Source organism: Mustela erminea, chromosome 12, assembly GCF_009829155.1.
Source record: "Mustela erminea isolate mMusErm1 chromosome 12, mMusErm1.Pri, whole genome shotgun sequence".
In the NCBI taxonomy this organism is placed as follows: Eukaryota; Metazoa; Chordata; class Mammalia; order Carnivora; family Mustelidae; genus Mustela; species Mustela erminea.
Genome location: NC_045625.1, coordinates 2,732,346 through 2,869,374, shown reverse-complemented (window position 1 = coordinate 2,869,374; position 137,029 = coordinate 2,732,346). Strand labels below are relative to the sequence as shown.

The 137,029-nt window shown below is 62.8% G+C and overlaps 3 protein-coding genes across 9 annotated transcripts; all 3 read left to right on the top strand.

The window, feature by feature from the left end:
• The first annotated feature begins 29,546 nt into the window (after positions 1-29,546).
• On the top strand, positions 29,547-33,127 carry TMEM250 (transmembrane protein 250). 4 transcript variants are annotated; one of them, XM_032308060.1, is made up of 2 exons: positions 29,547-29,633; positions 30,802-33,127. In XM_032308060.1, the coding sequence occupies exon 2, from the start codon at positions 30,852-30,854 to the stop codon at positions 31,338-31,340; it is 489 nt and encodes a 162-aa protein (XP_032163951.1). In that variant the 5' UTR covers positions 29,547-29,633; positions 30,802-30,851; the 3' UTR covers positions 31,341-33,127. The 4 variants fall into 4 exon arrangements, with proteins under 4 accessions (XP_032163951.1, XP_032163950.1, XP_032163949.1 ...); XM_032308059.1 differs by having other exon boundaries at positions 29,551-29,629; XM_032308058.1 differs by lacking the exon at positions 29,547-29,633 and adding an exon at positions 29,746-30,002.
• A 16,566-nt stretch (positions 33,128-49,693) lies between these two features.
• Positions 49,694-112,130, top strand: NACC2 (NACC family member 2). Of its 4 annotated transcripts, XM_032307241.1 has the most exons (7): positions 49,694-49,831; positions 89,053-89,480; positions 89,844-90,000; positions 107,461-107,625; positions 109,437-109,542; positions 109,908-110,005; positions 111,470-112,130. In XM_032307241.1, exons 2-7 carry the CDS (start codon positions 89,115-89,117, stop codon positions 111,973-111,975), a joined length of 1,398 nt encoding a protein of 465 aa, XP_032163132.1. In that variant the 5' UTR covers positions 49,694-49,831; positions 89,053-89,114; the 3' UTR covers positions 111,976-112,130. The 4 variants fall into 4 exon arrangements, with proteins under 4 accessions (XP_032163132.1, XP_032163129.1, XP_032163131.1 ...); XM_032307238.1 differs by having other exon boundaries at positions 89,053-90,000; XM_032307240.1 differs by lacking the exon at positions 49,694-49,831 and adding an exon at positions 57,650-58,308 and having other exon boundaries at positions 89,053-90,000.
• Positions 58,315-65,764, top strand: LOC116570321. Its single transcript, XM_032307243.1, has 2 exons — positions 58,315-60,386; positions 60,609-65,764. Exon 2 carries the CDS (start codon positions 60,678-60,680, stop codon positions 61,581-61,583), a length of 906 nt encoding a protein of 301 aa, XP_032163134.1. The 5' UTR covers positions 58,315-60,386; positions 60,609-60,677; the 3' UTR covers positions 61,584-65,764.
• Positions 112,131-137,029: the final 24,899 nt, after the last annotated feature.

The window sequence follows — 137,029 nt, the reverse complement described above, 5'->3', positions numbered from 1 at the left end:
GAGTGACAGGCACAAGGCTTCGCTTCGGGGGTCGTGAGGCCTGTGGGTGCCAGGAGGAGGCTCGGGGCCAAGGGAGCTCGGGGGCTGGGTCCCGCGTGGCCCATTTTAGCAACATTGTTTATCATAGCGAGGAGACAGCATCGTCCCAAACGTCTCCGTGTGGGGGACACCATTAAGGGTTTTATGCTACAACCAGTCCACGGAGGATTGTGCAGCCAGTGAAGAGTAGTGACGAACTTGGGAACATGTTGCCATGAGTGGAAAACAGGAAATGTGCCATGGGACACACTGCGCCACGGCACGCACGGTGCGTGTGCACACAGCTACGCACACACACATGCATAGACACACGTGTGCACAGACACGGAGACGCACATAATTGTGCATGTGCATAGACACATGTGCACACGCACGGACACACACTTGCACTCACATGTGCACTCACACGCACACTTGTGTGCACAGGCACACATGCACGCGCACATGAACCCACGTGCACTCACACATGTACACGCCTCCACTCACACACTGGTGCACATGTGTACTCACACGGGTACACACATGCACACGCGCGTGCACAGACACACACACCACACACAGCTGCCATCTCCCCCACTTGGCAGAGGAGGAGTTCAGCCACGAGCCCTGCATGGCCGCAGTCCCGAGCGCGACTCTGGGATTGCTCCCTCCCGCCCCAGGCTGGCCCCAGGGTTAACACGCGGTCTGAGGGCATCTCCTCGTTGCTCTGCCGCGCCGCCCCATCCGGCAGGCCTTGCCCACGGTCGTGGAAGGGCACGTAAACAACGAGGCCGCTGCCGGACCCTCGATGCGCCGGGCCTGCATCCCAGGGACAAATGAGACTCTCAGGGGACCCGCGGCGGCGTCCCGATCCCAGCGCACCCAAGGAAGACCGCGGCCAGGGGGAAAGGGGGTGGAGAGAGCCGGATCCGCTGCTAATTCTTTCAAACTGCTGTTTATTGAAATGAGGCACCAGGGATAAACCAGAGGTGGGTCGATAATGGTCTGTCTAACACAATCAGCCCGGCCTCGGCCGCCGCCCCCCCCACCGCCCCACGCCGCCGTGGGAAGCCCAGAAGGACAGAGGCCAGCGCGGCCCAGGCCTGGGTCCCCGCCGCCCCACCCAGGGAAGCGGCGCAGCCCCCGACCCTGGGCCCTCCTCCCCTCCCCCTCTCCCCACAGGCAGGCGTCTTCTTCCAGGATCACCCAGACACAGGAGCAGCGCGTGGGGAGCAGGGCTCCCACCCAGCCTGGGACTGGGTCGCCCCGCGCGCTGCTCCCGGATGCTCCAGCCGCCCACGGTCCTCGCTCCTCGCCGCCCCAGAGCCCAGTGCTGGGAGTCCTTGGGCACAACCAGCCCTGGGTAGCCTGCACCCGGCCTGGGCCTCTGTGCCTCACGTCTGCGAGTGCCCGGGTCCCACGGAGCAGCGGGATGGGGCACAGGTGAGACTCCCGCTGGAGGCTGTGTCTCCCCAAAAGGGGCCTGACTCTGCTGACAGCCTGGGCACGGACCGTTCTGCCCCTCTCGCTCAGGCCCAGGCTCCGCGGGGCCTCAGGAGTCCCAGGGTTGGGGGTGGCAGTCGCCCGAGCCCAGCCCTGTGGGGTGGAGCCCCTGGCCTGTCCCAGCTCCCTGCTCCCCAGAGCCGGTCCTGCTCTCTGTGCACAGAGCCCACCCCTGCCCTCCAGGCTGACATCTGTGCGCAGCGGCCAGTGAGGACAGCGGAGGCCTGGGGGGGTGGAGGCAGGCGGGGCTGCGAGCAGGCGAGGTAGGGCCCAGACAGGGGCTCACAGTTCATCCGTCCTTTGGAGAATGCGCCCGTGGGCCACCTGTGCACTGGCTTCCCAGGATAAACTGGCTGGTCCGTCATCAGAGCGGGACAGACACAGGTCACAGCGTGGCAAGCACGTCTCCTCCTCACCGCAAGGGAGGAGTGCCCAGAAATACGGCGGTCTCGAAGTGGCGTGCCCTTCCCACGGGTCTCCCAGGGCCGGCTGGGGGGACATCTACTCCTTCCCAGGTGATGAGGCAGGATATTCGACCTTGTTGGAGGAACGCTTTGGAAGGTTCAGAGTAGGGTGACTCCAGAAGGCTCCGAGCACGTCCCGCGTTCAGCTCCTGCAGGGGAGGGGCGACCGCGCAGACCACCGAGGAGGCAGGTGTGTTAGCCCCAGAGCTAACGGGGGAGCAGGCACGGGGCTCTGCACAGCAGAAGGGGAAATGGGCTGACCACCCCCCCAGGTTTCACTTCTCCAACAGGACGCAGACACTTTCCCCTGAGGGCAGCCTTTCCCAGAGCCTAGTGGCCCGAGCAGGGTTTGCCGTGTCCCCCTGCAGGGATGCAGGCAGTGGGGCGCTCAGCCACAAGGCAAGCCACCTGGCTTCTACAGGACCACGAGGGAGCTGCCTGCCCTCTGGCCCTTTCTTCCCCCTGGGAATGTCTTCCCTGGGACCACGTGCTTCCCCCCAAGGAAGAGCACAGGACAGGGGCATCGGAGGGACACCGCTACCTGAAGCAGGGGAAGGCCACCTGTCCACCGGGACCCGTGACCAGCCACCTCTAGGCGTCTGCTCCTAGAGGCCCAGGCTCCAGCGCCCTCGGTCAGAGCTCCACAGGCAAGTGCCCCTCCGAGGGCCTGGAAACAAGGCTGCCTGGGGAATGAGGGCAGGCGGGCCAACACCTTACAGCACCCAGACCTGCCCGCAATGGTTCATCTGCAGCTCCGGCTCCCAGGGGAGGTCCACAGAATCAGGGAAGATGTGCTCAAACAGGATGTGCCGGGCGTGGCTCACCGGGGGAGCAAGGGACTGCCCCCCCAGCCTGGAGACCCCCACTCGGTGGGCCTGGGCACAAGCAGGGGTCCACAGCCTCACGAGCTCCAGGCAGGCTGGTGCTCTGGTGGAGTCCCCCGGCTTGGTGGATCCCAGGACACAGCTCAGCCCAGCAGACAGCCAACCCTCCAGGGCCGTCCCCATGCAGGCTGGATTCCGGGGCTCCCGTCCGTGCACAAAGCCTAGCTCTCCCTGGGTGTAGATCTGCTTCTGACTCTTCCTGACCACCGTCCCCTCAGGCCTCAGTTTCCCCATCTGTAGGGGAGGGGTCCGGGGTGGCCCCGTTGGTTCTGGGTGCTGATCGAAGCGGCTCGCTGGGCCCCCGGGAGGGCAGGGTCCTGCGCGCTCTCCCAGGAGACGATGAGGTGACGCTGGGCTCCTTTGCTCCCTTCTGAGTGCCCCGGCCTGGGGGGCAGCTCCCGGAAATATGGGGCGCCTCCCGTCACAGGGCGGGCGCCACCGGCAGCGTGTCCGCCGCCTGAGCCCCCAGTGCGGGGAGGGGCGCGGCGGAGACTGAGAGGAAATCAAAAGCAAATTATTTTCGGGATTATGGCTCTGGAGCCCTGGCTGGATACGGCCCATTTTTCAGAGCAGACAAAGCCATTTTCCGAGGGATCAATTTTGCCCGAGCAAGTCGCCTCCTCTAAGCCCACAATCCATCATATTTCCCCATTTGCAATTTCTCGCGTCTGAGTGTTTTAAGTTTCCGATGAATTATTTCATAACGCTTTCCTTCCTGCCGCCGAAGCAGGGCGCCCGGGCGGCCGGAGCTGCGGGCCGCCCCCGCGGTCAGCCCGGTCGGGGCGCGCAGGCCGGGCCGCAGGGGCGGGGGCCGGAGGGGCGGCAGCGGGGGCCGGGCCCCAGCCCCGCGGGGGTGGCGAGGCGGGTGCGGGGAAAGTTTTGAAGAGATTTATTCTGATGTGCTGCTGAGGGAGAGCCATCCTTCAAGAGGCGGCGTGTGTAAAAACCCCCCGGCCTGTTGATTGGTCTGTCATCGTGATTTGTGGCTCTTCCCCCGAGGTAATGGGGAGCAACTGGGCCCTTGAAAGGCAGCCGGACAGATTGCTGAGCGGAGCGGGCGGGAGGCCGTGGCGGCCGGCAAGATTTATTGACCTCGACCCGCCGAGGTCCCCTCAGTGCTTTTAATCTGGCCTTTAAGCTTGTCACCAGCCCTGATTGCAGCCGGGCAGGCTCCCCGGGGCCCCACAGGGTAGAGGCACGGGGCCACCCAAGGGCCTTGCCATCTGGCCCGCTGCCCCCGGTGGCGGCCCTGCCCTGCGGAGGAGGCGCGGTGACCCCCTGCTGCCCGGATCTGCCGCCAACCAGGGCCGCCACTTGCTGTGCAAACGACTTCGCTGAGCTCTGCATCTCGTCCCGTGCGGCTGGCCCAGTCACAGCGAGCGTCCGGAGGTCTCGGTGGTGCTCACAGGGCCGCGCAGCCCCCACCGCGGTCCACGGCAGACACGCCCCCGGCCCCGGAGAGCACCCGGGGGCATCTCGGCGGCTCCTGCCCAGCTCAGCAGACCCTCAGCGCACCGTCCAGCTGCCGGCTCCTTGGCTTTTTTACCCAAAGGAGTGGAAAGCTCGGGTCCACACAAAGACCTGCATGTGGCTCTAGAGCACGTGTGCTCGCATTGGCCGTAGCTGGAAGCAGCCAGGGTGCCCTTCAGCTGGGGCTCGGAATGGCCACGTTGAGCCGTGGTCCCTGTGGGCCACGGAATACTATTCAGCACTAAATAGAAACGTGCTGTGAGTCCGGGAAATGGCACGGAGCCGGCTTACGAGCTCTCAGTGACTGAGAGAGGCCAGCTGAGAAGCCACTGTGTGTGGCTCGAAGCCACCCTGAGCTGCCGGTTATCACGGCCATCACAGCCATCACGACACGGACAAGGGGACAGGTGTCGGCCAGGGCATGGAGACAGGGCCCTGGAGCACGGCTGGGGAACACACGCGGGGGCAGCCACTGTGGTCGCTGGCACGGAGCTTCCCCGAGAAGTGAGAACCGGAACCTCCGTCCGGTCTGGGGCCCCACCTCGCAGGGAGCTCATCCGAAGGGCAGGAAACCCCGTCATCGAGCAGCGTCTGCAGCCCGTGCTCACAGGGGTCGGGGCCCAGAAACAAGCCACGTGTCCACGGACGGATGGACGGACGGATGGAGAGGACGTGGCTCTGCGCAGGACGGTGGAATGCGCCACAAGAAAGAGGAAAATCTTGCCGCTTGTGACACCACGGACGCTCCCGGAGTGCGTGACCCTGGCGACACGCGTCTGACAAAGACGGACGCCAGGGGTCCCACACTGCTATGTGGGTCTTAAGACCCCTGAGCCCGTAGAGGCAGAGCACAGGCCAGTGTGAGCAGAGGAGGTGCCGGGAGGCTGGAGGCGGCGGAGGACGCGCTTCCACGCGCAGCAGGACAGGGGCTGGGGTGAGACGCGCGGCCCCAGGACCACGGCTCACAATGTCACGGATTTGGAAGTTGCTAAGGGAGTAGGTCTTTGAAGTTCTCATCACAGGAAGGAAGGGCCATGACCCTGAGAGGTGAGGGGGTCCGCGGCACACGCACGTGCCGCCGTGTGCCACGTGGCCCCGTGACCCAATGCGGCGTGTGGCCCTTCACGGGACTGTGATGCCTCTGAGGGCTGCCGGGCTGTGCTGAGCGGTCAGGGTCATTCCCTGCCTGGCTGACTGACGTGCCTTCCCTGGGCTGTGCCGAGCAGTCAGGGTCATGCCCTTCACTCCCCAGGACAGGCTCCTCTGGTTCGTCTGTCATCTGTGGAGGGCACGTGGGCTGTTCCCCTTTGGTGACTGAGGGGTGCTGCCGTGGACACTTGTGGATATGTTTTCCTGTGGAGGGCCATTGCCGTGTCTCTCGGGGGCACACCCAGGGCTGGAGGTGCCGTGTGTTGGGTGACCCACGTGTGGTCATTCGGGGAGCTGCCAGGATGTGGCTGCCACGCATCCGTTTCCCACGTGTCCCCTGACGGTGGAAGCGAGCGGGCTCGTCGTCCCGGCTCGGCAAGATACGGAAACGTGTGAAGGAGCAAAGCAAACAGCACTGTGCGCCGTAGGCCCCGCGGGCCGGTGCATCTTCCCGTCGGACCTTGACCTTGTTCCTTCTTGTCGCCAGCTGTGCCCCTCGCCTGTCCTGGCGGCGTCCCGTGAGCCTCGGTGCTTAGCGGAGGCTTTCCTGCACGCGCTTTAAACCGCTGTCGGATGTTCCAGGTGCCGGAGGCCCCGCTGGGCTTAACGGCATTCGGGGGCCCCGCGGCCGTGTGTTCACACCTTCTGGGGGCCCGGGTCGTGACGTGGCCATCAGCCGGCTCAAGGGCCAAAGATGGAGACCAGGGCAAACCCTCGGGGCCCAGCGTGCTCCTCAGACTTACCGCTCTCCGTGAGCACCCCATTTTCCCAGGGCAGCCTAGAGGGTGGGTTCCACACGTCCCTGACCTCTGGGGAACCAGAGCCGTCATGGGCCCCATAGGAGGTGGTGCACTGCCAGGGGACGGGGGCCTTGTACCCCAGGTTCATGGGAGAAGGGGGAAGTCGTGGGGCAGCCCATCTGTCACCTTCACAGCGACCAAGTCCCTTTCCTTTCCTCCAGAAGACTGGGAAGCCTCTGGCGTTTGAAAATCAATAATAATTCCAGCGACACCAGGGGCTGGGCAGGGACACTGAAGGGAGGTGACACGGAGCCAACACGCTTCGCCTCTTTAAAGACACCTTTTCTGAGGCCCCTCCACGGACAGGACGCGGCTCAATCTATTCCGAGCTCGCACTTAGAAATTAAATTCCCTTTAGCCGAATAGGAGCCTGGCTTCAATCAGCCGTGGGCTTGCCCCCTCCCCCCCGCAGCCGCCCTCCCCTCGCCTCCCGTAAGTATGCAAATGAGGGCACCTTGCGAGCGGCCATCGATCCTGGTGCTCGGCAAGGAAATGAAATTAAAAAGGAGCTGCGGCCGCAGGCTGCCCTGCTCGCGCCCCTGGCTGCTTGGGTATTCTCGGACATGGCTCTCCTGGGCCCGCCTGGCCCCTGACCCTGCTACCCTGTGGGGGGGCCTGTCCTGGCAGCGGATGGCCCTGACCTTGAGAACTTCCTGCAGCAGGAACCGCCTCTACCCGGAACACACCCCCCCCTTCCCAGCCGGGTCAGGTTCCAGGAGCACCTCGGGCCCTGGTGTGGGAATGCGCGTCCCAAAAGTGAGTGTCCCTCCCGGCAGGGCCTGTGATGGAGTTCAGGTCCTGGACCCCATGGAGGATCCCAGAATGGGTGGCCTGTGGTCCCCACCCCCGGGGGCCTTGGCACACACCCCTGAACACCATCGTTTTCATGCTGGTGCCCACTCTCATCCCACAGATGGCCCTCATCTCCGCGGGGGCAGGGCCTGGTGCTGGACCCCGGAGACACGGGAAAGACGGATGTCTGCCCTGCACCCGCCACCCCTGAGATGATCAGAATGTGTCTGCTGGTGAGGGGCCTCCAAGATGGGAAGGGTCTTCAGGACCGGCAGGAGGCTCTGTGATGGGGTGGGGTTTCAGGCTGGGAGCCTCTGCCTGGGACCACTGACACCAGCCCCTTGGCAGACGGAAGCAGGTCTTGAGTCTTGGTCTCGAATGAGGATCCCTGCTATTCGTCCCAAGCCAGAACAGGACGCAGAGCCACTTGTGGGCTCATGGCTCCCTCCCTCCCCGCGGGGTCTCCACGCCAGGAGGCAGATGCTTCCAGGGGCAGGAACGAGTGAGGAAGTTGGGACATACTTGGAGTGAGGGGCCCAACTTTCCGAGCCATTCTTGGGCCCTGTTCCCACTCAGGCAGCCCTGGGGGGCTATAGGTGGGGGCCAGATCCACCCCAGGCCACGTGGAGGGTCTCGTGAAGACAAGGGCCAGAGTGAGGAGACACCGTGAGCTCGTGCTCCCTGGGAAGGAGGCAGGATGAGCGGCTGGCCAGGGCGGAAGGCCCAGGGTGGCCCCACTCTCCTCACCCAAGTCCACCAGCCTCCTCAGATGTCTCCTGTCCCTACCTCTGGGCCTTTGCACCTGCCGCTCTCCGCCCCCAGGGCTCGTGTGATGGGCTCCTTCTTGTCACTGAGGAATCAGCTCTCAGGTCACAGCCTCCCACTGGTCTGGATCAGCACCTGACCTGCACCGTCCTAGAGCTCTGTCTGTGCCTCTCCCCACTGGCTCTCTCGGCTTGTTTCTGTTGTGATCCCGTCTTACAGGGTGGGACCCCTCTAGTAAGGGGCAGAACCAACCCGGAGCCCCGCCGCTGCCCCTGCAGGCTGCCCAAGGCCTGTCTGTCCGAAACGGGGCCTGTGGGTAGAACTTCAGAGGGCTACGTGGGGCTGGGAGTCGGGGGAGCCCCCGTCCCCCCGTGCCGGGAGGAGAGCACAGCCCATCTTCGATGTAGAGCTGTAACGGTAATTGTGATGTGTGGCGCTCACCATAATTAAACTGATTCATTCCCAACAATCAAGGCTACACTGCATAATATATTTAATTAGCCAGATTTCCTGTGCACGTTGGCAGGACGGAACTGGCAAGTTCTCGGTGTAATACACTTAATTCTGAAATAAATCATTGTTTGCAGAGGCCCACGCAAGGCCCGCCCCCCAAGGGGCCAAGGGCACTGGGCGGGGGGGGGGGGCAGATCTGCCATTGCTGGTCACCCCGTGGGCATAGACGGGTAGGGAAGCCCTTCCTGGTGTGGGGCGAGTGAGTGAGGAGGGCCGGCTGCCTGGGCCGTGGGTAGGTGGTGGCCGAGAGCGTGCCCTGCCCAGTGACACCTGCCGGGGTCCCGGGGAAAGTGTGCAGAGTTGTCAGGCTGCCCCGTAGGAAAACTGTCTTGTGGGTGTCAGCGCTAGGTCAGAGAGCTGAGTAGGGGTCCCCCAGTCCCAGCCTCATCTGGACGCCATGTCCCCAGGTACAGCCCAGCCCCGCCCGCCCAGCTAGTGCCAGCACAGCTTAGAGGACCCCGGGCCTGGGCCGGCTCACTTCCCCAGGCTGGGGCCAGGCGTCCACCCTTTGGAGCACCCTCGTCCCCATCCGAGCTCTGTGAGGACCCACACGGCTTCCACCACTGAAAGCCTGAACAAGGGTGAGAGACATTTCCAGGACCGAAGCCAGCAGGCTCTGTCCCTCCCAGCAGAGTCCCCGGGACAGGAGGGGTCCTTGTGCGTGTCCTCCACCCCCCGGGAGGGGGCGGGAGGGGCTTCGGCGTGCCTCCCTCTTGGGCAGCCCTCCTGCCCCGGGCTCTGGTTACCGTGTGCGCTGCCATCTGCCACCCGCGGGCCGGCCTCGTGCATAATTCAGGCATCTCGGAGCGGTCCCAGCAAATGCGCATTGACAAGGCCTGACTAGCCTGATCGGGTGTCAAGACATTGGACCCACCAGCAACAGGACCTGTGTCCCATGCCCTGTCTGGGCTTCGGTGACAGGCCGGGCAGGGAGCAGGCATGGGGGCTGTCCTCCTGCTGTGGGGGGTCAGACACTGCCTTCTCCACGTCCCCCTGCTGCTTGGGCAGGGGGCGGGGCGCGTGCTCATGTCCAGCCCGTCCCTCCCCCGCCCTGCAGCCTCCATCAGGGGGTCACACCCCAGCCCTTGAGCCTCAGTTCCCGTCTGTGAAAGAGACCCAGGGCAGCACCTGCTGCTCAGGGTTGGAGGGGAGTGAGATGACCTCTGGGTGGGGACTGCCCCGAGGTGCCCGCCAGCCGCCCGGAGACCTGGCCTTGAACCTGAGCCTGGTGCTCCTCTCCCCAGGCCACGCCCCCTCGCTCTGTGCAACTGGAGAGGAAATTCTGGCCTCTCAGGACTGACCCTAAAACAAGATCTCAGACCATGGTCTCCCACACCCAGCATCCATGACCACCCCGACGTGGGCCACTCCACGGGACCCACCGCTGTGGCCACGGTCCCTGGGAGCTTCCGGGCATCATGGCTCAGCCGGGACGCTGGGAGGCTGCCAGGGAGGCTGCAGGGCAGGCAGACCCCTAAAGGCCCTTCCTGGCCTGAATCTCGGGTGTGACCGCAGGACCTTGTGTGTGTGCAGGCCTGCCCCGCGTGCCCACCACCTGCTGTGGGCCGGTCCTGCAGGCCCCAAGCCCGGGCTCAGAGGACCAGCCTCCAGGACCACAAAGCCACCCTCACCGCGACCCCAGATATGCCGGTCCAGGCAGCAGAGGGGGGACACTGTGACTGCAGAGAAGGCTGGGTGGACGGCTTCCCAGGACTCTGCCTGCCACCCCCGGCCCGTCTGCGGGGCCCGTTCGAAGGCTGCTGAGGGGACATGGGCGAGAGAGCCAAGGGCAGAGAGGGGCTCACCAGGAACACTGAGGGCCCGGCCAGGCCTGCGCGGGGCCCAGCAGTGGCTGCCGGGATGGGCACCCCGTCCTTTGGGGGACGCACATCTCACGTGGGCACCTGCAGACCAGGTAACCCGAGCCCTCTGCTCCGGCTGTCATTGCTGTTGAGAAAAGAGGGATCCCTGCCCTTGAATAATTGATGACAGGCAGAAACAATGGACCGCGGGGAACATCTGGCAGGCAGGGGTCCCCCCCCCAAGCTGGCATCAGACGAAACTGCCTTTCGGGAGGGGTCGCTGGCCAGTGGGGGCAGAGCCTGGCGTGCCCGCTCTGTGCCCCGGCGCCGACTTGTGGGGTCTGACCTCTCGCGGTTCCCAGGGGGCACGTGTGTGTTCCCACACCAGACACGTGAGCCACACACAGGACGTGCTCGTGTTTGTGCTCCCCCCCCACACACACACATCACCGGAGCCCTTGTTCACACGTGTGTGCTTGCACGCACACACACCCCGACGCACACGCCACACACACGTGAATACGTCCTTCTGTGAGGGTGACCTGCCATTGCAGCCATGACCCTGGGGACCTCAGGGACCTCTCCAAGCCTGTGGGAAGCTTCCCTTCCCTGACGGGCCATGTGCTTCCTACTGAGGCCTGAGGACACGGGGGAGGCGGGGCAGGTGGGGCCAGGTGCGTCCTGGTGAACCTGACCTTGGCAAACCCCCTCACCCTGAGTGCTCTAGGGACAGACGAGCTGGCACCTGACCCTTCCTCTCACGTATTCCACTTACTCCTCTCAGCTGGGCATCATCATCTGGGGAAACTGAGGCCCATGTGGGTAAGAAACGTCCCGGAGCCGCCCGACTCCACAGCAGGCAGCCGCATGTCCGGATCCTCCCTCACTCGGTGCCGGGCAGCTGGCGAGCTGGCCGGGGCCGGGGACCTCTGCCCTCCCGGCGCTTGTCTGTGCCCACATGGACCATGGTGACTCCCTGCTTCCGAGCTTGGTCATGGCCATCGGGCAGAGTCCCAGCAGCTCTGCCTGTAGGCTCTGGGGATGGGCAGCCTGAGCAAAGGGCTTCCCACCGGGGGACGGGAAGCCGGGGTCCCGCTCTGGGCTGAGGCTGGGCGGGGCATCCCAGCTCCGGAACCTTCCAGGGCTGGGGTCCTGGGTCTAGGAGTGGTGTCTGGGCAGAGGAAATGGGGACGCTCCCCAGAGCCTGGCAGCAGCCCTTGGTGCGGGCATGAGGTGGGGAGGAGCGGCTTCACCCCTGCCCGGGGCCCCAGATGGGGGTTTGCGGAGAGAACAGCCCATGCCAGTGGGCACCTCTGCAGTCTTGGCCTCGAGGCACCGGAGTCCTGCCCAGAGCAGGCACGGCCTGGGGGCCTGATGGCTCCTCTGGCTTCCTCACTGTCCCCGGCCCGGCCTCACCCGGGGGGGTCCCACACTCTGGCCCCCGTGTCAGCCGTCCCCGCACTGCAGGGCACCGGCACGGCAGCCCTTAATCGTGCGTCTCGTTGGACTCCCGAGACCATGTCCTGCTTGATGTCTCTGACGACACTGACCCTGGTCGGTGGGCCCGGGCGGAGGGGGGCAGGTGCCGAGAGCACCAGCATCCGGGAGCGGGTGGGCCTCAAAGCTCGCCCAGGCTTGCGCTGGGAGCTGGAGCGCGGGCTGCAGCCGCGTCCCCCACTTCCCAGCAGTGACCGGGGCAGACTCTAGCTGCCGGGAGTGGGGGTGGGGGTGGGGGGCATGGGACCCACAAAGATCTGGGAAAGAGCCCTTGCTCCGAAGCGGCCTGTGTCTTGAGATGGAAACGGACATTTTGTCCGAATTCACCATCGCCAGGGGCTGTGCGGAGCGCAGCTGGGGTGGCGATCGGAAGAGCAGAACGGGCCCCTGGCCTGCGACCTCGCGCAGCTGCCCGAGGGGGGTGCCCGGGCCGGCTGGAGCGGCATCCCCGCCCCACCGTGGAGGCGCGTGGACATGCCCGGGCCGGCGTCACTGGCCGACACTCTGATTTCCCGAAGCTGCTCCCGCGGGGCCGAAACCTTCCCAAGTGATGCTCGTGCGCAGTGGAGGTGTGAGGCCGCCCAGGGAGAGCCTGACCCGGCTCGACCCTGACCCTGGGGAGGGACGAGAAGGGGACTCTCTGGGCGTCTCACTCGGGAGGACCTGCCTGTCTCCCCTCCTGCAAGGTGGCGGGCAGATCTGGAAGGGGCCACTCCCTGCCCCCGCCCTGCTCCTCTCCCCGCCACGCCTGTGGCCCGTCCCTGCACAGGGATGGCAGAAGCAAGCTCCTCGGAGTCCCCGGAGGGCCCACGAGCCTGCAGCCCTGGGAGGCAGGAGCCTCGCTCCAGATCTCGCGGGAGGGGACAGTCGGGACTGCCTGTCCAGAGCCTGCCTTGGCTTCCCCGTCCCAAAATGGACCGGCAGGGCTGCCAGCCCGAACCCCCCCGGGAGATCCCAGGAGGCAATGAAGTCATGGGGCGGCCTCCAGACCCCGTGAGAGGAGCAGCGGGAGGGGCCCCGTTCCGGCCCTGCAGGCGACCACCCACCTTGCCCCAGCCATCGGAGAGGGAAGAGGGACTCCTGTGGCACTCAGGCTGGGGGCCTCGAGGTTCCAGCATTTCCAAGTTTAGTTTTTTGTTTTTTTTTTAAGATTTTATTTATTTATTGGACAGACAGAGATCACAAGTAGTCAGAGAGGCAGGCAGAGAGAGAGGGGGAAGCAAGCTCCCTGCTGAGCAGAGAGCCCGATGCAGGACTTGATCCCAGGACCCTGAGATCATGACCTGAGCCGAAGGCAGAGGCTTAACCACTGAGTCACCCAGGCGCCCCTCTGTTCCAGCATTTCCACACGCCTCCAGCATCCAAGGCCACACCACACCCAGGGCAGGGGTGCTGTGTGCTGTGGTGTCGGCCGTAGGGGTGGCCCCAGCTTATGCTACCCCTGCTTCCCCAGAAGAGATCATGAGCAGGGCCCCCCGTTTCCCAACCCAAGTGGCTGCCCACATGAACCAAGCTCAGAAAGAGGCCGCTCCTCCCTGGGCATCTGCTACCTGGCCTGCCTGGGACACCTCTGGGGACCCTCGGAGTTCACTGAGGGTGAAGGCTGCCGGGAGGCTTGGAAACATGAATAACGTTTAGATTTTCTGTTTTACGACCTGGACAGGCTTCCAAGTGGTGAGAGCCCTGCTTCACGAGGACCCAGGCATACAGGCCCTGTCCCCACGGCAGGATGTCCTCCTGATTCCTAGGGGACCGCGTGGCCCCGGGGGACCGTCCCTTCAGCTCGTAGAATAGTGATTCCAGTCCCCCTCATTGATCTCCCTGAGTTTTTAAAGGAAATTTTATTTGTTTGGGGTTCCTAGTCATTAAGTTAAAACCAGTAAAACAGAGCAAAATCAATACGCGTGGGGCACGGCCCAGCCCTTCGCATTGTGAGGACAAACAGGCAGAATAAATTGCAACTGGGACTCGGCCTGGGGGAAGGGCCCCGGCGCTCACGGGTGGACGACGGTCCTCTGGGCTGCCTCCGACCTCACCGGGACCCACCGTGGGGCCAGCGGGGGAAGGCAGTTGCAGGGCGTGTGGGGCCGGGAGCGGCGGGGCTGGACCTCGAAGCCCGGAGCACCTGGCCTCCCCGCTGTGCCTGCAGCCCTCCGCACGGATGAGGAGTCTTTACTTGGAAATCAGGACGCACATTCCAGCAAGCGAGTGGTTTGTGATTCTCAGCTCCTGGGATGCCCTCGAGCTCTGCAGATGGTGCCAACGGCGCGAGGCCACCTCTGCCCTGGCGTGCGTGGGGACAGCCTGGCATAGATGTACCAGGAGGAGGTCCGGCCAAGCTGGGCACGGCCAAGCACCAGGGCTCCCATCTGCCTGCTCACCTGCCCCTGAGCGGATGGGGCCCGTTGGGCTGTGAGTGCCACGCGGGGGCAGTGGACTGGGACCATGTGACAGCAGAACCCACTGTGACAAGTGACAGGAAGGCTCCCTGTGCTGCTGGGGAGGCCAGAGCTGCCCGGCGCTGAGGGTGCCTGGACGCAGAGGGGTCAGGGACAGAGACAGAGAGGGGCCGCGCCAGAGCAGGGCAGGTCTCAGCTGGGAGCAAGGCCGGCTTGGTCCTCGGCGTCCAGAGTCCCTAGAAGCTTCTCATCACGGGAGAGCCTCGTGCGTGCCTCCGCCGATGGAACTAGCTAGAAAACCCAGGACCTCTGGTTTCTAAAGACCAGCCCCTCGCAGGACGGGGCCGGAGGCAGGCAGACAGCCTTCCCTCCTTTATAATTCACCCCGCTGCGGTGCGCAACTCAGTGGTTTTCAGTATATCTGTGGATGTGTGCGACCATCGCCAAGGTCAGCAGGAGAACATTTTTATCACCCCAGAAAGACACTAGCTACACTGCAGATGGACCTGGAGGGCGGGGTGCGGAGTGAGGTCAGCCCAGCACAGAGGGACTGATCCCAAAGGATTCGATCCCAGGAGGCCCGAGGGGAGTCGGACCCACAGACACGGGGAGTGGGAGGGACCGTGTTCCATGGGGTTAGAGGCTCAGTGTGGGCAGGTGGAGAGCCCTGGGGACGGACGGAGGGACAGGATGGCTGCACGGCGGCGTGAGTGTGCCTGACAGTGGCTGAGCACTTAAAAAAAGGTGAAGATGAAGGCGCCTGGGGGGCTCAGTGGGTGAAGTGTCCGCCTTCGGCTCAGGCCACGATCTCAGGGTCCTGGATTGGGTTCCCGGCTCAGCAGGAAGCCTACTTTTTTTCCTCTCCCTCTGCTGCTCCCCCTGCTTCTGCTCTCTCTCTCCCTCAAATAAATAAAATTTAAAAAAATTTTTTAAAGGTGTTCCCAAGATGCACCCCAATCCAGGATGAGAAAGTCCCCTCTCCAGAGCTGCTCTCTGGCCTGGGAGGACCCGGGGGTCCAAGGTCGCCATCATAGATGGATCAGAAGGATGCCCAGTCCCTCCGTGGCTTCAAAAAACCAAAAGTCACCGCCCACAACACCCCCAGATGTGCAGGGATTTTAATCTCACAGGTGACCTCGAGGCCCATAACTCCTGCTGCGGGTGACGGCGTTCTCGGGAGACAGAGGAGGGAACGTTCTCTGCGTGCAAGCCCTGGCCTCTCTTCTGTGTACCCCGCTTCCCAGTGCTGCCAACACTGGGCACTCTGCCCTCACAGGATCTGTGGCGGGGCAGGGGACAGTCCACGCGAGCTGGCTGTCCAACCCCCACCCCCAGGCTCACGCCCGTCCCATCCACTGGGCGGGGGCGTGAAGGGCAGGCCAGCAGGAATTCCCCATCCAGAGGCCCACCAAGTCAGAACACGGGTCACCGTCTTCTGGAATCCCTGGAGGAGACCCAGTCTCTCCGCAGGTCAGGGGCAATGCCACGGCCTGAGCCGCCTTAGGAGCTTGAATGAGGGTTTCCAGACCCCGCTGGCAGCAGCGGCGCGGCCTGCCAGGCCCTGCTCATCTTTCCGATCAGGGAGAACTCGTGGTTGCGAGGACCCCCCAGCTCGGGAGGGATCCGCAAATGACAAAGCCCAAAGCCTGTGTGGGGGACGTGGGAAAGGGGAGGGGAGCGGACAGGGAGGGGGGAGGGCGGCTCGTGGGCCTGTCTGCCGGGCTCTGGGGGCAGAGCTCTCCCTCCTGGGAGCTCCGGCTGTGCGGCCGTCCGCCCGCTCGTCTCCCCCCCAGGAATCTGGGACTTCACACGGCAGCGGTGTTTGACACTTGAATTCCATAGGAAATTAAATCAATTACAGAGTCTAATAAAGGATCCCAGGTTTTTAATTAAACTAAGCTTAATTAAATGGTGAGCACGGCTCCGTCGATGCCCTGATCAGGCCCTGGGGAGCCAGGAGCATCTGGGGAGGCCACGGGGGCGTTGGCGGGAGGGGGTCGATGACCCACATGCCTGCCGGGTCTGGCTGTCCGACGGCAGGGGTGGTGGTTGCCTGGGACAGGGAAGGGGGGATCCTGCCCTGCAGAAGAAGGCCGGCCACTCTCGGCCCAGCTGCAGAGAGCCTGGGGATGGCCCCATTATACAGAGGAGAAGAGGCGCCCGAGAGCCGGCAACATGCTTGAGGTCACCCAGCGCCCCGGTGCCAGGGTCTCCCCTCTACCTTGCCCCGGGGCACCCTACAACAGAGTCCCCTCTGCCTCTTCTTGCGGCAGGTGTGACCCCAGGGCCTCCATTGGCACCCCGACTCCAGCCGGTCCCCTCTCCCCACAGCTCACAGCGGAGCCCTGGGCTGGGCCTCCCTCCCCTGCCCACCTGGGCTCCCCACCCTTTCCTGGCCCTGAACCTTAGCGGTTGACAGAAGCAAACACCCAGCCTAGCCAGAGTTGATGCGCTGCCCGAGAAGCCACCTATGCCGGGACCCGGATGCTGGGTACTGCCCCTCTCTTGCCCCCAAACAACCTGGAGCCTGGCCCTAGGCACCAAGCACCATGGGGACGACTGGGCAGCCAAGCAGTTTGGGGCAGCTGCCTGGTCTGCCGTGGGCCAGGGGAACAGACCTGGGGAGGCTTTTGGGGGACAGAGCCCTGGGGGAACCATAGGGGCAGTTTGGCTTCAGAAGCTGGGGAGGGACTGGATGGGAGAGCCAGTGAGGGCCGTGCATGGACAGTAAATAGACCGCGTGGGAATCCCGATCATCCTGAAGTCCTCAGCTTGTGACTTGTACTGATCGGGGGAAAGGCATGGTGTTTGCCTCAGCCGCTGGACAGGCTCAGGGCCATCCTGGGCACGTACTGTGTGAAGCAGGTGTCCACGATGGTGAAGACAACAGAAGCTAAAATCAACAAAGACAGCCAGGCTGACCGAAAGGGCTCCTACCAGGACTGGTCCTGGACCCTGCCACCCCAGTCTCCCGAGCCAGCCTGAAACCAGGCGGACGTCAGGATGCTCGCTCCGTTTCTGGTGAATTGTCCTCACCTCCTGGACAGACGGAGCAGAAATGGCCGGCCTCAGGCAGCCCCAGGGCCACAGAGCGGACCCCTCAGTCCAGACACCCCTGGCTGGGTAGGACCATGCATTCTGGGGCAATTCCGACTCCCTGTGCCTCGTGACTCCGGCGGAAGCAGCCCACAGGGGCAGGGCCTCCCTCCTGGACAGTGCTGTCCGTCCAGCTGTGGGAATCCCTTCAGGCCCGCCGAGGATGCTGGGAACCTCCAGCCCCTCCCCCGCAGCTCTGTCTCCCTGTCCCTCCCCGTCCTCAGGCTCCGGGCTCCGGAGCACCTCCCCGCGCCCCGCCCAGGTGCCCAGAACCTGATGGATGTCTGTCAGCGGGACACCGTGTGCGTCCTACCCCGGCGCCAGGAGCCAAACTGCATAATAAAAACACAACCTTCACGACGATCGTCTGATCTGTATTTATTGCATAACACGCAGAATTAATAAGACACGGACTCCAGGCAGCCATGGCAACCGCGTGCAGAAGGACTTGCCCCGGTGAACAGATGAATTCATAAATGACCCCAAAACACTGAGATAACCGGGCTCGGGACCCTACTGCAATGCTAATGCGTCCCACTGCCCCTGGGCTCGAGTCCAGGCCCAGGAATCGGTGCTGCACCCCTCAAAGGGTGACGGACCTCCAGCTGTCTCCTGGAGCTCCAGCGAGACAGGTAGGTGTTCGGCGGCGGCTCAGACGGGAGCCCTGGCAGAGTGCCGTGCCTGTGAGGGCTGGGGTACAAATCAGTGGCCCCTGAGGGTGTGGGGGGACATAGGGGAGCGCCTGCATCTCCCGCATCTCTGACAGCTCTGTGGGGCCCTTGTCTTGCCTTCCAGAAGCACCCAGGAGACTCATGCAGGAAGCCAATCATCCACTCAACGGAAGTCCACTGGCTGCCAAGAATGTGGGGGTACAGAAGGGAGCCCTGTGAGCCAGGCAGGGGCATCTGGGGGAGTCCCTGGACACCCCAGCAGGTAACCCCTGCCAGCTGGGGCAAGGGCTGGGTGGCCTCCGAGCTGCCTGCCCAGTGCTGGGACAGCCCCCTGCAGACTCTCCCTGAGCACCTGGCAGAGTCGAGAAGGTGCCATGCCCCCCTGGGGGCCACTGTGTTCCCTGCCGCGGTCCTTCAATTTCGCCCCCGACAGTGAAACCACTCAGCCCGGCACGAGGGACCACCACAGGCCACTGGGCCGCCCACAGGGCATGGCTAGGCCACGCGTGCAACGTGAGTGTCCCCCGCATGAGTCTGGGCAGTACTGCAGCAGCGGCGTGCCAAGGTCACCGTCAGGCCTCAGCCTGGTTGGCCCATCCCGGGGGCACGGGTCCCTTCGCTGCTGCCGAGCCCACATCTAGTCCTCTGAAGACTGAGAATCCCGGCCCCCACCTGGGCCCGCGTCCCAGGAGAGAATGAAAATGAGAGAGTGAGGCCTGAGTGGTGGGAGGCAGGGAGGGTTCTCAGGGCAGCGAAACGACTCTGCCCATCTCGAACGGCAGGTCCGGGACCCTGTGCGTGTGTCCAAACCCACAGACCATGGCACGCCAAGAGTGAGCACAAAGGTGACCTGTGGACCCTGGGTGACAATGACGTGGTGACATGGGTTCCTCAGCTGTAGCAAGTGGGCCGCTGCGGCGGGGGTGCCGGTGATGGCAGAGGCTGTGCGTGTGTGGGGCCTCTGCCCCTTTCTGTCTGTTTTGCTGTGAACTGAAGAGTGTTCTCAAAAATTGTGTTGGGGGGGCACCTGGGGGGCTCAGTGGCCGAAAGCCTCTGCCTGCAGCTCAGGTCATGATCCCAGGGTCCTGGGATCGAGTCCCGCATGGGGCTCCCTGCTCAGCACCCAGGGTGGAAAGAGTCCCAGGGAGCACCTGCTGGAACCAGGACCCTTGACCTTGCCCCGTCCCCTTGGTAGCCGTCTGGTGCCTCCGCACCCATCGGACCCCCGTCCGCAGTCACAGTTCTTATCAAACTTTGCGACCCTCATTTTCTTACCTGTGAATTGGGGTCTCCCACCCTCTGAGAGCGTCTCCCTCTGTGTCTCCCCCTGTCTCTGTCTCTCCGCCGCTGATCAAAAGATGACCCTAGGCACCGTGCAGAGCCCACGCAGCCCAGGCCTGTGGTGGGGAGTCACCCCAGCCCTCCGCCTCTGCGTTGCTGCTGGACACCTGCGGCCCCGCGCGTCCACTGCTGAAGGCGCCCACCCACCTGAGCCCCGCACGCCCACCTGCGCTGTTCCAGGAGCCAGGCAGCGGGCGCCCCCTGCAGGCCTCTGGGGGGACGGTCTGGGCGCTGCAAGCCGCGGCCAAGGAGGGAGTCCTGCCACCTCGCCCCGGGCGGGGCCACCGGCCAGGGGTCCCAGGACCCAGGCGGGAGGGCGGGGCCGCCCCCCTAGCGCCGGAGGCGGAGCGCGGGAGCAGGACTTGCCCACGCGACCCCTCGCCCGGGTCAGGTGGGCAATGGGGATCCCAGGAGGGGCAGGGGCAGGGCGCACAGCCCTTTCCTCGGAGCCCCCCGCCCGCTGTGCTCGGGGACCCTCATGTACAGGGGGTGCGAGTCCCTTCTGGGCTCGGAGCTCTGCTCACCCCTAAAGTGGGGCGCCCAGGTGCCCCAAGAAAGCTTGCGGTCGGGAAGCGGCCGCAGCAGCGCGGGCCCCGCTTCGCACGCGTCTGACCCCAAGAGGAAACTGAGGCCCAGCGAGAGGGAGCGACCCGCCTGGGTCCGTGGGGGAGACAGGGCAGCTGGGGGGCCCCGCGGTGAGCTGGAGTGCGGAGCGGCGCCCCGGACAGGGATGAGCTGGGGTGAGGAGGGCCCCGAGGTGCGCCGGGGTGCGTGGAGGTGCACCGTCCTGGAGATCGGCGGCTCGCAACCCGCGGTCCCCGGGGCCGGCACCCAGGCTGCGTGGACCGTGCGGATCGCGGACACCGGCGAGCGCGTCCTGCCCGGGGGCGCCCTCTGCTGGCCGCCGCGCGCACCCGCCGGGCCCGGGGAGCGGGGCGCTGGGGGACCCCGCGGGGATTCTCCGGGGCCTTCCCTTGCGGCGGCGCTGGCTGGGGGGTCGGGGGGGGGGGAGTGGGGGGGTGGGCAGGGGCGGGGCAGGACACCTGCTCCTTAGAGACGCTCGCCCGCTCGTGCTGCCGCCCCTGCAGTGGGACCCTCTTCCCGGGCGCCGGGGCGGTGACAGTGCATTCCCTTTCACCATCGACTGTGAGACAACGGTGGACCTGCAGTCAGCCTGGCCTCGGGTCCGTGGAAAGCAGTGGGCAGGCCCCTCAGTGAGCACCGGGGGAGATGGTTATCCCCACTTAATGAGGGGGAGCCTGCCCCAGGATGCCAGGCCGGTTGCCCACATGCCCTTAGGAGCAGGAAGCAAGGGAGACAGTTCCTCCGGACCCAGACCACAGGCCCAGAGCCTGTAGCCAGAAAGGGGAGCCCAGCTGAGAAGTGTGGGCAGCAGCCAAACACAAGGTCGGTGCGCTGGTCCTGGGCTGCGTTCAGGACAGGTTGGATCCAGCACCTGAGTCCTGTGCCTGCAAACGTTTGGGGCTCCCAGGAGCCAGCAGCAGGTTCTTCTGTGGGAGGGAAGGGAAGGGAGTAACCATTTGGTCAGCTCTGAGGCCAGCCCAGCACAGAGCAGAGTTAAGACTCGTTCACGGCAGACCTTGGCCCAGTGCCAACAGCAGATGGTCTTGACAGCGGCCTTGCAGTGGGACCAGCCCTCCCACGATGTCGAGGGCTGCCCCGCGTGCATCTGTGCCATCGGTTCCCACCTGTCCCAGTCAGAGGCACTGCCCACCCCACCGCACAGAGGCCGAAGCTGGGCCCCGGGTGCGGCGAGACCCTCGAGGTCCAGCCAGGATGTGGGGCCCCGGAGGTCAGTCTGGCCCCAGCACCCCTGCCCAGGGAATCGGGGCTCAGTGACCAGGGCTGGGAGTGTCACTTCTCAGGGGACACCGCGTTCATCTGGACAGAAGACAGGACTGTTTTCAGTGTTCAGGACACATGGTTTCTGCCACTGTCCTCAGAGGGTCAACAAGCCGCACTCCAGTGTCCTTCTGCGGCTCATGATGCCTCCGCCCTGCGACTTCCAAGTCCTGAGAGCTCTTCCTCTTCATGGAGCCGGGGTCCCCGTGAGGACACAAGCCAATGACGGTCACCCAGGGCAGGGCAGGTGCCTTGGACAGAAACCTGGACAGGCTCGGGGTCCCTCAACACCAGCCTCCCTCCACAGGGACGTGGTGACCGGGGCTTCTGTCCCTCCGAGGTCCAGCACCATTTCTTTCTTTCTGGTCAACCCCCAAACCCCTGGGGAGCCGACAGGCCTGGGACCCGTGGTGACGCTGAGGTCCGCTGCAGGACGTCATCCCCACAGACCCCACCCAGCCCACATGCCCCAGGCCCCAGCACACCAAAAGCAAAGCCTCCTAAATGCACTCCCAGAAGACCCCCTGGCGAAGCCCTCACTCGCCCTCCAGCCTGCCCACAGCGTGCTCCCGCCTGGCCCTTCCCTCTCCCCCGTCCCCGGGCTGTGGGGTTGGCTACTGCCTCAGCGTCCACCCACGCCCTTCCCAACCTGAGCACCCTCGGAGCCAGGGCCAGCCTCATTGTGGCACCAGGGAGCCCTGGTGCAAAGGAGGACCGAGGGTTCTGGGGAGCAGTCATGCCCTTGGGACACTGGGACAAACACTGCTGTCAAGCATGCCACTTTTAGGGATTCTGGGAGGTGACTTTGGCTCAATCTGGCCAGACAAGCCCCTGTGCTGGGCATAGGGTCGTACAGCTCAACCAGACCCAGGCCCTACTTGAGTGCAAGGAGCTCACGCCCAGCAGGCAGTCCCATGGGGGGTCCTGAGACAGGCACCCGAGGCGTGCACTTGGTCCTGGGGGTCAGGAAGGCTTCCTGGAAGAGGAGGGGTCTTGAGCTCACTCTGGAAGGATCTGAAGGGACAACTCTGCGAGGCGACTTGCCCCAGAAGAGGAAGACCTCGAAGTCATGGCCCTGGTGGGGAGAGACGCCAGCTGCTAGGTCTCCTGGGGGTGAGGTGGCCTGGGTGACGGTGGCCGGGGTGCAGAGCCTCTAAGCCTGTGGGTCGGGGGGTCTTTGAGAAGATTCCTTCCACAGGGGGAGCAACTGCAGGAGGGCGCATTGGAAGGAGACGTTTGGAAGGACAGAAGCTTCCGGAAGGTGGCAGGGTGTGATGGGGGAGGACAGTTGGTGACCTGAAAGGCATGAACACCGCAGGTTCCCGCACCAGGCCGCGCGCTGGGTCCAGAGTCTGGAGACCCCTCGGCATCCAGCCGCCTCACCCCTCCCTGCCCGCCGGGAGCCCTCCAGCCCAGCTTCACCCACGCTTCCTACTCTTCCAGAGTTTTTCCTGCGTATCAAAGCACTCAGAAATGTGGTTTTATCTGTCCCCCCTTTCTTATTTAAAAATTTTAGTGTTTATTTTCTTAAAGATTAATTTGAGAGAGAAAGCATGAGCAGGGGGAGGGGCGGAGGGAGAAGCGGCCTCCCCACTGACTGTGGAGCCCTGACGCGGGGCTCGATCCTAGGACCCCGGGATCACGACCTGAGCCCCTTGGGCACGCCCCTTTTCTTCTCAGCGTGGTGGAACACAGAACATTCCCCGTCTGAAGCAGTTCTGAGCGCACAGCTCCAGGGCGTCAAGCTCATTCACCCTGTTGTGCAGCCGTCTCCTTGTCTGTCCGTCCCCAGGACGTGGTCCTCTTCCCGAACAGAAGCTCTGCCCCGTCACACATGGGCCTCTAATTAATCTGGTGCGTCTGTTGTGCTAAGCTGGGGGGCCAGGCTGCCCTTTCGGCAGGGCCTCGGGCCTCTCCTCCCAGAGGCACCTGAGTCCCCAGACTGAGCGTGACATCAGCACAGGCCTGCTCGCGGACCCGCACTGGTGAGAATGAGCCAGCTGCCCCTCTCCAAGCAGTGGGCACTCTTCACTGCTTGCTGGGGGAAATCACGAGGCGCGACTCCCCCAGCAGTTCTCGGGAGACTGTGTCTGTGCCAGGGAGACCGGCTGAGGGGTGGTGAGGGCAGGAGCTCGGGCAGGGAGCCCCCAGCACGGAACCTCAGCCCTGGGTCGTTGCTGCAGCAAGTGGGCCGGGGGGCTTGCCGCGGCCGGGGTCAGGAGCCTCCCGCGGTCAGCCCGCCGGCAATCCGCCCAGAGGAAACAGGGGTGTGCGCTGCAGTGTTATCTATAAGCACAAAAAACTGGCACCGACACACACGTCCGGTCAGAGAGGAACTGATGACGTCATAACGGAGCACCGGAGGCCAGATTCGTGAAGCGCATTCATTGGCTCAGAAAAATGTTCATTACATAGTAAAGTCAAGGTTGGGGAGGACAGAATGCAAACCCAGGTGTGCAACAGAACCCCGACTTTGACAGTAAAACAGGATGAAGCGTTGTGCCTGGCAGAGAAGAGCGTGAGCTCTGGGAGTTCAGCTGTGCGACACCCTGGGGGCCCGGCCTGGGGCAGAGAGCCCGGCCTCCCCCTGCAGGCCCAGGCGAGGGCTTGGGCTCCTCCCCGGCCCTTCTCCCTGTCACTGTGCACCCTCCCTGCCCCAGCAGGAAGGACAAAGCACACTGGAGTCAAAACCGTCAGTTGTTATTTTTTAAAGATATATTTATTTATTTTAGAGCGACAGTGGGCGGGAGGGGCAGAGTGGGAGGGAGAGAGAGTCTTAAGCAGACTCACTGCTGTGGTCTGAGCCCAACATGGGGCTCGATCCCATGACCCTGAGATCATGACCCGAGCCGAAATGGAGAGTCCGATGCTTCACAGACTGAGCCACCCGGTGCCTCTCAAAGCCCTCGTTTAATCGAGAATCAGAGGTTGGAATGGGCAGGCTCCGGGGCAGACACCAGGGACAGAACCATCCCAAGCACATTCTGGAAGGGCTGGTATCCACAGCTGAGGAGAGCCCGGGGCATGTGGAGCCAAGCAGAGCGAGCGCAGACTTCACTCCAGATGGCCATGTCCAGGCCCGGCTCCTCCCAGGGACCCAGGTGGACACTGCCGAGTTCCCAGGACGGCAGGCCCGTGAGGCTCTGAGCCCAGTGCTGGCCGCTGACCCTCCGGGTGAGCCAACCGCAGCCCTCGTGCGAGACAGCGCCTTCCTCGGTGGCCCCGACCTCCACGCTCTGCCCTCGCCCGCGGTGCGCACGCCCGCACTCACTCATCAGCTCCCGGCCTCCAGATTACTCTGGAGCTGATTAAATTAGCGAGTGCAATCACGACCTGAAGCAAGTTAATTGGGAGAATTTATTGGACCTGCCAGTTTTATGCATGTCTGATTAAGTATTATAAGGTTTGTTTTTGATTTTGCATAATTTAACTTTAGATCCTGCACTGGGGGGCCCATCAACCATTAACGACCCAAATAAACCTCTTTTAAGATGCGTCTACTTATGATTTATTCCTGAATGCGGTATCTTCCAGATTTTTTTTGGTGTTGTTGCCAAAGAGACAAATATGTTAAAAGTAACATTTTGTGCCATTCCGCTCACCCTATAAATCTCTCCGAATGTGTACAATTCATTAAAAGTTTTGAAAGGAGTACAAGTTAGCATTTATACTGCAACAAGTGACATACAAATGCGTATGTTTGTCTTCCCCCGTGCCATAAAACATGCCTGCAGCCCGATCTCCTCTGCCGGCGCCCCGCCCTGCTCTGGGGCCGTGATGAGCTGCGCCACAAATCTTCTCCCCTGTCAGCCCAGAAGCGTTCAATCAACGGGAGTAGGAACAGTGTCGCAGGGAAATTAGCGTGGGAGGAAATACAGCCAGGCCCTGGGGGTGTGCGGCTGCAAAGGGCTGGACCCGCCAGGGCGCTCACCTTGAGGGTGATTCCGGGGTGGCCAGGACCTGGGTTTTGGGAGGGCACATCCACGAAGTGGCATAAAGCCTGCAGACCAGGAGGAGGGCAGGGCCACGCAGAAGCTGGCCACGCGGCCTCCTCCTCCCCGCAGAGAGGAGGCGGAGTGTCCGTGAGCCCGCGGATTCCGTGGCTGGTGTACAGTGAGCATTACCCTGCGTCCCGACGGCAGCGCTGCTGAGCGCGACTCTGCCTGGCCTTGGCGAAGGCCACACCTCGCTAAACCCTCCAACAGCCCCTGGGGCTGCACGGCCTCCTTGGCTGATGAAGGGAAACCGCCAGGACAGGCCGGTGACTCATCCAACCACAGACCCACCTCCTGTGGCTCGGCGCCGGGCACCAGGGACATCAGGCGGGTTGGTCACCTACAAGCCATCATCCAGCAGCCCCCCAACAGCCCCCGGCATCACTCACGCTGGCCCCCGATGCGGCCTGAGTGCTTCCCCAGCACCCACCGTGGTCCACTTCCCGCAGGCTATGGGCGTGGGTGCCGGATTGAAGCCTGGCGGGCCAAGGGCTCATGGCTGCCCCGGTGATGCCAGGCCTCCGGGCAGTCCCGCCCATCCTGGGCCCTGTGCAAGCCAGGCCACAGACGCGGCCGGGCACAGCCCCTCCCTCCCCTTAGCAGCTTCAGCTGGAGGGCCGGCGGGGGGCGGGGGGGGGGCCGGCGAGCGGAAGCAGCCAGGCCCAGGCACAGCCACACCGACACCGGGCACCTAGCTCAAGCCTGCCCCGGGCTGGGAGACACGGCAGATCGCCGGCCAGCTGCGGGACAGGGAGGAGGGGGGGGGCGGTGAAGGCCACACTCCCTCTCCTGAAGCAGGCCTGCTGAGAGGACAGAGGACCTGTCTGTCTGTCCCTCCTGCTCTGGCCACGCCCCTGCCAGGGAGCCAACATCGGAAGATGAACGCTTTCGTGGACATTCAGGTCGGCACAGCACAGAGACCCGGCCTAGGCCTGACCCTCCTCGCAGCCCACAGGGGCCTGAGTAAGGGGCTGAGCCCCCAGAGCCCCCAGAGCGCCCGCAGCACGGACACAGGGGCCGCACCCCCACGCAGGCTGTGACCAATGTTCTCAGGAGACAAAGGACAGAAGGCGCTCGGCGTGGCCGAGGCCGTCCTCAAAGCTGTGCCAGTCACCTGCGGCTGCCCGACAGGTGGTCCCGGAATAGGACGGCTAATGAAGCAGCAGACACACATGTTCGTTCACCAGGGTGGCCGTCCAGAGCGCCACAGACCCCAGCTCAAACCACAGAAGCATATCTCACCTCCCGGAGGCGGGCAGAGCTGGTTCCTCCCAAGGCCCCCAGGAATGCCGTCTACCACTTCTACGGTGACCAACCTTTGGGTGTGTCCAATGGGCTCTTGTGTCCTACCGGCAGGTGGTTCCCTGGACTCCAGGCCTGGGGCCGCCCCGAGAAGAGCATCCTGTCTGCGGTCACAGAGGTCGAGGAGCCATCACAGCGGGGACGGGAGATGCTGTGCCACCCAAACCCAGAGGGAACAGGGTCACTGGACAGACAAGCAGAGGTCGGATGGAGCACCAGACCCCATAGGGAGGCCTGCCGGCCGCTGGGAGGAGGCGTCTCAGTGTGCGTGCCACCCAGTGGCCACTGGGGGGTCAGAGCTGGGCCCGCCGACCACCAGTGTCTCCTCATCCACGAAGTGGGGGCAAGGCCCTGTGCCATCAGGTGGTAAGGACTGGAAACCACGTGTTCCGCTCACTCGGTCTGGTAACAGACCGCCCCCAACCTAGTACTGAGAACACCAGTCTTTCCCCTGAGCCCCGGGTCTGCAGGCCAGGATCCAGCCACGGCCCCCACAGGCTTCTCTGCCCTGTGCTGTCTGGGGTCCCCGCCCCAGCCCTGCGGCCTCCTCGCCCAGCTGCACTCCTGCTCCCACAGGGCAAAGCCGTGGCCACAGTGCTCAGCGCGGAGCCCCGCCCCACGACCTCTCTACATGCCCCCCGTGTGCCCGTGTATGCCCCACAGAGACCCCGAGTGCCCTCCACCTAACACCCCACATGCCACCCGCGTGCCCCCCCGCCCCTGCCACATGGCCCATGTAACTCCACATATGACCCGCCCCCCCGCCCCGTGAATCCCTCCTCATGGCGTCCCTCACATGCCCTGCACATGACCACCTTACAGACCCCCCATGTGCTACCCACGTGCTTGTTCTCCGGAACCACCACAGACCCCTCTCTGTTGCCACTCTTATCCACACTGCTGCCTCACCCCTGCCATGTGGCCCAAGGTGACCCCCACTGGACCCACGCGCCCCCCGACAAACCCCTCCTCACCACCTCCCTTCCCTGCTTCCGGCGTGGCCCATGCAACCACTACGGGATCACACAGCCTCCTTCGCTCACAGGTCTGCTGCCTCTCCCAGACACTGGAAAGCTGCGCTCAGAAGAGCCCAGCCCTGGGGCGCCTGGGTGGCTCAGTGGGTTAAAGCCTCTGCCTTAGGCTCGGGTCCTGGGATCGAGCCCCGCATCGGGTTCTCTGCTCAGCAGGGAGCCTGCTTCCTCCTGTCTCTGCCTACTTGTGATCTCTGTCAAGTAAATTTTTAAAAAATAAAGTAAAAGAAAAGAAACATTAAAAAAAGAAGCCCAGCCTGGAGCCCCCTAAATGGCGTCCCCCACACACACCTCACACACCTGTCATGTGTGACCCCCCAACTATGGCCCAGCGTCCACCAGCACGGCAGCTGGGGTCTGGGAGGGAGCATTAGAACATGGCAGGGGGGCGGGGTGCAGCTTCTTCTGACCCAAACCTGGAGACGCCACAGGGTCACCTGGGCCTCAGGATCTGGTCACTGAGGCAGCCTGGAGCCGGGGGCAGGAACTGCAGCCCATGCGCTGCTGCCCGGAGACTGTGGGGGTGTGTATGAGGACCCCAGAGGCTGAGCCCCTCTGGGAGCTGGGGGCTCAATCAGGCCTCGGAACCGGGGCAGGCATGCTGCCTGGCATCCAGCAGACGTCAGTGTTTCCACGAGCTGGACGTCACGCTGACCCCTGCCGAGGACGAGTGAGTTAAACATGACCCCAAAGGTGACACTCCTCCTCCCCGTTTAAAGTGGGGAGCAGGGCCCAACCAACCGTAGAGAACAAAGGGTAGAGGTTCTCGGGTTTGTAGGCCTTTGGGTGTCCTCCCAGGAGCCCACTCCATTCTGCCACAGAAGCTCGAAAGCAGCCCCAGATGGCACAGGGGGCGCGGGGCTGGGCGGGTCCAGGCAGCCGCTTTAAGGCCTGGAAGCCCCCGGTGGACCCAGCCTCGCTCCCAGCCTTCCCTCCGCAGAGCCGGTCTGCAGCAACAGGAGACCGTCCCGGCAGGTGGCGCCCGGCCACTGCCTGACGCCCAGCCCCGAGGGGAAGCCGGGGGACGGGGGTACTCAGGAGGGTGGAGAGCAGGATCAGGATCCCCACCCGGGCCCCAAATGATGGGGTCGGAGGCTTCCCCGGCCCTGCCCCGAGGCAGCCCTGAGGACGCAGCCTGTGCTCGCCGGCCAGGCTCCTTACCTGCGAGCCTGGGCGGCACCTGGGGACGGACCAGACTGTGGCTCAGAAGTGCTGTTTCGTGAAGCTTGCGGGGTTGTGTGAACTCGGTCCGTGTGTACCGGGCCACCAAGCAGAAGCCCGTCTCACCGGGGCCGGGCGAGAAAACTGGGCTGATGGGGGCGTGGGTCTGTCCACGAGATGTCTGCAGCTCTGGGGATGGAAGACCGCGCAGAGCAAGCAGCAGCCCCGCGCACACTCGGGGAGGGCATGGGTGCCCGGGAAGGGACGCCGCGCGGGCGGAGGCAGCTTTCCGGAGGAGGGGGCACTGGACTGGGGTCTCGCAGGTGAGCAGGAGCTCGGCAGGCGGCTGAGGAGGAACAGAACCGGCGAGAAGGGACAGGTCATGCAGCGAGCAATGGGACCTCCGCACAGACCTGGAGGGGCCTGATGGGGTGCCCCGGGGGACAGGGCTGGACCGGGCGGGAGAGAGCCCGAGTGCGGAGCAGGCGGTTACTGCAGAAACCCAGCCAGCAGAAGGCTGCATTTTAGGGAATATTTATAAAATATCCTCTTCTGCCATGTGCTGCCCCTTCACGGTTGCTCCGGGCACCTTTCAAAGCGCTCCCGCTCCTTCCGCTGACCCTGCCGGCCTCCTCCCCGAGGGCCAGGAGCGCAAAGGCCAGGACGCAGGAGCCCGCAGCAGGGACCGGGTGCGGGGTGCGGGGTGCGGGCCGGAGGCGAGGGCCACGGGGCTTCGGGCCCGGGAGGCGGCGGCCACCCCGGAGGGCTGCAGCGGCCCGGCGGCGGGCCCCCATTCTCGGGGACGCGCAGCCGCATCTACGAGAGAGAGACCCGGAACCCGGCAGGCCTGAAACCCTTCACGAATCCGCGCGCAACCCTCTGGGTCCGGCTGGGGCAACGCCGGGCGCGGCGGCGGGAGTGGGCCGGTCCCCAGCCCGGCCGCCGCTCCGCGGGCCGCGGACACGTGAGGACGGCGCGCGCGTGCGCGGAGGGGCTGCCCACGGTCCGCACGCGCAGGCCCACCATCTGCGCCTGCGCAGGACAGACCGAGCAGCCGGCAGCGTACGCGGGACGAGGCGTCGGGCGGCAGTGCTAAGGACGGCGCGCACGCAGGCACGTAAGCACGCACGCCCTGGGGAAGTGTCGAGTTCCGGCTGCTCAGAGTCTCTCCGAGCCGGGGGGGAAGGGAGGCGCTCTCGGTGTCGGCTCGGGCGGAGGGGTGGGAGGGAAGTGCTACGGTGGCCGCAGAGGGACGGCGCTACGGCTCCCGCACTGGGCCAAACGCCGCCGGCCGCCGGGCGCGCAAGCCCCGGGCCCTTCGGGGCGGCCTCGGGCAGGGACGCGTGAGCGGCTGGGCCCCGCAGCCGCCGCGCCGTGGGCACCATGCGGCCGCCCTGCTCCTGGAGCCCCGTGGGCCGGGGGGTGCCGCAGGCCCTGCCGCCCGCACCGCCGGCCTTCCCCGGCGCCGGCGCGGAGAGGGCACCTGGTGAGCGGCGGACGGGCCTGCCCGGGGGTGGCTCGCGGGTCCGCGCCGGTGCCCTTCGCCTGCCTGCCCCGGGAGCCCGCGGCGCGGACGCTGGGCGGGGGGGGGGGGGCGTGCGTGGCGGCGGCGGGCCCGGGGCGGGAGGGAGGCGGGCAGGGAGCCTCGCGGGGTCCAGCGGACGAGGCCCGCAGGTGCAGGTGCGGGCCGGGCCGAGGCAAGCGCGCGGAGCCGCCCGGGGCTCAGACCAGGCTCTGGCGGAGCCTGCGGGAAGCCCTGGACCCGCCCGGCCTCCGCCCCCCCGCAGGCCCCTGGCCGGCCCGTGGGACGTGTCTCCCGAGCCCGTAGCCCCCCGGCTGCCCCGCTGTTCACACGTCCGCACGTGCAGCTTTCCCCCCACGAGTGATTTAGGCGGTCACCAGAGACCACTCGGCGTTTGTCCTTTCTTGGTCCCAGGTCCGTAGGCCTGTGATGTCCTCTGCCTGCCAGGCGTGGTCCCCAGCGTCCCTCCCCACCCCCCCGCCCCCACGGGAGCCCAGCGCCCCTGCCGGCCAGCCGGGCAGGGAGGGGAGGGGGGCGGACCGGCTTCAGGTCATTCCTAGGGAGCCTCAGCGCCAGGGCTCCGGACCCCCTGTCCGGTCTCGCGCTTGGCTCCTCGGTCTGCGTCCGGTGCCTCTGAAGCGTCCTCGGTGCTTCTTGTGGCGAGAGCGGCCCCCGGGCACCTGAGCCGAGGGGGCAGGTTCCCCGTGGCCGGCTCCGGCGTCCCGGGGCTCACCCCGCTCCTGTCTCTGTGACTTCCCCGCAGGCCGCTGCACCCCCCCCGGGCTCAGCTGCCACGCGCGGGCCTAGGTGCCCATGACGCCTATGCCGACCGCTGCGCGGACACCAGTGCTGCCACCAGCTCGCCACAGCGCCCGGGCCCCGATGCCGGTCATGCCCATCCCGCGGCGGGTGCGCTCCTTCCACGGCCCGCACACCACCTGCCTGCACGCGGCCTGCGGGCCGGCGCGCACCTCCCGCCTGGCCCGCACCAAGTACAACAACTTCGACGTGTACGTGCGCGCGCGCTGGCTGTACGGCTTCATCCGCTTCCTGCTCTACTTCAGCTGCAGCCTGTTCACCGCGGCGCTCTGGGGCGCGCTGGCCGCGCTCTTCTGCCTGCAGTACCTGGGCGTGCGCGTCCTGCTGCGCTTCCAGCTCAAGCTGTCCGTGCTGCTGCTGCTGCTGGGCCGCCGGCGCGTGGACTTCCGCCTCCTCAACGAGCTGCTCATCTACGGCATCCGCGTGACCGTGCTGCTGGTCGGGGGCCTGGGCTGGTGCTTCATGGTCTTCGTGGACATGTGAGGGCCCGGCCCGGGCCTCCGCCGCGGGCTGTCTTCCCCGTGGCCCGTGCTTCTCCTGACCGGCTGGGTCCGGACTCCTCCCGCCTCGCGGGTCTGGGCGGCGGGGTGCTGAGACTGCTCCGGGAAGGGGACGCGGGCGCCCCCTCTGCTGCTCGTTTTCTGCACTGACCCTCCTTGTATGTCCCTGGGGGGTCAGGCCTCCTGGCCGCCAGCCCACGCTTCCAGCCCTCGCTTTTCCCGGCTGTACCAGGATGAGGCCTGTTTGCCCAGCCTGCCCTTGGAGCGCCTCTGTGTCCCTGCTTCCTCTCTGGGACACGGGCATCACAGGCTGCGAGCGAGGGCCTCCTGGCCAGCTGCACGGTCCCTCCCCGTGAGCCCCCAGCCCCGGCCCCAGCCTTAGGGAAGTGTCAGGCTCAAGTGGCTGGCGTCCACACTGCCACAAAGCTGCTCGCTCTGCCCTGGGCCGCCCACGTCCCGGCACAGCTCTCAGGCCCTCCGTCTGTCCCCCTGAGTGGCGGCGGAGTCCTGAGTCCCAGGCCGGGCTTCTGGGCCACATTGGTTTGCTTAGACATGATTGAGTGGGAGTCACAGGCAGCCTTGGCCAATTCCCAGATTGGGGATCAGCCCTGAACCTGGACGATCTGCCTTCCTCTTGGGCAGATTTGTTGAAAACATCAGGCGGGATCCCATAGTCTCTCCGAGTGTAGAATGCTGGGACGCCCCTGAACTCCTTCCGGCTGCAAGTGGGGAGGGGAGCCGAGCTTTGCCCTCTCTCCCTTTGAGGGATGGCTGGCACTGAATCGTGCGTGCTGGGAGCTGACGTCAGAGGTCTGGAGAAGCACCACAGCCTCTGCGCGCCTGTCCCTGGGACGTGAGCGGAGCTTCTGCTAGAAGAGCCCCTCTTGGGCGTGCGTGTGCACGGGCTGGGCTGTCCCTGTGTTCTTGCCCCTGTGTCGGAGCCGCTGCTGAGGGATAAGCAGAACTGAATGTGAGGCCGAAAGGAGCAAAGGGCCTGTTGGTCCATCCGGGGGCCCATGTCTTGTGCAGACCCCTCGCTTCTCTGTCAGAGGAGGAGAGGGTGGCCTGGTGCCCCATAGTCACAGCAGGTGTCCTTGGCAGGTGAGAAGCCGCTCGGAATAATGGTGCTGGGATGACAGGCAGAGACCAGGGACAGCAGACGGCCCCATCCTGGGGGTGACAAACCCCTCATCCCGAGTTGTGCCTCCCCACCCCCGAGCATGGGCAGTCGCCCCTTTGACCTTGTGTGCCCAGGAAGTCCAGAGGCCAGGGGAGCTGTTGGACAGTTGGGTGCCCCGGGAGGAAGACTCCAAATCAGGAAGAGAAGGTGAAGAAAGCTCGGCTGTAAACCACGCTCTTTGATTTGTAGCCGGCTTCTGTCCAGCAGTTGTCAACTCGGGGACGGTGGGAGGGCTCCCGGGACGAAGTCCTTGCTTGGGTGGAGTCTGCGGGCTCCCTGGATGCCCGGCGGGGAGCTGACCTGCGTGTACCCCACTTCTCAGCGCCGCAGAGAATCTTTTGCACTAAATCATGCTGTTTCCTAAACGTTTTGTTCTGTGTTAACTCCGATCCTCCAGAGCTCCCGCCACAGAGGTGGACATGTGTCCACACCGTCAGGACGGCAGGAGGGGTGTGGCTGGGCTGCCTCGATTGTGGTTGCGGCCACATGAGGAGCTGGCACGGTGAACACAGAGGTGCTCGGTGACGCGAGCGCCTGTTAAATTCTTTATGAGATGAGCCACCTGCATTAAACTTATTTTTTTAACACGTTGATGGAGTGATTGCTTAAAGCTCAAAATCTTTGTTCTTTCTGTAAGGGTCTGACCGACCAAAGATGCCACAGAAGGAGTCTGTCCCAGGCAAAATCGAGGACACTCAAGCAGGCGCCAAGGCAGGGACGCCCGGGTGGGGCTTCAAGGGGCCCACCTTGACCTTGCGTCCGGGAGTCTGTCAGGACGGCAGGGACAATGTGGCCGCGCCGGCAGCGGGTCCCAGCAAGGTCCCCGGGGCCGACTTGTACCTGCCAACGAGGGTGTAGGGTCTTCACAGGGCTCGGTCCCTGAACCGAGTGCACAGTGTGAGCTCCCTCCCGGGGAAGATCTGTGCGCAGGGAGGACGCTGGCTGGAAACCACAGCGGCGGTTCTTGTTTAAGCAAAAGCCTTGGAAAAACGAGAGACACATGATTACTCAGTATCTTTATTTTGTAAACGTCTCGGAGCTTCCATGCGGGATGCCCCGTTCCTCGCCCATGACCGGGACGCCCTGCCGCGCTGCTGCGCTCGCTGGCCGGGAAGCGCCATGGAAAGGCCGCCGACCTGCTGCTTCCGGGATTTTGTAGAACTGGGTGTTTTCCCAGCAGAAAACAGTCCCAAGTTGTTTCGGGGTTTGGCTTGTGGTGGCAGAGCTGGTAAGTGGTTGCGGTGGCTGTGGACGCCGGGCGCTGGCGGCTGCCAGGGCAGCAGCCCCAGCAGGCCAACTTAGGATGGTGCTTGGTGAGTGCGAGGCCTCCTCCACCGGGTGGGCCTCCGGCCAACTCCCCATCCCATCTTCAAGGACAGGGTGTGGAGCCATGGGCCAAGCAGTGGGAGAGCAGGGCTGGGGTCCGAGGATGCAGTCAGGATGCTGGGCTGGGATCCGAGGCTGTAGTCAGGATGCTGCCACCCAAAGAGGGGTCTCAGCCTCAGAGCATCATGGGGTAGGGTTGGGGGGTGACCTGTGAGGGCAGCGGCTTCCGGTCGGGGGCATTCTGCTGAGATGTCATTTAGGGCAGAGTGTGTGCTCATTATGAGCTCCCTGTCTTGGGAAAAAGGACTGACCTGCAGGCCTGAGCGCAGGTCCCAGGGCCGGGCTGGCTGATGCCGGGAGCGGGAGCGGGAGCGGGCTTAGGAACCAGGAGTCAACCTTACAGAACTGCCAGGCCTCCGTGGCTCCTGCCGCCTCCTCCCTCCCCGATGGCCCAGGCTGCCTTCAAGGTGGGTGGGGGAGGGAGTGACCCGGGAGAGCCACTGTGTCAGACCGAGTGGGCAGGGAGGGCCCCGGCTGCTCCTGCAGGACCCCCGGTGGGTGAAGATGGGCCCGAGGCGGGGCAGGAGGGAAGAGAAGAGGGAACCTGGAAGGTTCCGCAGGTGCCAGGCTGCCCCGCTGACAGCACCTGCACGCAGGTGGTGGCGGGTTTGTCCTTGGTTGGGGAGGTGGGGGTGAGGAGCCGGGGCTGCGCTAGAGCCTGCTTGGGGAGGGGGGTCTCTCAGCCTGGCAGGGGGATGTTCCAGTCAGGGTCGGGCTGGGTCTGGAGGTCAGGGTTAGGACAGAAGTGCGGGGGGCGGGGGGGGGGGGGGTGTGCAGGGAGGGAGTGGGAGAGGACGGAGGAGAGAAGCAGTTCCCTTGAACAAAGAGGGGAGGCACCCGGTCCGGCGTCCCTGGGGCTGGAGCCAGGTGCCGGGGAGGCCGAGGAAAAGCCTCAGGGGCCCCGCCCTCGCACTCCGGCGGGTTTCCAGCCCACGCCTCTGCTGAGGGCCTCCCAAGGCCTGAGTCCTCTGCGGCTAGGAGGAGGGTCCGAGGGGCTGTCACGAGGGGGGAATCAGCCAGCAGAGGGGCAACGGTGAGGAAGGGTGGTGCTTTGGGAACTTCCAGAAACCAGAGGCTTATGTGAGAAAGTCTGGGTGCCGTCCAGACCCAGGGCAGTACAGACATCTCAGGAGATGCTCTCTCTGGTCCTGCGGCCACTCCTGGCAGCCCCCAGGAGGTCGCACCTGGAGGGGCAGTCGGACCCCTGTGCCTGTCCCGGTCTCCCCTCCCCCCGCAGTATGGTGGGGGGCTGTGGGGGAGGGACACAGCCCCGCCCCGGGCGATGGCTGGGCAGGCGCCGGGGGCTCTGGACCAGAGTGTGAGCCCGGTACTGCTGCGGAGGACAGGGCGGTCGGCTGGGGCTGGCTGCACAGGCATCGATGGTCCCTGACCTTGAGAGGTCCCTGTCCCTGGCAGCCTGTGATTGGAGGAGGGAGCTGGCGGAGGGCAGGCGCTCCGTGCTGGTGCTGAATCAGCCCTTTCTGGGCCGGAGCGAGCTTCCTTCCCTCCGCAGAGCCCAGCGCTTCTCCTTTCCCCCTCCCGCTGCTGCTGGGAAAGGGCCTCTCTGGGCCAGCCCCTCTAGGACAGCCAGCCGCCCCATCCCCTCGAGGCCCGCCTGCCGCTCTGCACCAGGCTGCACCCAGGACCCACTTTGCAGAAATCCCAGCAGTCTGGCGCGCCTCCCTGACAGCTCCCAGAAGAGGGAGCGCCCCGCCTCACCAGCATCCTTGCCCAGAGGGGACAGGGAGGACGGGAGGGAGCCGCTGATTCAGCGGCTCGTGGGCTGCGCCCCTCCCCCCGCCCCAGCGGGCAGCGTGCCCAGGCCTGCTGGCAGCTGTGTCACACGGGGCCTCTGGCAGAGTGGCTGTGGCTCTCACTGTGTGGCCGCCTCTGCGCCTGGTGCTGGGGGAGGGCCTGCAGGAGGGCGCATGGTGAGACGGCCGTCTCCGCTGGGCGTAACCAGGGCCTTATCCAAGAGAGGCCAGAACGCCACTCCTGGCCACCAGGCTTGGCAGCCCAGGTTGAGGCAGACCCCCTCCACCTTTGGCCAGTTCAGCCATGTCCCCTGCCACCTTGACCTGGGGCTGGACGCTGACCCTGAGCCCTGGGCTGGGGATGGGCTGCACTGGTGGGAAGACGAAGAGGCTAGGTCGCTGGGTGGGGCCAGCGGTGTGGTTGAGCAGGGCAGGGCCTGGGGCCCCCCGCCTGAAAGTGGGCATCCCTCTAGAGGGGACAGCCATGCCCCAGCCTCCGGAGTTGGTCAGTGGGAGAACGTCTCCAGAGGAGAGCCCTGCAGGCCTGTGTGCGAGGGGAGAAGCGCACGGCCATTCGTTCTGCGAGGAGGGGCCAGGGCTCCATTCTGCTTGCCGAGCACATTAGTGCCTCGTCCAGGCTGCGGCATGAATATTCATGCAGAAATCAGTCAGTCCAGGCTGAGGGCATTGCTGATGGCTGGGGAGAGCAGCTGGGGGTTGGGGGGAGTGGTCAGGTGGCCTCCCAGGAGGCATGTCCCCTGCCCCAGGGGTCGGCACCAGGTCCCCTGGAGCCCCGGGGGGCCCTTTCCTTCCAGGGGCACCCAGAAGAGGTTGTGCAGGTTTTGCCGCGGACGCCGCTTTCTCCGGTGGGCAGGGAGGGGTGCCCTTCCTGCCCTCGCTCGGGTCAGGAGACAGGGAGACGCAGCGCACATGCCCCCTGGGGCCTACCCTGACCCCCGTGCCCCACTGATGGGGATGTTTCTGCCCACGCGCTGACCTAGGTGAGCAGAGACGGTGGGTGTCCAGGTCTTTGCAAAGGCCGAGCCACACCCCTGCCCCAGGGCCCCTCTGCCCTCTCTCCCCCGCCCACCCCGGCCCCTAGGCTCTCCTCCTCCAGGACTGGAATGCTGCCCAGCGGCTGACCTGCCCTTCACCTGCAGGGCCGAGGGGGCCTCCACGCGCTCCCTGCCAGCCCGCAGCAGGCAGGAGCAGCCCTCGGACAATACAATTCTGAGTTTCAACTGTGAACTCGTTATTTACAACAACATCCTGACACAACGTCCCGGGAATTATCTGTGTTTTTCCAACTGTGCTTCCATCTCCCAGTCCCTGGGTTCCTGGCTCCCAGGGGCGGCGCGAGGTCCCCCCTGACGGCGCCGCCTGCAGCTGAGTCAGCCGAGCTCGGCACCACCTGCGTGGGGAGCTGTGCTCCTCTGAGCAGCTGCAGCCCCTCGACCCGCCGAGCCACGGGGGTGTGTGAGCCTGCGTGTGCGTTCACATGTGTGCGTGATGCATGCGTGTTTGCCACAGCCCGAAGTTCCGAGTCTGTCCCTGTGCACCCCGAGAGTGGGCAGGGCAGGGTGGGCCAGAGCTGGGCCTGCCTCCCTGCCCCCGCGGGTCCCTCCAGGCCTCTCAGAGAGGAGAGGGAAACCCCCAGTGGCTGGCTCCGTCTGCCTTTCCCACGTTTGGCTCCGCCGGCCACGGAGCCAGCCGCATGGAGGGCATTGCGTCCTCGCCACTGCCCCGTGCGGGTCTTTGCACCCCTCCGGGACCAGCTTTTCTGCAACATATGGGAGTGGAAAACAAGAGCAACTAGACAAAGTCCAGAAAGGACAGAGCTGCTGGGCACACCTCCTCCTGGAAGGAGGCCGGGGTTTCCTCCCGGGAGAACTGCGGATGCGGGTGGGGGACTCCCGAGGAGCCCAGACTGCCACAGGGGGCCAGAGCTGCACGCGGCCCTCTCCAGGGGCAGGTGCTGGAAGCCAGGGGCTGAGGCTGCAGCCCTGACCAGGGGCGGGGAGATGCCTTTCTGCCCTTTGCGGCCTGGGCCTGTTCCTGGTCTTGACCTCAGGGGCAGGCTGGCAGACGGTCTCCGGGGGCGCAGCGCGTCCACACAGTTGTGGAATGAGCAAAGGGCCGAGGGGGCTGTGCTGTCTCAGTCTACCCCTGGCGGCTGGGACGGAGCGCTGCGGCCGGGCCCACCACCACAGCTCCGGGGCTGCTAGTCCAGGACCCCGGCGCCCGCACAGTCCGTGTCCGGGGGGGCCACTCCCCGGCTCACAGACGCGACGTCTCGCTGTGTCCTCTCGCGGTGGGAGGGCCGCAGGGGTCTCGGGGGTGGCTCGGCCGGCGACCTCCTCCCCTCTCAAGGCCGTCCCGACACCTTCACCTGGGGCGGGGTTAGGCTTCAACACAGGACTTTGGGGAGAAATAAATCTTTTTTTTTTTTTAAGATTTATTTATTATTTGAGAGAGAGAGAGAGAGAGACTGCACGTGTTCAGGGTAAAGGGGCAGAGGGAGAGGGAGAGAGAACCGTAAGCACACCGCACTGAGCAGGGAGCCCGATGCAGGATTCGATCCCAGGACCCTGAGGTCACCCCTCCCGGACCAGCTTTTTTGGCCCTGAGCCAAAGCCAGACACATAACAAAATGAGCCCCTCAGGCGCCCCAGGACACACATTCTGGTGATAGCACGCGAGCCCCTAGGGCCTGACACTTTCTGAAAGACGGTGTCCAAGGTCACACAGTGCCCTGCAAGCTCAGCCTCGCGGGTGGGACGCCTCCCTCCAGAAGCGTCCGTGGGGACAGGTGCCTACAGTTGGCGGACTTCTCCGGGGAAGGTAGTGCCCCCTCCTCACCCTGGAACTGGCCCTGGAGTGCCTGCCCTTACCTCGGCAGGGGTCCCCCGCTCTCCGCCCTGGCTGTGTGGGTGCCCGGCTTACCTGGGGCTGCCCCCCAGCAGCTGTGCCCACCGTGGCGTGTCCGGCCAGGCTCTGCGGTCCCTCCCGGGGGAAGGTGAGTCACCGCCGCCACCCATGCCTCCGCCTGCCCGGCAGCAGGAAGCAGCAGCTGCGTTACAGCTGCACAAAATGTTAGAGAGAAATTTAGGACAAAAGAAGAAGAAGATTAGAGCATCCAGTTTAAGCCAGGGGGAGGCACACGGAAGCCAACGCGGTGCTGCCCTAATTCACTCGCACGGAGCACCACGGGCTCCGCCGCCGCTGCCGCGAAACCAAAATATTCACCCAGTTTCCTTCTGTGGAAGGGACCCCAGCTGGCCTCCAAGGACTCACAGATGTCCCTGGGCCCCAGGGCGCGGCCTCAGATGGCCCCGGGCCCGGCAGAACCCCTGGGGCCGCGGGGTCCCAGGCAGCCCTGGCTACGACCTATGCGTCTGGCCCACAGGAGCTCACGGCACCAGCCCTGCACACTCCTCATCTGCCCATCACTGCCCTGCCTGAGCACGTGTTGGCCGGCCAGCTCTGCCGCCCTTGGGCTGGTGTTCCCAGCTGGAGGAGCTGGTCTAGTGCAAACAGGGGCTGCCCTCGGAGAAGGGCTTTTCAGGAGTCTGGGTGCGCAAGTCTTCATCTCCAGGGCAGCTGTCGGGCGTCTCCAGCCACAACGGGAGGACCCACCGTCGGTGCAACAGCGGGGCCGAAGGTTGGTCTGCAAGCCAGTGAGTGGGAGGCGGCGAGCCACAGACCCAGCGCTGGGCTCCTGGTGCCCCTTCCAGCCTGGAGCGGGCTCTGTGTGCTGATGCTGAGTGGGGAGACCATCCCTGCCCGAGGGGGTACAGCTGCAGGCGGACCCGGCTGCCGCCTAGCCCCCCACCTCTCGGGGAAGTTTAGGGACCTCTGGCCTGCACTGCCCACATGTTCCAATTACGAGAATTAACCTCCTAACAATGTGCCGGCCCAGCCTGGGGTTTGAAGGAGAGGCGTATGACACGAGGAACAGTCTTAAACCCCGGGGTCTGTTCAGTCCTTCAGCAAAATGCCCTGGGCAGATCGTCCCCTGGGCAGCTTTGTAGGGGGTCAAGGAGAGGCATCCGTACCTGCTCACACACCCACCTGGGCCCGGGTGCGCTCCCCGCCCAGAAGCCCTGGCTGTGGCGGGGCCGGACTCTGCACCCTCACGCACCTTCCCCCTTGCTGGGGGTCTGGCAGGGGCTCTCGCCGACCTCCCCTGGTGCATCGTTCCAAGCACAGGGCAGGCACGACCTTGTCGGCTGGGCTCCCTGAGATGTATTCCTGGGCTCCTGGCAGGCGAGGTCGGGGATGGGCAGGGATGCGGTGCTGGGCAGTGCTGCCTTCTGGACCCTGCCCTGCGGTCTGTGGGATTAAAGCCAGTGTCCCTGCTGATGGCCCCAACATTGCACAGAGGTACTAGTGCTCTGGAATGTTCCAGGACGCATTCCTGGAAGCCTGGTTTCCCAGTGGTGTCGTAAGTGCCTTGAAGGTCTTAGGACCCGCAGACACAGGGCTGTGGAGACTGGGGAGTTTGCTGGTGGGGCTGGGGCTCCAGCTGCCACGGGGACTTATCCGTTAGCACAAAGCTCAGGCTTGAGTTAAGGCCACACCTGGTGACCAAAAGGCCAGCTCTGGCCCATCCCCCAGACTGACCGCCGCATTTGGTTGGCCAGAATCGGAGCCACCAGGTCCTTACCCAGAACTTTCCAGGACGAGGGAGGACGAAAAGGACCATGGCCGTGGCCAGCAGGGACTGGGGCTGTCGTCACACCTGCAGCCCCAAACACCACCCCGAGCAAACAGTCGAGTCCTCGAGATGCCGGGGCTGCCTGTCCGTCCCTTACTCTTGGCTCCCTTCCCTGGAGGACCCTGTGGGCCACATGACCCACCCAGGCCAGAGAAGGGGGACAGTGCACAGCCCTTTGGACTCCTCCTCGGAGGGGAGGTTGTAAGCAGGCGGCCCCTCCCCTGGGCGGCCACATGGAGTGACTTCAGGAACGTGCTCAGGTAGCCCTCCTGCCAGCTCTGGGCCACCCTTCTCGATGACTAGCTGCAGGCCATGGCTCCCGCTCCTGCCCACCTGAGCCCTGGAGTCTCACTTGGGTTGGGGTGGAGAGTAGATCCCTGCCCCCTAGGCTGCTCCTCTGAGCAAGACCCTTGGCCAGACTGGGGACATGGAGCAGAGGACTCAGTTCTCCCGCAAGCCAGAATGAGGGGGAGGGGAAGAAGGAGTGGGAGTCACACCTGGGGTGTCCCATGGAACCCCCCACTCACCTCCCTGGCCCCAGACCCCATGCCATCTCCAGAGGCCCCTGTCTCAGGGTCAGGCCATGGCTATGGTGGGCCCAGGAGCAGGGATACGGCTGGAGGGGCTACGCCCAGCACTGTGCCCGGCTCCTCTGAAGGGATGTGCCCACTGAGGGGCATAGCCCCTGAGCATGAGCTCCCAGAGTGGGAGGTCTGAGTGGGGAGCCTGTGCTGAGGGCACCGCTACCCCCTCAGGAGGTCCTGGTTCATGGTAGCGTTCACCCCGAGGGTTCCATCTGGGTATTGTTCCACCTGCGGGCACCCAGACCTCCCCCGAGGTCTGGGGGGGTGCCCAGCCCATCTCAGAGGGTTCTCCTGGTGGGCACACCTCGGATCCCAGTGCAGACCCCACCACCCCTGGCTGGCCCTTGAGAATGAAGTTTAGTCTTCCTGCGCTTCCAGACCCCCAAGCACCCGGTCTTCTTAGCAAGACCAGACCCAGGTTTGAATCTGCAGGGCCCAGCTGCCCACGGGCTGCCTGGAGGCAGGAGGGAGCTCCTGGCGAATGCACCGTAGCGTGTACGTGCGACCCCAGACCCAGTGTTCCTGCCCTGCCGTGCTCCATCATGTCCAGCCCGCCCCCCGTCATCCCCGAGGGCGCTGGGTCCACGGCTGGCTGCCAGCCCTGCTCCTGCAGTGCGGAGAGCAGGCCGGGCCAGGCCCCATGGCACTCCGCGTGGATCCCAGCAAGGACAGGCGCACTCAGACCCTAATGCGCACCCTGTCCACCTGGGGGGTCCCCTCAGCAGGACAAGGGCCTAGGGGTGGGCAAAGGAGGAGGAGTGGGAGGTGGGGGACCACGCAACACAGCAGCGTGGTCCAGAAGCCACTAAGTACTTGTGGAGGTGGGCGGTCCGACCCTGTGGCCAGATGCTGAGACGTCAAGGGAAGATCGGGGCGCACTACTGGACTCGGGGCAGTGATGACCCCCAGCGACAGGACTGAGCCCTGGCCGCATCTGGTCTGATGCCTGGGATCATGTGACCCAAGCAGGAACCACCCAGGGAGTCCTGCAGCCACAGAGGAGGCTTGATTCCCCCAAAATGTCCTTCCATCTTCCCATCTGGGGGAATGGGTATCACAGGCCTCCCACCTGGGTCCTTCTGGCTCCCCCTCCTGGGGTCCTGGGAGGATCCCCAGAGGGTCTCCTGGAACCCAGCAACCAGGAGACCTCTTCCCCACATGCACAGGGAGGCTTGCTTGGTGTGGGAGGAGAGGAGTCCTGGCTCCGCTGACCAGGCGGTCCCTTCCCTCCACACCCCCCACCTTCCCCGACGCCACCGGGAGCCCGTCGCCCTGCACGGACCCTCAGCCAACGCCTGGCAGGCTGCTTCCTCCTCTCATGTCCATGCATAGCATTTGGTGTTTTCTCTAGGAAAACAGGTATCAGATTCATGTCTTCCTTGCTTTTAAGCACAGAGCTCTGGGGCAGCCCATGTGCTGGGCAGCCGTCCCCAGACCGCGTGCATCTTCCCGCAGTGAACAGTCGCCATTGAACGTGGACCCCCTGCACCCCTGCCCCCCTCCAGCGGGTGACCCCTTAGGTATTTCAGTACATGGGATCTGGACATGGCTCCGCTCCACGGGGAGACCACGTGCGGATGTTCCGTCGAAGGACACCGGGTTGTGTTCACACCTTGGCCGTTGTGAACGGGGCCATGAACACGGGGGCACAAAGAAGGCTTTGAGACCCTGCTCCAGATTTTCACTCACATCAGAAGCGGAACTGCTGGGTCGCATGTAATTCTCTTCAGTTTGTGAAGAACTGTACGCCTTTCCCCACGGCGGTCTCTGGCCAGTTCTCGGTTCCAACTCCGCGATGGCCTCTCACCGTGTGCACATGGCTTTCTGGGCCGTGGCATTCTGGGGGGTTCTGGGAGTTCTGACTGTGCCCCCGTCTCAGACAGAAGGCCCTGGAAAGCTGCCCCGGCCCACCCTGCTCTCCCCCTGCCGTGTCCCAGGGCCGAGTCCCGGGCACACAGCCCTGCTCACGGACGACCTGGCCTCCTGCTCTCTGGGGGCAGGTGTGCAGCCTGTCTACCCCGTACCATGCAACGGGCCCTGCCTGCCACCCTCCTGGGCTGCCTGTGCTCTGACTGGGCCTGTCTCAGCAACTATGTCTCCTCACCTAGGGGCCAGATTAAACTATCTGCTGGGGTGTAGAAGTGCACCCCAGGAGGGAACCCAATGCTGTGAGAGCCAGCTTGGGGGTCTAAACAGCTTCCCTGAAGACCTGAATAGGATGGAACCTAAAGTAGGACCTAAAGGATAAACCAATCAGAATTCACGTGCCAACACAGGGCGAGGAGGGATCCCAGGCAGGGGGACTGCAGGTGCAAAGGCCCTGTGGTCATGGGCACAGACTGGCGGGCCGTGTGCTACAAGGACAGGGTGGGTGGGTGGAGGACAGAAGCTGGGCAGCAGGCAGAGGCCGGCTCCTCAGGCCTAGAGGGAATTCACTGAGCACAGGGTGAGGCCCCATCAGCCCTTCTCTCCACTCTGGCTGCGCCTTCCCCCTTCCCCCTTCGCCCCTGCTTCTCATCCTTGGACACCTCCCTAGTCCCCAGCTCCTGTGTCTGCAGGACAAGCAGACTCTCCATCAGAAACACAGAAGTTTGAAATCCCCCTGGTCCAGGGTCTTCATCATCTGCAGGGGTGCATGGACTGGCACGGGTGGTGGACCACGGCCTGAACCCCAGGAGTCTGTTGCCAGTTTCAGTACAGAACGCGCTTGGTCCCCCTTCCGGTTTGGGCTGATGCCTCCTAACGCGGACGCCGCACAGACAGTGTGCGGGGCCTGCAGGCAGGGCCCGGAGCCGCCAGAGCTTGCAGGCCGCGCCGGGGCTTCTAATAGCACTGTGATGATGCCTGAAAAGGGCCACCGGAGACCGCCCGTGTCCCTGTGCCTCAGGCCCCCAGGAGTACCCGCAGCCCCGCATGTCCCCAGAGGGGAGAGGGGGACTCCCAGGGGTGGAGGGGCTGCCGATTCTCCAGAGCCATGGTAAGAGGCGGAATGACAGAGGGACCCGGGAGCCTGGCTCTGGGGCAGCTAAGCTGCTGGCCCCTTTGCCGGAGGGGCCTGGAGACTGGAGACGTGTTAGCGCCTCCCTTGTTCCTCCCTCCTGCAGGAATGCTCACAGTGCTGCCCGGCACCAGGCCCCGCAGCGCCCAGGAGCCGGGCCAGGAACAATGTGAGGTAGCTTCCTGGGGAGGGGTGTGGGCTGTGTTCAAGGTTGCCCCCTGACAGGAGCCAGGGCCTGATGTCTGGAGCTGGGCCGTGGCTGGACGGTGGCCCGGGGCCCTGGGGCAGATGGCGCCTGGGCGTCCCTGCCCGGTGTCCTGTGTCTTGTTGAGTCAGGGGCACGCAGGGCTGGGTAGGGCGGGAGGAGCAGGGAGCTAGTGAGCAGAGGCTCACAGAAGCCGGATGTGAGACGTGTTACAGGTGAGACAGTAAGAAGGTTGGGAAGGAATGCCTTGTTTGTGCTCCTGATGCTGGAACAGGCGTCCCCTGTGTGACATAGACAAGACATTGACCGAGTTCTCTGGTCAGTGTTCCAAAAAAAGGCCGACCCTGGAGGCCCTGCAGGCCAGCCATGGTGGACGGCCCCTCCAGAGAGAGCTCCTTTCCTTTCCTTCCTGTTCTCACCTTCACTTAATACACTTTCGCTTCACCTCACCCTTTGGTGGCCCCAAGATCCGTTCTTCGACTCCACGAGACCAGAATCCTGCAACACTGGGGCCCAGGGCGGCCATGAGGTGTGGGCGGCTCTTGCTCCCTCCACCTGTGGACCTGGCTCCCCCCAAGGCTCCCCCAGTGCCAGCCTGGGGTCCCGGGCAGACGTGCTGAGGGGGTAGGCCATACGAACCGGTGGGACCGTTTGCTGGCCTTGACTCGAATCCAAAACTGGGGATGGGGTGGGCAAAACCTGACAGGGCCAAGTGGGGGCCGGACTTGGCCTGCGAGTCTGGGGGTTGGGGTCTGCGACATCGCTGGCTCCTGCCCCGCTTAGATGGACGAGGCAGGTCTGCTCCCCGAGCCTGGGGTGAGACTGGGGGTCCTGCTCCAACCCTGGCTGCAAGGGGACGGCCCGAGCGCCCAGGCGTTCAGTGACACCTCCCCCCCCCCCCCCCCCCCGCTGTGCTGCATGGTTGGCACAGAGCAGGATCCTAACAAAGGGGCCCTTTGTGGGCCACTGGCGTGTGGCCGCACACAGGCGGCCAGGGCCTCTCCCGGAGCTTCCCGGGGGAGGGGCCGGAAGTGGAGCCTCATGGCTTTTCTGGCAGCTGCCCAGTCTCGGGGTCAGGGTCGTCCCTGAGTTAGCCTCTGCTGAGAACGCGGGTGCTTGGGGTGATGGCAGGACAACCCTCCACCGGCCGCTCCCCATTGGGGCTGAGGAAGAGCCCACCCGGGGCAGCTTCCCAGGGAGGGTGAGGGACCCACATCAGTCAGGTGTTTACTTTGGCTCCGGTGAACTCCTCCTTGGACCATAGAGAGCGAACGCCTCGGCGATGAAGGCTTTCCGGCGTCCTTGCTTCTGTGCCGACGGGCCAGCGCGGGACAAGGAGGTAGACACCCTCCTTCACGGCCCTGCGCAGGCCTGGCCCTGGCCCCGGCCCCCGGGTGCAAGGACGCGCGGTGGGCACCCAGATCCCACTCAGCTCAGGCCGACAGGACTCTGCGTGCACCTGCTGGGGGAGGCTCCGTTTTCCTGCTCGGCCATTTACTGGGCTGGAGTCTGTTCTCATGCCAGCAGACCCAGCCAGAGTCTGACCCTGGGGTCCCCTGCCTACTGCTTCCCATTCTGCCAACAGAAGACTCTGGACACTCAGGGACCCCCAACTCAGACAGGTAGACAGGGGCTCTGGCCCCTCATCACTGAGGGCACAGCACCCCTCAGGCTCCCACACTCTGTAGACATCTATGGTCACCTGACCTATACCAGGCACCCTACTGGGCCAGGGCTAGGGTGGTGAATAATATGGGGGGCTGGTGCCTGTGGGGGCATGAGTGTCAGAGTGGATTAGCACCCAGGGTTGGGTCAGGGAGAGTCAGCGGGCAACGGCCCATCTGTCACTTTTATATGGGAGGGTTGGGAAGGCCCAGTCTCCAGGGATGACTGGGCAGAGACCCAAAGGAAGCGAATCATCTCAAAGACATAGCGGGTGGAGGGGGAGGTACGGGCAGTGGGATCGGCAGGTACAAAGTCCCTGGGGCAGAAGGATGCCCGCAGTTGGAGGCCCTGCAGAAACCAGTGCGCTGGAGCAGAGCTGGGAGCTGGAGCTACATCAGGACCAAGTTGTGGGGAAGGTGGGCTAGGGACCCAGGTCTTGGCCGTTGCAAAGACTTGGGCTCAAGTTCTGTGTGGGAGGGAGATGGGGGGCACTGAGGGATCTGAGCACAGGGGATCTCTGATCTGACATGTTTAGAGGCATCTCTGTGGTCCTGTGTGGTACGAGACCTGGATGGGGCAACGGGGTGGGGGGAGCCGGGGGACCCCAGCTTTGGGGCTGCTGCGGTAACTTGGGGAGAAGGGGATTAGACCGGGAGGGTCTGCGGAGAGATGGTGGGTGTGAGAAGGGGTCAGCTGTGCGGTGGAGCTGCAGGCCTAGGGGACCCACGGGACCTGGGATGGGAGAAAAGTGACCCATAAGCCGGTGTTTGGCCTGAGCTGTCCAAAGGGTGAGCGGCCATTTGCTGAAGCAGAAGAGGCAGCGGGAACAGGCCTAGGGCACGGCAAGGGACTCTGTCCGGCCATCAGCCACCCAAGCGGGCAGTCGAGGAGGCAGCTGGCTGAGTGCATCTTGAGTCTAGGTGTGTTTGTCCTTCAAGACAAGCCTTGGATGGAGGAGGTCAGTGTCTTCCAGAATGGATGCGGCACAGCGCGCAGACCTGACCCCCAAAACCGCTCACGGAGGACGCCCGGGACAGAACCGTGGAGGAAGCAGAGTTTGGGGGTACGTGTGGCTGGAGGAGTCCTGGGAGGAGAAAGGTGCCCCCCCCCCGATTCCTCCTCGACAGATGGCCAACCCCGGGGTGGTCAGGTTTGCACAGAGCACTGAGCCACCTGCAGGACCCGCCAAGGCTTGTGGCATCCGGGGGAGGACAGACAGGCGGCCAGGCACTGGTTCTCTCCCTTGCTCCCAAGTATCCCTGGGCCCCCACCCGAGGACCCCCCCCCCCCCGTGGCTTATCTGTTTGCAGATTTATCTCTTGTCACCTCCCTCTCCCCGCCCCCGCCCCCAGCCCTATGCTCTCTGCATTAGCGAAGGATCTGACGCCAGGCCCAGCCTTCCTGAGCTGAGGAAGCCCCCCTTGGCTCGGCAGAGGGGCTGCGGCGCTAATCAGATCCCTCAGGAGGGGACTGTGGCCCACCCACCCGCCTATCAGCGCCCACACCAAGCTGAATGCTCACCACATCTAACTCACAGCGGAGGCACGAGGCGCTCGGGCCCACACCCTGAGTTCCTTGGTGACCCAGGCTGGGAGCCCTGGCTGAGCGAGCCCGGGGCTGGCTACACGTTGGTCCAGAGCTGCGCTATTCTCATTGGCAAAACAGGAGTAGGAACAGAGCTAACCTCACGGGAGTGTCGGAACATAAAGTTAGAGCGTGCCCCGGACACGCAGCCCAGGCCTGGAAGTGAGTTAGCGGGCAAAAAAGCATTCGTATTTAAACGTCTGGGCGGCTCGGTTGTTAGGCAAATGCCTCCGGCTGGGGTCACAATCTCGGGCTCCTTTCTGCAGGAAGCCTGCTCCCCCTCCAGCTTCTGTTCCCTCCCCGTCAAATAAAAAATCTTTGTAACAAAATAAAAAACAAAATGTGCTCCTGCAGTAGACTCACACCCAGATGCCCAGAAACAGCACCGAATCCTGGTAGTTACCCTTGGGGAATGGGTTTCTGGTTCCCTGTTGTCTTTTAAAACTTCTCAGTGTTTTCCAAATGTCCTCCATTAAAGAAGAAAGACTTCCTTTGATATTTAGAAAACAAAGTGAGGGAACCGATCGGAATGTGCGAAGTGTGAATCAGCTCCCCAGGTGAGCAGGGTCCCCCAGGGAGTGGCAAATAGAGGTCGCGGTGCTGTATTCGCTGCCTGCTGGGGGGCGGTCACCCCTCCAGACCTTCTGTGGGGCCTCATGGGCCACCAGGAGAGGACCTCAGTGGCCTAGTGGATGGCTTCTGTGGCCTCACCCTGGGCTGGAAGTGCCCATAGACTTGTCTGTCCCTGCTCACCATGTCATCCATAGAAGCCCCAATCTCCAGGGGGCTTGAGGAGAAGGGTCAGGGCTGGGGGGAGGGATGCGGGGGCGGAGCTGGGGGGTTTGTGTTTTCACTGCCCAGTTGGTCCAGAGCACTTAGGAGCCAGCGGGAATCCCAAGGCTGCAGGGGTGGCCTGCAGGCACCCAGCCCCCAGCCCCCACCTGTTCCAGAGCCTTCTGCAGACAGCTCCTGGGTGGAGGAGCTCCTGCTGGAGGTTTACCTAAGTCTCCCTCACCTTGCACCTCTGGAGCCACGTGACCACATGCCAAACCACTTGACTGTGTCTCTAGTGGGTAGAGAGAGGCCCCCTGGACGCGACAGACTGCCCCATGGGGTTGGAAGGGGCAATAGGCTGCACTGGTCTGGAGGTGAGGAAACCGGAACCCTGTTTGGGTCTGAGTGGTGATCTGGGGGTGTCATACTCATCCTGCCAGAGGGCAGGGCAAGGCAAGAGTGAGCTGGCGGGAGGATGTTTTTGTGCAGACCCGCAAGTTGGGGTTGGTGGTCTGTCTATGATCAGGGTGAAGGATCCGGCTTGAGGTTGGGACAGAAGTACTTGGACCAGCTTCTGACCATTGTCCTATGAATGACCTTGGCTAGCTGGCAGGGCTTTAGCCCTAGCCTCTGACTCCCAAGGGGTCTAGAACATTCTCTGGGAAGGCGAGTGGACACCTTGTTCTCCACGCTAATCTCCTCCTCCCGACCCCATGCTCAAGATCACTGTTCTGGTACCTCCCTCATTTTCCCACGAGGACCCTTGTGGGAGGGAGGGAGCCACGCTGCCTCTGGCTGAGGGGACCACTGTGGCCTGTCCTGACCCCAGACCCCAGATTAGGATGGGGGCGACTGAGAAGGGGGGCGTTCGTGGGTCCCTTCTGATGTGCGGCCCGTTTTACTCAGAGGCGCAATTCTGTCCACAGGAACGAACCTCGGACAAACTTGGAGCCGCAGGGCTGGGAGGGGAGCGGGACGGCCGGGAACGCATCCCAGTAGTCGCCAGTGTGCCCGGATCTCGCCAGGCCTGAAAGCAGCCCGGGGCAAGTTCCCGGCGCGAGCAGGAGGCTCCGGTGCCCGGCGTCGGGTTCGCCCAGCGGTGCTCCCGCATCCCCGCCGTCCTGGCACGCGCTCCCGCCGGCGCCGCCGCTCGGTGCAGGCTCGGCCGCCGCAGAGAGGGGGCGCTGCGGGGCCCGGGACCCACCCCCCCCACCCCCCGCTGCTAGGGTCCGTGGGGGGGTCGGAGGGCGGGGGTGGGGGAGGGCGTGGGTCCGGCGCGGGGCGGGACGCTGGGGGCGGGGGACGGAGGGTGGCGCGGAGGGGCCAAGGACCCCCGCCCCCCCCCGCCCCGCCCCTCGCCCCGGGACGCCCCGCGCCCCCTCCCCCCTCGGGCGCCTTCACCCGCGCGTCGCGGCTCCCACCTGGCGGCGGGGCGCGCACCCCCAGGGCGGCGAGTGCGCGCGCGCGGCCGGCGCGCTGTCCCTTTAAACGGCCCGCGGCGCCTCCCCGCGCCCCGCCCGCCGCGGTGCGGCCGGTGCTGGGCGAGGCCGGAGAAAGTCCATGTGAGCCGGAGCGCGGGGACGAGACTTCCTGCCGCCGCAGGCCGGACCGGGCCGGGCGCCCGCAGGTACGCCCAACTTGGCGCCGCCGGCCGGGCCCCGCCGCCGCACTTCCCGCAAACTCCGCGGCGCGCCCGGCCGCCTCCTGCCGCAGTGCCCGCCGGCCGCCCGCAGCCCAAGTTCGCGCGCGCGCCCGCCCGCCGGCCCGGGGAGGCGGCGGGGCCCGGCCTGGGGAGGCGCCGACCCGCCCGCGCCCGCCCCGAGGGGGGCTGCGAGCGGGGCCCCGGTCGCCTCCCGCCCCCCTCCCGGCCGGCGGCCGCGGGGCCTCGCTCGGGACGCCCGGCCCCCGCCCCAGCGCGCCGCCCCGGCCCGGCCCTCCCGCGCGCCGAGGCCCGGGGCCAGGGTCCGAGAACGGCCGCGCTGCTGCGCATCCGCCGCGCCGGCGCCTCTCCCTCCGGGTCCCGGGGTGGGGTGGGGGGGCTGGCTTGGGCGTCCCTGCCCCCCCCCGTCCCTCCCTCGTGCGGACCCCGGCCCGGGGAGAACCTGAGGGCCGGCTGCCCCGGGAGGGGGCTCGCACCTGTCATCCGCGGCTCGGACCCTGCGGAGCTGAGGTCTTGGTGCTCAAGCCCCTTATCCGCGGCCCTCAGAGGTGACCTCTGAGGCCGCTGCCCGCGCCCACGCCCATGACCCAGGGGGACGACCCAGGTTCTTCCGAAGTCTGCCGCGTTGGGGGGTGTGTGTGTTGGGGGGGGTCATGAGGTCAGAGGTCACCTCCAGGCCCCTCTTCCGGGCCTCTTAGAAGTTTGGTCTTAGGGCTGGTGATTGCCAACTCTCTCCTGCCGCCCTTTAATTAAACTGTGGGCTTGCAGGTGGTAGGTGTCCTGGGGCTGGCCTTACAGGCCGGCCGCCCTGCGCCCGCCCTCCTCCTCCTCCCTCTCGGTAGCCTCCAACTCTGAGATGATGCGCGCCATAGGCAGTTGGGCTCCTCCTCTCTAGCGGTAATTCTTGGGGCTCCCTGAGCACCCAGCTGTGTGTCTCCTGGTAGGCGTGTTCTAGCTGAGCAAGTCCCCTGTGGGGGAAGTTGGGGGGGGGCAGTGGGCCCCGGAGGCCGGGGTCCTGCCTGCCCCCAGTGTGCTGGCCCGGGAGGAAAGCTGCTGGTTCTCTGCAGTCTGTAAGCTGGGCCCCTCCCCAGGCAGAGGGGGCAGAGACCCATGCGCTTGCTTTCCCCCCCCCCCCCCCCCCCCCCCCGCCCCTGCATCCTGCACCCACAGGCCGCCGGCCCACCCTACTGACTGGTCTGGTCTGGTGTGGTTCCCTCCGCAGTCTTCTCTCTCCACCCCTAACCCTTCCTCCTCCTCCTCCTCCTCCTCCTCCTCTGGAGCCCCTGAGCACCGTCCCCTCCCCCTCCAATGTGCCCAGAAGACGGCAGCAGGGGCTCTCTGCACTGACTCGCCTGTAGTCTCCTGAGGAAGCCGGTGACACGGCCTCTGTCACTGGCTCTGTTTCACAGGTGAGGAACCAGCTTGGCATGCAGCAGCCAGGCAGAGGGTCAGGCAGCGGGCGCTGCCTCCCACCTCCCAAAGAGCCACCTTGTGGCTACTCCTATGGCCCCCTGTGGTGCCTGTCCCTCCCAGGAGGTCCTTTGGCATTTCGGTAGGGTCATTCCACTGTTGGGTGGCACCTTGGTTGGAGCCGGAGCCAAGGAAATAGGAGGAGGAGACCCACGGTGTGGGGCCCCGGCTCTCTACGTGAGCCTGCCTGGAGGAGCACACGACACCAGGTATCACTTGTCACCTCGCCCAGAGGTCTGAGCTCAGTAGCCACACCCAGGGCAGAGGCGGTGCTGACCAGAAGCCTGCTCTGCCCACCCCCTCCTGCAGCCCTGCAGAGTTGCCCCCGCTCCGGCGCCCCTGGGCTGCACGAGACTGTCTCTGGGTTCTTTCCCTGGTTTCCAGCTCAGTCCCGAGCACGCGCGTGCCTCACGGGCCGGGGTGTCAGCACAGGCTGGGCTGGCATCTGCAGCCAGGGTTCCTCGTGAACCTTGGCCTCAGGGTCCCACCTGCCTGCCTTGCGTCCTGGGCTACGGTGGGCCTTGTACCCACCGGGGTCAGGAGATGAGAATTGTGGCGTTGACCCTTTCCAGAACTTTCCCAAGGCGCCACCCCACACCACGGCCTCTGAGGCCTGCGCTTCCTGGAATGCAGAGCTGGGTGTGGGTGAGGAGGGTCAGCACCAGGCCTCCAGTTGCAGGCCCCAGCACTGCCATCACCAAGGGAGAAGTCTCCATGTCCTGAGGCCTCGCTCCCGGGTGCCCAGAGCTGCCTGGTGCGGGCCCTTTCCACCTGGGTGTCCCCTGTCTGGGCTCTCCCTGCACTCTGTTTCCCGGAGCGGGGAACTGCAGGGGGTGGGAGCAGCCCCCCAGGCTGGGGGCAGCTGTGGTCAGGGTCTGTTGAAGCGTAGCCCAAAGGCACGAGGTGGCTCTTAAGGAGGCGGGAGGCAGCGCCCACTGCCTGACCCTCTGTCTGGCTGCTGCGTGCCAAGCTGGTTCCTCACCTGTGAAACAGAGCCGGTGACAGAGGCCTTGTCTCCCGGCGGCGTCCTTGGGAGACTTAAGTGACAGTCCGTGCCCAGAGCCCCTGCTGCCCTTCTCTGGGCACCTTTGGGGGGTGGGCTCTGGAGGAGAGGAGGGGGTTGGAAGGGGTAGGGGTGGAGAGGGAAGACCTGGGGAGAGACCCACACTACCCCAGGCCACACCAGGTCACGGCCTTCACCCCGGAGCACGGCACATGTGCAGTGGGCATGCTGGGGAGGTTTGGCGGAGGCTAGGATCCGGGGATGCCATGAGCTGCCTTTCTGTTCAGGGTAGTGTCAGCCACTTGGTTTCTGCCTGAGGCTGGTCTTCCAGGCCTGGGCTTTTGGAAGGGAGCAGGGCTCTGTGATGTGCTGCTGCTGCTGGGTGTGGGGGGTCCCAGGGCAGGGGCAGGCGCAGCTAGTCTGAGCTGCTGCTGGGAGCGGCGCCAGCGCTCAGCCGCCCCACTTTGGGAGGTCCAGTTGGGGCTGGGGTCTGCCTGGGGCTGGGGAGTGCCTCGGGGCGGTTGAGGGGTGGCTGGGTGGGGCCTCTTGCCTGCCCTGGCCTGCAGGGTGTCCCGGGCCCACCCGGAGCCGCTCTCCCAGCACCGAGCTACACCGCTGCCTGTCCTGCTCCCGGCCAGCTGCCCAGTCTTCCCCGAGATGAACAGTTGGGCTCTCGGGTGCTTCTGCAGCTCAGCTTGGGGCTACAGCCCGTTGTCTGTTCGGGTCTGCACCTCAATTCAGGGGTGTGTGGGCCCCACCCTGGGAGCGGTGGGCGAGGTCTGTGTGGCCGCGGGCTGCCGCTGGGCTGCCTGAAAAGTCTTGCTCCTCCCTCGGGACGGAGCTCCAGGGACCCCGCGTGCAGGCCGGGGAGGGCAGTGAGCCCTGCTGTCCTCAGGGCAGGGCAGGGCAGGGATCCTGGCGATCTGGACTTCTCCTAGTGGACGCTTGCTCTCACCAGGCCTGGCTCTCCGGCTCTTCTGCTTGGCCAGGGCTCCCTCCTCGTGTCTCCTGCGGCTGCTGCCTGCCAGGAGCTGGGCTTCCTCCGTCGTTACCTCTGGCCTTTGTGCTTGCGAGTTTAGGTTTTGGAAGTGGGGCCTTGGATGGGGGTCTGGCGGGCTGTGGGTGGACACGGAGGGGTCTGGAAGTGGTCATAGACGTTTGGGATGTGAACTTTGGAGTGAGGCTCGCTGGTGGCCGCCGTGGTGGTTAGCGCCTTTTGAGTGGGGCAGTGTCCTTGAGGGCGGGGGCAGCGGGAGCACATGGGAGTGGGGGAAGGAATGGAGGGGTCTGACCATGACCCTGGGCTCTGCAGGCCCCTCCCCAGCCCTCTGCGGTGCATGCCGGCTGGCCCCGGCTCCAGCCGATAAGGCCCGGGGGCCTGACACAGTGGCAGGGGCTCTCCCAGGTCACATCCTGCCTGGCGCTGTGTGACCTTGGATGCTCCGCGCACCCTCTCTCTGCCCCACCCTGGCCTGTGTGTTTCCCTGTGAAGTCGTAGCTTCCTTGTTTGCTCGCCGGCTGAAGGTGAGCACCGGCCTCTGCCTTGCGCCTCTGCAGGTCGGGCCCAGGGCCCTGTCGGGACGCCCCTCCCTGGAAGTGGGCTGGAGCCAGGGAGGGGCACATGTCCCTTTAAGGGGAGGCTGCTTCTCCTTGGCTCTGGGGAGGACGCAGGCATACTTGCCTCCGGAGGCCTTGTTCTCCGTCCCAGGGGGAGGAGAGGCTGGCCCCGGGTCTCTGAAGGAATCTGCCCCCTCCCCCTCGGCCTGGGGCCCTGGCATCCAGGAGGGCACATGGCCATGGATGGGCCCCGCCCAGCGCCTGCCTGTGTGCTGGGGAAGCAGGCAGGTCGGGGGCGGGACCGTAGGGGCCTGAAAGTGCCCATATATAGTCACGGGGTTTGAGCCGAGTGTGTCTGTGAGCTGTGTCCCGGGCCCAGCCCCCTGCCCGACTCCCAGGTCCCCCGGAGGGAGGCCTTGCCTGGGGGTGGGGTGGGCTGGGGGGTGTTGCTGAGAGGAGGTGGTTTTGGGGTGACACCATCGTGCAGAGCGGCGGTGCTCTGTGAGTGTTTGTTGATTGCAAATAAAAATCTCCCGAGCCCTCCACAGTCAGGACCAGGTGCATCTCTAGGAACTGTCTTTGGGAGTTGGATCTAGCGCTCTGTGGCTGCCACACCCAGGAGAGCTGCCCGGGCTCCTCGCCTGTGGGTGTTGGGGGTGGGACGCCCCGGCTTGGGCCCCACAAAACCCTTGTGTTATGCCCCTAGATGCCCGCTCCCCATTCCCCCAGCACCAGGGCTGCACACTCTGATGGCTGCGTGCTGTGGATGTCATGTCCCTCCTGGTCCGCTGGACGCTGATGGGAGCCTGGACTGCGGGGTGGCCCCGTGCCTGTGGCTCGGGAGCAAGAGGACGTTGCCCTGGGTGTTTCTGGCCTGCAGGCTTTCCCGGGGCTCTCCGGCCTGGCTTCTGGCTTCTGCCCCTGCTGTCTCCTTTCTGTGCCCTGTCCCTGCCCTGTGCCAGGAAGGGAGAAATACCCGCATTCCTGACTTCTGTGCCGTTAAAATATCACAATGTTAACATAGTTCTGCTCATTTAATTTAGTTTCCATTGCGGTGCCGAGTGCCTCTGAAATTGAGCATCCCCATACTTTTGTTGTGTCAGCAGTTTTTTCTTCCCTTTTTTTGGGTATAAAACCATTAGAGAGGCAAGATTAAAAAGATACATTACAATTAAAATGTTAATGAAATCTGCATCATACAACTTTTGGAGCCCTTTAGGCATTAATCTTGCCTCTGTCATGTCCATTAACTTCGGCTAAGCTTGTTCCACACTGACCCCTGCTGAGAGATTTGTGCTATAATTGGATTTTTTTTTAATAAAAAGGAAAAAAAAGGCTTTTAAGAAAATAAAGGTTGAGTGGTGGCTCTGGCTCCTAAGCGAAGGGAGGGGGAAGCAGGGAGTACACAGCCTCCCCCTGGAGGGCTCCCCCTCTGAGCAGGGTGGGGACCCCTGCCCCCCCAGCTCCAGCGCCCCCGCAGCTACCCCAGGGTCCCTCAGACCAGCCACTCAGTGGTGGGTGGGTCCCTGGGACAGGACGGCCTCCCCGGGGTGTTGCCTCCTCTTTTGGGGCAAGGGTGTGCAACAGTCAAGGCTAAGCTCACCTGCTTGGGGAGAGGTGCAGAGCCCAGATGCTGGGTTGGGGGGGGGGTCGGGGGCATCGCCAGCCAGGCCTTTGGTGGGATGAGGAAGGGCCGCGGGGTGGGCACCAAAGCCTGGGATTTTCTCAGGATTGTGCATCCCCGGAAGGCTGGCCTCCTGGGCACTGGGGTCTCCAGCAGGAGGCTGGGGCTGGGGCCTGTGGGGAAGGGGAGCCCCTCTGGCCTCCTGTCAGGGCAGTTGGGATCCCTGGTCAGTGTGGGTGGTAGGTGCCCCCACGGAGTTCTCTGTGTGGACTCGCCCTGGGCGGGGGCGGTGCCACAGCTGGGCAGGGTGCCCCGGCCTGGGTGAGGCGGGGGTCCGGGGTGGCCAGTGGCCAGTGGCGTCTGGGTGCAGCCGGTGGGGCGGACTTTCCCGGACCCCAGTGCTGCAGTCACAGCCGTCACCGGGAAGCTGGTCAGGTGGTTGGCAGTGGGGCTGCTACAGACAGATTTCATGTCTGTGTGTTTTTGCAACACCTTTCTATAAAGGGAAACATAATTTAAAATATGATTACTTAGTGTTGTAACAGCCGCCTCAGCGCTCCACGCTATGCCGAGATCATTATCAGAGGCTGATATTAACTTGCAAAGAATATTATGCAAATTGCCTGCTGGCTCCTCCGGGAAGCCTGCTCCCGGGATGGGCGTGGGGCACTGGCCAGTGCCTCCAGGGGGACACTGAGGGACACCAGGAGCAGGGGCAGCTCGGACCTGGTGGAGGCTTCAAGGGGCATCGTGATGTTTGCGGAGTGCTCATCGTGCTTCCCAGAGGTCCCTGGGATCCGTGCAGACAGCCCCGTGGTGTGGTTCACTGTGGCCGGATCTGGGAGGAGCTGGACCTGGGGGTTCACGAGCCCCAAGCAGTTGTTCCCTGAGGGAGGGACTGAGGTCACAGACCCTTCCCCCCACCCCATGTCGCCCCGCCCTGCCCTGGGTGCTAAGGCCGACTTAGCACCCTGGTTCAGCCCGGGGGTGGGGTTGGGGGGTCCCCCCCACTGCAGTTTAATGGCTTCAAGGTTTCCTTCCAAGTTCCCTCTCCCCGTGTCTGGAATAAATTGGACAGAGCAAGTTTGGGGTAAAAACACCCCTGATCTCATGGGGCAGACAGTGTCCACCTGGAACTGGAAGCCTGGTGGCGCCCCACAGCCTCAGGCCCCCCGTGTTTCCCGTGAGTGTGGTCACAAGTGGGCAAGGTCAGGAAGGCAGGGACCGGGCCAGGGGTGTGTCAGCCCCCCCACCCCCAGCGTGGACAGAAGGCTGCCTCTCCCCGGGGTCATACGGCCAGGAAGAGGACTGGATTGGAAGCCGCTAGGGCTGGACAGGACTAGGACCGTGCCCAGGATACCGCCAGGGCTGTCCCTGGGCTGCGCCCCACCAGTAGCCGCTTTCTGCAGAGTCTGGGTGTGTCATCTTGGGATTTCTGAACCCCGTTCCTCACTGTGCTGCTGTGGGACCCGAGATAAACACGGTGGCCTCCCCGGGCCTTCGGTTCCCCACATGTAAAATGGGGAAGAGCTTTGAAGAGACGCAGGCGCGAGGCACATCCCCCTTTCTGGCTGCCGGGATGGTGATGGTTGGGGCAAATTGAGGCTCTGGCTAGAGGGCGGTCCCCGGCCTGCTGTTGCCCCCACTGACCTGGTGCTTCTCTCTTTCCTGCAGAGATCCGCCCCCTCACCCCCCCAATTTGTAACTGCTGCTCTGGGGGTTCCCTTGGGTCCTGTGGGCTCCAGGACGGGAGTGATGTTTGTGTTGGGGGGGAAGTCAGGCGGGCAGGGAGGGCATGAGCCGTGTGGGCACCCGGTGGGTGTGGCCCCTGCAACAGCTGACCCTACCCCTGGTGGCTTACAGCGACATGAGTTTGTTCTCGCCACCGTTCTGGAGGCCAGAGCCCAAAGTCGAGTGGGCCCGGCTGGGCTGGTTCCTTCTGGAGGCTCAGGGCCGAACCTTGGCCTCTCCCAGCTCCTGCTGGTGCGGGTGGGCCTCGGCCTCCCTTGGCTTGTAGCCCCGTCCCTGCTGTCTCTGCCTCGATGGTCACACGGCTGTCCTCCCTCTGTGTGTCTGTGTTCAAATGTCCCTCTTCTGATGAGGACACCGTTCACGGGGGCCGGGCCCGCCCTAAGTCCACGACAGCATCGTCTCCGTCCTTAACTGATCACGTCCGCAAAGACCCTCTCTCCAGGGAAGGTCCTGCTCTGAGGCCCGGGGTGGACGTGAGTCCAGGAGATGCTGTCAGTCCAGTGGGTGGGGGGTGGGGGGTGGTCACAGAAATCCTCCCGTGCCTGGCGGCCAAGGGTGGGCTTACTGAGACAGGCCGAGTGGTTCTGCCCTGTGCTTGCCTGGGAAGGTGGGCATCCAGACACAAAGACAGTGGCCACTGCGCTGACAAGTAACGGACGGTGGGGCCGAAGGGTCAGTATCAGTTGGGATGTCTAGAAGGACCTTTGTTTTCGGGACTGAAGCCGGGGTCGAGGGCAGGAAATGGGGCCGTGGGCGGAGGAAGAGTTTCCTGAGACAGTGTCTGGTTATGTAAGTTTCGGGACAGGAGGCAGAATTTGTGTTAATTGTTGTAACCTAGTTTAGTTGGCCAGTCTCTGTCACGTGAAGGGCCAGGAAAGGCGTGTCGGTCACAGAGGAGTCCTCAGGGCTGGGCCTGGCTGTGTGCTGGCTCCCAAATGCGGCACAGACTGGGGCCACTGGGGCCCTCTGGCCCGTCCTCCATCCCCCCAGAAGAGAAGTGAGCTCCTGAAGTGAGGGGGAGGTAATCCAGGAGAGGAGGTGGGTCCCCAGAACGGGCTGGGGCAGTGGGATGTGGGAGCAAGAGCTGGTGCTGTCCTTGGGGTCCACACCTCGAGGGGCCCCCCCACTCCTGGGCCCAGGACTACAGGAAGTCGGTGGCTGGCTCTGGAGAGATGAGATGCGGGCCTTGGGGCCTTCCGTGGTGGAGGAGCAGGGTCCCCGTCTCTCCCCACGCCTCTCCAAGCCGCGCAGACCCACCTGGGCCAGGCCGGGCTGCAGAGTGAGGCCCCCGGGTCGTGGGGGGCTGCCCAGTGGTTTTGCTGTCGGTCTCTTGTCAGATTCTTAGTAACTCAGGAAAATGGAAAGGAAAGCAACTCCTGGAATGATTTGACAGTAAGTTGCCCTGAGTGGTCACCGCGTGCCGTGTGCGCGGCTCCTGGTGGAGTCTGAGCGCGCCAGCCCGCGTCGCCCCTCGCAGCTGGGGCGGCGCTATGGGCCTGCGGTCCAAGCACAGGCCGGGGCTGCCTTCAACATTGTAATTCAGAAACATTCTAGTTGCTTATGTATACATTTTGTCATTTTAACCAGTTTTAAGTGCACAGTCCAGGGGCGTCCGGCCACTCACACTGTCGTGCGCCGTCCCTCTGTCTGTCCCCTCCGTCCGTCCCCAGACCGTGGTTCTCTGCCCAGACTGGACTGCGTCCCGGTACACACAGGCCCCCTTTCCCAACTCCCGCCCCCCAGCTCGCCCCCGCCCCTCCCCCAGTCCGCAGCCCCAGCCTGCTCTCCGCCTCTTGAGTCTTTTTCTTCCTGCTCTCCCTGTGTTGCGGGAAACACAACATCGCGTTTGCTATCTTGACCGTTTTTGAAGTTTCGTGGTTCAGTGGTGCCAAGTGACCGGCCACTGTCCACCTCCGGGACTTGTCCTCAGGCAAGTAGGAAACTGGTCCCTGCCAGACAGCAGCTCCCTTCCCGGTGTCTGTGGGTCCCACGGTCCCGGAGCCTCACGGGGGCCGATGCTGTGGCGTTTGTCCCTCTGCGTCCGGCTGCTCTCACGGAGCGCGGTGTCCTCCTTCACGGAGCACCGCGTGGGCTTCCACCTTCTAGGGCTGAGCCACGTTCCACGCCGTGGACGGACCACGTCCGCTTGCCCATTGCTCTGTCGATGGACACTTGGCTCATTTGCACGTCTGGGCTTACCGAAGAACGCCGCTGTGAGCGTGGGTGTGCTCTGACGTGTCTGAGCCTTCCTGTGTCTCTTAGGCTCTCTCAGTCTGGAACCTTCCATGCTCTTTCTTGGCTCTGGAATCCAGGCCGGTTTTGCAGAATGCCTCCCAGCCTGGCTTTGTCTGAGGCTGATGTGCGGTAGCCAGCGGGCTCCCGGCAGTGCATCTCGGGTGGGGAGGCCGCAGTGCGTGACTGTCCTGTCTGCCGGAGGTGGCCTCATGTCATTGGGGGACACTCTGTCTGCTCCGTGTGTTCCCACAGGTGAAGGGCAGTGGGTGCCCTCCACCCGTGGGCTCATGCCGCACCCCCCCATCCTGCCTCTGGCCACGCTCCTCTGTGTGTCCCCAGCTCCTTTTCAGGACCCCCTTGAGCCGGTGAGACCTTCTTTTGACTGGACTGACCACGTCTGCAGAGACCGTGGCTTCAGTAAGATCACATCGTGAGCCGGCAGTGCAGGGGTGAAGGCCCTGTTCTCGGTCCCGCCATGCCACCACCTCACTCTCTCCTACCCTTAGTCTCAGAACAGCAGAGCTGGCCCCTGACCCCCTGAGCAGGTGGATGTCCCTCCGTCCCTGGTTGTGCCTCTGACCTTCCTCCTGGGCTCCCTTCTTCTGGGTGTCGGGGAGGGTGGTCTCCATCTCTGGAGCAGAGCGGGGGGCCCGCAGGGTTTCCAGCCTGGGATCGGGCCAGCACATGTGGAATCCTGCCCTGGAGTGGGGCCGCCAAGCCTGGTGACCGTCATGTCTGCCCAGCTTAGATGGAGGAGAAGGTCCTGTAGCTGGAAGACAGGGCCATTGCTCCTGCACCAAGATTTGATGGGATTGAGGCAGTCAGCAGAGAGTCCTAGTCCTGAAGGGGGCCATACACGAAGGTGAAGTTAGCAAAATAAAATTAGCCACTCTTGGGCGCCTGGGTGGCTCAGTGGTTGAGCTGCTGCCTTCGGCTCAGGTCATGATCTCAGGGTCCTGGGATCGAGTCCCGCATTGGGCTCTCTGCTCGGCAGGGAGCCTGCTTCCTCCTCTCTCTCTCTCTCTGCCTGCCTCTCTGCCTACTTGTGATTTCTCTCTGTCAAATAAATAAATGAAATCTTTAAAAAAAAAAAAAAAAAAAAAATTAGCCACTCTTGGAAGACATGTTTCTCTTTGGGAAGAAGGAAGGAAGCCAGCACCTAGGGCTCGAGGATGGCCAGCAGGACTGCTGGGCTGCCAGCCAGCCCCACGGGGCGCGTTAAGCCAGGTGCACAGGACAGGGGGCTGGGGCTCTGCATGGCCCGCCGGCCGCCGAGGGGCACTGTGCACCGTGGACCTGTCTCTAGGGCTCTGGGAGGCCCAGATCTTCCCACTGATGGCCCCCAGGGGTCATGGTGTTCTCAGGGAGGTGCTGCCCGGGCCAGGCTGGTGCCTCTCCCTGACTCTGGGTGCCGTGCTCTGGGCTTTATAGGCAAGGGCACCCCAGGTTGGGGTGCATGTGGGTCAGCCTCCCCCGGGGTCAGGCTGCTGTCCCCAGTGAGGCATTGGGAGGAGACAGGAGCCCTGGTGTCCAAGAGGTCCAGCCACCAGCTTAGGGCTGCAGGCCGAGGCCGGCTCCCCTTGTCTCAGACACCTGTGGCCATTTTAGGAGGGGACCCCCCCCAACAGAGGGGCTGGGCAGTCACGGCTTTACTTTGGAGTTGGCCCGGAGCTGCTGGCTGGGGGGTCTCTGGAGAGCGTCTGATACTCCCCTCATTTTGTGGAAGGGACAAAGCTGAGCAGGGGATGGTGATGACCGTCCCCACTGATGGTTTTCTTGGGGTCCCAGGGTGCTGCTCCAGGGGGGCTGGGGTGGTTGCCGGCTGCCCGCCCAGCCCTGCCCCCGTCCCGGATCTGCCTGGTTACATGGGCAGGTCCTCCGGCCAGGCAGGCAGGATGAACGGGGGGGGGCTGCTGCCGGGGTCAGGATGGCCCCCCCCCGGGACCCTTAGGAAGTGGCGGGTGTCCTGGTCTCGGGGGGGTGGCACAGTGGCGACTGAGGCCACGGCCACAAGGTGGGGCGCCCCTTGGCTGGCCGGCGGGTATTCCTGGTTTCCGTTAGTCCTCCCTGTTTCTTAACTGCGCTTTCGTAACAGTTATAACCGAACGGAGCCACGGGGCGGGCTCGTTCGAGCCCCAGCAGCTGTGATTACATTACAGTCGCTGATTTCCAAGAAGCCCCACGAGGGAATTCGTTCAAGCCCGCGGTGGAGGCGGGCGCCCTGCAGGTCTGAGATGACAGGCCTCGAGATGCCATCCCTGCCCTCTAGACTGCCACCAAGCAGGGACACTGTAGGGACAGAGGCCCCCGCCAGCTCCTGGGGGCGACCATATCGGCAGGTTCTCGGCTAACACACAGGCTGACCCCGTCTAGCCTCTGCTCGGAGCCCCTGCCGGGGAGCTAGCTGGCCTGGGGCTCTGGCCACCTCTCTCCCTCTGCGTTTCCAGTGGCTTAGGGGCCTGGAGGTTCCCCAGGTGGGCATCTGGGTCCTGAGTTTGGTTCAGTGTCCGCCCTTGGGAACTCTGTCCCAGGTTCCTTGTCCTGGAATAGATGAACACGCGTGGCCACATCATGTCTTTTCCCCCGAGACTGTTGGAGATCCTTGACCTTGGGCTGTGGTGTTGTAGGTCAGCCCCTTCTTTTTGTTGGAGCAGCCACCCGTGAGGTTAGCCATCCCTGGGAGGGGCTGTCCAAGGCCGTCCCCACGCACACGGGCTCCTGCTCACGCCGCTGGGCCTGGGCTGGGGGCTGCTCCTGGTGGAAGCGAGACCAGTGGGTTTTCCTGGTGCCTGCCTGGGGCCCAGAAACGCTGTTCTTGCGGCGATTGACAACACAGCGGTGCGGTTACTCACTTATTCTTGAAGGTATAAAGTCAGTTTTACACTCATGCTGGAAATGGGGTCTGTTCACCTGTCACTGACGTCCCGGCCAGTCTGGGAGGCCGTGGTGCCCGCCCGCCGCATGGGGTAGGTGCTTTACTGAGTCTTGTGGCGGTCCAGCTCAGGTCTGGGTGGCTGTGCTCTCCCCGAGCTCGTTCTGCCTGGGAAATCAGAGGGCCCCGACTGTGTCTGGAGAGGAGACCCCACCTGGTCTGCTCTCTGCCCCCCTAGAGTAAGGTAAGTGAAAGCCCCACACAGTTTCCTTTGTCGGCTGCATTCTGCACAACCTGGGTGGGGGTGGTCTGTGCGTTTGCCATAGAGTTGATGACAGTTTAAGAGCCCAGTGCGGTGGGCTGACTCGGGGAGAACCGACCACGCAGCTTTCCCCGGACGGAGCCCCCCAGGGCGGCAGAGGGAGGGAGGGCCCTGTGGCCGCAAGTGGGACTCTACTGTGCCTCCGCCTTCGTCCCAGAGGCCACCCTGCTTCCCCCTTTTCTTGCTTGCTTTCTTGCTGAGGCAGGAGGGCAGGCCAGGTGTCCCTTGTCCAGGCTGTACCTTGACGGGTCAAAGGCTGAGAGCCAGGGAGCCGGGGCCCACCCAAGGGTGTCCTGGGCAGCCCGGGGTCTGCAGGCTCTGCCCCACGGGAGCCGAGCCGGTGTGAGATGTCCCCTGCGAGAAGCCAGACGGCCACGCTGGTAGCTGGTCCCATGGGGGAGCTGGCCGGCTGGCCTGGCCCCGTGTCCCCACAGGCTCCTTGTGGCCCTTGGCCCTCACTGTGGCTCCTCGTGGTTCCTCGTGGTTGGTCTCATCCGGGAGGAATGCCCAGACATTCGAGTGGGTGGTTTTCAGGTTCTCTGCCCTAAACTGATAGAGTGTGCACTTTGTTTTAAAAAGCCATGATTGAAGTCAAATTAACATATTTACCTTCAGTGCTCCCAGGGGAACCGTTAGGGATCGGGGAGGTGGTGCGGCAGCGGCGGGCACAGTGACGGTGGCTGGCGGCGGTGGCGCCGGCTCTCCGGCTTCGGGGACAGGTGCGGGTCCCGTGCTGACCCCCGGCCTCCCCACTGCGTCATGGCGTCTCCTGGGCACCCTGCCCCTGGAGGAGGTGGAGACGGACTGCGCCCTGGCCCCCCCACCACCTTGGCCCCCCGTGCCTGGGCCCTTGTCCCACTTGCATTTGGCACTGGGGTGGGTCCCTCTGGCCCATATGGCCTTGGTGGCTTGTGGCCCAGGAGCGCTTAGTCCCGGAGTCCTGTCTGGACCAGGAGGCCTGATACCTGCCCTCGAGGTGCAGGTCCGGTTCCTGGGCCAGCGAGCCCATCCCTTCCCGGCTCAGACCCTCGATTTCCCGGTCTGTAAGAGGAGGATGGGGTGTCGCTCTGGAGCTTAGGTAGAAAAGCCGGCAGGACCTGGACGTTGCGGCCACAGGCGGTACAGGGATCATTGAGCCCCTGCCCCTATGTCAGCTTTCCCCGGGGGACATGGAGTTCTGGGGTCTTGGGAGTTTGGCTGAGGGGGTGGCCATCCTGGGGAGCCCCCCCGGCTGCGGTGCAGGGTGGGGGTGTGGGGACGCAGCCTCTGGCCCCCCCCAAGAGTAATTTTTAAGAAACGCGTGCATGGATTGCTGAGATGACTTGCAGAAATGTTCCTCGCAGAAGCGGGGATGCAGTGACATCACGTACCCGACTTCCTGCCCTGAAAGGCACGGTGTGGGGCATGGAGTGCTTGGCGGCTGTCCCCCATCCTTCAGTGCTCAGGCTGCGGCGGTCACCTGCTCTGTTAGGCGCGCCTGGCCGTACAGAAACGGTCACGGATCCTGAGTGCGGACTTGGATCCGTTCCTCAGCAGCTGACACACAGCTGGGTGTGCAGGGCGGGGGGAGCGGAGAGTCCGGTCAGAGCGCCCTCCCGGACCCTTGTCCCCACAGCCCACCTGCCAGCCCGCCGGGCTCCCAGCACCTGGATGGGTTTGCTGGTGTCGAGCCTCTGGTGAGGGCGTGAGGCGCGGCTCCCTTTACTCTGCGCCCCGGCCATCACTGCGTCCCCGTGGGCACCTGTTGTCCTGGACGTGCTTGCTGGACAGGTATCCCTTGGGGACTCCCCCGTCTTCAGCAGCTGATTTGTTGTGGGCTCTGGGGTTGGTCCTGCTTGGAGGTGCTGGCCGGCAGCCTCTTCCTGGGGCATGGGGGGTACAGGTAGGTGCCCCCCCAGGCCTTGCTCCGTCTCCCCGGTGACTAACCCTGCCCTGCCTTCTGCTTGGTGCCTTTGGATGTCCCCCCTGGTGTCTGGTCTTGGCTTGCTCCCCCCTTCCTGCTAGACCGGCTGTGGAGTTCTTGAGATGTTCTGATCGCAAGTCCTTGGCTTTACAGGTCCGGCATGTGTCTCTTCCTCCTTGTTGGTCCTGTCCCCACGCCCGTCTTTCAGATTCTCGATTTCTGTGTAAGGCGGTTTACCAGCCTCTTCCTTAATGGCTGGAGCTGTGTGTCCTGCTCGGGACCTTTTTACCAAAAGCCACGTGTTTCTTCTGTGCCTGACGTTTGACTCTTGCACCTTTCACACGGAAGTTTGACGGATTATTAGTTAAAAAATTTTAAGGGTGAAATAGATGTGACATAAAATTTATCATTTTAAGTATTTCTAAGTGCACAGTCCGGGGGTGTGAGCCCGTTCACACCGTTGGGCACCCTCCCTCCGTCCATCCCCAACACGTGGTCATCTGCCCACGCTGGACTCTGTCCTGTTAGACATTGACCCCCGCCCCCGCCCCGTGTCTGTGGGTCCGACTGCCCTGGGGCCTCCTGGGAGTCGATCCTTCGGGGTCGGTCCCTCTGTGCCGGGCGGACCTCACCGGGGACCACGTCCTCCTCGTTCACCTGTGGTGTAGCTGGTGCCAGGATTTCCTTCCTTTTTAAGCCTGAATTATGTTCGGTGGTGTGGACGGGAAAGCTGGTTCAAAGAGCATTTGAGGAACTGAGTATTTATAGTATTTATAGTCACTGAAGAAAGAATGCTGGGGTCCGGCTGTTCAGTTAGTTACAAAATTGCTTAATGTCCCCAAGGACAAGAAAGCCAGAGCGTTCAGGGTTCTCTTTGCTCCTGGACAGAAATCATCATTTGTGTCTTTTTCGGGCACAAGTCTAAGAGCCGACACCACGTGGTCTGGGGCATAACGAACATCAGACAGCAGGTCAGGCGGGGGATCTGAACTGACCCCTGCGTGAGACCGTCCTGGAGACCGTCCTGGGTGCGCCTGTGGACCCTTCCCCCGTCCCACGGGAAGGGCCCACGGTTAACCCTCTGCTGTCTTTCCGAGCTTCGGAAAGTTGTTCTTAGCAGGACCCTTTTGTGCTCCTGAAAGATCTCCAAATACAGTTTTATTTATTTATTTTTTAAACTTTAAAAAATTTTATTTATTTATTTATTTGACAGAGATCACAAGTAGGCAGAGAGGCAGGCAGAGAGAGGAGGAAGCAGGCTCCTTGCTGAGCAGAGAGCCCGATGCGGGGCTCGATCCCAGGACCCTGGGATCATGACCTGAGCCGAAAGCAGCGGCTCAACCCACTGAGCCACCCCGGCGCCTCCAAATACAGTTTCAAAAGGCGTGCGTGGCTGTGTTCCGTCGGCTCGATGGCACGGGACGGCAGGGGCCCCCGATGGATACACTGACCGCCCCAGGGCCCTGGTGCGGGCAGCCCGTGAGCCCCAGCAGCCTCGCTGACGGCGGGGACCGTTGTGCTCTCCTCACTCGCCCCCCAGAGCCCGCGAGCCTGTCGGTGTTCCGGAGACCCGCCTGGGCCTCGCAGTCAGCCCGCGCAGTCACCTGTGCAGCGCGTCAGGGGCGAGGGGACAGGCTCCGCAGGGACACTGCACATGGCTCGGGAAAGGGCGAGCGGCCCCGGAAACGGGGAGCAGCCCGGGAAGGGCACTAGCGTCTGAGTCGTGAGACTGGGGAGAAGGCGCTCGCGCAGGGCACCGCGTTCCCTTGGGAATGTCCCCACCCCGTGTACAGAAGAGGGGCTCGGGGCTGGCCTCCGCAGGGAGGGAGGGCTTTCGGGCCCAGGATTTCAGGACCAACACTCAGGTTCCGCGTCACCCTCCCTGTGGTTGGTGTAGGCCTCGGTCTGCAGCCTGTGTCCCCGTGGATGGAGAGGTGGCTGGACGCTGGGTCCCCTTCGTGGAGGTGGCCATGTGGCACACCTCCTCGCAGGTCACCCGCTCCTGGCCAGCGACTTCCGGGGAGCAGAAGCCCCCGCTGATAAGCAGGGCCGGTTCCTCTCCCGGGGACCCCGCAGCGCCAGCGGGACGGATGGGAAGGCCTGCGCGTGGCTGGGGTATGACGGCTCCCTCCCCAGAGGCAGGCCACAGGTGGCAGTGAGGAAAGGGCCGGCCGGAGCTCCTGGAGGGCCACGAAGGAGGCAGGCTCAGCCCCGGAGCGAGCTGTCTGCGGGGCAGCTGGGGAGGTGGCGGGGAGGCTCGGGCGCAGCGGGAGCGCCGTGGGCCCCGAACCACACGTGGCGGACAGAGGCTCGTGGGAGCTACAGAAGAGGGTCTGGGGGTCACGTCGGGGGAGGTCCAGCTGTGGTCACTTTAGGCTCTGATTCGGAGGAGACGAAATCTGTGTCGTCAGGGGAGACCCACACTCTACAGAGCAGGACAGCGCCTGGCTCTGGCCGGGTCCCCATGGATCGAATAATCCTAAATGATCTTAGAAATGATGAGCACCTTTGCAAGGAAACTTCGCTGCTTTGGGAGAAAAGAACTTATTTATTTATTTATTTTTAAAAGTGTGCATGTATTCTTTTTTTTTAAGATTTATTTATGTATTTATTTGACAGAGAGATCACAAGTAGGCAGAGAAGCAGGCAGAGAGAGAGGAGGAAGCAGGCTCCCTGCTGAGCAGAGAGCCAGATGTGGGGCTCGATCCCAGGACCGTGAGATCACGACCTGAGCCAAAGGCAGCGGCTTAACCCACTGAGCCACCGAGGCGCCCTGCATGTATTTTTTTTAAAGACTGTATTTATTTGTCAGAGAGGGAGTGCACAAGCAGGCAGAGAGGCAGGCAGAGGCAGACAGAGAGGTGGGGGGAAGCGGGCTCCCTGCTGAGCACGGAGCCTGATGTGGGGCTCGATCCCAGGACCCTGAGATCGTGACCCTAACTGAAGGCAGCGGCTTAATGACTGAGCCACTGGGCTCCCTGAGAGAGAACTTTAAGTTAAAAAACAAAACAAAACAAAAAAACAGTCAAGATCTCTCCACGAGGGGCAGGGGTGGGGGGGAGGGGAGACATGCCTGGGGGGCTCAGTGGGTTGAGCCTCTGTCTGCAGCTCAGGTCACGATCTCAGGGTCCTGGGATTGAGCCCCTCACGGGGCTCTCTGCTCAGCGGAGAGCCTGCTTTCCCCCCACCACCCCTGCCTGCCTCTCTGCCTGCTTGTGATCTCTGTCTATCAAATAAATAAATAAAATCTTGGGGAAAAAAAAAAAGATCTCAACGTGATCCATGCAGAACAGCCAGAGCTGCTCGGAGGGCTCTGCGTGGGGGCTGCAGGAGAGACGCGCTCGGGGCATCCTGCTGGAGGAGGGCGCTGTGGGTGCAGCCCCGCGGCCGGGCTCATGGAAGTGCGATGCTGGGCCGCCCAGGACTCCCAGGACCTTAAAAAAATTCTGTTCTGTAATAACCCACCAGAACAGAGCAAACTTGCCAACGTTGTACTATCCCGTGCCTTCTTCAGTGACTACTGACAGGCATCCCGAAGCAAGGGAAAGAAGGGTGTCTTCCAGCGGCCTCCTCCGGCTCCCCGTTTCTCTGTTTTGTCCTCTGTCCCTTTCACACTGGAACAAGCCGACGTTGGACGTGAGATGACACGCCTCTTCCCCTCCCCCCATAACGGAAGCACCCCGCTCAGTGTCCTTGCGTCCGTAGACCCGCGTCGGGGCCGAGCGTGTCCTGTGCTCGGACACTTTCAGACTCGGTGATGACCTTCTCTCTGGCAAAGGGGCTGCGGTGAGCAGTGGACCTGCCCATCGTGCACCGTGTCCCAGCACCGGGCAAAGCCAGAGCACGCCCCCCGGGAGCCCACACACGTACACACACCCACCCACGGTCGTCCCAGTGCCTTTCACACCTCGTCAGAGTGGCCGGGAACGAGCCCATCGCACCCGCGGTGAGTGAGGTCGGCTGAAACACCTGCTTCCTGGTCGCCGTCTCGGTCGTGTGCAGCTGGCTGGACACGGCTGGACGGTATGGAGGCTGGACACGGCTGGACGGTATGGACAGTGGTGCTCCGGGATGTGGAAAGGGGCGATGACTCTGGAATCCTGTTTTATGCTGGCACCCCAAAACCAACACAGTCACTTTTTTTTTTTTTTTAAAACTTTGTGTTTTGAGATGTTCCTAGATTCACGTGCCGCTGGGAATGGTCAGAACAGAGAAACAAGGACGTTGTGTAACCCTATATGGGAATGTCATTTGATCACAAAAAGGAATGGGTGAATTTTACGGTATATGGATCGGATCTGGCCGAGTGCACTGTCCCCAGGAGACGCGTGGGGTCCCTCCAGCCCCGGTCCCGTTAGCCTCGGGCGGCGACCACCGCGGTCTCTCCGGTCTCTCCGGTCAGCCCTCTGTCTTCCATCCTTACCGGCATCTGGTGGTTTGGTCGTGTCTCTCGTGGAGGCATTCATTTGCGTTTCCAGTTGGCTGTGAAACCTTCCGCGCACTTGTCTGCCGTCTGTATGTCCCGTGCTCTGAAATGTCTCCGTGCCTTCGGCCGATGTTTAGTCGGACTGTGTTTTCCTGTCGAGATGTGTAGCCTGTGTACTAACCCTTGGTCGCGTATGAGACCGTGCCGGATCTTTTCATTTTCCTAACGGTCTTCGGCTGAGCAAAAGTTTAAAATTTTGATAAAGTCAAGTTTACGAGTTTTTGCTTAGGGAAGCACGCTGTGTCTAGCCCTAGATTCTGGAGTTCTTCCCCGGTCCCCTTTTCTCGTTTTCATTCACATGCAGATGTCAGTCCATTTTGGATTAATTTCGTACACGGTGTGAAGTCCAGGTTCCTTTGGTTTGCCTCTGGGTTTGCACTTGGCCCTGCACCATTTGCTGGAAAGACCGGCTGTCCCTCACTCACTTTGCTTTTGCATCTCTGTCAAGGGTTCGTTGGGCTTTTTTGTGGGTCTTCAGGGTTCTCTCTTCTGTTCCCTGATCTGTCTCTGCCTTGTCTCGCACTGTCTTCATTACCTGTAGCTGTCTGGTAAGCCCTGAAATCAAGCAGCCTGGTTCCTCCCACTGAATTCTTCTTAGAAATCGTCTTAGGTCTCTTGGGGGCCCTTGGTTAAGTGTGTGACTTCAGCTCAGGGCATGATCGTGGGGTCCTGGGATTGAGTCCTGCATCGGGCTCCCTGCTCAGTCGGGAGCCTGCTTCTCCCTCTCTCTCTGTCCCTACACTCCCCCTGCTTGTGCTCGTTCTCTCTCATATAAATAAGTAAAATCTTTAAAAAAAATTCTTAGTTATTTTAGTTCCTTTGTCTTTTCAGATACATTTTAGGTTAATCTTGTCTGTTTGTACGAAAAAACGTGCTGGAGGTTTGGTGGGATCTCATTAAACCTGAATTATCAATCTGGGGAGAACTCTTTGGGGGAGAATCTTTCCGTCCATGAATATGGTATGTCTCTCCATTTACTAGGATGTAGGTTTCTTTCATCGTCGTTTTGAGGTTTTCGGCATACGAGTCCTGTACATCTTTTTTTTTTTTTTTTTAAGATTTTATTTATTTATTTGACAGAGAGAGATCACAAGTAGGCAGAGAGGCAGGCAGAGAGAGAGAGAGGAGGAAGCAGGCTCCCTGCCGAGCAGAGAGCCCGATGTGGGACTCGATCCCAGGAACCTGAGATCATGACCTGAGCCGAAGGCAGTGGCTTAACCCACTGAGCCACCCAGGCGCCCCATCTTTTGTTTTTATTTACATGTCGTGTTTTTAAAAAACTCTACTCCCTACATGGGGCTGGAACTTAGAACCCTGAGATCAAGTGTCATATGTTCTACCGATAGAGCCAGCCAGGCACCCATTACATGTAGATTTTTTTTGAATGATCATAGGTTAGTATTGTATTTTTAGTTTTTGGTAATTAATAGTATATAGAAATATGATTGTTTATGTTTTATCTTATAACCTTGATGAAGCCACTTACTAGTTCTAGGAGTTTTTTTGGTGGACTCCCTGGGATTTTCTATATAGACAATCCAGCCATCAGCAAATGGGGACAGCTTTATTTCTTCCTCTCCAATCTGTGTGTATTTTCTTGCCGTATTGTGCTGTGTTAAGAGTAGTGAGGGCAGATGTCCTTGCCATGTTCCCCCATCTTAAGGAGAAAGCACCAACTGTAGGATTTTTGTAGATGCTCTTCTGTTAAGTTGAGGAAGTTCTCAGAGTTTTTATTGTGGGTGGATGTTGAATATTGTCAATACTTCTTCTGCATTGAATGGTATGTTCATGTGATAGTGGGTTACATTGACTGATTTTAGAATATTGAATCAGCCTTGCATCCATCCCTGGAATAAATCCCACTCGGTCATGGTATATAACTTTTTAAATACATTACTGAATTCTGTTTGTTCATATTTTGTTAAGGATTTTGCATCTATATCACAAGGGACATTGGTTTGCTATTTTCTGTCTTTGTGACATCTTTGTCTGGTCTTGGTATCAGGATAATACTCATTTCATAAATGCATTGGGGAGTGCTCCTTCCTTCCTTTTCTGTTTTTTGGAAAAGATTGTGTACAAGTAGTGTCAATTTATCTTTTGATGTTTGGCGGAATTCCCCAGGGCAACCGTCGGGCCTTAGGGATTTCTTTTTTTGACAATTTTTAGAATTTACAGATTCATTTTCCTTAATAGTTAGAAGGCTGTTCCGATGTTGTGTTCCATGTTAGGTGAATTGTGGTAGGTTTTTATTCCCTTAGGAACTGGTTATTTAATTTATGGTGTTGGGTTTAGGTGTATGAAATTCTCATTCTTCTTTTTGCATTTGTGGGGTCTGTAGTGATATCCCGTTTCATTCCTGATACCGGTAATTAATCTGTCTTCTTTCTCTCTTTTTCTTTGTCGGTGATGCGGGAGGTTCGTCAATTTCATCGACCTTTTAGAAGAACCAACTCCTTGTTTCATTGATTTTTTTTTTTTTTTTCTATTTTCAATTCCGTTGATTTCTCTCTCATTATTTCCTCGGAGTTTATTTTGCTTATTTTTCTAGGTTCTTGAGGAGAGAGCTTAGATTATTGATTTTCTTTTTCTTTTTTTTTTTTTTTTAAAGATTTTATTTATTTATTTGACAGAGATCACAAGTAGGCAGAGAGGCAGGCAGAGAGAGAGACAGAGAGGGAAGCAGGCTTCCTGTGGAGCAGAGAGCCCGATGCGGGGCTCTATCCCAGGACCCTGAGATCATGACCCGAGCCGAAGGCAGCAGCCCAAACCACTGAGCCACCCAGGCACCCCAGATCATTGATTCGAAATTCTCCCTTTTTCCTACTGTAAGCATAAGTGCCATACATTTTCCTTTCGGCTCTGAACTGGTGTTCCACACATTCTGGTATGTCGTATGTCCTCGTCACTTGACCTCTTGAGACTTCCTCTGACATGTGGGTGACTTTGAGGCATATGTGTTTCTTCTTCCAGATGTCTGGAGATTTCCTTAACATATCTGCTAATGCATTTTTTTTTAATTTATTTTTTTAAAGATTTTATTTATTTATTTTACTGACAGAGATCACAAGTAGGCAAAGAGGGAGGCGGCAGGAGGGGAAGCAGGCTCCCTGCCAAGCAGAGAGCCCGATGCAGGGCTCCATCCCAGGACCCTGAGATCATGACCCAAGCTCAAGGCAGAGGCTTAACCCACTGAGCCACCCAGGTGCCCCGCCGATGCATTTCTAATTTGGCTTTATTGTGGGAGAACACACGGTGTGATTTCAGTTCTTTTAAATTTTTTGAGATTTGTTTCTTGGGCCAGGATATTGCTCATCTTGGTGTAGGTTCCACAGGCACTTGAAAAGTATGTATTGTACTGTTGCCGGGTGGGCGGCTCTGTTCCATGCTCATCCTGTTAGTTGACTTTGGTTCTCAGTACCTTGGCTGATCTGCTGTCTGGGGCTGTCTGTTGTTGAGAGAGGGTTGTTGAAGTCCCCAGAAATAATCATGTATTTGTGTTTCTTTTTTAGCTGTTCTGTTGTCTGTACACATTGAGGATCGCTGTGCCTTCTGGGTGGATTAACCCTTTGATCCTTGTGAATTGTCTTTCTTTGTCTCTGATGATTTTCTTTGCTGAAATCTACTTTATTTGATATAAATATCATATCTTTTGACTATTTCTGCATGGTTTATCTTTTCCTGTCTTTTCCTTTTCAAATGGCCTGTATCATGTTTGAAATTGAGTTTCTTAGAGACAGCATATGATTGGATCTTGTTTTTTCATTATTCTGCCAATCTCTGTTCTTTTAATTGGCATATTTAGGCCCTATATATTTGATAGAATTATTGATATGCCAGGGCTTAAGTCTGCCATTTGATTTTTTGACGTGTGTGTTTTGTCCTTTTGTTTCTCTGTGCCCCTCCCCAGATATTAAAATTCCATTTTGATGTATCTGTAATGTTTTTCTTTTCAGAAGAAAGCTTTATTAAGATATAATTCACATACCATGCACTTACCCATAAGGTACACATCCAGCAGTGTTTACTCAGAATTGTGTGACCATCATCACAGTCAATTTTAGACCATTTTTATCAACCCAGAAAGAAACCCTACACCTTTTATTTTTTTTTTAATTTTTTTATTTTTTTTTAAAGATTTTATTTATTTATTTGACAGAGAGAGATCACAGGTAGGTAGAGAGGCAGGCAGAGAGAGAGAGAGAGAGAGGGAAGCGGGCTCCCTCCTGAGCAGAGAGCCCGATGTGGGACCCGATCCCAGGACCCTGAGATCATGACCTGAGCCGAAGGCAGCGGCTTAACCCACTGAGCCACCCAGGCGCCCCAACCCTACACCTTTTAGCTGTCACTCCTATTCATCTTGTCCTCCCTGATCTTCTGCCACTTCTGGCTCTAGGCAACCACTGATTTGTTTGTTTTAATTTTTTTTTTAAGATTTTATTTATTTATAAATAAAGTAGGCAGAGAGGGGGAAGCAGGCTCCCCGCTGAGCAGAGAGTCCAATGCAGGACTCAATCCCAGGACCCTGAGATCATGACCCGAGCCGAAGGCAGAGGCTTTAACCCACTGAGCCACCCAGGCGCCCCTGTTTTGTTTTTTGTTGTTACTGTTTTTGTTTGGTTTTGTTTTTTTAAAGATTTCATTTATTTATTTGACAGAGAGAGGGATCACAAGCAGGCAGAGAGGCAGGCAGAGAGAGAGGAGGAAGCAGGCTCCCCGCTGAGCAGAGAGTCCAGTGCAGGACTCGATCCCAGGACCTGAGATTGTGACCTGAGCCAAAGGCAGAGGCTTTAACCCACTGAGCCACCCAGGTGCTCCAGCCCTGTTTTGTTTTTTAAAGATTTTACTTACTTGGCAGCGCACCCGCAGGGGGAATGACAGAGGGAGAAGCAGGCTCCTGCAGGACTCGATCCCAGGACCCTGGGATCATGACCCAAACTGAAGGCAGACGCTTAACCGACAGGCATCCCCACTGACCTGTTTTATGTCTATAAGTTGCCTGTTCGAGACATTTTATATAGATGGAACCATACAGTAATGTGATCTTGCATGGCTGGCTTTTTGTACTTAGTGTGATGTTTCTGGGGCTCATCTCGCAGCAGGGGTCACTACTTCATTCCTCTTTATGGATGAATAACTCCCCATCGTGTGGCTGTGCCACATGGAGAGTTTATCCACTCATTGGTTGGTGGACCTTTGGGCTGTTTCCACTTTCCGGCGATAGCGAGTAACACTGCTATTCATCTACCGGTTTTTGCATGGATGTTTGTTGTAATTTCTCTTGGTCATACCTAGAAGTGGGGCTGGGTACAGCATGCGGCAGCTCCATGCTTCACCTTCTGAGGAGCTTCCAGATTGTTCTCCAAATACAGCTGCACCCATTTACGTTCCCGTCTCATCCTCACCAACACCGTTCATGCATCTTTCTGACGAGAGCCATTCAGCTGAGTGCGAAGGGCTCCCTCGTTACGGTTTTGATTTGCATTTCCCTGATGGCTCGTGATGTGGAGCCTCATGCGTGTTGGACATTTGTGTATCTTCTTTGGGAAATGTTACCGATGCTTGGCCCATTTTTAAATTGGGTTATTTGTCGTTTTATTTTTTTTATTTTTTTTATTTTTTTTAAAGATTTTATTTATTTATTTGACAGAGAGAGATCACAAGTAGGCAGAGAGGCAGGCAGAGAGAGAGGAGGAAGCAGGCTCCCTGCTGAGCAGAGAGCCCGATGCGGGACTCGATCCCAGGACCCTGAGATCATGACCTGAGCCGAAGGCAGCGGCTCAACCCACTGAGCCACCCAGGCACCCTATTTGTCGTTTTATTATTGAGTTGTCGGGGTTCTTCCTATAGTGTAGGTACAGGGTTCTTACCAAAGTACGATTCCAGATATCCCCGCCCATTCTTTGTCTTTTCACTTTCGTGATGGCGTCCTTGGATACACAAATGTTTTTAAACTTAATGAAGTCAAGTTTATCTGGTTTTCTTGTGTTGTTTGTGCTTCTGGGCTCATATCTCAGAATCCGTTGCCTGACCCAGGGTTTCAGAGATTTACCCTGCGTGTTCTCTCAAGAGTCGTACAGTTTTGGCTCTTACATTCAGATCTTTGATTTGTTCTAAGTTAATGTTTGTATACGGTGTGAGGTAAGGACCCAACTTCATTTTTTTTTTTTTTTACGATTTTTTATTTGACAGAGAAAGAGAAAGCACAAGCAGGGGGAGCAGCAGGGAGAGGGAGAAGCAGACTCCCCGCTGAGCAGGGAGCCCGACGTGGGGCTCGATCCCAGGACCCCGGGACCATGACCCCAGCTGAAGGCAGACGCCCAACTGACTGAGCCACCTGGGTGCCCCCCGACTTCATTCTTTTACATGTGGATGTCCAGTTTTCCCAGGACCATATTTTGAAAAGATTATTCTTTTCTTATTGAGTGGTCCCCTTGGCCCCCTTGTTGTCGGATTCTGGCCTCTCCCTTTCACTCCACTGATCTGTGGGTGCGTCCTCGTGTCGGTACCACACTGTTTGGATTATGGTAGCTTCATAGTAAGTCTTGACTTTGGGAGGTGTGAGTGCTCCAACTTTGTTCTTTTTGAATAATGTTTTGGCTGTTCTGGATTCCTTTTATTTCCATATGAATTTTAAGATTGGTTTGTTAATGTCTGTGACGATATCCACCAGGATTTTGATGAGGATCACACTGAATCTGTGGGTTGTTTTGGGGGGCGCTGCCACCTTAACAGATGTTAGCTCTCCCACTCCATGGGGCATCTTCTCATTAGATCTTCAGTTTCTTTTGACAGAATTCTGCAGTTTTCAAAGTGTAAGTTTTTACACTACTTCTTTAAATTTATCCCCAAGTATTTTATGTTTTTTGATCTTATAAGTGAGATTATTTTCTAAATTCGTGTTCAGATTGTTCGTAGCATGTAGACATCGTTTTGAGTTTTGTGTACTGATCTTTCTTGTAACCTTGTTGGATTCGTTTATTAGCCCTACGAGTTTTTGTTTGGTTCCTTAGAATTTTCTATGTTACAAGATCATGTCCTCTACAAATAGAGATAGTTTTACTTTTTTCTTTCAAACTGTTTTTATTTCATTTCATGCCCAGTGGCCTCTGCTAGACCCTGCCCTCCAGCATTGACCTCCTTGTGTTCCGCTGCACCCTTGCAGAAGCAGCCATTCTTCTGATGAGTGTGTGTCAGTTGTGGGTTTTCCCGTATGCGCTGTCTTCAGGTTGACGGAGTCTCCCCGATTCCTGCTTCGCCGAGTGTCTTTGTGTTGCTTATGAGCTCCATGTCAGTGTTTGAATGACCGGACAGACTCGAGAGCCTCACTCCAGGACCCCATTTTCCCGGAACTGGCCGTTTAACACGGTGTTGATTCCAGTTTTTACATCAGTTTGAATCATTTAATAGAGTTGACAATAAGTTTTCTATTTCTTTGTGGTCTCGAGCATAGCGTTAAAGTAATGCCAGCTTCTCTGGTTGGTCAAACAAGGAGTTTGGAAATAAGGAGAAATAAGGACTTTGAGAAATTTAGATTAGCTACTTTCCTCATGAGAAAACACATTCAGATCTTGACAACAAAATGCGCGCTAGATTTTTAAGTCAAAGAAAAGGCATCAGCGCCCCCCACCCCCACTACCTCAAGTTATCAGAGCGGTCTGATTTGTTAAGGACTGTGGAAATTTGGAGTTTTCTAGGGAAATTACTTTTCGAACTGGTTGTTTCTCTGAAAAGGGTCCCCTCCCCCTTAAATGCTAGCTCATTTACAGCATTTGAGGTTCCTTTTCTTTATGGTTGGCGAATTCTAAAGGTTTTAGATTTATAAAATTGTTTACTATCTCCTAACGGGGGAGGAAGATACAGCTCTTTCTTTAAGAGACTCTGTAAGTCATGAACACCCATCAGAGTTAGGAAAAATTCCAACCCGATGTGAGCAGGGGCTCATCTCGGGTCTAGACACAGAGAACCTGCAGTGTTAACCACGGGTCAGAAGTAAACACGGAGAGCAGCTCACCTTTCCTTGTGCAGCAAGAGAGAGCAGTTTCTCACTGCTGTGGACCTGAGCTGTGGCCTTGATTGATGACCAGACACGTCGGACGGCACGGATGAGACCCCTCGTCTGCCCTGCACAGTCTCATCGTGCTCAGACCAGAAAGCCAGACCTCAGGCACCTCTGCCTCCACCCGCTCACTGGCTCACAGCTCTGGGGGTGCCTCTGGACAGGGCGGCCCAGACTAGCCTCAGTCCTGGTGACCACTCCTCCCTGGTCCTTGCCCTGGAGAAGGGACGTGGCCTGAACCCCAAGTGACACAGGATTCAGGTGGGCAGAGCCACTAGGCCAACAACCAGAGATGAAATGGTCTTGGAGGAAGAAAGAAACTCCAGAAGCACAAAGATAGCTTGGGCTCCCTCTGGGAGATGGGGGGCTCGGCACTATCCCCGCAGGCCAAGCCATTGGTGGCTGTGTTTTTTGTTTTTTGTTTTTTTTAAGATTTTATTTATTTATTTATTTGACAGACAGAGATCACAAGTAGGCAGAGAGGCAGGCAGAGAGAGAGGGGGGAAGCAGGCTCCCTGCTGAGCAGAGAGCCCAATGCGGGGCTCGATCCCAGGACCCCGGGATCGTGACCCCGGGATCATGACCTGAGCCAAAGGCAGAGGCTTAACCCACTGAGCCACCCCGGTTCCCCCGGTGGCTGTGTTTTATAAGGTATGAACGAGAGCCCGGGGCTGGTACAGCATTGCGGGGGGGGGGGGGGTGGTGCCCTTGGGGGAGGGACTGGCGGGGCCTGAGGCTGCCTGGGAGGGCGGGCACTAGGCGAGCAGGTGGTCTCCTTGCCCCACTAGACTAGTGTCCTGCAGAGCAAAACCCCTCGTCCATGGGGCTGTCTTCCTGCAGGGAGAGAGCTTTGCATCTTTCCCGGACAGAAACAAACGTGCTGGTGTGTAACTGCACGGAGCCTAGCTGGACAGTGAGTTAGAGGGTGTCTTCCCAGACGGTGTTCGTCTTAGAGCCGTCTTGGGGGAGGCCCTGCTTCCCTGTGATGGTGAGGGGACATCTGTTTTACCTCCAAGTGTTTGGTCATTCTCGGAACAGCGTACCAGCCATCTGGACCTGATGCTTATCTCCTGAGCCGCTCCCCTCCCCTGCTGGCCTGCCTGCTCGGAGCCTCATGGCCCTTTCCGACCTGGTGCCTCGGATGTCTCGATGGGGCGACCCGCTGGCTCCAGGTGCCACACGGGCCTCGGGCTGGCAGAGGGTCAGCGTGTCTCCACCATCCACCATTCCCCATCCTGCCTTTCTTGGGTCCTTCCTCTGCGGTCTCGGAGCTTCCCTGGCCCTCCAGCTGCTTCTGCGGGGCTAAATTCCCAGCTGACCCCTCAGTGGCCAGGGCCCCCCAGGGAGAAGGCCAGACCTGGGAAGCCTCTTGTCCTGTGGGACCAGGCCAAGCGTCGTCGTGGAGTGGGTGCCCACTGTGGGATCGAGGGGCTGGAGGTGGCCCATGACGCAGGCCATTGTTGCTGGGCTAGCAGGAGCCCTGACCGCATCCGCTCCACCCCGCCAGGCCGTGAGTAGGTGGCTGCGGCCTCCGTGGGATTCTAGGGCTGCTCCCCAGCCCCTGAGCGGAGTTGCCTCCATACTAGAGCGTGGTCCGGGTGGGCCTTGTCCCGACTCTGTGACAGTCCAGGATGAGTAGCGTGCTCTGAGGTGTGGGTGTGTTACATGCACGCACACACCTGTCCCCACCTCCTCTGCTCCCCTTCAGCCTTTGCAGATCCAACCCCCCTCCACAGGCTCTCGGGCAGCGTTTGGGTCTAGGAGGGCTTCGGTATGCCGGGGAGGTCGCGGTGAAGGTGTCCGCCCGTAGCCGGGTTCCCATGGCCGGATACCCAGATAGCCGCTGCCTGGCAGGGGGATGAGCTGGGCAGGGCCGGGCCCGGGAGTCCGGAGGGTGGTGAGGCCAGGCCTCTGGGCCCTGAGGGTCTGCGGGGAGCGTGGCCCCCACCCAGCAGCGTCCGCCATGGCCTCGCAGGCGTGTCCCGTTGCTGTTTGGTCCTGTGTGTCGACGTCCATTCTTGAGGTGTGGTGGGCCTCAGCCTGGGGGCCCAGCAGGCGTGGCTGACCCTCGGGGACGCACAGAAGGCCGTTCACCCCCTTTGTCGGCCGGCCAGCCCATGCGGGGGTCCAGCCCCTCCCAGGGGTCCTGCCCTTCCCGGAGTGAGCGCTGAGCCCTCCGTTCCCGGGCACACCGGCCCTCTCGTCAGCTCTCTGTGCCATGGCTTCTGCGAGGTCCGGGCGTCTGCAGCCCCCGCTGCCGGCTTGCCACGGGAGCCACGAGAGACACGGGGTGGGGACTGACGTGGGCCCTGATGGGAGAGGAGCGAGGTCCTGCCGGCGGCCCTGGCTCTACGCAGCACTCCCCGGGCTGTAAAGTTTGGTATTTATGGTCTTTATTTTTCATATCAGTAATTACCTTTTATGGCCCCGGCTGTAAGCGGCGGCCCATGCCTCTGGTCGTGGGCGGAGCGCAGACCCCCCCCCCGCCCCCACGCAGCAAGATGCGTCCGCCTGGCACGAGGGCTTGGGGAGACCGGGGTTTGTGGTTACGAGCCTCACACTGCAGCATGAGCACAATTACGTGCGGCTTTTATCCGGCCCCCAGGATTCTTAGTGCATTATCCGTATTTCCTTTAATTTGTGGGATTTCTAGTAAATGGGCTTAAAAATAGGTCTGGGCGTGATGCCAGGCAGATGCGGGCAGCAGGCATCTCTGTGTCTTCTCTAAAGGCAGCGTGGGGCAACCCCTGTGTCACTTGGGCCCGAGCCTCCCACGGGTCCCCCGAGGTAGTCCTGCCACCACACCCAGGAGGAGCAGGGCTGTGCCAGCCCCGGCGCCCTGCTCCCGGAGGGGGCTGGGTCTGGGCTGCAGCTGGGGGCCAGGGCAGGGCCAGGCTGTGCACCGAGCTGGTGCCTGGGCTGCTCAGGAGGCAGAGCCGGGGGCATTTGGGGTATGGGTGAGGGATGGTGCCGGGCCGGGCCAGGTGGAGGCTTCTCTGTGCTCCCCGGCTGGCCGCTTTGCCCCGGGGCCCCGCATGTACCAGCTGGCAGCCCGCCCCGCGGGGACCCTGAGATCTGTCTGTCAGTGCCACCTACTGGGGTCTTGGATGCCCCTTTGGTGCCCACCCATAAAGGTGGGCATTGTGTTAGGCCCTGAACAGCTGGTGTGGCCTCTGTCCCCTTCTCCCTGGCCCAGACCCTTCTGTTCTCTAGGCCTCTGTGCCGTGTCTCCCTGCAGACGGGGGGTGGGCCCAGACGGCAGAGCCGAAGCCTACCCAGAGCAGGAGGCTCCTCGGGGCTCGAAGACCCGCTGGCCCATCCCTGGCCCTTCAGGACCAGCGTTCCATCCCCCAAGTAGGTGTCACCCCAGGGGTGGGACCTGGCTGGTTCTGCACTCTGCCGGGCCAGCTGAGCAGGCAGGAGGGCCAGAGTGTCCATGGGGTTAAACATGGGGACAGGGTGATGGAGACAGCCCCGACCCATGGGGTACACCCTGATGGGCCACGGGGGCCTCCGTGACTGGGCGGCCAAGTCAGGTGGGTAGCTGGGTGTCCTCGGGCAGGAAAGAAGGCCCGTGACTGGGAACCCCTAGGGAGAAGCTGAGGCCGGCGGGCCGGCCCCGGAGGGTGCCCCGGGGCTTCTGCAGGCCTCTCCCCAACCCTGCACTTGTCTCCCACTTTAAGGCCAGCAGGGCTGAGGTTGGCCAGGGAGAGGCTGGGGACCCTGATGCCCAGCCCTAGGTCAGGTGGGCCACCGTCACCAGCAGGCAGCTTGCCTGGAGCCCCCAGGTGGGGGCTGCTGCGTCGTGGCCCCCCGGCTCTGCGTAACCCCCCCCCCACCCTGGCTGATTTAGTATTTCTGTGTCGGTCTGATTTACATTAGGTTTTTAAGCATAATTAGAAATGCGGGGAGCTTTGTGTCTTACCTCGACTATTTATGGCACGATATGCAGATGAGGAAGGGCTATGAATATTAACGGACGGGGGTGGGGGGCGGTGTGCTGCGGAGTCCCTGTGGGTGAGGGATTGGTGACCGGCACCAGGCGGCACCCAGCCTCCACCCGCCGAGGACCCCCACCCAGCCCCCAGCTGCTCTGGAACCCCCCCATCTTCCCCCACGGGCCAGTGGCCAGGGAGAGTGCCCTGTGGGCTGAGGATGGGGTCCAGCTCCGTGGGCCTGGCCAGCTCAGGCTGGACAGCCCCCGAGTGCTCCCCGGGGCCAGGGGTGCAAGGGGGGGCCCCGTGTCAGCCGATAAGGGAAGAGGCAGGCTGTCCGCAGGCGCATGGAGCTGGCTTTTTAAGTTATTAAACTATGCCCGAGGGACACACTCTTCCAGCTTACGTTATTGAAATTACAAATACGGTGAGGGAGATTGTCGGCTCTGTTCAAAACACTGCTTCCTTCTCCGGAAGCCTTTCGGAGCCGCTCTGGGGCTCGTGTGTGCCGACCTGAGGGACCGTGCACACCGTGCTCTTGGCCCCCAACCCCGCACCCATGCTGAAGTCAAAACATTTGAGAGGGCAAGGGTTGGTGGCTGGCGTGGTGGCGGCGGGTGGTGGCTGGGCGGAAGGGGCCCATCAAAGCCGGGTTCGCTGGGTCACACCAGCCACTGGACTGCACCCGTGTCAGAGCTGGCACCGTGGATGCCTGTCGAGATGCAAGACCCGCTGTCTCAACCCAGGGGTGTCTTCCCAGCCTGAGCCCAGCCCCCTGGCCCTGCCAAGTGGCTCTGATGGCCGTTGTTGGTGGCCTGCCCCGCGCCCTGGGTCCTTGGGCGTGTGCTCCCTCTCTGAGGACCAGCCCTGTGTCTGTGGCTCTCTCCTTGGGGGGGCAGGGGGAAGGATTGATAAGCACGTGTTTGAATTTGCAGATTCTGGCTTGCTGCCCTTTTCTGTTGGGGAAAAAAAAAGGTTCCAGGCAAACGTGTGTTAAAACTGGCTCTGAGGCTTGATGCTGTCCAGGCTGTGGTCTGGGGCAGAGGCTGAGCCAGGGCGGAGGCTTCCAGGGGCCTGTGTGCCCCTTGCCCTGGTGTCTCCTCTGCCTCCGAGCCCTGGGGGCCAAGTCGCCCCTCTGTGGCGGAGCTAGCCTGCCCTCTCTCTCCACCACGGAAGCCCGCCCCAGCTGGGTGTGGGTGTGGAAGGCGGGGGAGGGGCGGGTCCTGGCCCCCGGGCCTGTGCAGGGTCACACTGGGTGCTGCACACCCACCCGGAGAGCAGGGACTGGGACGCAGGTGCAGCTTGCTAAGCGCACAGTAGGTGTGGGGGGGGTGCTGCACGTGGGGGGCTGTGCGGGAGGGGCTCCTGGCTGCGGAGACCCCACCCCGGGGGCCCTGCTTCTGCTCGCCCCAGTCCAGGAGGGGTGACGACGGGCCCTTCCATTAGCGGCGAGGCCGAGGCTGTGCAGCCCGGTTTTATGATGCACTGAAAGTTTAATGCAAACCTGAGGCCCAAGCAGGCTGGGGCCTCACCCGGTCTGGGGGAACCCGGCCCGCCCCGAGCTGGGCAGCGGTGAGGAGAGCCAGAGCCCTGGCCCCTCGACCCCAGAGGGGCCTGCCTCCCCCTGCTCTTGGAGGAGCGGAGCCAGAGCGGGAGCTGGGTTGGGGCTGGAAGGGAGCTTCTGCTCCCACAGGCCAGAACCAAGCCCACACTGTCAGCTGAAAAGCCGAGGCCTTGGCTCCGTGGGCCTCCGTCCAAAGTGAGCCTGCCTCCCCGCCGACCCCTCCTCACCCTCTCCTGGCCGCCCTGCCCTGCTTGCGCTCATTGCTGTCTCCGGCGAGCGCCTGCACTGGGAGGACGTGTCCTTGTGGCTGCTCCCAGGATCGGGGGCGCCATGGGGCAGGGCCCACCCACCTGCCTGCCTCCCTGCCGCGGTGCACCGGCCCCGCATTTGCTCAGGCCCGGGCCTCTCATGAGAGGCGAAAAGTTAAATCCTGCGCGATGATTGTATTTAATGTCAGTTAACTTGCCTCTCTTTTCCTCGCTGGTGGTGACCCTGAAGAAGGTGGCCGGTGCATTCCTCTGCTGTGGGGGGTGCTCCTTGGGATGGAGGGCAGGGCCGGGAGGGTGAGGGGTGACGGGTCGGGGTCCTGCAGGGCTTCTGAGGAAGTCTGGCCAGGACCTCCCTGCAGACCTTGGGGCTGTATCTCCGGGGGGGCCTGGGAAGGAGGCCCCTCCTCTTGGACTGTGCATCCTCCTCTGGTCCTCCAGGCCCCAAAGGGAAGTCCTTGGCGTGCTCCTGGCACCTGTTGGAGTCCAGTGTGGCCGGTCTCGGCCTGGCCACACTCCAAGAATCCGGGCCCCACCTCCACCCTCTAGGCCCTCAGGCCTGTCCGGGAGCCTGTCTGCAGCTCCGGGGGCCCGTGGCCCACCCCCTTCTCCTCGAGCTCCTTCTCTCGTCCGCCTGCAGGTGGCGCTGCGCTTGGGGCTGGGAGGGGCTTTGGTTGACAGCCGTGACCCCAGGTCCTAGATCCTGGCTCTCCCTGAGGGAGGGGTGTATGAGAGGAGACCCCCCCATTACCCATGTTTCCTCATTCTGGGGGAGGTCTCTATGGGGTGGGGGCCCCTGGGGCTGGCTCAGCTGCAGGGGCTGGGCTCTGGCTTTGGGATTTCCCAAAGTGGGTTCCATACTGCAGGGCCTTATGAGCGGGGAGGGTTCCATGGTGCGGTGGTTTTGAAGATGGCCGGACTGAATGAAGAGATCTCTGATGTTCTTCCTGGCTCTTCAGAACCTTCCGGATGCCTGTGGGTGTAGTGACTCTTGCCCTTGGGGGGGACCAAATGTGTGTTGCTTGGGAAGCAGGGAGATGGAAACTGAGGCATAGAAGGGGACAGGTGTTCTTGGTCGGGCTGGGCCCCGCCGCACAGGGAAGAGTGAGGGGGTGACCCCGCTGCCCTCAGCGCTCTCAGGTCCTGGGGCCCTCCTCTCTGGCCACCGTGCGCCGGTCGGCTGCGGCCTGTCGGCCTGTCCTGCTTTCAGGGTTCTGGGCACGTAAACCAAGCCTTTATTTTATTCTTTTCTCCTAAAGTTCAGCTTTGTTTGCATCCCAGCCAGGGCTTCTAAGAAAGAATCTAACACGGGCGCCCCCGGGGCTCTTGAAGGGGTGCTGGGCTGTGGGGCAGCAGCTCCAGCCTGCAGGTGGCTTGAGGACACAGCGGCAACAGCACAGCGGGCCTCTCTCCCCAGAGACCAGACGGTCTCATCACCTTCCAGGGGAATAATGGGCCGGCTCTGGCGTGCAGGCTGGCCTGCGGCCCTGGGGCCCGGGTGGCAGGGGCGAGCCAGGCAGGGAGGGGGGTGGAGGGAGAGACACCCACCTGCACTACCGCCTCCCGCCTCCCGCCTCCAGGTCACGGCAGGTATGTGTCCTCGTGGTGCCATTTGCTAGCACTGTCGCCCTCCACCCTGTGGTGACCGTCCAGGGTAACCCTGGCCCCCGCTTCCCAGGCGAGCTTCCCAGATGGGGCCCCATTTGCCTGAGGCCGCAGGACGTGGACACAGAGTAGTCAGGTAGGGCTGGCACAGGGGGTTGTTGTCCTGCTGGGACCCGAGATTCCAGTCCTGCTGAGCAGGGGGGACCTGCCGTGTGAAGGGATGGGCTCTGAGGGCCACACGCTGTCCCTTGCTCTCAGTGTGGTCCTGGTCACTGTCCTGCCCAGCCCCAGGCAGTAGAGACCCTCTAGGAACTGGTGCCCAGTGCACCTTTGCTGGCTTCTGTCTGCCCCTGCCAGCCTGGGTCCCCCCCCCCCAGCTCCAGCGCCCTGGTCTGACCCAGGGGAGCCTACCTGGCTTTCTGGGAGACTCCTGCCAGCAGGAGCTGTGGGTCTGTGAAGGGGCCATGCGGGGGGCTCCCCTCCAGAGCGCTGTGCACTGGCCAGCGCAGCCCCACTCCCGTGGCCCTCCCAGGCGTCCCCAGCATTTGGCTAAATGCCCGCCAGGCATTGTGCAGACCCACCTGGCCTCGCTCAGCTCAAGAGGGCACCTGGCAGGCTTCTCTAAGGAGGTGATGAAGAGGCAGAGTCCTGAAGTAGGCAGGTCTGTCTCAGGGAGGACAGGCTGTGTGTCCTGGGGCCCAGGGGCCCGAGTCCTACACCCAGGCTAAGGTTAGCTGTCCCCTCCCCTCCCCAGCACGGGTTCCACCACTTTCTGGCCTCTGGGTGTCCCCTGTTTCCCCATGTCTGCTCTGCCTGTGGCCTAGTCTGCCTTCCTTTGCGGCTGGGTGGCATGTGGGGGCTGTGTCCCCAACCCCCACCCCAGGGCTTCAGCCCCCTCATCTGGCCCAAGAAAAGGAGACTCTACCCAGTCTGGAGCCTGCCAGGGCTTCTGGTGGGGGCTTCCCTGGGTCAGTCCTTCTGGGTCTGGATCAGGGCAGGATGGCATGGCCGCCCCCCACAGCCCCCACCTGGGGTTGTGCAGACTTGAGCGTCCATGTGGAAGCCCGCTCGGGGCTGTTGGTGCCCAGGGCAGCTGAGTGGCCGTCCCCCAGGACCGGGCAGTGGGGACCAGGCTGTGAGGGCCGTGTGGCCTGAAGCTCACCCAGCCGCCGGACTTCTCATCTAGGTAGAGGCGAGGGGGGTGCTGGGGTTTGGACTCGCTCCGTCACAGGGCGGGGAGTTTGGGGGACTGAGGGCTAGGCCCCCGTGTCCCCCGGCTGGCCCCCGGGTCCCCAGAGCAGTGAGCGGGGACCATTTCTGTCAAGGCTGCAATCGCAGGGCTTGTCACCCTCCCCCCAGGGTAGTCTGTGCCTGTGGGAGGCCCGGAGCCGCCCCTGGGGGCGCTTCCCCACACCTGGATTTCTTCCTGTGCTGCCTTCCGCTTTATCTGCTCTGGGAAGCTGAGCCGCCGTGTGTGAATGGGGAGGCACCAGATGGCCCTTTCTTTCTCCGGATGCCACTCGCCTGTGGGAGGGCTGCTGCCCACCCCCCTCCCCCGCCGGCCCCTCCTGGCCGCGCCCACCAGGGTGTCGTTGGGCTGGCAGCCCCCCCTCCCCGGGCCGGGGGCTGCAGAGGGCCAGACCGCAGCCACTGCCAGCCTTGTCCCTGCCCCTCTCTGTAGGGACCTGTGCTCTGCCCAGGGCCACGGCTGGCAAGAGGAGAAACCGAGGCTGGGCAGGTTGCAGGTGGTGTGAGCCTCGAACGGGGTGGCAGAGACAACGCTCTCAGCGTACCCTTTCCTCCAGAGGGGGCCTGGGAGCGGGGGCAGGGGGCTGCCACGGGCCCTGCGAGGCAGCCTGCCACCTTCCTACCATCGCATCATCCACCGTCCCGTCACCGACGGTGACTTTGCCCACCTGTGGGGGTGGGGGGTGGGGGGTTAGGTCCTGCCCATCTGTGCGGTCTGTGGCCACCCCCCCCCACCCTGCCCAACTGCACTCACAAGTCTTGACAAGACCCGCCTCAGGGCTTGGGGGGCAGGGTGACTCCAGGGCGAGTGGGATGGGGTGCTGGGCTGCCCTGTTTGGGGCTGCTGCTCCGGGGACCCCAGGGAGAGGTGGGAGGTAGAACGGGGCGCTGCGGGGCGCGGCGGGGCTCGGGGCCTCCTCGCCCACTTCTTTTTCTTCAGCTCCTTTCTCGTCTTCTCATGCTGCTTCTCACCCCCCCTGCCCTCATCCAGCTCCTGCCCTGTTTGACCCGCCCCCTCGTCCCTGTACTCTCTGGTCCTCCTTGTCCCCCGTCCCCTCATCCCCTTGTCCACCCCCTCCCCTTCCATCCTCCGTGTCCCCCCACCCCCAGCCCTCCCACCCCCTCCTCCTGCCCCTCCCCCTCCCCCCTCCCCCCTCATTCTGACGTCCCTCTATCCCCTTGTTCCTTACCCAACTTGTCCCCTGTCCCCCTGCCTCCATCCCCCTCATCCCCCCCCCCTTGTCCCCTGTCCCCCTGTGCCCGGTCCCCTTGTTGTCCTGCCCCCCTCCCCCACTCTCATCCCCCCCACCCCTGGTCCGCCCCGCCCCCGCCCGCCCTGGCGGAGTTGGTGGCTCTGCCAGCCCTGCAGACTGTTTGGAATAGTTTAAATGCTTTGACACTCGGGCCGTCCTGGATGGCAGAGTGGCGGCTGACTGGGTAATTCGCATGCAGAGCTGCACCATAAATCTGGGCGCTCAGTTGCCGTGGCACCGCGGAGCGCTCCGCGTACAGTACAGTATTTCTGCCATCTTTGTTTGCATTGCGGTGAGTCATCAAAGTCTGTCTTGTACCAACACCCGGAGCGTACATTCCTGTGGCACCAGCACTCCACTGTTTTGAAAGCCGGGGCTGGAGCTGGCATTTACTGGGCTCCCCAATCAAAGGCGGTATTCATTCCGGAGAGCCGCCCGAATGTCCGTCTGCATCCGGCCTCTGCATTTAGATGCTGTGCGCTGCCCCGGGAGCCGGGCTGGGTGCAGCTGAGCTGCGGCCGCCGAGCCCAGCGCCCAGACTCCCTGCCCTGCTCCCTCCTCCCTCCTCCTCCTCCTCCTCCTCCTCCTCCTCCCGGCTCCGCGCGCCCTCCCCACCCCAAGGGCTCCCGCTCCGTTTGCTGCATTCCCGGAGCAGCTGGCGAGCCTGCCCCTGCCAGGCTGAGCGGGCAGTGCCGGGCCCCCGGCGGCTGCCGCCCAAGGTAGGTCTCCCCCGCGGGCCGGTGCCACGGCCGGCCGGCAACTTCTCCGCGGCGGGGGCACTGCGGGCCCTCCCCCAGCAGCCACCCATCTGCCCAACTCCTGTCGCCGGGGTCCGGGCGCTCCGCCCTCCCTCCGCCCGCCCTCCCCCGGCCCGGGGCGCCTCTGCGGCCGCCTGCACTTTCCTCCCGCGGGACAGAGCGGCCCTTTGTGCGGGCGCCGCTGTGCGGAGTTCGGCCGGCGCCTCCTCCCCCCTGCCGGCCGTCCCCAGCACCCCCACCCGTGAATCCGGCATCAGAGGCATCAGATCAACCTCCCGGAGCCCCGTCCCCAGCCCCTGGGGCACCCGGCGAGCCCTTGCTGGTCCCTCCCCCGTCTCCCCCTGACCCCTTTAGTCACCTGGGGCTGGGATCGAGCCAGCAGGGATTGGCCGGCGTCGGGAGCTGGGGGACTGGGAGGGCGGGCAGGTGGGGCTGCGCCAGGCTCCCCAGTGGTGGTCCAGCTGTGGTGCGTCCCTGGCGGTGCTGGTGGCCTGGGGAGCCGGTCCGGGGGAGGGGCGGCGGTGGCGGGCGCGCCTGACTTCTAGCTTCTGCTCACTTCCCTGGGCGCCCCACCCTGGCCCCTCGCAGGGGGACGAGGGGCCGGCTTCTCAGCCAGGGGAGCGGGACTCCCCCCTTGAGGGCCCTCTGCAGTTCCAAGGGAGGAGGAGAAAAACGAACCCGGGAAACCAAAAGACCCCCTTGCAGGACCGGCTTGGTTTGGGTTCCGGCCCCCCCCAGGGGAAGGGCTGTGTGGGGCCCTTTGCTGCTAACTTTTTCCTGGGGAGAAGAGCTTGCAGACGGAGCCGCCACCCTCAGCCCTCCCAGCCGCCGCGGCGGGCTGTGCCCTGTTCTGTGTTCTGTCCTCTGTCCTTCCCGTCCTCCCTGTCCTCCCGGAGTGCAGGCCTCTGTTTCTGTTCCTGACTTCTGCTAAGACGGGGCGTTCCTGCCCGAGGGCTCTAGCGCTGTCCTGGGGGTGGGCTCTGGGAGCTGCACAAGGTGTCCCCCCCACCGCGCCACCCCCCCCCCCCCCCCCCCGCTGCTGGAATGCGGCTGTGCAGCTCTGAGTCCCGTGGGGTGCTGGCCCAGCCAGGGTCCCGCTGTGAGGAGCTCGGCCCCAGGACTTCCCCTGGGCCGTCTGTCTGCTGGGGAGGGCCCTGCTGGAGGGCCTGGGGCCAGGGAGGAGGAGGGGCGGGGGGGGGGGTCGCGGGCCTGCTGGGGTGAGCCCTGGCTGTCCAGCAGCCTGACCCGGGTGTCCCTGCGCCCTGTCTCCCTACAGATGTGCCCCCCTCGGGCGCTCCCGCGCTGAGTGTGAGGCGAGCCCTCCAGCGCCTGCCCACCATGTCGCAGATGCTGCACATCGAGATCCCCAACTTCGGGAACACCGTGCTCGGCTGCCTCAACGAGCAGCGCCTGCTGGGCCTCTACTGTGATGTGTCCATCGTGGTCAAAGGCCAGGCTTTCAAGGCCCACCGGGCCGTCCTGGCCGCCAGCAGCCTCTACTTCCGGGACCTGTTCAGTGGCAACAGCAAGAGCGCCTTCGAGCTGCCGGGCACCGTGCCTCCCGCCTGCTTCCAGCAGATCCTGTCCTTCTGCTACACGGGCAGGCTGACCATGGCGGCCAGCGAGCAGCTCGTGGTCATGTACACGGCCGGCTTCCTGCAGATCCAGCACATCGTGGAGCGCGGCACGGACCTCATGTTCAAGGTGAGCTCGCCCCACTGTGACTCGCAGACCGCCATGATCGAGGACACCAGCTCGGAGCCCCAGAGCCCCTGCACCCAGCTGCAGCCGGCTGCCCCCGCAGCACCCCCCTACGTCGTGTCCCCCTCTGTGCCCATCCCGCTGCTGACCCGCGTGAAGCACGAAGCCACGGAGCTGCCGCCGGCCGCCGGCCCGGGCCTGGCCCCCAAGCGCCCGCTGGAGACGGGGCCCCGGGATAGCACGACGGTGGCGGCGGGTGCCACGGCGGCGGGCGCGGCCCCGCTCAAGCTGCCCCGGGTGTCCTACTACGGGGTGCCCAGCCTGGCCACCCTCATCCCCAGCATCCAGCAGGTGCCCTACTCCCAGGGAGAGCGGACCAGCCCGGGGGCCAGCAGCCTGCCCACCACCGACAGCCCCACCTCTTACCACAACGAGGAGGATGAGGAGGACGACGAGGCCTATGACACGATGGCAGAGGAGCAGTTCGGCCAGATGTACATCAAGGCCACCGGCAGCTACGCAGGTAACGCGCGCCGGGGGCCCGGCCCGTGCCCCGCCCGCCACTGCCCGCCAGTGGGAGCGGGTGCTCCTGTGGGCCCCGCGAGGGCACTGAGGTGGGGCTGATCTCTGGCCGTGAGCTCTCGGGGCGATTGCTGTGCCAGGGGAGTGCAGGAGACAGTCCCCAGCCTAGGCTGAGGACCGGACGCCTGATGTTGGGTGAAACCTCCCCCTGGAAGCTGCAGCCTGGAGCTCACAAGAGGACAGTGAGGACCTCAGTGGCCCAGGGACCTGCCCAAGAGCTCATGGGGTACTGTGCGACCCACCTGCTCAAGGCCTTAGTGACCCAGTGGGGCCCCGTCTGCCTGACCTTTGACCTCAGCCCTTCTCTGGGACTCAGGGAGGTCAGAGACTCCCCTGTATCCAGCTTGTGTGCTGCCACCTCCCAGGGTCTAGCACCAAGGGACAGGCTGGAAAGTGCTTGTTGAACTGAGCAGCCCCCCAAGGTATTTGTGGGGGGGTCCCCCACTGGGGACCTGTGTACCGGGGATGCCCTGACTGGACGTGGCATTACATACTACGTCCCGGTTCCTGGAGACTGGGGTCTGCTGGCCAGAGGGTCCAGGAGTTGGGGCCCCGGGTCGGGTGTCCACCTGCCTTCCATGTTCCCCGAAAACTGGCTGTGTGCCTGGGCCCGCTGCCTGCTCATTTGCATGCGGGTCCCGTGCCCAGTGGATCGGCTCTGGACACGTGGTGCTGGCGGGAAGTGACGTCCCAGAGCTGGGGCCCCAAGGGACAGTGCGCCGACTTCCTCCCCTCTGGTGCCCTGCGTCCTGGTGCCCTGATGGGACAGATGCTTCCCCCTGCCCCCATCTACTCCACGTCCAGCCTGGAACTGGCCAGTCCGACCCGCTAGGAACCTTGGGACGGCCTCTCCCCGAGAACAGCCAAGGATGGGGTGGTCTGGCCAAGCCGGCGCCCTCTCAGCACTGTGGGGAGCGGGGAGGTTCTGCCGGGGCACCCGCCTGTGCTTCTTGGGGCTGTGGGTGGACGGTTTTTCCATAGGACTCATGACTTCATTTGAATGCATGTAGTGGTAGTTTAGTGGCTTCCACAGGACAGGAGTGCAAAGACCACGTTGATCTGGACGAGGTCCTTCCTTGGGGTGGGAGAGGGAGGGGCTTGGTGTCCCGGTACCAGGACACCGGCTCTGGGCTCGGGCCTTCGGGGGGCCTCTGGGAACTTGTCCCGTGTGTAGTTCCCTCTGCCCACTGCTGACAGCCACCCTGGGGGCTGGGGAAGGGCCGCGTGGAGCCCCAGACTCAGCCAGAGGGAGCCGGAATCTGCCAAGGGTCCGGGGCAGGGACTGTCCACTAGTGGCCCACCGTGGGACACCATGGAGCCAGGAGAGGACCCCAGTCTCCAGACGTCTCCCTCCAGTGTGGCCATGGGCCTTGGCCGGAGTGGGGTGCTGAGAGAGAGGGCGAGGTGTTGGGACTGCGGGAATGAGTCTGGGGTCTCCTTCTCAGGACTGTAGCGGCCTGCCTCTGTGCTTGGGTTTTCCAAGGAAGCACGGAATGGTGGCCATGGGAGGGCAGGCTGGGGATTGGAGGCCAAGCTGCCTGGACTGCTCCTCTGCCTTGACCGTGACCTGTGACCTGGCTTTCCCACCAGCATCCCCCGAAACCTCCCCCCAAGACAAGATGCCGGGGGCACAGGCCTGGCCCAGGGCCGTGTACCTGCAGGGGGTCACTCATCCAAGGAGCCCCTTGCCGCCTTCTCCCTGGGGGTGTTGGAGGTAGGAGAGGACAGCAGGCCTCGGCGGGCAGAGCCTGGGGCCGGCCTAGGGTGCTACAGTCTGGGTTTTCTCCTCGGTGAGACCATAAGTGGGGCAGTGGGGGGAGTGCGATTTCTTGGTTAAAATCTAGGTTATTGGCAGTGACGTCGCTGGCATCGCCGGGCGCCGGGTGAGCTGGGAAGAGGTGGGGGGGGAGGGGGCAGTGGGGGCAAGCAGGCAGCGAGAGGGGCCTGCCCTCAGAGGCTGCCTGTCCGCACGCCAGGCTCTCTCTGCGCGCCTGCTTGGTCGGGTTGGGGGACATCTTCCCAGTCCCTTGGGCGGCTGGGCAGCCGCTGCCCTCAGTCTGGCGCCCGGACTCGGGTTGGGCAGGCCATTGAGCCGGTGGCATCGGGATATTCCAAGGTGCACCGTGCCACATACGGACATGCGGGACCCTCTTCCCAGCCCGTTTCTCCACTTGTCCAGGGAGAGCTGGGCCCGGGCGACCTCCCAGGGTCTCTGGGCCAGCATCGTCTATGCAGGAAGGTGTGGGAGCACACAGGGGTGCCCCCATGTCCACCCTCCACCTCGTCAAGACCAGCTTCCGTGCCCTGAGCCTCTTATTCTGGAAATGAAGGAATTAAACATGACGGATGAAGTTAGGGGACCATCCCCCAGTGGTCCCACTGCGTTCCCACAGGGCCTGTGTTCCCTGTGTCCCCTGGGCTCCTCGTGTATCGGGCGGAGATACCATAGTTGACTTACCTAGTCCCCAAGGACACTCTTAGGAGTGACCAGGAGGGTGCTGAGCAGGGGCAGGGGGCATCGGTAGGGCAGGTCAGGCTCCCTCCCGTCTCTCCACAGCCCCTGGCTTGGAGTGGGGTCTCCTGGGGGCCTAGGAAGCCCCTGCCCCAGCTTTGAGCCAGGGGAGTGAGTGGAGGAGGCCTGCCCAGCCCTCTAGGCGGTGGGGGTTGGTGGTGGGGCACAGAGGTGCGGGCTCTGCTCCCACCTTGCCATGCTTCTGGGGCACATGTGTACCCACGGGCCGCGAGCAGTGGTGGCCCAGACAGGGAGAGAGACAGCGAACAGACCTTGAACAAGTATTTAATCTTGGCTGGGGGTCACCCTGAGGCAGGATGGGCGGGAGTGACGCTTAGGGGTGGGGAGAGTGAGCCCACCAAAGGTGGAGGGGGTCCCTCTGCCACCTCTGCAGGTGGGGTGGGTCTGGCTGGAGGGGCCACTTTCTGCACCACTGCCCCCTCCCCCCAACCCCGTCAGGGCTCCCGTGGCACCTTCTGCCACAGGCTCAGCCCCTCCTCCTGCCCCTGCGGATGTCAGAGACAAAGGCCCTGAGCCAGGCACTTCCACTGGGCCCCGCTCGCTCCCAGGAGGGGATCCCTGTGGGCCGCTGTCCGAGGTGCGCAGCAGCCCCACCTGGCCTTGCTTCTGCTCCCTCGGGGGCCTGGCAAGCTCTCCTGCAGTCTGCCTGTGTGCCCGACACTGGACACGGGATGGGGTCCTAGCTTGTGGCACACACACATCTGTTCCGGTTCTGCCGCCCGGAGCAGAAGCTGCAGGGGACCCCTGGGACTCCGGAAGGACAGAGTGTGTGCTGTGTCCTGGACCAGGCCCTGCTCAGCGCCATCCGTGAGGCTGGTGCCGTGCTATCCCTCGGCTGTCCATCCCTGCACCCCGGCCCCCTGCCTGTTGGGGCCACGCCCACCTGTAGCCCCGCTTCCGGCTTGGGGGTCTTGCAAAGAAGGGGAAGGCAAGGTTTGTTCTGCGAATCCCAACCCCATGCTGCCCTCCCTGCCTCCCGGCCTGGGTCAGGGCATCCACACTGCGGGAGCTCAGTCCCAAGGCTGGGAGGGCCCCGGGGAGGAGTGGGGCTTTTTGTCGCTGGTCTGGAGAGGGTGGGGGTTTCCAGGTGGGGTGGGGGTTCCCGGGTGGGGTGGGGGTTCCCTCCCTGTGAAGGCAGTGCTCCAGCCCGGCAGGGGAGGTGTCAGCCCTGAGGGCAGGGGGCTCAGCTGTGCACTCCAGCTGGGAGTCTGGGGCTCGTCCCTGAGAGCCTCCGGCGGTGGCCTCCCCGGTTCCCCGGTCCTCAGCATCTCCTGTCTCGGGGACAGGACAGAGCCCATCATATGTCATGTGTAACCCTCCAGCCCGAGGACCCCGGGGTTTCCTCCTCTGTTCCCGGGGCCTCATTCTACCTCCATGCAGTGCGTGTGAAAGGCACCTGTCCGTGTCTTGGCTGTGGCGGCAGAGCGTGGTCACTGCCCGCCCCGGCAGCCTCCCAGCGGCTCTCTGTCCGTCTGGACATGCCGGCCTGTTCTAGAATGTCAGGGGAAGCCTCGTGCACTAGGCGCTCCCGCTTCTGTCTGGGCAGAGTGCGTGCGCGGCTCGTCTGTGCTGTGAGGGTCAGTCCCTCGGTTCCCTCCCCCGTCTGGTGCTCAGTCAGCTGTACGCATACCCAGGCCGGCTGTGAGGGTCATGGGTCTGGTGACTGGGAGCAGAGGGTTCCCGCGGTCACTGTGGCACAGGATACGGACCTGGGCTTTGACGACGTGGGGCTGTAGCTCCTTCCCCGCGGCCCAGGGTCCCACTGTCCGTCTTTTATCCGAGGCCCTCACGCCCATGGGGTCGGACTTTCCACGGAGCTCCTTCAAGTCTGCCCTCGTGGCCCTGTTCCCGTTATCCTGCTGCCGACACCTCCTCGCACCTGAGTGTGGTTTACGATTTTATTCATTATTTGAGAGAGAGCGAGCGGGTGCATGAGAGGAGCCAGGGGAACAGAGGGAGAAGCGGACTCTGCACGGAGCGCGGAGCCCACCACGGGGCTCGATCCCACCACCCTGAGATCATGACCTGAGCCAAAATCATAACTCAGATGCTCAAGCTCCCCCACGGACCCCCGGCGCCCCTCTGCCAGCGCCTTTCGGGTTGCATGTTTCCTTCTTGGCCCCACTGTTGGTGCACCCTGTGCCTCAGACGCCTCCCCTCAGCCGGTCCGCTTCCTCCGCGACGCCGCCCCTTCTGCTGCTGCGCGTTCCTGTCCCCTCTGGCCTGGCCTGCCGTCCAGCCACGTGCTCCCTGTGCAGCTGCGTGTTCCCCATGCTCCCACGCAGCGGCCTCCCCCTGCGCCGCTCTGCCCGTCGGAGACAGCCGACTCTCTGGGTTCGGGTTCTAGTCCGTTTTAAAATCTAAGTTCGGGGCCACCGGGGTGGCTCAGTCTTGAGGGAAGCCTCCGACTCTGGATCTCAGGGCTGGAGTGCGCGCCCTGCGCTGGGCTGCAGCTGCGTCTGGACGTGGCTTAGAAACGGACCGTGGGTAACAGGTAATGATAGGTGAGGAGCCGACGTCCATCCTGCCGCTCAGTTCTCCCGTCTCACCGCCGCGGGTGGTCTTGTCATGGCCTCTGCACACCAGAGACCCTCCCCACGCCACCCTCTTCAGGTCCCCAGGGACCCCGGCTGCCCCAGCTCTTGCCCCCCTGCTCTCCGTTCTCCTGGGGATGGCCCGGGGGGGCCGGACCATGTGGGTGTCCCGTGCGCCGTGTGAATGCACAGCCACAGCGGTGGGGCTGCTCCTTCACCGGTCACGGGGCATTTCCATGGCTCCTAGTCCCCAGTAGTGAGAGCGAGGCGGTGTGCACGCTCGTGCTCCCACGCGGGCCCGTGCTGGAGGCTCCCGTCCCGCGGCCTGGGCCCCCGCGGTAAGGCGGCGTTGCGTGGCAGGCGTGCGTCTGACTGGGGGACGCTGCCCTCTCGTGGGACGCGGGGCTGTGGGTCACTCTGCGGCCAGACGGGCCGCGTGCGCGCTGACGCCGGGCTTGCCGTGTTTTAAAGCTGCGGCTGCCGGGCCGCGGTGGTGTCCCTGCCGTCGGATGTCGGCTTCCTCCCCCGTGTCCGCCGGGCCCTGACCCTCGGCCCTTCTTCCGGCTTGTTTGGCTCCGCGGGCCCCGGCGGCAGTTGTGCGTTCCTCACGGGTTCGGGGGAAGCCTCTGCTGGGTGCGTGAGTCACGGACATTTTCTCCTGGACTCGTGTTTGTTCGTCCCATTGACATAGTCTCTGCTGAAACACATTCTCAGGGCGCCCGGGGGCTCCGTCGCCGAAGCGTCTGCCTTTGGCTCAGGTCATGATCCCGGGGTCCTGGGACTGAGACCCACATCGGGCTCCCTGCCCAGCGGGAAGCCTGCTTCTCCCTCTGCCCCCCCGGCTTGTGCTCCCTCTTTTTCCCTGTGTCTCTCAAATCTACAAAATCTTAAGAAAACACAAAACAGACATTTTTTAATGTCGATGAAATCAAGGCGTTAATTACAGTTGACCCTGGACAGTCGGCTTTGAACTGCTGGGACCCCCTCCCGCGCGTGCGGACGGTCTGCGGCCGCCGCTGTGCGTATGTTCTCGTCCCCGCGGCCTTCCTCGGCGGCACTTCCTGTCCTCCGGCTGACGTCACGGGAAGAGCGTGTCACGCGGGGAGTCACGTTCGCTCCCAGACCGTGCGCTGTCGTCAGGCTGGTGGTCAGCGGCGGCTGCTACATTGTGGGGGGACAGGTCAGAGTCACACACGGGTTTTCCACGACGCGGGGGCCTTGCCGTCACCCTGTTCAGGCGTCGGCTGTGCCCGCGTCGTCTTCGAGTCGCTACTCACAAGAGCGCGAAGATTCTCCCCTCCGTTTCCTTCTACACGTTCTGCGGCTTTGGGTTTTACATTTCGTCCGTGGGTCGTTCTGGGTTAATTTTTGCAGAAAATGTGAGGTTCTGTTTTCTCTTGCGTGTGATGTCCAGTTTCTTTTCAAAGATATTTACAATACGAGAAAAATCCCGGGGCACCTGGGGGGCTCCGTTGGTGAAACCTCTGCCTTTGGCTCAAGTCATGATCCCGGAGTCCTGGGATCGAGCCCCACGTCGGGCGCCCTGCTCGGCGGGGAGCCTGCTTCCCTCTACGTGCCCCTCCCCTGCTCGTGCTCAGGCTCTCTCTCTAATAATCTTTTTAAAAACATGAGAAGACCCGGTTGGCATTTTCCCACGTATTTATTTTGTGTGGACGCGAGTTTCCGTTTGGTGCCGTTTTTTCTTCCGCTTGAAGGATTTCCCGTGACGTTTCTCACGGCGCTGACACCGGACCAGCGGTGAGTTCCAGAAACTCGCGGGTCGGTCTGAGAGGCGCCTCCGTCAGTCGGCCTCGCTGGCGTGGGACGTGCGGGGGTGCCCCTGCCCCGGGCGCGGGTCTGTGCTGGCGTCCCCAGCTCGCACTCGTGCGTGGTGGACACCGGCCTCCGGCTTTCCTCCTGGGAAACCGCAGGAAGTCGCTGTGTCTCCGCGGGCACCATCTTCGCGGCAGCTCCGTTCCGCTCCTGGTTCGGCTGCCCGCGCTTCCCCTCCTTGGGCTCCACCCGGCGGCATCGCGGTCGGGTTCCGTCGCTGGACTAAAGCCTCCGCCCCTCGCGCCGTCCTGCGTCATTTCTTCACCGGTTTTTCTCTTCTTTGGGGCCACCTTTCCGGGCTGGTCCCGTGTCTGCTCATTGTCGGTGGATCCGGGACTTGGCGCATGTCGCCGTGTGAGGCACCCGTGGCTCCTGGTTCCAGGCCTCTGGCGGTGGCACCGAGCAGGACTCAGTAGCGGCGTGTGTGGTGGCCGCGGGCGTGTTGGCCTGTGCCGGGAGCGTCCCCTCTCGTGCGGGGAGCTGCCTGTCCTCACTCTGCCTGTCCCAGGTCCTTCGCGGAGACGTCCCCGCCCGGCCTCCGCCTTTTGCTCGGACACGAGAGGTTTATCCCTTTTCCTTTTGGTCATTTGGTTTTTGTGTTTTGTCTAAAGAAAGACCTTTTTTCTCCACGTCAAGATATTGTGACGTTCCTCTGTGCTCCTAAAAAAAAAAAAAAAGCCATAACTTTAAGATTTGAAATCATTTTAAATGCACAGAAACATCCCAATACATGCCGTCTGCTCGGACGCGCTTGCGGGCCAGAAGGTGCCGTGTTCGCTCTGCCGCCCCTTCGTCTGCACCCGGAGAGGCGGTGGGGTCTCTGACCCCCCGAGAGCACGTTGCCAGAGTCAGCCCCTCTGCCCCCCGGGCTAGCACTTGTGACAAGCAAGGACAATGTCCCGCGGAAGCACGCACTCCCATCAGCGGTGGAGCAGGGACCCTCTGAGCCGCGGTCCTTGAGGTGTCCCTGTGGTCCCCTCTGCCCCCTACAGCCGGAGGTTCTTGGACCCCGGCTTGGGTCAGGAGCACGCTGCGTGTTTGTGGCCATTCCCCGCCCTCCCCTTAGTCTGGGACGGTTTCTTGCCCCTTGTCCCTCAGGACACTGGCCTCTCTCTAGTGCGGCTGAGCTGCTGTGCAGAGCCCCTGTTTGGGTTTGGCGGGTCTTGGTCGTGACTGGGCTCAGGTTGTGCGTGTCGGTGGAGCTCCGTGGAAGCTATGTGGGTCCCTCCCGGTGTGGCCTTCAGGAGGCACCCGATGGCGTGTGCTCCTCAGTGGTGACAGATGACCTCTGCCAGGAAAGGTGACCCCTGCCAGCGAAGCCGGGCTCTTCCCTTTGCAAGATAAGACCGTCACCCGTTCCCTGCCCCGCAGGTTCAGCGCGCGCCGAGATTCCTGGCGGCGGCCGTGGTCTGGCTCCTCAGCCCGGGGTTGGCTTACCGACGGTCCCCGCCATGGACGGCGTCCCCGCGTCCCCCACGCGTCCCTGCACTTGCACTTACTGCTAGCGTAGAGGGTGTTTACAGCACTTTTCACCCCATCTCGTTCCGAATGTTCCAGGATCGACTCGCCTTTCAGGGGGGCGGGGCACGTGCCTCCGTCTGGCCGTCAGAGCTGGGATTCCTGGATTCAAAGCCACGCGGTCAGGCCTCTGGCCGGTGTCTTCAAATCCGGTTCAGTCCCGGGGTCATCCTGGCCTCCCCTTGCGCCGGTTCTCCTCCTAAGAGACGGGATTCGAATGCAGGAAAGGCTTTAGTGGTCTGGCACGTCTGGGATTGCGGTTTTAATGGGCTGCGACGGGGCCCAGCGCTGACCCTTACCCCACCGGACTCCCCAGCGGGTCAGCCACGAGTCCGCAGGAGACCACCTCCTCCCACGGTGTCGCTCTGTGAGCCTGCCTGGGCCGTGCCCTTCCCATGTCCCCACGCATCCCCCTGCGTGTCCCCCCCGCGCGTCCCCCTGTCCCTGGTTCTCTTCCTTACGGTGACCGGGCCTGCCTCCTCTCTGTGTTCTCAGACACATGCCTTCTAGAATCGCGTTGTCAGACGCCGCGCAGCCTGTCTGCTGGGGCTCGGCCGGGGTTAGCCGTCGCCTCCGCCCAGGCCCGGGGCGCGCCCAGGTCCCTGCGGTGCTCGCTGTTCCTCTCCACCCCGGGCTTTTCTCGGGACTGTGGTGGTGGTCTCTGCCCGCCCGTTGTCAGATTGATTCCTAGAAACTCGTTTTTTGTTTGAATCTACCTGGTATTTAAGTTTCTTCTGTCTTGTCATTGGTAGTTGCGAGTGTTCCAGGAACACACGAGGTTTATTACTTAAGAAAAAAGTCTGGGGCGCCTGGGTGGCTCAGTGGGTTAAGCCGCTGCCTTCGGCTCAGGTCATGATCTCGGGGTCCCGGGATCGAGTCCCGCATCGGGCTCTCTGCTCAGCAGGGAGCCTGCTTCCTCCTCTCTCTCTGCCTGCCTCTCTGCCTACTTGTAATCTCTCTCTGTCAAATAAATAAATAAAATCTTTAAAAAAAAAAAAAAAAAAAAAAAAAGAAAAAAGTCTGGCCTGAGCTCACTTACGTATTTGATCGCTTGCCTGCAGATTCTTCCGGACTGTGTGTGTGCGCAGCCCCGGCGTCAGCCGCCCCGGGGCTCAGCTGCTGCTCCTCACCGTGCGGCTTCCTCTCTGCCCGGCCCAACTGGCCGGGGCTTCCGGCTCGGCCGCGGCCTCTCCAAACGCGGGAGCAGCCTGCCATAGTTCGTCTTTAAGTGGGGTCTTTGCTCCAGGCGCTTGGGGTGTGCGTTGGGAGAGGAAGGATGTTCTTTTCCTAGGTGAAGAGTGTTTTTGTCTGCTTTTTTGGTAAGTGTTAAATTCTAACCAAAACTTTGTCTCTAAATATCCAAACGGTCCTGTGGTTCCCCTCTTCTCCTCGGCTACTTCTCTGAGCGACGGAGGACGGAGCCCTCTTGCATATTCAAACAAGACAGAACCAAAACCTCGCGCTCCTGGAATCCGTTCAGCCTCGTGGCAGTTGAAGCTCGCGATTTGTCTTCCTGATTTCTTTTTTTTTTTTTCCCGTTTCGGGTGACTACTGGGGGGCATGCAGCTCTGCCCAGGGTCCGACTCCTGGAAGGGGCGTCGGGCGGACGGAGAGGGCAAGTGCGGGGCCTGCGTCCGGCCGCTGGTGAATCGGGGCAGGGGGCGCCCGCTCTGGTCGGAGCCCGGCAGGGGCCGCGTCCTCAGTGCAGCCGACACACATGCAGCCCCGACGGCCTCTTTATGTCGGAACGTTGCCGAGCCCTGTCTGGCAGGCTCCTGCCCCGCGTCCTAAACCCTGTTAATTTCTGCCATTTCTCCTTTTCTTTCTCTCAAAGAAAGATTTTGGGATTTTGTTTCTCTATTTTTCACCCTTATATATGTTGTCACTTCAGTTTGCTTCCACTTTCCGGGTTCCGCTGTCTGTTGTCTCCCCAGTGCCCAAGGCAGACGTTTAGACGACCAGCTCCTCGGACTCTCCACCGCGTCCTCCGACGGCCGGCTGGGAGGGTCTGTGCGCTCTCCGGCTGGCGTGTGCTGTCGGGGCGGACGCCGCGGGTCCGCTTGTGGCTTCCAGCCTTTCTTCGTCCTTTCCTTTCGTGGGCTTCGCAGACTTCCAGTTTCAAGTCCTTAGCCCGGTCCGGTTACATTTCGTGTACTTACTGACAACTTCGGGGCCTGCTTCCCGTCTGTGCCCGCTGATGCCCCGTGTTCCTCTGTTTTCCCTCTTTCTAGTCAGTCAGCCTGACTCTGTTTCTTTCCCCTTTTCTTCTCTTGTAAGTTCGTGCGCTGCTGTCTCCAGGGTTAGGGTTTCACGTCCATCCCGACGGACGCTTCTCCTTCAGGGACCTGCAGAGCCATCTGACCGGGCTCTGTCTTCGTTCTGGGGACGTTTTCAGGGCCCCCAGCCCGTCTCGGCCGTGTCCCGAGTTGTGCTGACGCTTCCCCGCAGTGTCCCTGGGCTCTTTCCCTCTCTTCCTCTCCCTCTTCGCTGGGACCTCTCAGCCACGATGGCCTCCCGGGCACACTGCCCGCTTCCTGGGCTCCCGGGACAGGGGGTCGTCCTCTCCCCCGCGTTCAGTGTCACTTTGACTCTTTCTTGGGACTCTCCTTCTTCCTTCCCCTTCTCTGCTTCAATCTGGATTGTCTTCCAGGTCGAAGATCTTGTCACCTGCTCTGTTCCGTCTCCAGCACCGATCCCGTGTCCAGGGTCTGCTTCTGGTTTTCCGGTGAAGTTCTCCGTCACGGTCCCACGCTCCCTGCGTGTGTGCGGAGCTCTTGTCCGGGACGGATCCCCAGGGGGTCTGATCTCACGTCTTTTTGTAAATTGGGGTTTTATTCCTCATTTTCCCGTGTTCCTGGTAATTTCTTACTGAATGCTGGACCGTGTGTGAGAACACCCAGGAGCCCCCACCGGGGAGGCTCCAGAGAGGGTCTGCTGGATCCTCCGGGTCTCGGCTGGAGCTGGCAGGATGCCCGGCGCCGTGACCAGTCCTGGGTCTTGGCTGAAGGCCTACGGTCCCCAGAGCACTTCCTCCTGGCAGGCCCCAAGATCTGATGTCTGTTTATCTTGTATGTGGACACCACGTTCTTGACTTAACTTTTTCTTAGTGTCTTGGTGGTCATTTTTCTGAATCTGGCCTCCACATATGCTGCTTTGTGGTGGAAGGAAATTGAAGGAAAGCCAGGAGGTCCCCCGGGCGGGGGCACCTCGAGTCTGCACGCTCCAGACCCTGCGCCCCTGCTGCCCGGCCCCATGGCCGCTGACCACTCAGCTCAGGGGGCCTGGCCCTGAAAGTTAAGCAACTTTTATGCAGCTTCTGGAGTTGATCACTCCATGGCCAGGCAGGCATCTCTGGGGAACCTTACAAGTCAAACACATTTATTTATTTATTTATTTATTTGCCAGAGATCACAAGCAGGCAGAGAGGCAGGCAGAGAGAGAGAGGAGGAAACAGGCTCCCTGCTGAGCAGAGAGCCCGACGCGGGGCTCGATCCCAGGACCCTGAGATCATGACCTGAGCCGAAGGCAGAGGCTTTAACCCACTGAGCCACCCAGGCACACCTAAGCACATTTATTTTGGGGGTGCCTGGGGGGCTCCGCCGTTAAGCATCTGCCTTCGGCTCAGGTCATGATCCTGGGGTCCCGGGATCGAGTCCCGCATCGGGCTCCCTGCTCCGCGGACGCCTGCTTCTCCCGCTCCCTCTTCCCCTGCTTGTGTTCCCTCTCTTGCTGTCTCTCTCTGTCAAATAAATAAAAGTCTTTTTAAAAAATCAAATCAAATAAACACATTTATTTTGGCATAGCGAATGTACGTCCGTCATCGTGAACAGAGACCACACTGGGGAAGGCCGTGCTCCCAGCCGACCCTCTGCCTCCCTCTGTCTCCCGGAGGCCTGCGTCTCGTCGCTGTACAGAGCGTGCACATGCACTTTACCTAAACACATTCCTCGGGCACAGAGCCCTGCTGGGTTTTCACGGTGACCACTGTCGCCTGGTGTCCCGGGCCGTGACCTGTCTGGTCGTGTGCAGGGGACGGGGGACGGAGAGGCGGCTTGCATCTCGAGGCCGGCGCTGGACAAGCCCTGGGAGCAGACAGAGGGGGGTGGGCAGGAGGAGTTTGGTCAGATGGGCAGTGACACAGGCCCCCTGGCTTTGCTGGGACTCCATTCGGGGGCTTCATGGGGTCCCCCAGGGCCAGACCCAGGTGCTGGACACAAGACTAGCAGAGCTTGTGGAGTCTGGGCCCAGGCAGTGGCTGCGGCAGGTTTGAGTTGGACGGGAAGATGCCCAGAGGACATTTTGGGTGGTCGAGATGGAACCAGAGGGGCGGAGGCTGCGGCGGGAGGACACGGCTCGGGGCTGCACCCGGTGCTGTCCAGGCGGAGCCGTCTCAGGGCTGCATCCTCCCCTGTGGCTGTCTGTGTCTGTGTCCTCCCGAGCACGGGGACCCAGAGGCCTGCCGCGTCCCTCTCTGTCTGTGCTCCCGGGGGCCCTGGGCAGCGGCGTCTGCATACACGGCGTCCCCACTCCCGGCCTCACCTCTGTTCCCACTTGTGTTTATTTCTTCTGGGCCTTCCCAGCCAGACTGATTTGTGCCCAGCGTGTCGTGTTTGCTGGTTCTGAGATGCCCGTGTCCTTGCCCTTGAGCATCCACAAGATGGGGTGGTCTTGCCATCGGTGGGGGACGTGGCTTCTCCCCGCGGAGCAGCACCGTCCGTGATGACCCCCGGCCCCCCAGGCCCAGGTGCACCTTGGGGAACCGCCGCCAGCCCTGTTTCCAGGGGTGCTGATGTGGCTGTGTCCTGGGGCGCTGCTGCCGGTCTCGGGGTGCCCCTTTCAGAGCTGTGGGTCTGGTTGGTGCAGAGCAGGGACAGGGCGGGCAGGCACGGGGCGTGTGGCGCGTGTTCACTGTGCAGAGCAGCTCCGTCGGCCTCCACGTGGCTGTTGTCAGTCCCCCGGCCCCGCGCTGTCCCCTGTAGTCACTGGCCCGTTCTCTCTCCCCAGAGTCCTGCATTTGGGACCCTGTCCCACACACCAGGTGTGTGACCGTGGGAGACCGGCCCCTTCCGTCCCACCGGCGAGTTTGTGGCTCCCCTGCGCGGTGCCGTGGTCTTCCCGACGTCCGTGTGGCGGTGACCTGCTATGTGAGCGCTCGGCCGTGTCCGCCTGCCGCCGCGGGCCCCGGGCTGTCTGCAGCCTGGCGCGCTGGTGAGCGGAGCGGGGTGAGGCCCCTTACTGGGGTCTGTGCGGACTGTCTCCATGTCTCGTTTCTCCCGGGGTTCGTGAGCTGCGCTGCTCCGTACGCGTGAAGTGGGGTCTCTCTGTGTGGTTTATGTGCCGCTTTCCAGCGGCTGAAGACGTGGAGCATCTTTTCATGTGCTAATTGGCCATCTGGACCATCTCTGGCTGAGTGTCTGTTCAGATCTTTTGCCCATTTTAAAAAACAAACCATCCGTCTTCTTGCTGTTGAGTTTTGAGAGTTCGCGCTGGATTTTCGGGGCAAGCCCTGGGTCGCGTGTGGTCTGCGGACCGCTCCTTCTGGCCTGGGGGGCGGGCTTGTCTGTACCTCCTTCCTACATGGGAGGTTTTCGTCCTCATCTGGTCGGTTTTAACCCATCGATTGTTTTGTGGGTTGTGTCTGAGCTTTTAGCTGAACCCAAGATCACAGAGATTTTCTTCCAAAACGTTTACGCTTTTGTGTCGTACATTAGGTCCGTGACCCGTTTTTAGTCTTTCAGGTAAGGTTGTGAGGTTTAGATCGAGGGTAGTTTTGTGGTTTCCTTTTGCAATTTGCCCACGTACCACCCGTTCCAGGGCACCCCGTGTCGGAGCAGCTGTCCCTTCCCCTGCCGTGGTGAGTGACCCTTAGTCACAAGTGAGCTGAGTGTGTTTGTGCGGGTCTGACTCGGGCCTGTGGACGGGGGTCCCTCGGCGTCCCTCGCTTGCTCTCATGAACCTCGCAGGCTTGGTCACAGTCACTGCAGTCGGGAGAGCTGGACAGTGTGATTTAACGTTTTTCTTTCCATTTGGTTGTAATTTGTATTTTCCCGTATAATCACAGACCAGGGGTCCCTTTTTAACAAACGGCCTACGCTCTCATAGGGTGGCGGTCCCCTTCTCTGTCCCCCCACCTGCCCGCCCAGCCTCAGTGGCACTCCATTCTCTGCAGGCGGCCACTGGCCCTGGTGGGGGGTCCCCGTGCCATCCCTGAGGTGCACCTGGGGACAGGAGCAGAGTCGGCCCCTGGGGCCCCGTGGCGCGCCGGCGTCCCGCAGGCTGTGGGATCCGTGTGCTTTGCTTGGGGAGAGGGCCCAGCACATTTTCTAGATTCCCAGTGAGGGAGCCACGGGAGGGGGAGGAAGTGCCGGAGAGGAAGCTGGGGAGCCTGCCGGGGTCCCTCCAGGCCCGCCTCGCCCACTCTGCCCTCGCTTGGTCCCCCTGCCGCCCCTGTTGTACTGAGGTTGAGCTGACGGATGTCACCGTGTGCCCTGCAGGGTGAGGGCCCACGTCCCCACAGTCACTGTTCGCCTCTCAAGAGAGTGGCTCTGTTGCAACAGGACGTACAGACTGGGGTTTCCCATCCCGCTGGTGTCCGGTGCGCCGTCCAGGGCCCGCGGGCACGCTTGCACTGCTCTGCTGTCATCCCCTCGTCGGTCTCCGGGACTCTCCATCTTCCTGACCCGAACTCTGCCCCGTTACACACGGATCTCCCCTCCTGCGGTCCGTCCCCGTGGGTCTGAGCACTCTGGGGCCCACACAGCGGCAAAGTCTGGCGGGATCTGTCCTCTGCTGGACTCATCTTTTTCAGTGCAATGTCCTCGAGGCCCCGCCCTTCCTCGGCTGAACTCTGCAGTGTCCCTGAGTCTGGGAGCACTTGGGGCCCTTCTCGGTGCCCAGAGTTCCCCGCAGGGTCCATCCTTGCATCTGGTCACAGCTCTCTCTGTCCAGTGGTCTGAGGGGCACTGTTTGCCTGTCCTTGGTCGCTGTCCCCTTTGGTCCAGACCAGCTGCTGCTCCGGGCCCTTCCGTGCAGGCCCTGTCGACGGTGACTCACGGTTCGGCACTGAGCGATTACTCCCTCTCGGTACAAATAGCGAATCGCTCTTTCATGTGCCTCTCCACATACCACGGGGCCAAAATATTTGGAGCTCTCAGTCCTGAAGCCAGTTAAAAATGGGGCCATTGATGGGGAAGGGGTGGGGTGCCTCGATGTGACCTGCGGGGCGGCCCGTGCGCTGCTGTGTCCCTGCCCATAGCCCACCGAGGGGGCCTCCCAGCACGCCTGCCGGAATGCCCACCTGAAGGCCACAGGGATGCCCTAGGGGCCCCCCACTCCCCTGGGTCCCTTGTGCCCCCGCCTCCATGCCCCCGTGCCCCCTGCACCCCCCCCCCGTGTCCCCTGTGCCCCTCCCCCCGCACGCTCCCCCAGGTCCGCCAGAACCCGGTCGCACGCTGCCCCCTCTGCTCCACTCAGCTGTGGGCTGCTGCGGCGGGAGATCTGGGGCCCGGGGACGGGGCGGAGAAGGACTCCAGAGCACCTCTCCAGATGAGCCACCGCTCGGGTTCGGTATTTTTAGCTGGCGCGGTATCCGGCGCTCGGCAGAGCAGAAATAGAAGAGGCTCTTTTGGATGTTCTGGATACGCCACTCTCTGCTCTCAGGAGCCGGGCTGGGGGCTGGGGGGCTGGGGGGCTGGGGGGCTGGGGGGCAAGCGTGCCGGGTGCAGACAACTTCTGCTGTTCAGAGAGACACGGCAGGACGCGCGGTGGATGGCGGGGTTTCTGCCGGTGAGCGCTCTACATGTAAACGCCGCGGGCTGGCGGCGCTGCGCCTGCGTGTGTAGTCACAGCAGGCCGTGGGGGGACGGGGGCGGGTAATTATGTTTTAAAATATCCGGGTTGTTTTCCCTGTGCTCCCTGAGCCCCCGGGCGTCCGGGTTGAGAAGAGTCTCTGGTGCTCTGGGCAGCTCTGTCCCGCCCGGTGCCCCGCACACACCTGCTGGAAGGTATGCCCAGCCCCCAGAGCGGCTGAGCACCCTCTGACCCGTGTCCTGGTCCGGGCTGGATGGGCTGGAGCTGCAGGTCCCCCTCAGCTCTGGTCTCAGCCGCCTGCCCTGTCCACAGAGGCCCACCTGTGTCCAGCGTGCCAGCCCCCCACGGCTGAGCGGTCCTCACCACCCCCTCTGGGAGCTTGAGGCTGCACCAGGGTCTGGAGGCCTGGGGCTGCAGAGGGTCTGCCCAGGACCCTTCCTTGCCATCCTCCCTCCCCAAACCCCTTCATGGCAGCCCCCATACAGCTTCCCCAGGTACTTGGCCCAGCCTGGCCTCTCCCGCCCTCAGTGCCCACAGGTGCTGATTCTTCCTATAACCCCTAAGGGGGAGTGGGTCACAGTGCCGAGGGGACAGCTGAGGGGACAGGGTGGCCCAGCCTCAGTGGTGGCTGGGGGCACCTGCCCTGGGCCTGCCTGGTGGAGAGCAGGTTCCCACGGCCAGACCAGGCCTGGCGGTGGGGGCGGGCGGCGGTCACCTCCATGCCCACAGCCCGCTGCCCTCGCGCTTCCCTGTCCCCCGCCCCATCGGGGCTGCGCACGGGGCCGGTGCTGCTCCCGGCCCGCACTTTGTCCTGCAGAGGGGCCGCTCTCCCTGGTCAGACCATGGGTCTGGCTCCCTTGCACTGGCCACTCATGCCTGCCTCGTCTGCAGGCCTCTGCTGGGGGGACACCTCGCGGGAGCCTCCTAGGCCCTCCCAGCTCGTGTCCAGGTCTGGGGGGGCGAGCCCAGCCCTCCCCTGCCTTCCTCCGTCCGCTCACTCCCTCTTGTCCTGGCCGCCGGGGTCAGGACCAGGTGGGCAGGGAGAGAGAATGGAGGGCGGGCACGGAGTGCGTCTGACCCGGGCCTGGGCGGGAGGGAAGGGCGTTCTCCGGCGCCGTCCCTGTCCTGGCGCAGCCTGGGAGCGCCCCTAACCCGGTCGGGTCTGTGTCCACAGTGCAAGAGAAACCGGAGCCCGTGCCCCTGGAGAGCCGCTCCTGCGTCCTCATCCGCCGTGACCTCGTGGCCCTGCCCGCCAGCCTCATCAGCCAGATTGGGTACCGCTGCCACCCCAAGCTGTACTCGGAAGGGGACCCCGGCGAGAAGCTGGAGCTGGTGGCAGGTGAAGGTCCCTCCCCGCCCTGGCTGTTGTATGCAAATGCCCTCTTCTTTCTCCTCAGAGCTGCGAACAATGTCCTCATCACCAATCAGTCAAAGAAAAGAAGATAGAACATCTTAAATTTCCTCTAATTTCCTTTTAGAAGAATGTGTCATTAAGAGGAGTTATTCAATTGAATTAATTTAGCATTTTAATTGAATCCCCTGGGCCGGCCGCAAGTCTGATTGGCAGGGACTGCAATCACGATTGTGTTTTAATTTAGGTGGCAGATAAAACCAAATCGAGTTCGCGTGCTGGTCCCCTCCCCCAGCCCCCAGAGTGTCCCCACCGGATGCAGCTCAGAGTCGGAAACGGAGTTTGATGAACACAGACGGCACCCGTTGGGGCCCGGTGCCTTTGTCAGCAAGAGCCCTCCCCCCTGGCGTGGGGCCGCGTGGGGCCGCGTGGGGCCTCGCCGCTCCTGGCAGATCTCAGGCTGTTCGCGGGGAACCGTCACCCGTGCCGGGGGAGGTGGAGCCATTCTCTGGGAGTGACCTCCCGTGGTCACCGGGGGAGCCCCGGACGGGCCAGCCAGGACCCACGGGCACCATCGCTCCGGTGCTGTTGTGTACCCGCTGGGAGCCTCTGGGTCCCCCAGTGTTTTTGCTCCTCCTGACCGCCATACCCGGGCAGCACTTGGGGCTCTGACTATCCCCTCGGCTGGGAGCCGTGGTCCCAGGGGGCAGCAGTAGAGCAGGGCAGAGAGGGGTGGGGCACACCTGTCTGTCAGGGTTTGGGTTGGGATGGGCGAGGGCCGGCCCCCTTCCCTGGCCCGACCCACAGCTAGACATCGGGGGCGGGCCCTCCAGTACTCCAGCCCAGTACAGGGTCCCTTCAACAAGGGCGTCCCCAGCCCGTGTGGCCCGGGTGACCTGCTCTGCTGTCGGCCTTGAGCCTCTGCAGACAGGAGACGGCCTGACAGGAGCCTTCACAGACACTGGGTCAGACCGCACAGACCCAGCGCCCCGATGGTGGGCTCCATCCAGGGTCCCCCGCGGCTAGAGCATCTCCACGTACCTTCCTTCCGCCCTGCTCCACGCACTTCCCTCCCAGGGTTCAGAGCGGGATCTGTGATGTCGGGTCCTCGAAGACGGCCTGACGGGGACGGTGGGCGTCCTGAGGACCCCACGCACGTGCCCTTTGGTGTCTTCTTCTTCTCCAGAGTCCGGGACACTGAGCGCACGTTTGTCCGCTCCTTTCCCCGCGAGCAGAGTCTGGGCCGACAGAGGCCACTCTACGCTCTCGGCGGGCTCTGGCCTCGCCGTTGACGGGCCCTGCTGGGCACTCGGGGCTTGCCAGGCTCCTTCGGATGAACAGCGCTGCGTGAGCTCGCTGACTGCACCCCTGCCCGTGGCGGGCTGCACCATCCCCCGACATGTGCTGGGCCAGCTGACCTCCCTGATCCCACCTCCCCCCACTGCCTGAGGGGCTTTGGTTTGGGGAAGGGACAGAGAGGCGAGGAGGCAGAGCGGGGGAATGCCCTCAAGGCCCGAAGGGCGACCGAGCGGGGGAATGCCCTCAAGGCCCGAAGGGCGACCTGGGGACAGCGCTTGGGCATGTGACCAAGGGCACCTCCTGCAGGTGACAGGGCCTCGGCACAGTGAGGGACCCCTAGAGCGATGTCCCCAGCCTGTGGGGTCCCAGGCCCCAGGGGGAGCACTGCTGCTGAAGTCGGGGTGGCCTGCCGCTGCCCCCTGCTTCCCAGCAGCCCCGCGGCCCCGGGAAGCTTGTGGCCCCGGGTCGTGGGTCACGGCCTCTCTGTCTGGCGGTCACAGGCTCCGGGGTCTACATCACGCGCGGTCAGCTCATGAACTGCCACCTGTGCGCGGGCGTGAAGCACAAGGTCCTGCTGCGGCGGCTGCTGGCCACCTTCTTCGACAGGTGGGTCCCTGGACCAGTGCGGAGGCTGTGTGGGCCTCTTGGCAACGCGCTCGCTCGCTGCGGCCTCGCGTCCACGGCCCCCCGCCGTGCTGATGTCCCACTGTGGGTCGGGGACGTGCGAGGGGACACGCCCGTCGGAGGGGGCCTGGCTGCCCCGGACGCCCCGTACCCATACAATAAGAAGCACACGTGCTTTGTGAGGGGGCCGGGGGGGCCCATCCCCGAGAGGCTTTGCTTCCCTTTCATCTCGGAGAGTGGTGGGGTTAGGGTCACCCCGAGCCCAGAAGTCAGTAGCAGTGCAGGGGGGAGGCCGGGAGAGCAGGCCCCCCCGGCCGGCGGCCTCACTTCCCTCCCCGCCCCACCAGGAACACCCTGGCCAACAGCTGTGGCACAGGCATCCGTTCCTCCACGAGCGACCCCAGCCGCAAGCCTCTGGACAGCCGGGTTCTGAACGCTGTGAAACGTGAGTGCCCCGGGGCGCCCTGAGGGGCTGGGGGGGCTGCCGGTCCCCTGGGCTGGGGACCGAGGCTGCGGGAGGTGGCTGCTTCTGGGCAGTGCGCCGGCCCGGCTGGGCTTGGGGGCGGAGGGGGAGAGAAAAGAGCAGCTCGCGGGAGCAGCTCGCGGGAGCCAGGTCTCGAGGTGTTAACGTTCTTGGTGGGTTTCCAAGCGTGATGGATTCAGCTGCGTGCGGAACTATTTTAATATGTGAAATAGATCTAATTTTCCTTTTTGAACAAAACCCCTTATTTACATTTCGAGGTTATTTTGAGCCTTTGCCATCTGCTCGCCGGCTTCTGCCTCCCGCTCCTGGGCGCGGGGGTGGGGTGTCGTGGAGCCCGGTCCGTCTCCGCGGCTGACTGCTGCCCCCCGGCCCGGCTCCGCCCCGGCCTGCTTGGGCCACCCTGGCCAGCCCCGGGCCCTCCCGCGGCGGTCAGCACGCGAAACACTGTCTCACTTCCTTGCTTGGAACACGTCTCGTGAGACCGATTTTGTTCTAGAGCAGAGAGGGCCCTTTGTGATAGGTCGTGACAGTCCCAAAGCTGGCGGCCGGCTGGGCTCCGGGAACGGGGGGTGTGCGGGGATGCTGGCATGAGGGGTTCGCCCCAGGGACCTGTGTCCCGCCCCCAGGCTGCTTGCAGAGCTGGGTCCTGGGGCTCCCGGGGCAGGGGACTCTCAGTAACATTGGAGTGCGGATATGGCCCTGGCCGCCGCTTCTGCTGGTGGGGGCTGGGTGCGGGACAGGTGTGGACCAGCTCCCCCACACACTCCTCGTCCAGCCTGTGAGGAAGAGCCTCTGTGAGGGCCCAAGAAGCCTGAGCCTCACAGTGGGTAAGTGCAAGGGCCACCTGACTCGGGCCCCTGCCCAAGTTGCCCTTCTGGCCAGAGCAAGGTCACTGAGCGGGCTTGTCTCAGCAGGCCCTGGGCCCCAGGGGGGTGGGACAGAGCAGGAATGTAAGGCCCAGAGATGCCAGGGACCTGCCCAAGGCCACACAGCCAACCTGTGCTCAGGGAGGGCCCACGGTCTCATACTCTGACACTGACTGTCCCTCTTCCCCTGGACATTCTGGCCTGAGGGAACAGGGCAGGGCCTCCAGGGTCCAGTGGTGAGAAGGGTAACCACTGTCTGCCAGCTGAGACCAGGATGGACCCCGGGGGCAGCGGCCAGCAGGGTGGAGGCCCCCTCCCCTGCTGGCCCAGGAGGACAGCCGCAGCACAGGAGCGCCCGGTCCCCGGGTCGCTGACCCCCCCCCCCCCCCCGTTTGCAGTGTAGGAGCGCCCGGTCCCCGGGTCGCTGACCCCCCCCCCCCCCGTTTGCAGTGTAGGAGCGCCCGGTCCCCGGGTCGCTGACCCCCCCCCCCCCCCGTTTGCAGTGTACTGTCAGGAGCGCCCGGTCCCCGGGTCGCTGACCCCCCCCCCCCGTTTGCAGTGTACTGTCAGAACTTCGCCCCCAGCTTCAAGGAGAGCGAAATGAACGTCATCGCCGCGGACATGTGCACCAACGCCCGCCGCGTCCGGAAGCGCTGGCTGCCCAAGATCAAGTCCATGCTGCCCGAGGGCGTGGAGATGTACCGCACGGTCATGGGCTCCTCGGCGGCCGGCGTGCCCCTCGACCCCGACTTCCCGCCCGCCGCAGCGCAGGTGTTCGAGCAGCGCATCTACGCGGAGCGGCGGGGGGACGCGGCCACCATCGTGGCTCTGAGGACGGACGCCGTGAACGTCGACCTGAGCGCCGCCGCCAACCCCGGCTTCGACGCAGCCGAGGAGGCGGACGGGGCTGGCTCGGTCATCCAGGAGGTGGCCGCGCCCGAGCCGCCCCCCGCTGCGGCCCCGAGCCCCCCGCAGCCCTTCGAGCAGGCGGGCGCGAGCTCCAGCCGGCCGCAGACGCCCGCGGCGCCCCGGAGACCGGAGGCGTCCTACGCGGGGACCTTGTAGAGGGGCCGCCGGGAGGCTCGCGGCCGGTACTAAAGCTGCTTGCATGCGTTACTAATACAAACAGATGTGATCAAGCCACTTACTACGGAACTGCTACTGTTGCCTGAAAAAAATGTGATTTTTATCCTGCTTGTATTTAAAGTTTATGAAGGAAACATATGCGTTCGTTATACTGTAAAGGGTTAGTCCGCTGGTGACCTAGTTGCGAGGAAGGTCCCAGGGCTCCTTGGATACCTGCGAGGTTCGTCTCCAGGCCGTGGGCCTCTGACCCCGCTCCGGGAGGGACGAGAGCCTGTGGTCCCCGGTGCCTGGGAGCCGGATCGGGGAGGCCAGCGGCCTGGGGCCCGTCTCCCGACCCTCGCTGCTGACTCGGGGGACCCCCACCCACCCTTTGGGGCCAGGGGCCAGGGCTGGGCCCACAGGGGCCAAACTCCTTTTCCCTTATTCCTAAGACTCGGGGGTCAGGCCTGCCGGGCCAGCTGCGTGCGTGGAGCGCCCGCGAGCGCGTGTGTGAGTGCGCGTGTGTTTGAGCGTGTGCGGGGGCAGCGGTGTGAGAACAGCAGGGGGAGGGAGAGCTCCGTGCACCTCCAGCCTCCTGCCCTGCGCCCGGGGGCCCCCCCGGCCCCCTCAGCTCCACAGCCAGGGCAGCCCCGCCGCCCTCGACCACGTTGGGATTACGTTTGTTTGTTTGTTTGTTTTTGTCTTAATTCAGATCTAGTTCATGTATGGTTTGAAAACTTTCAGACCCAAAAGAGCAAAAAATTAGGGAGGATTTGGTGTCCCTGCCTGGGTCTGGGTCACCTGTGGACCGCGCTTCGCCCTGCCCGGGCCCAGGTCCCAGGGAGATGCCGCCGGGGTGTGTGACGGAGGAGGGTGTGGAGGCCCCTCGTGGCCGGGCTGGGCCTGAGCGGGTCCCGAATCGTGCTGCAGACCCTGGGCCCGGACGGCGGGCGGTGGGCGGGAGGAGCCGGGCAGCAGCAGAGCTGAGGATCCAGAGCGTGGGGTGGCGGAGCGCAGTGAGGAGGGGCCGGAGACAGACGTGGTGGTGGAGGCTGGAAGGCTCACTTCCATGTTAGGTGGCCGGTCTTTGGTGAGGGAGGGCGCAGGCTGTGCGCTCGTGGTCAGGGGTCGGGAAGCTTCCTCCTGAGTCCCACGCGCCCCCCTCCCCACCGGCCGCCCGCGAGACCAGATGCCCTTCCGTTCCCAGATGAAGGGGTCTGTTGCCCCCCGCTGCCGGCACGCTGCCTCCCCTGACCAGGTGCAGAGCAAGCCGGCAGCCCCTGGGCTTAGCCTCCCTGTGACCCACAAACCTGAACCTCCCCCAGCCATGGGCCGGCCCTGCGGGGCTGCGGCACCCGTGTGCTCGGGTGCCCTCTGACCATGGCCCTGTATGGCGAGGCTTCGGGGAGACCCAGGCTGGGCGTGGAGCCTCCACGCCTCCTCCAGCCAGGCCACACATGGGCCTGCCCTCCAGAAAGATCTGAGGGCTCCCGGGAGGGAGTGGGGGCACCTCGGGCGGCCCGTGGGAGCTTGTCTGAGCCCTTGTGCCCGAGAGCAGCGGGTGGGGGGGGGGGGTGTCTGGGCCCGAAGGGGCCGCACTCCTGCTGGGGATCCGAGCCATCCTTCTGGCCCAGAGGTGAGCCACATTGTCTCCGCCTCTTTCTCCCCTGACCTGGGCCCACCTGGGGTTGGAGCTGCCTGGGCCTGGGGCCCCAAGGCCACTCAGGACCTAGCCCTCCTGGAACTGAGAGGCGGCCATCCTCAGGCAGCCACTGGGGGTGTGGAGAGGGGGATGGGGAGGCTTGGCCCCCATCCCCCTCTGTAGCTTCCCTTCCCGACCCTGATGTGCACTTTAATTTGACCATCCCTGAGGACCCTGGGGAGACAGGCGGCTGGCCTGTCCTGGCCGTCAGCAGAAGGGCTCGCGCGCTCTCTCTCCCTGCCCCCCCCCACTCCAGAGTGAGAGCGGCCCCCGACCTGAGGCCGGGACACGAAGGGGTGCCCGTGGCCCGGTGACAGCGGCAGCACCCGCACAGAGAAGGCCTGATCGCCGTTCAGGCCAGCACAATGTCCCGCGACCTCGGTCCCTTAATCGTGTGTAACCGCCGTCCGTTCGTTGTTCCCGGTAGGGAAGGCAGGAGTGATGTGTGAAACTTCAGTTCTTCAATGTGAATGGGTCCTGAGCTCCCCCTGAGCCCCGGGCGGGCCAGGCCGAGCGTTTTGCACTAATGTGTCCCGCGGTGGACGTGGGTCCGGAGCGTTTGCGGACGGGCGTGGCTGATGATTGTATCTGCCGGGGCGCTCCCTCCGCGTCCAGAATGTTCCGCGGGGCGGGCGGCGGCGGCGGGCCTGGGCTGGGAGGGGCCGACCAGAGTGCCTTAGCATCTTCTGATCATTTTTCCCAAGGAAAACCCGTTAAAACCGGACCCTCCCCCTCCTCTGTTTACAAGACGACTAATGCCTGTCCTGTGAGCGCGACCCCAACTCACCCCGACCCCGTAGAGCGAGAGACAAGCCACTCAGTATTTATGACGCGCCTGCACCTGACCCCCCAGCTTGACTATTAGCAATACACATACACTACGTAGACTAACACAGAGCTGAGTTAGACCCGCGCCTTTCTGAGGAGGAGAGAAGGGACTGGACCCCGTCGGGGCGGACGTGGCGGGCGGCCGGCTGGGCCGCCACCCTCGCCCACCCTCCCCGGCGGACGGGCTGTGCCGCAGGAGATAGTGGGATGGAGTGCAAAAGGTCCAGAAGCGGGGATGGGGAGATGGGACGGGGTACCGTGAGCTGGCGGGGCCGCCCAGCCGGCGCGCCTCGGTGCTTGAATTCTGTCTTGTGTTCTGTGCCGTGTCTGCTGTCACCCAGAGTTCTCTGTGGTCACTTAATTTCGCGTTGGATTCATGCGTCTTGCCTTGCCCCCGACTGTGGCCGTGGCTGTGGGTGCGTGGCCACGGGGAGAGACGGTCCTGGGAGCCCCCCGGCTGCAGTCTGGTTCTGGGGCGGTTGTGTTTGGAGCTGGGAGGGGGGCAGGGGGCGAGGGCTGGGGGAGGACGGAGACTCTGGGGTGCCCAGCCCTGACGTCCCCTTGAAGGGCAGAAGGTTCTAGTACCAGCCCTGTGCCACCCCCGGCCACTTACTGCTTAGCTCCCCCTCTTGGGTTATTTTTATGGAAGTGTCTTGATGCCAGTGGAAGGCTGATGGCCCATTAACCACCTGAAAACTGTGAGAAAACCTCTGTTTGCCTTTGCCAGCAGTAAATCCTACACACAGAGCTGGGAGTCTGGAGCTGCTGTTCCAGAATGTTGCTGGTGCGTAAGTTTGTCCTTTTGTCAGCGAGGCTGCTCTGAGCGCGTCACCCGCCGCCGGCCGGAGAGCGTTAGGGCTTTGGTACAAGACGTTTCTAACGCGCCAAAAGGTTTTGGGTTTTGTTTGTTTGTTTGTTTTGTTTCTTTGGAAAAAAAAATGCAAAGGAAAATAACACAGAATCTAAAGCATTCGGATTGGACAACCTGCTTGAATTCCAATCAACTCCTTCGTTGTTAGCGTTTTGCACATGATTGTAATTTTTATGTCAAAAGAAGCCAAAACTTGCAATACTATTTTTAGCAGACAAAAAAAAAAGAACTAAGTATAAAATGTATAAATATTTTTGACTTGAACATTGGATGGCACTGGGTGCAAACAGACCGTTCATCCTCTGGACGGAGCGTTTGGGAAAAAGAGCCTTTTTACAAAGACATGGTTCCTGTCCAGTCTGGGAGGGGTTAAGTCCTGCTGTAACTCACGACTGTTAAACAATAAATAAATGAAATCACTGTTCCTTGTGCCGTGGAGCAGGTTTGTTTTCCTAGAACCACCCCCGCCCCCCCCCCCGTCCGCCCCCACCCCCCCGCCCAGCGAGCAAGCTCGTCCCCCCCTTCCCGTCCCCCCCTTCCCGCAGGTGCGTCCTCCGTCCTGCCGGCCCCCAGGCCCCGCCGCTCAGCAGAGTCAACGCTGTCGCCTTTGCTGCCGCACTAGTCACAGCCTGCAGAGACGTCCACCGGCCGCCAGGAAACCCAGGGCTTCCGCGGCGAGCGGAGCCCGAGCAGGACATGGAAGTCCTTGCAAACAGAAGGATGTGATCGTTACTTGTAAAGCGCTTTGTAAAATTCACATTTACAGAATAATAAAGTCAGTTCAAACCCAAGTGGCTGGCGCTTTCCTCCGTCAGTGGGACTGGGGGAGACATTGCGGAGCCAAGGAGAAAGCCGGCTGTTGGGCGGGGTGGCCCAGTGACTCGGGGGGACACCCCCCAGGAGCCAGGATCACCAGGTGGGGGCAGGGGCCTGCCGAGGCTTGCTGCCCAACAGGCGCACTCACCTCCCCTTCCCCCAGTGATGTATCTTAATGGGAAGGGGGTTGGGTGGGCAGGATGCGGGGAGGGGGTTGTCACATGCCTGGGGCAGGGCCTTGGGCTGGCCTGGGAGGGGCCCCTTTTCTTTGTATTGTCTGCAAGCTAGGAGAGCCACCTCACCTGCCTCACCTGCCTGCCACCCGCCAGGTGAGAGGTACCTGCTTCCGGTCCCCAGCCGGCTCCTCCTGGGCCAGGTCTGCCCCCACATGGACAGAGGGGGAATTGCAGATGAACGGCCGGTCTCCTGGCCTGACCCGGACGGAGCCCCTGGTGCCCACCGGGTCCCTGCCAGGCCAGCTCTGGACGGGGGTCCTCAGATCCAGGCCGGGCCGCTCCCTGCCCCCTTTGTTTCTCTGCTGTGTCCGCAAGGACGTTTTTGCGCTAGGCCCCTCGCGGGTGCTTCCCACACCCGGACGCCTGCGAGGTGGGTTCCTGTCTTCCTCCGCCGCCGCACCCCTGGTCTCTGGCTGAGCGAAGCCCTTGTTTAGCGAGCTTGTTCCAGGGACAGGGTGCTTCATGGTGACGTCCCAGGATGGGGTCCCCTGTATCTACGGCACATCACAGTCTCTCCCCGGGAATGCTCAAGGAGCCTGGCCCTCACAGGGCTGGGGAGCTGGGTGTGCGTGTCCCCGCCCTGCTGCTGAGCCCAGCTCTGGCCACGGGGACAGCGTGCCACTTCGGTCTTGTTTCCACTGCCGCCCCCAGCCCAGCGGACCAGTGTCATCTTGGGCCTGTGCCAGCCCCTTCCCACCCACGCCTCCAAGCTGCTGGAGGGGGTGCACTCCCCTGTCACCTCCCTGGGCTGGTAGAGACACCTGTCTCTGGGCCACGGGATGCCCACAGGCCTCCAAAGGCCCGATCCAGGCAGCCTAGGGCCAGCTGAGGCCCGCGCGGGGTGGGAGTACGAGGAGGGTCTGGGCTTGGAACCCAGTTCTGCTGGGACCTGTGACATGGGGCCTCCTGGTGTTTCAGGAGGAGCGGCCGGGCACCTGTTGGCGAGCCCCCGCCGCCCCTGTCCTTCAGCCGGCCTCCCTGCCCGCACAGTCTGGGCAGAGACTGGCTGAGGCGTCAGAAGCTCAGCCCAGCAGAAAGGGTCGGAGCCCCTGGGGTGGGGGTGATCCTGAGCCTGTGGAGGAAAGGCCTGCTGGTCCAAGCGGTGCGGAGGTCAGGGTGAGGGCCTGGCCGGTGCAGGGGTTGGTGCAGGAGGAGAGCAGGGAGGGGCGGGGCAGGGGGCTGGGAGCTCCCCGTCTTCATTGACCAGCTTTGAGTGGCGTGTTCTTCACAACCCCGCCGGGTGGGCACCGTCCGTCCCTGGAGGGGGACTGCGGGCCTGCTCTGAGCACCCAGGGCCGTGCGGGCAGTGGCCTCCACTGTTGCCCAGGAGGCTTGGGGCGGGTCAGTCTCAGCTCTGCGTCACGTCCGCTCTTATCAGGGGGCCCAGGAGGGCTGGGCAAGAGGGTCTGCCGGGAAGTGGACACAGACACTTGCTCAGGGACCACTGGGGGATCTCTGTTGGGACGGAAAGGGGACAGTGGGCCCATGGGCGGTGGGTGAGGGCCCTGGGCCGGGCAGGGAGGGATGGGGTGCTGAGATGCCCCCAGCTTGGAGACATTTTGGCTTCCGCACACACAGGGGACGAGCACACGGGGTGAGCAGGTGGTGACAGTAGGGTTTTACAGAGGTCTGGCTGCCTGTGTGCCTGGTGGGGGGGTGCGATGCCATTCCCCCCAGGTGCTGCTTCTTGGGCTCCCCGAGAGTGTCTGTGGCCAGGGGTGAGGGCCAGGGCTGGGCCGGGGTAAAGTGAGGGTTGGGGCACCCCGGGTAGCCTCAGGGGAAATGCAGCCATGAGGGCGGGCTGGAAGGGACCTCTGGTCCGGGGCTGTTCTTCTGGCCCTATGACCCACCTCGAGGGGGCCTCCATCAGTCCAACGGAGGCCTTCCTGGGTGGGCCGGGGCTGCGAAGGCTGCTGTGATCCCAGGTGCCACCCAGAGCTCCCCGGGGCCCCTTGCAGGGACTGGGCCGACGTAGGGAGGGTGCAGGTAGGGCAGAGGAACCGAAGTGGGCGACACCCTGGCCCAGGCAGCGCCGGCGCCGGGGGGGCCTCCTCGGGTTCCCCCCCACCCCTCCCACAAACACAACCCACACCAGGGAGGTAGGCCTCACTGAGCAGAAGCTGCTCCCAGCCCCCAGGGGACCCATAATTGACGAACTGCTCTGGACAGACGGCAGAGCTAGGAGATGGATGGCCTTGCCTCAAGGGGTGGGGGCGCATGGAGGCCCTGATTTCCTGGAAAGGCAGCCTGCTTCCCCAGGGCTGGCCATCAGGGGCTGAGGGGACCAAGGCCTTGACCAGGGCCAGCCAGGCTGGCTGGGACGGTCCCAGGCTGGGACAGAGCCCGTGCCCCAGGCTGGGTGCATGGCCTGGGGCCGGCCGGCTCCTGGCTCAGCTCCCCCCCTTCCTGGAGGGGTGGGCTGGTGTGTGGCTGTAGCCCAGCTCTATCAGTTAAGGACAGAAGCTACCCTGGCAAGGAGCCAGCCGTGTGTGTCTCTCTTGCCTCGCTGTGGTGGGGCAGGTTCTGGCAAAGGGCTCTCCCAGCAGCACTGGGCACCCGTTCAGGAAACAGCTCTCCCTGGTATGGGAGGTTCTGGGGGCCCCACCCACTTGTAAACCACCCCTCGGGGTGTCCAGCTCTGCGGCCCTCATCCGGCTCAGGCCCTTGGCCAGCCCTTCTCCTGCAGCGGGGCAGGGGCAGAAGTTCACCCCCAAGGAGGAAGTCATGGCCCCCAGCTGGGGGGCTGCACTTGGACAGGAGGGCGGAAGTCACCCCTAGTGGCAGGGTGTTCCGATACAGGCCCTGGGCAGCCCCCAGGGACAGTCTCGGCGGCAGGGGGGGGGAAAGTGACCTCCACGGCCCCGGAGGCTGGGTCTCTGTCCTGATCTGCCTCCTGAGGCCCTCCTTCCCCTGGGCCCACGGAGGCCCGGATGCAGCTTGGGGCCGGGAGAGCATTGCCTGCCCCAGGAATTAGCAGGGAATTACAGGGAATTAGCAGCCCCGTGGACCCCAAGCCATCCCAGAATGAACCCCAGCCTCCCGGCCAGCTGGGACCCTGGTGGTTCAACTGTCCCGTCCCTTCACCCATCGGCCGGGCCCCTCTCCGGGCCCCCGTCCTCGACGCCCCAGTGATGTGGCGCTGAAGGGACTCTCTGGGTTTGAGGTCCAGCTTAGGGCCACGGGCTGAGACTGGCACGTGTCGGCCCATCCCCCGACTGGGGCTTCCTTCTCCAGACCGCAGGGTCTCTGCAGTGAGCCCCGCCCACAGGGCTCTGGGGTCCCTTATGGGGAGGCCACCCTCTCCCCTGTGCCCTCTGGCCTGCAGAAGCTGAGGCCTGCAGAGGGGCGGGGCCACGGGACACAGTGGCCCCAGGCCCAGCCCCGCAGGCGGCGGGTGGGGGGCGGAAGCCCTGAAGGCTGATGCCCCCAGGCAGCCGGCAGCGAGCTGCAGACCACAGCAGGTGCTCCCGCAAGGCACCCGTGCCACACAGACAGGGGACCGGGGTCATATGGAGGGGGATTGGGGTGCAGAGCTTGGGGCAGAGAGGCATGGCCTTCGGGCCAGGTTGGACTCCAGGCCTCAGGAAGGGGCTCCAGGCTCAGACTGGTGGCTTCTCTCCCTGCCCACGGAGTGGGGTGAAGGGGAGGGATCTGCTCTTTGTCTGAGGACGTGGGGGGGGCAGTGGGGTGGGAGAGGCCTGGGGGGAAGGGCTGGGAAGGGTAGGGAGGGGAGGGGAGGTAGGCAAAGCTGGGCTCACCACCTGGAGGCTCTGCGGGGCTGGAACAGGTCCCCCTGGACTCAGGGACTGGCTGCAGGGGTGTTGGCCTCTGTCTCCACATAGGCCCTGGGCAGCCACTGGGCTTTACAACCCCACGGACCCCTTCCAGTGCCTCCCCGGGCCGGGGCTCCGTGCAGACCCAGAGCCTGCCTAGGCTGGAGGACTGACTTGTGCCCTGGCTTCAGCCCTGATGGGGACTCCAGTCCCAGGGGACATGCCAGGAGGACGTGCACTGCCCAGTGCTGGTCCCAAGAGCATCTCCAGGACTGAGTGGGGGAGCCCCTCCCGCAGGGGACCCTGGACTTGGGGTGGAAGAGAAACGTCAGGCCACCGCGGCTGAGAGGGCAGGACTGGCAAGGCGGGCGCGTCTGGGAGGGAAATCGGGGCCTGATGCCAAAATGCTCGGAAAAGCCCGGCCTTGATCGGATGGGCTTTGCCGTAGAACCACCCCAAGTGGGAATACATCAGTGATTAGGCCTAAAAGCTTGGGCCATTTAGCTTTTATTCGATTGGCAGAGAGGCCCTCTGTGCCCTCTGCTTTTTGCCGTTTGATTATATGTCTGCGCTCAAAATGCGGTCCTGGAGCGCAGGCTGCCTGCAGGGCTCGCTGGGATGGGGATCGGTGTGATTAGCGAGCAGTGGATTTCGTGGGGACCGTGAGGGCGGAGGCTGTGATCCAGGTGGAAGCCAGCTCTGCTGACTTGGAACTTTCTGAGGACACACCTGTGTGGAGGGACCCACGCAGGAGGAGCCGTGGCTGGAAGGGGAGGGCGCCGGGCCCCTGGGAGCGCCCAGGGCTGGTGGTGTAGAGGGCTCCCTGCTGCTTCCTCCCTCCTTGGCCTTGGTGAGCTCTCAGCTCCTCTGGGCCTCAGTTTCCGCCCCACCCCCCGCCCCCATCAGATGGGATCGGGGGAGGAGTAGAGAGCAAGACAGCCATCCAGCACGCCAAGGGAAGGGGTCAAGGAGCCAGTAGACTCCCGGTCCCAGGCCCCCAGGATGTCCCCACATGCCCTCCACCCATTCCCAATGTCCGCGTTCATCCGTGAACTCCAGCCCCTGCAGACTGTGGGAGGAAGGTGCTCCATCCCCCCAGGCCTGTCCCCCATCTTGTCCCCCTTCCAGAGAGGTTCTGGAGTCGGACCCTAGCCACACAGGTGCGTGGAGAAGCCCCGGTGTCCCTGAGTCCAGTGTCCAGGGTGGGCTGTCGGGAGGTTTCCCTGCAGAGCCTGCGGGCCTACAGGCGCCCACGGTGTGTTTGCTGGACACCCTGCGCGTCTCCAGGGTCCATGGCGCTCTGGGCAGCGGCTGGGGGGCCAGGAAAGGCGTCCTGCTGGGGGTGCCCCAGAGCAGGCACTGAAGGACATCAGGGCAGAGGCCCAGCAGGAAGAAAGATGAGGTGCCCAGCCCTGGAGAGAGGAGGTCTCCTGCGGCCTTGAATGCCAGGCCCACAACACCCCATCTCTTGGCAGACTCCCGGTCTGGTTCTGGGGTTGCGCTCCCCAAGACAGAGGCCCGCGTGGGCCTGCCGGGGCGGGGGTGGGGGGCGGCCCCAGGAGCCGCAGCTGCGGGCGAGTCCCAGAGCCCCGCTTCTGCGCTGCTGAGTCACGTGTGCCCGGCGTCTGTATTTCGTGGAGCAGATGGTGGGCGCAGTAACACTTTAAATTAAGGATTCTAGAAGCACATTAAATTTAGATTTAATAAGACAGTTATTGTATGGAAATTAAAGACCCATTGATTATTCTTTGATTATTGAGATCCAGGCACCTACCGCAGGAAGCAGTCGCTGGAGCTGAGGCGCAGAGGGAGCGGGGCGTGGGGGGCGTGGGGGGCGTGGGGTGTGGCTTCTCCGGCCCAACCTGCCCCACCCCCGCCTGGAGTTTCCCCGGAGCCCAGTCCCTCCGGGCTGACCTGGAGCACAGGGTGGAATCCCGGGTTCCTTCAGCCTGCGGGGACCTGGGGGAGGCTCGGGGAAGGCTGGGGCCCTTCTCAGCATGAGGACATTGGCGCTGCAAGGGACACTGCCGGGGAGGGGCCCCTGCAGACCCAGGTTGCCAGTTAGGAAACAAGCCGAGAGGAGAGGCCAGGTGGAAGCCCGGGCCCCTCCCCTCCCTCTCTGTCTCTGCTCCCTCCTCTGCCCTACTCCATCGCCCACCCCACACTGGAGTCCCCTCACCCTCCTGGCGGCCTGTGGAGCCTCCCGGGGTTCTCCCCGCGATGCCCGCCATCCCTCCCACACTCACTGAGACCCCGCTGCACACTGAGGTCCCAGGCTGTCTTGGGGGGGGCTGTCAGGGACATGCCCTCCCCGTCCGTGGGAGGCCGGTGGGCAGCGTGACGTCGGCCTCTGTAGAGAGTAGGGCCAGGACAGGCCGGGAGGCAAGAGAGGTTGCCCTCTACCCGTCCCCAGAGGAGGTCGGTCCGCTCAGCCCACCTGGCAGCCCACCTGGGAGGACAGAGAGAGAAGAGACCCCGGCAGGGGGTCCCAGGCTCCCCCTCCCCAGGTCTCATCCAGGTGCCCACCGCCCTGTGGCCCAGAGGGTGGCCACCCTGACTGTCCACAGAGGTGGGGAGGGGAGAGTTTGGAGGGTTTGGACCCCAGCCTGGCACCAGAGCCCAGGCCAGGCTGCCACGGGTGGACGAGGTGGGAAGGGGAGCCCCCCCGCCCCAGCATCCCAGCCCCCAGGGCATGTGCCCTCTGCATCTGCGCCTTGCCTGCCTCCTCCCGGTGGGGATCTGCCCGTGGGCACTGCTCACTTCTTCTGTTGAAGCAGCGCGGCTTCGGCTGGGAAGCTGTCGGCGGCAGTCGGCAAACATGCCTTCCCGCCTGCCAAGCGACAGCAGCCGCCGGCTTGGCTGGCAGTCGGCTCACACAGGCTGCCCGGCCTGGCACGCGGCTTCTTGCCCGTGGCCCGGGAGGGTGTCCCCTGCTGCGCTCCGGGTCTCGCAGCCCCGCGACAGGGCTCTGGCCCCCACCTGTCCCCCAGCCTCATCCCTGGGGCAGCCTCGGCAGACCTGGGAAGATGGGGAGCCCCGCGGCTGGGAGATGCCGTGGGAGGAATTACCGAACTCTGGGGAGACAGGAGGTGTGGGAAGAGATGAGAAGCTCTAGGAGGGAGCCAGTGTCCCTGAGGTTTGGCGACAGGCCCCCTCTTGAGGTCAGCCTTGTGCCAATGCCCACGTCCCCTTCCTTCCCGAGACAGTCATGCCGACGCCCGCCCTGGCTGCAGGGGCTCCTAGGCCCAGGACCTTCTCAGCGGAACTGGGCCTTCGGAAAGGAGGTCTGCCCGGTGCCGACTGCAGGATGGGCCCTCTGTGGGTGTGAGGGGCTGGCTTGGTCTCACCGGGGTCAGACTCTGGGGCTTGCTGGCAGGGCAGCCTCTGTGGGGGGCCGGAGCCCTGGCCCCACCACTCCCCTGCAACCTAGACTCCCCTGGCCAGAGGGAGAGTTTTGGGGCTGCCTGGAAGACCCCCCACTCTGGTGCTTGGAACCCCCTAGCCTCCGACTGCTCCCAGGGCCCCAGGAGCGTCCACGCTGTCCACACTTAGCTTTCAGGAGCGAGTTGCGTGATTTAAAATTAATAATCTTGCTGTCTCATGGCCTCATAATTAAGTGTCCGGTCATCTGATTATTGTCAGAGAGCGATTTGTCCTCCAGCAGTAAGGACAGCCTGCCGACGGCGGGGCCGGGCGGGGCTGAACCCCTCCGCCCGCAGTGCTCACCCTTCTCGGGCTGGCGGACCCTCAGCCTCGGCTTTCTTCGCAGCCACCCCGGGGGCGCAGCGGCGTGCTGGACGGTCTCGCTGCATCTGGGGCTGCTGGGCAGAGGGGGCCAAGGAGGGCTGCAGGCTCCTGGACGCTGGGCTGGCCTCGGGCTCGGGGGCTCCGGGAGCGCGGTGCCCCCAGCACCCGTGTGGACGCGTGTGAACGCAGCGTGCTGAGGCTGGCTCTCCAGGGCCAGGGGCTTTGCGTCGGATCCCTCACCTGAGCCTGTTTCTCCACCTCCTGTCTGCGGCGGCTGAGGGGAGAGACCGTTTCTGCCGCGAGGTGGGTGGAGGGACCGTGTGTAGACCACGGCCAGCGGCCGGCCCTGGGGTCTCTCCCCACCTGGCAGCCAGGTCCCGGGGAACAGAGTCGGAGGCCCCAGGGGCTCGTGAGGCCCGCGCTCGGGTACCCAGCAGAAGGCAACCACAAAGCCCCCATGGTGTTCCCCGGCCTCCGAGGAAGCAAGGCCCGGGGCGCTCAGCTCCCGAGCCTGCCCCCTTGCCTCTGCCCAGGCCGGAGGACAACGGAGGACAACGGGGCTGCTCATCCCACAGGTCCCCTAAGGGCCATGCCTCACCATCCCTGCGGGCTCCGAGGGGTCCCCCAATGGGGGAAGAGCATCCCCTTGGGCTGACGGTGAGTCCCCAGCGGCGGGAAGCACAGAAGCCTCTTGTACACCCTGAACCGTCCCTGGGAGGAAGGAGGGGGGGCCCTGAGCCTGCGGGGGGCCGGCCCTGCACGTCGGGTCAGGAGCGTCCTGTCCCCTCGGGCCGGTCCCGCGCCCGCCTGTACAGACCCAAGCATAATCCGTATTCCTTTGAACATTTAAAAATTAGGGCCAGAATAAAAGGTTTTTTTGAGAAAATGTGAAATAATGAGCTAACAAAAGGCTTTTGGTCAAACATAATCTTCTAACAAGGATGGAGTCTACAATCGCGGTTGTTGGCCGAGTTTCCTTCCAGGAGCCGTTAAACGTGCCGCGGAAGGGCAGAGCAATGAACGTCTGAGCTTCTGCTGCACATCTGAGCCCAGCAGGCCCCTGAGGAGGGGGCACTAACCCGAGCGTCCTGGGCCAGCGGCGATGGCCACTCCGGAGACGCTCACCGGGCTGCCCTGCCGAGCCGCTGGGCCACATCCAGCCCTGCAAGACCGTGTGGGGGCGCAGAGCACGGAAGTCAGGGCGCAGAGCATGGCTCAGGCTCACAGCTGGCTGGGCCAGCCCCGCTTCCATCCAGTCTGACCCTCTCTGTCCACTTCTCCAGCTCTCCGCTCCTCTCCCGGCCTCAGTCTCCCCACGAGGAACGACTGCCAGGCGACTCCTGCCCTTACTAGGGGCTGGCATTGGTCGGGCAGAGGATGCTGCTGCAACCACAGCCCTGGGGGTCGGGGGAGAGGCTGCAGGGGGCTGTCTCCAGCCCTGGCCACCCCTTCCCAGCCCCCTTCACCGCCCCCCACCCCGCCCCGGGAACCCTCCTGCAGGCTCTAGGCTTGACTTTCCCTGGGTCAGGGGTCGGGGGTGGGGGTGGGCAGTGGCAGGGGAGAAAGGGCAGGAGTGAGAGCCCGTGGTGAATGGTGCTGGTGCCAGCGTCTCAGCCGCTGACACCTGGTGGGGGGCAGCCTTGAGGCGAGGGCCGAGGAGCCCAAGGGGACAGCCTGGGGGCAGGAGACAGGCCCGCTACCGGGTTTGTGGACCAGTTCTCTGGGCCTAGGAGAAAGGGACTCTCTCCCCAGCCCCCAGGCAAGCTCCAGAGTCACCTCCTCCTGCTTCTTCCCTGAATTGTCTGGTCCCAGAGGGCCAGGGGGAGGGGCTAGTGTCTTTCCTGCACCTCGACCCCTTATAGTACGAAACCCCGTGAAATGTCAGTGTTGAGAACTCTTGTAAAGGTTACCTCGGGCTGGGGGGCGCCCTACCTTCTCAGGAGGCCCCCTGAGCCCGACCTCAGGAAGCCACTGTAGCCCAGCCGTCTGGGGCCCGCCTGGGATCCCCACTCCTAGTCCCACTGCCCACCCTGCTTCTCAGCCAGCGCCCCGCCGCAGATGCTCTCTCCGTGTGAGAAAGGCAAGCCGCTTTGGGTCGACTCCTGGTCTCCTCCTGCGGGCCCTGCTGCCCCTGGCGGATGGGTGCACGTAGGGTTGGGACGGGACAGGCACCCTCTGTCCTGCTTCGGCCCCTCCTCACCGCCAGGGGCAGGTGGCGGGAGCAGAAGGAGTCCCGGGACTGCGGCCCCCATGTCACGCTGCGGGCCTCCACCAACGAGGCTCCGTCTGAGACGGATCTGCGAAGTCTCATACCTATAACTTTAAATTAAAAAAGCCATGGGCTGCTGATGACTCCACCGGCAGCTCCGCACGGCAGCCCCATAAAGATCATATTCAGTACAAGCCATTATGCGCCGAGTTTACTCTATATACATCTCTAAATGGTTCGGCAAACAGCGGCCTACTTATGGGCAGGGAAGGACAGCTGGTTCATTTGGGGTGACAAATGATCCTTGATTTGATTTTAAATGCAGTGACAGCCAAATTTATTTCTTATTTAATCACTTCCCTGTGCTGTTGAGAACGGGGCAGTATTAGACGCCACAGCGCAGAGCAGGCTCTGCAAGCCGCCGGAAGAGGTGGCACGTAGCTTCTGTGTTCGGGGCAGAGCGAGATGGTGGAGCGCGGCATGTAACCGGAATGGGCATCTCTGTCAATTATCCAGTGGCTGACATCACTATTTCTTCCTGCTTCCAATTTTTCAGTAATAAAAATATAGGCAATGTGATTCTCTTTGCATTACAGATAAAACGTCTTGATTCTTTGTTAAATATTTGTATTGATTTCAAGTACTACAAAGCGTCTGTGCCGATAAATCAGGCGGTCCTCTCGCTCGCTCTCCAGGAAGCGGCCCCTTTCTGAGCGTGCGGCCTCGGAGAAGGTTTCCGAATTCGCCGCCAGGCTCCCTGTGTCCCTATTTTATGGCCGCGCGTCCACGCCAGGATGGGCACGCGTTTGCTCCTCAAGGTCCAACGTTTTGGGCAAACGCTCCCCCGGCCCCAGTTTTGTGTTCTATCTAATTAGGAATTACTGCCCTGGTATCACGCCCGGGCGCCAGCTGGGACATGCGACCCCTCTCTGCCACGGGAGCCATGGGGAGACTCTGGGAGCCACGGGGGCCTGGTCTGAGGGCTGGGGCAGCCCGGGTCCTCCAGTAGCTCGAGAGAAAGGTGGGTCCCTCGGCCCCTGGCCGCACCCACACATCTTCCCTTCACTCCTCTCTGATTCGATCGCTCCATGGGGCTTGGTCAAGGCAGCTCTGATGACAACACAATAGTGGGGACTTCTCTGGGTGGCCCTGGAGGGTGTCTACTCTTGGATGGGCGCAGGTCTCAACCTATCCCAGATCGGAGGTGCATCTGTGAGGGACGGGCGTCTGGGGCTGGGGCCCTGCAGACTCCAAGGGTCTCCTAGACTGGGGGTGCTCCAGTGGTCCCGGGGCTGTGGCTGGGGAGCCAGTAGATGGTCCGTGGAGGGGATAGTGCGTGTGTTTCCCTGCGACCACTAAGGACACTGTTACTCACAGTCCGTGCACCCGAGACATGGCCACCGCCGGGCCCCTTCACAGTCCTTGCCGACCCAACCACTGCTTACCAACCTGATCTACGCACGCCAAGGCCCCTTGGCCCCTCTCCTCTGGGCCCTTGACAGGCTCGGGCTGCGGGCTCTCTAGTCTCCACCCCATGAATCCTCCACTGACTCCATGATCAGGGACTGTGGAAGGCTCAGTCAGGTCCTGACTCTGCCAGGCATGTCTGGAGACCTCCGACAAGCCCCGGCCTCTACACCCACCTTCTGGCCTGGAAGGGCTGCTGGGGGTCCTAGTGAGTGGGTGAGCCGTGGGTCAGGAACCCTGTCCCTCGGTCCCCAGAAGGACGCCTGAGGTCCACCTTGACCAGATGATGCCAGAGGAGCAGTCTGGAAGGCTTCATGGAGGAGGGGCTCTGGAGCAGGCCACGTGTTCAGCATGAGCCAGGCCAGAGCAGGGACAAGCTCGGAGGGGGCAGGGCTTGGGCAAGGGGTAGAGCAGGGAGATGGAGGTGGGGAGGAGCAGAGGCCAGAGTCCTGGAAAGCCAGAGAGGATGTGGACTCTGTCTCCCTGGGGACGCTGTGCCGGGGGAGCACCCGCGGGACACCTAGGAAGCGGCGCCCGGAGACGGCCACACGCGGGGACTCAGCACGAAACCTTCAAAGCTGCAGGTGTGTCTCCAAGACAATCTCGGAGGTGGCGAAGGGGCAGAGCGATTCTTGAACCCAGGTCAGGCCCGGGGCTGAGCGGCCCCAGAGGACGGAGGGCTGGCCGGAACCACTGCCCAGCCCAGCCCGGGGTTGGGGGTCAGCCATGGGCAGGTGTAAGCCCCGTGGGGCACTCGGCCCAGAGCAGGAGGGACACACCTTCTGGGCTTCTGGGTGGCCAAGGCATCCTCGGGGGGCCGGCCAGACAGCGTGTGTCTGGGGATGGGGTGGTGTCCGGGAACTTCGCTGCCTCTGCAGAAAGTGCCTGCATGGAGGGGGGAGGGCGGACAGGGTAAGGGTTAGGAACGCTGTGTCCCCACCACCTCCTGGGCAGGGACCTGATCTGAATGCAGTGTGTGCAGCTGCAGGCGCCTCCACGACCCACAGCCGGCTTTGGGGGGCGCTCTGGGCCAGGCTGGGACGGAGGAGGGGACGGAGGTCGGAGGTCGGGGAGGGTGGCTGGGGGAGGGGGGCAGGAGAGAGGTGGGGAGGGGTGTGGGGGGGAGATTTGCTGGGGAGGGGGAGGGGAGGGTGGCTGGGGCCTCCCAATGACCACCCCTATCCCAAGCCCCGTGGCCATCCCAGGGAGACCCCGTCCATGGCGGAACTGGATGACTGAATTGGGGACCCCTCCAAGTCCTGCCACCCTCCTAACAGTCTGGGTCCTGGTGGGGGAACGGGAGGTTGGGGGGTGCGGGCCGCCGGCACCCCCCTCTGTGCCTCCATGTGCTCTTCTCTTGGTGGGACTTGATCCCCCGGGGTGGGGGGTGAGCCCCTGAGTGACAGGGGCTGAGCACAGCCACGTGGGCACCCACTACGGCCGACGGGGACCGGTGTCCCCTGCACTCTGGACCCCTGTGCCCTCCTGAGTCCCCTTCACCCACCCCTGAAGCCTGGCTCTGTTGCCCTGCAGATGGGGGCCCAGGGTGCAGACGGGCCGAGGGACTGGGGTGCATGTCCTGCCTGCAGTCCCCTGCAGCCGTGTGACTAGGAGAGGTGGGGACTCACCATCCTTCCCCATGAAGGCAGAATGCTCCTCGGGTGTCCTGGAGCTGAGTGGGGCGTGGGTGGCCCAGGCCTCCTGGCTCTCCACACAGGGACAGGATGAAGATGGGCCGACATTGTGTCCCTACTGGGTTCCACGTGGCCCCCCCGTTGGGACAGACCGTTGCCACCTGGGCTGCCTGCCAGGTCCCCAGCTGGCTGACGAGAGGCCAGTGCGCTGAGCCTGCTGGTTCCTGACTCACTCGCAGCCGGCCGTCCCTGGGTTGGTGCCTCCGTGGTCGGTCGCCAAGGTCGGTGGCGCACCAGCCCAGTGGGAGGAGGAGGGATTTGTGAGGCCCCTAGGGGCTCCCTCAACCCCCACAGGAATGACCCCCAGAGGCAGCCAGCCTCCCCCTCCCCCACCCTGGGGGCAGGCACCTGGGCTGGTCTCAGCCCCAGGACCCCCGAGGGTGGGAAAGCCACGGGGCAGCCCCCAGAGTCCCGGGATCTGCAGGGAGGTTCCGGGTGACTGCAGATCATCTCCCTTGTGAGCCTCAGTTTTCTAGAGGCCCTGATGGGAGTGCACAGGGGGCCAGTGGTGTCACCCTCATGACCACCCTCCCCGGGGCTGTGGGGGTCAGCTGTCACCCCCCCCACCTCCTCCAAGCCCTGATCCCCGCACCCCCTGCGGTGGCTGCAGACTGAGGGCTCTTCCAGGTCACCCTCACGGCCTGTCCTCGGGCTGGAATCTGTGGGGCCTCCATTCCGGACGTGATGCCTACGGGGCTGGACCCAGGTGTCTGAGGTCTCAGCCACTGACAGCTGGGGTGACCCAGGGCTCTCTAGGAGAGGAGCCAACAAGCCCCTGGCATTGGACCTCACGAGCAGAGGCCACGCATTGCTTAGAAGAAACGGATTTTGTTTTGTTCGCGTCCTGCTGACAGCGTCTTGCCTTGGCACCTCTGAGCAGCTTTTGATGGTTCTGGTTTTGGGGATGTTGTACTAGGAGTTTTGAAATATTCCAGCCACCCCAGGGCACCATGGGTCCTGCAGAGTGTGGGGGCCTGAACCCTGGGGACTGGCTGGGCACCCTGCCCTGGGGTGAGGGGGCAGGACTCTCCCCGTTGTGGCTCCCCCCGCCCGCCCCCCTCACGCCGGTGGAGACCCAGCCCCCACGGTAACGCCTGCGCTGAGCTGCGGCAGCCCGCAGATGTTAGCGCGTTGGCCTCCGGGCAGGGGAAGGGAGTGGTCAGCGTTCAGAGGGGACAGAGGCTCCGTCTGGGAAGGTGGAGTGTCCGGGGACGGAGGGAGGGGTGGCCGCGTGGAGGCGTGAGTGTGTCTGACGCCCCTGAGCTGTGCGCTCAAAAACACTAAGGTGGTAAATTTTATGTTTTATATTCTTTACCACAATTAAAAGATATATACTTAAGAAAGTATCTGGGGGCCACGAAAAGAGCACCACTGAGGGTGGTGAAAGAGCCCCAGGGGCCCAAAGTGGAACGGAGTGAGCAAAACAGGGTCACGTCGGACTCTAAGCTGAGGTCATAAATCTCTGTGGGCCACGCTGGTCTGCAGAGCGGGCGGGGAGACAGGTCTCTGCGCAGACGCCCCTCGGGGCGCACAGTACGCACCGAGGTAGGTGGCCCCGGCAAGCCCGGCTCACCACGCCTCTGCTGACCGCCAAGGTCACCAAGGTCACTGTCTGGCCTACCACCTGATGGTGTGCACCTGACATGTGGGCTGAGAAGGGACACCTCAGCTCTGGGGTCTCCCCGAAACCGCCCCCCCAGTCCAGTCACAAAGGACACGTTGAACAAATCCCAGCTGAGGGCCATTCCACGAACTCCCAGTCCTGTGCTCCCCAGAGCCGTCAAGGTCATTGAAATGAGGAAAGTCTGAACAGCTGTCCAGGCCCAGAGCAGCCCCTACGACAGCAAAGGGACCCTGAGTAGGCGAGAGACTTCAGTAAAAACTCAGATGCTTTGACAGAGCGTGCACTTTGATTAACTACAAAAGCGTATTCCTAGGGGCGCCTGGGTGGTTCAGTGGGTTAAAGCCTCTGCCTTGAGCTCAGGTCGTGATCCCAGGTCGAGCCCCGCATCGGGCTCTCTGCTCAGCAGGGAGCCTGCTTCCTCCTCTCTCTCTGCCTGCTTCTCTGCCTACTCGTGATCTCTGTCAAATAAATAAATAAAATCTTAAAAAAAAAAAAAAGCATATTCCTGGGGGTGCTTGGTGCTCTCAGGGAGCATGTGACAGGGGCCTGTGGGGCTCCCTCCAGCTCCAGACCCCAGGCCAGCTTGTGGGGCACATCTCAGCGCCTAAGCCCCGGCTTCAGGCAGGACCTTGGGTCCTGGAGGAGGGGCGCCTGGGTTAGGACACGTGGGCTCGGGGAGGAGTCAGGTAGACAGAGGGATGGTGGCCGGCGCTCTGAGGGTGTGCGGAGGGAGCGTGGCTGGAATGACCACATCTTAACCCATCGTAATGTGGACAGTTTTGTTATGAAAAACACCAGAAAGCCATTAATGTAAATCATGAAATATTCAGCAAGGCAGTCACTTAAATGGCTCGTGTTCCCAGAATCGGAGCCGGGTGCTTCCTGCCTCAGGGGCGTCCGGACATCAGCTCTCTGGTGCGTGTTCGGAGGTCATTATCTCAGAACTGGGAAGTGTTAGCTCATCGCTGAGGACGCCCGCCTTGCAGCGGGGGAAGGAGGTGCTTCCGAGGCCGCGGCCACCCTGCCCCGCGCCCCCAGAGGAGCTGTCCTCAGAGGTGGGTGGCCAGAGTGGGGCCCCCTCCGCAGCTTTCCAGCAGCTGGGTCACCCGTGTGAGCCGTCCTCTGCATGACAGTCCTCCCTAAACATGCAGCCCAGCCCAGGTCATGCTGACAATAAAGGGAGCTGCCGTGGCCCCCTGTTTGCCCTTTGCTGGTCCCTCGCAGGCCTTCCCTCCTTTCTTGGGACAGCAGGCCACAGTCACGCAGCTGGTGAGTGTCAGGGCGAGTGTTTGGATCAGATCCGTTTGGCTCCAGAATCATGATCTCGACCATCATGACTGCCCCTGGAAAACTCCCCACAAGATAAAATCAAGCAAAAGAGCAGCAGGAGGAAAAGAAGAGAAAGATGGACCCGTTGGGAGAGCTGCCAGCAAGCGCAGAAGATGACAGTGTCGGTGAGGACGTGGAGACAGGAGCCTTGCGTGCTTGGGGTGCAGGTGCAGAGTGGTGTGGCCACCATGGAAGAAAGGACAGGGGTGGGCGTCCTCGAAAAACTGAACATAGACCTGCTGTCTGACCAGCAGCCCCCTCTGGGTATGTCCCCTGAAGAATGGAAAACAGGTTTTAAGAAGGTGTTCGTGCACCCATGTCCATAGCAGCATCGTTCAAAGCAGCCAAAAGTAGACACAACCCAAGGGTCCAGTGATGGATGGACGAATGGATAAACAACACAGTCCGTCCACACCATGGAGCATGACTCAGCCTGAAAGAGGCAGGAATCCCGACACCGGCCACACCGCGGATGGACAAGGAGGCCGTGGTCCCCGGTGAGGTCCGCCCCGCACAGAGGGACTGACCTGAAGGGGCGACTCCCAGGAGGAATCGGAGGAGCTGGACCACAGAGGCGGGGGGGGGAGGGTTGGGGGCTGGAGTTGGGGGAATGGGTCAGTGGTTAATGGGGATAAGAGGTGAGTCTGGAGAAACGACTGTCTTGTTCTAGGGATGGATGTGAATGTGCCTCACACCCCTTAAAAACGGCGAAAACGGTCAGTGTCATGTCATATATATTTTACCACAATTACAAAGTTTGAAAGTGAGCACAGGAGGATGGTGGGCAGTGTGGGTGGAGGGGCTGGAGAGACGTCCACGGGTAGCCCAGCGGGACCACGCCAGCTGGTGGGGCGGCCTGAGCCGGGGCAGTGTTTCAGCACCTCGGAGAGAGACACGGCGTGCCTGCGCCGGGGTCAGGATGCCGTCCTGACCTCTGCCTGCCCGCTCCTCTCTCTGGCAAAGCGGGCAGGGGTTGGGTGACATTTCCCAAGGACATTGCATCTCAGGGTCTACAGGGCTTCTCCAGCAAGGGTGGAGGGCGGTCCTGCCTGAGGCTGTGCTCCTGAGGGCCACCCCAGCTGGGAAAGACTCTCAGGGGTCTGGGTCCCAACCGGTTCTGCACTGACTGGGCATGACCTCGGGGAGCCTCCTGTCCCTCTAGGGGCCTCTTGACTCTACCCGCTGCCACGGGGGCTTCGTGGAACCAGGGCGCCCGTCTGAGGACAGGAAGGGTGCAGGGGAGGCGGGGACAGCGGACAGAGCAGGCCTGCCTGCTTCTCAGCTCCTGACACCAAGCTTGTCCCCTGGGGTGGCGTGGCCCCAGCCCGTGGGAGAGGCTTGTGTGTGGTTCTTGTCCTGGAGGCAAGGGGTGTGGCATTGGCTTGTATCCCCCTGCCGGGACTGGAAACAGCACTCCTGGGCGAGCGGCTCTGCCCCCTGAGCCCTTCCCCCACAGCGCCGATGGCGTCCCTGGGAAAAATCACCACATGTCCCACAAATGCCATTTCAGCAAAAAGCACACAGCCTTCCGGAAACGAAGCCTCTGGAGGCCCTGGCCACTCAAATTCTCTGTGACAAGATCCCAGGGACAGCTGAAGACGTCTGGTTACGGTAAGGCTGCTCTGGTCCCCATCAGTGGCTTTCAGCGGGGGTCGGTGATGCCTTCAGTGCACGCGGTGCTGCCTGCCTATCCGAGCATGCTTCGGCGCTGGGGAGAAGCATCCAGCCCCGTGAGATTTCCACTTTTTGCACCAACCCCATCGCTGGGGTCTGTGGGGCGGCACCTCGGTAGTCCACAGAGGGCACCGTGGGCCCCTGGAGGTCCCGACCCCGGGATAGACACACCTTCTGTAACTCTGTTCTGGAAGAGTGAGACGTGGCGTGATGCTCCGAGAGGAGTTCTTGGGGCCACACCTGGTCCGTGCGTATTATTTCCAGAGTAAACCTGTGTCACGGCTCTCCGCTGTCTCACAGGTGAGCAACTGAGGCCCAGAGCGACTTCTTCATTCATTCGTTCTTCACTCGTTCAAAACAACCAAGAGGGGCACCTGGCTCAGCAGGTTAAGCCTCTGCCTTCGCCTCAGGTCATGATCCCAGGGTCCTTGAATAGACCCCTGCATTGGGTTCTCTGCTCAGCAGGGAGCCTGCTTCCTCCTCTCTCTGCCTGCCTCGCTGACTACTTGTGATCTCTGTCTGTCAAATAAATAAATAAAGTCTTTAAAAAAAAAACCAAGAACATGGCCGCCTGATCGCCCACAAGCGCTGCACTGGGGCTGGGGTCCAGGAACCAGAGACGTCTGCCAGTGAGGCAGGAGAGGCAGAAGTGAGGCCAGGGAGACAGGAAGGCCTGAGCTCGGATCCAGGGGGACTCATGCCTGGTAGGGGCAGCCGGGGTGGGCTCTGCAGCAGAGGGAGGCTGGAATGGAGCCTCGGGGGTTGTGGGGGGGTTCAGTACAAGCTGGGGTGGGGGCTTTGTGGTGCAGAGAGTGAGGAAGCCCAGGCCGGTGGGGTGCAGGGCTGGTCCCCCTTGGCCGCCGACCTGAGACCAGGCTGAGGTGGTGACCCCCAGTCCACAGACGGCCGTGGTGGGGGTCCTTAGGGTCTGTCTGGTGACAGGCTGGGGGCAGGGAGGCCAGCGCTGAAGAGGGCACCGAGGCTCGGGGGAGGGCTGGGGTCCGAGGAGCTTCCCCCCTACCAGCAGCCCATCTCTGAAAAGGAGTTCCTTCCCGTCTGAACGGTCCTGGAAGGGAGACACGGCATCGGATTTTCCACTTAAACACGTACTTAGTGAGCTGCTGCGGGTTACTGGGTGCTCGGAACGGCCCATAATTTCACCAAGTGGTAGAGATCACACTGAGAGGACGTTCCTGGGGACGCTGCCGGGTGCTAAGCCTCCTCCGTCTGCCCGGGGCTGCCATCACTCCTGCTTCACGGAGATCGAAGATCCAAACGTCAGGGCCGGGGGTCCCGGTACTCTGTCTCCCCAGGCCTGAGGCCGTAGTGAGAGGCTTAAGAACACTGGCTCTGGCATCGGCTAAGTCTGGCTCAAATGCTGGCTCGAGACCCCATTTCACAGGTGAGCAATGGAGGCTCCGAGGGACTTGGCTAGGGTCACTTGGGGTCAGGATTTGAACTGGCCTCTCTGTCTAGCTCCCCGGCGAGGCTTCCTGCCTCCTTGGCTAGTGACACCGCCGTGGCCAGGAGGATCTCAGGAGCCAAGGATACACCTGCTTATAAACTGTGAAGCGCCCTGGGGAAGGGAAGGGGCTGCAGCCCACCTGCTGCTCAGGCAGCGATGCTCCCGTGGGTTGACCGTGTGTCTAGACCGCGTGATGGGGAGGCCCAGAACCCCCACCCTGTCCCCTACGGGGCAGGGGACTGAACCAGAAAGTTGCTGCCATTTCATTATTTCAGGGCCTGGACTATTACTATTCATGACAGCAAGCTTAAAAATGAAATAATAAGTCTGTCCTTTTAAAAAGCAAATTGTGACCCTGGAATATTCATGAGCCGTGACTTCCCGGGAAAGGCAGCAGCGTGGGGATTAGCATTCGGTTAAGTCAGCAGCCCAGGAATTTAGGGAAATGCACTTGTCACTCTGAGGAAACGAGTGATTAATACTTTTCCTGTTTGCGGGGGCCCCTAACGGGTGAATTTTTAATGTAATGATTAATTAACCTTGGGACCACTCCTATCTGCCGGCTCCCGAGGCTTCGGTCCTCGAGGGTGGGGTGCACCCGGCTCACGCACACCGAGCGGGGTGGGTGCCGGTGAGTAGGGTGCTGCCCGAGCCCATGCCCCGCCCAGATCTCAGCCTGGCTTTACTGGGCCACAGGGTCTTCGCAGACGTGATCGGTTAGGGATCTGGGGATGAGGTCACCCTGGATTTACGGAGGGCCCTGCATCCCGGGACAGGTGTCTTCTAGAAGGAGGAGAGACAGGGCATGGGGTGGAGAGGGAAATCTGGGGCACAGGGAGCAGGCCCAGGGAACAGTGAACAGCAACAAGTGTGGGCTGTTTCCACGCGGAGGGGCACCAACGGCAGGCCGGGGACAGACTCCCCCACAGAGGGGACGAGCCCTACCCCCACCTGCGGCCCCCAGAGCAGGATGAGAGGAGGTTCTCGGTGCCGGAAGTCCCCTGCTTTGTGGAAAACTCCCACACTCGGCGACCTTGGGGGGTGGTGCCAGACAGAGGGCAGCTAAGCGTGGTGCTGTCTCCTGGGAACCCGGAGCCTCCCCCCTCCCCATCTAAGCAGCAGGTGCTGGGTGCGGGCTTTTGCGTGAACAGGTTAAATGACCAGATGCCTGCCCCTCCGGTCTCTGGGCCTGGGTCTCCCGCCGTAGGGTGTTGGCCCAGAGCTGTGGTTTTCAAACTGGGCTCCTCAGGGCACCCACAAGGGTGACAGGGTTGTTGCTTCTTGTTGGGTGCCTCAGTTTCCCCCTCAACCACCTCCTCCTTCCTCTGCCGTCTGGAGGAGAGCTCTTAGGCATCCGTTATGGCCCGTCCCCATGACCCTCGCAGGGGGTGCTTGCTGGGCCCAACAGGGCTCCCAGCAGGGGCGCTGAGAGGACTCCAGCTGGGTCCTGCCTGCGGGTCACCTGGGAGCCTGCCGGACCGCGGCTCGCCCCCGCCCTCTAGCGGTCGCCCAGAGACACCGCTGGGCAGCGGCTGTTGGAGGCTTTGGGTCGCCACAGGGTGGACTGCCCTGGGGGCCAGGAGCTCCAGGATGGACGCCCCTCTCAGCCAGACTTGGAG

Excerpts from the sequence above, each read along its gene's own strand:
- TMEM250 (XM_032308060.1), top strand. The coding sequence starts at position 30,852 with ATGACGCCTATGCCGACCGCTGCGCGGACACCAGTGCTGCCACCAGCT.
- LOC116570321 (XM_032307243.1), top strand. The coding sequence starts at position 60,678 with ATGGCCAGCAGGACTGCTGGGCTGCCAGCCAGCCCCACGGGGCGCGTT.
- NACC2 (XM_032307238.1), top strand. The coding sequence starts at position 89,115 with ATGTCGCAGATGCTGCACATCGAGATCCCCAACTTCGGGAACACCGTG. Across the intron at positions 107,626-109,436 it reads GAAGCTGGAGCTGGTGGCAG|GCTCCGGGGTCTACATCACG; the intron begins GTGAAGGTCCCT and ends TGGCGGTCACAG. Across the intron at positions 109,543-109,907 it reads CTGGCCACCTTCTTCGACAG|GAACACCCTGGCCAACAGCT; the intron begins GTGGGTCCCTGG and ends CCGCCCCACCAG.